General features: G+C 41.1%; 3 protein-coding genes across 14 annotated transcripts; 2 read left to right on the top strand and 1 right to left on the bottom strand.

Annotated features, from left to right (window-relative positions):
* Nucleotides 1-29,841: 29,841 nt before the first annotated feature.
* Nucleotides 29,842-74,816, top strand: LOC147622017 (uncharacterized). Of its 2 annotated transcripts, XM_086823096.1 has the most exons (9): nt 29,842-30,347; nt 30,436-30,515; nt 30,733-34,320; nt 42,527-46,126; nt 46,207-46,945; nt 47,029-47,648; nt 47,791-47,938; nt 48,068-48,149; nt 73,664-74,816. In XM_086823096.1, exons 2-9 carry the CDS (start codon nt 30,465-30,467, stop codon nt 73,764-73,766), a joined length of 8,931 nt encoding a protein of 2,976 aa, XP_086679222.1. In that variant the 5' UTR covers nt 29,842-30,347; nt 30,436-30,464; the 3' UTR covers nt 73,767-74,816. The 2 variants fall into 2 exon arrangements, with proteins under 2 accessions (XP_086679222.1, XP_086679220.1); XM_086823094.1 differs by having other exon boundaries at nt 29,842-30,515.
* A 23,343-nt stretch (nt 74,817-98,159) lies between these two features.
* LOC147622018 (uncharacterized) lies at nt 98,160-99,430 on the top strand. 2 transcript variants are annotated; one of them, XM_086823068.1, is made up of 3 exons: nt 98,160-98,386; nt 98,501-98,773; nt 99,063-99,430. In XM_086823068.1, exons 2-3 carry the CDS (start codon nt 98,519-98,521, stop codon nt 99,150-99,152), a joined length of 345 nt encoding a protein of 114 aa, XP_086679194.1. In that variant the 5' UTR covers nt 98,160-98,386; nt 98,501-98,518; the 3' UTR covers nt 99,153-99,430. The 2 variants fall into 2 exon arrangements, with proteins under 2 accessions (XP_086679194.1, XP_086679193.1); XM_086823067.1 differs by lacking the exon at nt 98,160-98,386 and having other exon boundaries at nt 98,394-98,773; nt 99,063-99,355.
* Nucleotides 99,431-125,336: 25,906 nt separating this feature from the next.
* LOC147622019 (uncharacterized) lies at nt 125,337-127,550 on the bottom strand. Of its 10 annotated transcripts, none has more exons than XM_086823072.1 (4): nt 127,306-127,458; nt 127,164-127,214; nt 126,898-126,922; nt 125,337-126,695 (listed from the first exon to the last, which is right to left on the bottom strand). In XM_086823072.1, exon 4 carries the CDS (start codon nt 126,644-126,646, stop codon nt 125,642-125,644), a length of 1,005 nt encoding a protein of 334 aa, XP_086679198.1. In that variant the 5' UTR covers nt 126,647-126,695; nt 126,898-126,922; nt 127,164-127,214; nt 127,306-127,458; the 3' UTR covers nt 125,337-125,641. The 10 variants fall into 10 exon arrangements, 9 of the variants coding, with proteins under 9 accessions (XP_086679198.1, XP_086679197.1, XP_086679195.1 ...); XM_086823071.1 differs by having other exon boundaries at nt 126,893-126,922; XM_086823069.1 differs by having other exon boundaries at nt 126,807-126,922.
* Between the last annotated feature and the right edge of the window lie 16,629 nt (nt 127,551-144,179).

The following is a 144,179-nucleotide window of genomic DNA, read 5'->3' on the forward strand; positions in this document are numbered from 1 at the left end:
GGGATACATCCCACCCCACCCACCCCTTATTTAAGGGATACATCCCACCCCACCCACCCCTTATTTCTTTATATTGTCATAAGCTGGCTATAAACTCTATTTTCATGGGTTTATCCACCAATCCCTCTAATAATACGATGTTTGCAAGCATCTTAATTAAATCTCTTGCATCTTTCATGCACCTCAAAGAAAAAGAACCAAGATCGGATGCCCTTTTGGAGTCATGGACAACAACATCCAAAGTGCAGGAGCTCTACAAGAAGCTCACAACAAAGAAGGTGGTAGACCTTGTAGATAAGAACATGATAGAGGTGAAAGTGGCAAAAACCATTGGATGTGGAGAGCCTTTGGCAAAAACCATTGGATGTGGAGAGCCTTTGGCATCATTGAAGAGGCAAAAGAGGCTCCTCTTCAAGGAGACATTGCACCTTCATTTCAAATTTAGGGTAGTCAGAGAAGCTCAAGATGATAGTTGAGGTCCCACATGCTTTCATGTATTGTTTCTTGTGTTCAACATCTCTTAGGTATTTGTCATAATATGATGGTCTTGTAACTTTGCTCTAGAATATAATAGAAGTTTCATTTTTCTATGTTGTCTTTGTAAAAAAGTAGCAATGATATTATAGTACATCGAGGGAAGATAGAGAGAGAAAGATGATAGCTGAGTCCCAATAGTCTAGCAAGGTCTCAAATGCTTTCTTGTATTGTTGCTTGTACTGATCAACATCTCTTAGGAGGTGGTCATAATATGAGAGGAAGAGAGGGAGCGAAAGAGTAGAGAGATAAAGATTAGAAAGAGAAATCATTCGCCTTAAAACCAAAAAGCGCTCGCCAAATATGCTTGCCAAAAAAATACACCCCTTGTAGAGGGAGAGATCGAGATCAAGCTGTTGAGGAGGACCTTATCTAGAAATTTGAGCCACTAGAGGGAAGAGCCAAAGAGTACAAGGTTACAGCAGGTAACCTGGACAAGTACAGATAGAAACATATGTGGTTTATGGTGGAAATGATAAATCGTGTCCACAAACCCTACTGTATGTCCAGAGAAAACCATGGATTAGTGAAATTAGCAGAGGGAGGATCCAAGGTGGCTTAGGTCCAATATCTTATATAATAATCTAAAAGATGAGATGAGAATCTAATAAGATAAAGCAATAAAACAACGATTGGAGGCTATCTCAAGTCTCTCTTCCAAGGAGGAGCAATCCCAGACAAGCAAAGGAACAGAACTTAGCAAAGCATATTGTAAAAGAAAACAATGGGAGAACTTGAAAGTTATGAGAAACAACATGAACAACAACATAACAAGGGAGAGAAGAATGTTGAGAAGCAAGATAAGGGAAAGCAGAGCATGCCAAAGCCAAAACCAATGGGAGGATTTGAAAGTTATGAGAAACAACGTGAACAACAACAACATAACAAGGGAGAGAATAGTGGTGAGAGGCAAGGGAAAGAAGAGCATGTCTCAAAGCCAAAACCAACGCTCACCAAGCTTGTGGACATAAATCCCCTACCTCCCAAGCCAATGCTAGAACATACGTTTACAAGCTTTGGGCTGTCTAAGAAAATGAAGTTTAATTTTGGAGACAAAAAGTTAAGTGGCCAACCAAACGAAGAAGCTAGAAGTGAAGTAGACCCAGAGGGGCTGGGGGTTCCCACCACATCCTAGATAGTGCAAGTCCTCCTTGCACTAGGTGCCACAAGACTAGAAGTAAAAACCATGTGAATCAAGTATTTGGGAGTGTTTCTCCCTCTTTCATCACCACCAACAACTAAAGTGGTACTATCTCTCCCGGAAAGGTAGTGAGTTTTTCAAAACATGTGGATGTAGGTTAGGCACAAGGAACCCTAGATTATTTACAAAAGTGTTTTGCAGATGGCCCCAAGGTGATCCAAAGGCTCAAAGATGCCTTGAAGGAATGCTGAAGATCAAAGCTAAAGAGGACCACAAAGAGCTACCTGAATGTAGGTGTTGGGGTTTGCATAAAACCAACAATGGTACAATAAAAGAAATTGGGACCTTGAAGGTGTTATTAGCTAGGTAGGAGCAGGACACAAGATAAATCAAGGAAGGGTTGGATGCACCCACACCACAACTACCAAAGGACACAAGATAAATCAAGGAAGGGTTGGATGCACCCACACAACAACTGCCAAAGCCATAGTAGCAAAAGGCAAATGCTTAGCTAAAGGATAATGTAGAGGTGTCAATAACATATAATAAGGGAAAAGTCTAGAAAAACAAGTTCCAAAGCCTAAAGGCCAAAGGCAAGAAGGCAATTGTAGAGCCGAAAAGGGAAGGTCAAGGAAAGGAGCTAGTGTTTTGGACCAGCATGACTATGGATACATTTCATATGTGTGGCACAACTATGAATTAAGGGAGCACATGTTGTCCACACCACCAAGCATCTAGAAGACAAGTGAAGAATCTACATTCATAGCCTACATTGAAGAGCTAAAGGCCTATTGCAAGAGTTCAAAGCAAAACAAAATTAGGACGGTAGATGATAAAGGCCCTTGAGAAGAAAGCAAGCATAAACACACCATGGAAGGGAGCTAAAGAGGAGGACTCAATGGTGGATAAGCTTAATGTAACCCTCACCTCCACCAAGGATGAGCTGGAGAAAACATAGGTGGATATTCAGCAATGATAGACAAGCACATGAGGTACTTGAAATCCAAGGATGCTATACTCCTAGATTTTCTAAGTTGGACCCTAAGGGAGAAGAATGCTAGGAAGGATCTCACACAAGATAAAGCCCGGAAACTATAAGATAAAGCTTGGATACTAATTGATCTTTACAAAACCACGGATGCCTCCTAGACAACAATGAAGAAAGTGTGCTAGTATTTGATGAATCTAGTGATTATGCTATGCATGAGACCAGTGTGACCCTTTTTAGACAACTCACTTGAGATCTACGATTTCATGAATCAACAAGAAAGGGTGCCCACATCATAGCCTCAAGCACCGAGCAAGACAAAGTCGAGCCCGATATACTGACTTCACCTGTGGAAACCCGAACAATGAGTTCCATATCTATTTGGGGAAGCGGTGCTGTTTCTTGACGGTCTACACTAGGTGAGGAGGCATAAGCCCATGCAAAGGGCAATAATGCCAGTGCCACTTACCAATGGATTAAGCTAGTAGTATACATGGATCAAGATAACCTACTTACATGAACTATAACACTACTCATCTACATATCCACACCAATGCATAAATGAAATCTCACTGCATTCAAGTGCATTACACATGAAAGCTCAAGTGCATTCAAGTGCATTACACATGATATACACATTTATATTTTGGACATCACACATGTAGAAGTCAATACTTAAATAGCCTAAATCTATTTAGTAATGACATAATACATTCCTCACAAGACTCATCTCATTAGTAAACTGGCGGTATGCCCACTTTTCAACATAGTACTCTCTTAAACTTTGGTATAGAGCTCCTCCTCTATCCTATGAATAAGCTTTTTGTCCCTTATTTTTCATCCATGTACAACCCATTGTAAAAAGGTTATTACATACAAGATCGCCACCTCATGATGTGTAAATTACTCATCTCATGAGGCCACTAAGCATCCCTTAGCATTGTGGGGTTGTTCACCTACCAACATAATTATGTGAGGAGATGCAATATCCATTGTCACATTATTTGTTTATGCAAAAGTTACCAACACCAACAAATAGCAAAGTGGGAAACCCTCGTGCAATTGATAATATGACACCACATGATGCTACGGACATAATGTTATAAGCAACTACAAACTAGCTATCCATAATTTATTTTCCTTACCTCTGTGGATCCATGTGTGTCTCTATGAGGGTCTTCAACTTGTTCATGGTGACATATTGTTCCTCTTTGTCCCAATCAAGCATGTAAAACTTTTTAAAAACCATTCATCCATGATTTGTTGGGTTTGAGATGATAACAAGGTTATTATCCCATTGTTTATGGAGTTCATCTTTTGTCTCTAGATTGCCGGTGCCAATATTTTGATCCAAAATCTCAATCTTGTTGTTGCCAAATATTTTTCGAAATTTGTCCTATGGAGGTTTACACAAGAAGAATACAAAATGGATTAACCGTATAAGCAATACACTATAAGAGACAATTGCATAATCACCTTGAAGTCCCATTGCTAAAGTCCACCACACATGCTTGTGGAACTTTTTCTCTCATTTGTATCTCTGCATTGATTTGCTCCATGTCTTCCTTTGAAAAGTGCGTCATTAGGTTTGTTTGATAGCCGGTCCCCCAAACCCTTGGATAAGGAAGACCTCACTTGCAAGAGTATTTTACATATGTAATCTTGCCAAGCTGAGAAGGTTAGAAAAAAGAATATATATAGTTAGCTCCCCATTTCACTATAAAATGCAAGCACAATAAGGTAGTAGTAAAGTATTGGCCTCTTTTTTGGTGGTACAGTTTTATCTTTGTGACAGTGATCATGGGAGTTGGGATTGCTAGAGGAGATGATATGCCTTGTTGCACTAGAATCCACGGCTCCGGCTCTTTTTTTATTATGAGGATAGTAACTTGTCTTGAGACAAGTTGTAATGTGGTCATACTTGCATCCCAGTCGATGTAACACCTATTGTGGCCCATCCATCCTCTTCCAAGGAGGATTTCTTCTTGCATCATTTTCTACAGGCATGACATATAACTTCCCTTCTAGGGGATTATTCCCAATGTGAAATAGAACTATAATAACAAACACAATTTAAAGTAATAGTAATGATTGTGGCCGGGGTGTGAAGTAAAGTCTATTGACCTAGAGACTCCCGCGTGTGGTAGGACATTAAGTTATGATTAACACCAGCGTCTACTAATGCTAACTTTTAGGTAAAGCTTGTCGATGTGGTCATTCCTAACCACAAACGGGTGGGTTTGGCTTTGCAATCCTCTTCTTCTAAGTCAACTACTTAAGCCATGTTCTTCGAGAGATTTGCTTTCCTATAAGTTAAGCTTGTCGTTCCTTGGCTTCCTTTTGTGCTACCTTTTTCATCTCATTTTGTTGTTGTTATTTTTTGTCCTTTTTTAGGTGCATTTCCTTCAAAGCATTTTGCATGAGCGGTCCTAGTAGCATCGCAATTTGCTATCATTGAAATAACCCGTCATTTTGATGCTATCGAGTGTTTTGATGCATACAGCGCCCTATGGGGTATTTTAGTTACAAGGAGGGGTCCTAATCCTATGCATTTAAGCTTCTTTTTCTCATTCATCTCTTTGTCCTTGAGCTAGTTGTCAAACCATTACTTGTGCTTTAGTTTTTTTACAATCATGCCATACACACCGCTTTGAGATGTGTCTCATCAAGTTTCTCAAGCTTAAAGAGTTGATTCACTTAAAACGTTCCCAGTGAGCCTTTCATGTACTGCAACCCTTAATCTTGGCACACCAATAATTCCATAGGCATGACCGCTGCAGTTCCATACATTAAGTTAAAGGGTGTTATGTGTTAATGGCCACTTTGTATGCCATCCGATAAGCCCAAAGTGTATCCGAGAACTTCTGTTCCCAATCATTACCTCTATAGTCTTGGTTAAGATGGCACATGGAGTCTCGTTTTAGTACTTTCATCTTGGCGATTAGCTTGGGGGTAATAGGGTGAAAATTTATGGTGTGTGACCATAATAATTCTTATTAGCAAGAACCATACTACCTCATTTATGAAATGCATGTCATTGTCACGACAAGCTCAAGAGAACACCCGACAAGTGATTACACACTCGTAAAAGAATTCGGATGTGGACCTCATATCAGCCTTCCTTGTGGCTCAGGCTTCGACCCATTTTGTACTGACAAAATCATACCCCATTTCTCAAATGGTTGCAAGGACATTACGGGATAGAGGGACATCCTGTCTCTATTATGCAAAATTGTGGTCCATTAGCATTCATCACATCATTTGACATATTTGGCCGTGTCTCCAAACAAGGTTAGCCACCATAAGCTTATCAGGAGAATCTTTCGAGCAGTGGTGTCTATTGCAAAGTGTTCACCTATATTTGAGAGTGGGCCCATTCCAAAATATAGACGTATTCATCCTCACGGAGTCCTCATCTCATTATTTCGTCTTTTCCTTATTTGTACAATTGTCCCACGATCAATTGATAGGGGGCTACCTTCTTAATAAGGTATCATATTCAATCCTTGTTGATCGGTGTTTCAGTGGGGGATAGGCCATTAGCTAGGAAATGTGCAACTTCCTTTCCCCATTCAAGCATAATTGGGACAGGGGAGTATCTAGCAAGTCATCATCGACTCCCACCAATGGTTCTCCATTAGTGCACAACATTTGGTCGGCCATTACATGTTAGGAACCTTTATATACCGTGATAATAAAATCAAACTCCAGCAAAATTAGAAGCCATCTGGTGATCCTTCCCATGGTACAAGGCTTATTCACTAGGTAAAGAAGAGCTTGATGATTGACAAAACTTTTTAACTATATAGACTATGACCAACCCTTCTCTTTCTATGGTGGTGTAATTTCATTTTGCTTCATTTAATTGGCAATTGGCAAAGCTAACAAAGAAGTCCCTATTGTGTTCTCCTAGTTGTGCTAGTACACAACCAATCACAAAAGCCAAAGCATATATATGGACATGAAATATTATTTCCCAATTGGGGGATCTCAAAATAGGAGCACTCATCTCGCCAATGCTTTCTTGAGTGTATCATATGCTTGCTGGCACTCCTCTGTCTATTCAAAAACAACCAAGAGCCCATAAAGGGGACAAGCTATGTCGGCATACATAAAGATGAAACGTCGATAATAGCCAACATGTCCTAGAAATTACTAGACTGCCTTAAAGTTGATAGGGGGTGGAAACTCAAGAATGAGTCACACCTTGCTATCATCTACGGAAATGCCATGTTTTGAGATAACATGTCCCGATATCACTCCATATTGGTCTTACGGGTAGATCTCCCCCATAATGGTCTTACTTCTTCTATGCTCACGGGTTCATGGTCCGTAGTGTTAGGCATGTATCCGAGACTCAGCATATAGAGAGATGTAATTTTTTGCCCCTTTACCATGGCAAATCTTGTACTTGTTCATTTTTGAAGTATATCTATGGTGGGAAGGATTTGCATCCACTTCTCAGAGTCTTCCGACTCCAAGGAGAGGTGAAAATTCCATGCTATCCCTTTTGTCTTCCAATATTTTGTGACATGTTTGGCATGTGTATTGTAGTAGACCTAGCACTAGTCATTAATCTTCTGCCAAGGATCCCCCACTCATCGAATGGATCTTCTAAGTGTGTAGGCTCGCCTTTAGCATTCGGTATTTTTTTAAAATGTAGATGTGATCCATGTACCAATCATGGATCATCTTGGTTTCTCTCATGAAAGACCGTCCTAGGATGCAATCGTAGGAAACTAGTTGCTGGCCAAAGTTCATCACCACAAAGGTGTGTTGGAAACTAGTTCTGAGAATCTTAATCTTCAAATCCCACAAAAGACCTATGGGCTTCGTAGTGGCTCCATCAGGTACTAGTTTCACAATCAATGCTTTGTCATCTATAGGAAGTTTTCTCCATTTTACCCCGCATTTCTTGGTAACAATGCTTACTCCTGCACCACTATCTAGGATGGCAATGATGTGAAGCTTGTTAAAAGCTAGGGGCAGTGCCACATTGAGTTCATCTCCTTCAAAATACTGCCCTAACTTATTTTTATGTACCATAGGCATGCGTGCGATTCCATCTAGTTCTATGGATCCATCATCTTTTGTCTCACACCGAGACTCCCTGGTTCCACTTGCTCTGATCCACTTGATGCAAAACCTCTTAAGGGAGTTCCTCAAAGAGTACTTGGTGGTTAATGCCTTTGTTTAGCTTGTGGGTTTCATCAATTGGTTTTATGTTAGGCATCAAGGAGCTTCTTGCAGCCTAAACTTCTTGAGGTTCCTCTTCCAATTGAGCTTGACATTCCTTGACTAGCTCTTGAGCAGCCTTTAGTCTATCTGCCCCCTTGTTTAAGGAGCGGATGGTATTATCTTCTCTCCATCAAATGAGGAAGATGACACATTTATAGTTGTACCCTCATCAGATGCACTTTTTATAGTAACACGACTGTCTCCCTTGCCAATCTTTGTGGCCCTTTTCTTTTTCAAGTGCGCCTAGTTGTTCGTGCTTGCTCAAGAACCTCTTTGGAAGACAATACCCTTGCTTGTCTTGGGGCTCCCTACTTCTGCAAAGTGGATGCTTCAATGGCAGTGGCATCATGAGCAGTAGCTCTACTCCTGCTTTACATTCATGTGACTACATTGAGAGGCATTGGGTGGCTGAAGTCATCCCGCACACTCAATAAGTTAATGCTAGTGCTTGATTTAGCTTCATTTCCTTTCCCAAGTACACCTATTCTCAATGGGAAACCCTTATACTTGTGGTCTATACCATATGTATACACAAGTTAATGCTAGTGCTTGGTTTAGCTTCATTTCCTTTCCCAAGTACACTTGTTCTCAATGGGAAATCCTTATACATGTGGTCTATCCCATAACATGTGCATAAGGGAGCTAAGGCGGGGGTACTCAGGAGTACTTGCCATCCCTATCTTGACCAAAAACTCTGCTATTCGGTGAGGTCTAGTGCAGTGATAGCATTGCATTGGCTATCGTTCAGACATACTGTTCAAGTCCTACCCCCGTGGTGTTGCAGCAACTAGGTATATGGGTACATGTGCAGTGATAGCATTGCATAGGCGATCATTTAGACATAATGTTCAAGTCCTAGCCTTGTGGTGTTGCAGCAACTAGGTATATGGGGTACATGTGCTCATCCTCCCATCACATAATGGCTCAAGATTTGTGGGAGTGGGCTACTTGGTTTAGGGGGCTTAAAAATGGTGTTATTAGTCACCTCTTCCTCCTCACCTTCTTCAAAAATTTCAGTCCAGGTCAACTAATGAACAGGGGTCACTTGAGGTAACGAAGGTTATGGTGGAAGGGATGGAGGTAGCAAGGGTACATCGGGTACCCTGAGGATACTCACTAGGCCACTTCATAGCTAGGTTGAGGTGCATTGTGATGTGCAGGTGCCAGCAAAGCTAGCAGTTACCTTGGATTAGGCAGTAAGGCTTGTGGACTTGAGGAACTCTTTGGTGGTAGCAATTTGATGTTTCCCAGTTTCCCTAGCTCTGGCAGCAGTAAGCACAACACAGACTTGGTCTAGGTCTCAAACACTCTATACTAGTGTGGTTTACTTGGCAAATTGGGCACCACACTAGTTCTCTCTTGGGATAAAGATGAGGTTGAACGGCGTATTCATGGCCTGCTGGTCATGGCCTTAACCTATTATCCATTTCTAGGTCATCTATTGCATCAATGCAGTGCTAGCTGATCTACTCAGTTGCCCTTAAGACCTTGATGGAAAAGCAAGACATTGGTTCTGATCACACTAAAAACAGAGGACAAGGCTACCTTTGATGCCTTGAGAGAGGCCTTCAAAGTAGGGTATTTAAGATAAGGAACTCGATGGAGTCCAATTGAACAGGTGCATAATGTGAGATAGAAGGAGGGAGAATCCATTCAGGACTATATCAATTGGGTGAGATATCATCGCTCTCGTTGTAATAATAGGGTCAAGTTCTCCGATGAAAGACTGATCGGTCGATTCCTAGAGGGACTTGAAGATGTAACCTTGCATAATTCCTTGTACGCACGCTCTTGGACACATGTCCTTTGAACAATGTCAAGTTCTTCGATGAAAGACTGATCGGTCGATTCCTAGAGGGACTTGAAGATGTAACCTTGCATAATTCCTTGTACGCTCTTGGACACACGTCCTTTGAACAATTTTATAGAAGCGCCATGGACTTTGCAGACAATTTCAAGGGAACTCGTTCCTGAGAATTGCATGAAGGCACTTTTAAATTTTGTAGACAATTTCAAGGGAACTCGTTCCTGAGAATTGCATGAATTGCATGAAGGCACTTTTAAATCTTCCTTTAAAACCACAAGCACAAAATTTGAAGGGAAGGGGAAGGACCCCTGAGACCAAAGACACTCACCTTAACCTAATCTTCTACATGTCTAAATGCTTCACAGATCTAGTTAAACATCTCTAGATGGGGTATGGGATCCTCTGACCCATCAAACTTAGTAATAAGTTTGGAGATATGTGCCAGTTTATTCCTTTCTGATCTTGGAAATAGCATCGGTTGCATGGGTAGTGGCGATACCATACCTGAAGGTACCCCTCCCTATTTTCATGGCTAATCTCAACATTTCAGTTGTTGTTAACGTTGCAACAGCTAGAGCTGGTGTCAGTGGAGGTGGAGGTATGGTAGGTGTGAAAGCAAAGCCTAGAGGGTAATATCCTATCTAATGGATCGTGCCTTAGCATGATGGGCCAGTGTGTGCTCCGTAGGGATCCGTATGATATTCGAGGGTATACCCCTCAAGGTAGGGATCCATATGGTATTTGGGGTATACACCTCAAGGTGGATAGTTATTGTACATGGGAGCAATGAGTTGGACGGGGTGCTTTGTGTGCAATCTATCCCCTTCATAGGAGGTTTCAAGGCATGGGTTAGTTGGTTTTTGACCTAAGCTTAGCACTATTCTAGGTTCTAGAAATGAATCCACTGACACAGCACTCGGTGTAGCTCCTCCCCAAATTATTGGATTGGTTTCATTTAGGTTATCTGGTCTTCTCCCAAATCCTATCTTGGATCCATCACGGGTGTGATGATTTTCTCAGATAGGCAGTCCATACTTGCTTCCCGAGGATGAGGCTCTTCTGATTACCTGTTTCCTAGGATAAAGTTTCTTAGTCTCAAAGCAAGATTCCTATGTGAATGTGTGAGTGATCCTAGGGCTTGCTCTTAAGGTAACGGCATGTCCATACATTGGGTAATCAATCCTCCTACCTCTAAGTCAGGGGTAATGTTCCCTCAAGTATCTGGGTACAGATGTAGGTACACTGGGAAATGGATGTTCCCTCTGGGAGGAACAGATGTTCATTAGTCTAGAAGGACGCGGCCATGGATGGATCAAGGAAAGGGCGTACTTCCACGGAGGAACAAACGTTTGATTTTGAGAAAGTGCGGCTATGGGTATCGTGGGAAAAGGACGTTCACTAGTAGGGAAATGGTCGTGGGCTTGGGTACGGCCATTCACTTGTGGAGGAACAGACATACATCTATGAAGGTACGGACATTCACTCACACACTGGTAGACATGTGTTTTAGTTGCACTAAAATAGTGTATCTCTAATAAGCCCCTCTAAATATTCTCCTAATAGAGGTAGCTGCCCAACATTTATGCTCTTTTAATGCCCATTACTCTCATTTATGGATTAGATTTGGAGAGATTCTCAAACTAGAAGTGAATGGGCATGGCTAAGGAAGGTATAGCCGTTCCTTTGTGAAGGAATGGGCGTTCACTTCTCATAAATGCAACCCGAGAGTGTGTTGCACCTAGTTTTTCCATGATTCTTTCCCCTTGGTGATGATTTTTTGTTGAGGTTTTATTTTTTATGTACAGATAGGCTAGTCCAAAGCTACCTAATGATGCAAGAAATGCCTAGTTTAACTTGATATCCTAGGATTAATGGTGTAATTAAGCTAACGTAATTTTTCTATCTACTTGAAGAAAAAACAAAAAATCAATGGAAATTAATGGCAAAATTAAGGCACTTACTTGTTGCTTTCGCCTTCAATGCAGTCTCCAAAGCTCCTATTGCTCCCAATGCTCCATTACAACTCCATTATTCCAAGAAAAGCAAAAAGCTCTTTGAAGGTCGAAGATCACATCAACAAGGCTCTCCTCTTGATGCACAGGTAGTGGAGGAATTTCTGGTGAAACAGGGCATTGCTAAGTCTTTCATATGCATATAATGTGCATTTTAGAGAAGTCCTCTTGTGATTGCCCTGATTTTCGGGGCCAAGTGGACAAAGGAAGTTATTTCCTTCCTTGCATGCAAGCACATGTACTTGCATATTATGCAACTGAATTAAAATGAGAACATGTACTTGCATATTATGCAAGTGAATTAAAATGAGAACATGTACTTGCATATTATGCAACTGAATTAAAATGAGAACATGTACTTGCATATTATACAACTGAATTAAAATGAGAACATGTTCATGCAACTGAATTAAAATGAGAACATGTTCATGCTTCAACCTATCCTCCTAAAAAGTCAACTGATGTTTGCTCTCTCTGTTTGACTCAGAAATATGTAAATAGGCCAAACACAACCTTTCTATCTCTATTTGACTATAAATGATGAAATATTTGACTTTGTAGCATTGAACACGTTCTTTTTATCTTTGTTTTGATATATTTGAAGCTAAAGGCAAAATTTTTCCCCAAAAGTGCCTTGTATTTAAGTGCTAAAAGTATGATTTTTCAAAAGTGCCTTGAATGTGATGACCAATTTTTGTTCGGTGGCATCATCAATGATGGGTTGAATGCCGAGGAGGATTGATGATACCTTGGTGAATATATATTGGCAATGAGCGTATAACATGGTGTGTACAAACTAGAGGAAACATTACCACAACATAAAGATCTCAGGTGCAACATACTAAGCATATCAGATCACATGTCACCATTCACATGATGCACATATTATGTGCACCTTAAAGACATGGGGACAATGTCAACCACATAAAAGATTGCATGCAACCAATTCCCGACTTATGTAGACCATATAGACCATATGGACCACACACAGACTATAATAAGAACATAAATATCACATGGAGACCGTTCTAATAATGCATATATCATACGGATTGTATAGAATTGACAAAAACAATACCACAACATAAATATCACATGTAACCCATTCCAACAATGTGCAAGCCATATGGACAATGTTTAAATTGCATTCACAACATGTACGTTGACCAATTACAAAGCACATTTAAAGCTACATAGGTGGAACATCTAGTCTATAAAGACCATAGGGAATATAAGGACCATCTATACTATATAAACCACAAGAAATAAATGGCCCACCACACACATGTGATTTCCATTTAGACCATGCAAACCACATAACAGACCACCCATGGAATATACTAAGGTCACATGTATCCCATTCCAACCATACATAGGCTAGATCGTGATGATACTCATCATATAAATAACCCGAGTAGCCCATCCTAATGTACACCCTACATGGACCATATTGATCGTATAGGCCACATGAACCATATAGACAATATATGCTATATTAGGATGATGATGATGATATCGAGCTTATAAACATATCAAAAAGCTTGTTTTCTGACTATGTGAGGATCACATCGACCATACTAAGCATGTCGATAAAATTCCCACCATGTAAAGATCATGAACAACCCATTCTAACCATGTATAGCCCACATGGACCATGTATGAGCACACCATGAGAGATCCATGCACATAAAGATCACATAGAACCCATTTTGCCTAATACAGATCACATGGATTAATAAGAACATACCTCAAGGGAAACCAAGCATATCAATATCACATACAATTAGACTATATGTGTGGTGTATTAAGCATATAAACCACACACAAACAATGCTAACCACATAAAAATCACATGCAGCTTATTTGCCACCTTATAAGAATCATAGAAATCGTACGAACCTAACCATAGGCTATAAAAAGCACATACATTTCATTTGGAGGCCATCCTAATCATACACATGCTATATAAACCGTATAGGCCATGCACACAACCCATCACCACATACTAGGGATCATGTAGACCACATGGACTAGATAACAATTATAATGAGAAACATTAATGGCTATAATGAGCACATGAAGATCGCTTCTAGGCCATTTGAATCATACACTATGCAAACTATACAGGGCTGATGATAACTACATAAAGATGATAACTATACAGGGCTGATGATAACTACATAAAGATGATATCCAACCCATTCCCACCTTATATGGACCATATAGTCCATATATACCACATAGGAGCTATACTATAAGCACACACATACCATATGGACTATGTAACAAAGCCCAACATGAGAAGACCAAGCATATAATCACCCATTCCAACCATATGTGGATCACATATACAGAGCACACTGAGATAAGAACATGCATGTGAAGATCCCACACAACCCATTGCACATATGATGTATGGATAATATCGACCGTCTAAGGCCATGATCTATGGATGATATAACCCATTCCACACATGTACAATCCGTATGGACCATCCAGGGCCATATGGATGATACTAAGCATGTAAAGATCTCAAGCAATCCATTCTAACCATGTACATGTCGTATCCACCATGCAAGCCATGCCAAGGTAACAACGAGCGTGTAAAGATCTTGAGAAGTTTCTTTCGAATATATATGGATTACATGCACTGTGCAGCCCACATTGAGATGACATAAAGCATGTAAACATCTTGAGTAATCTATTCTAACCATGTATAGACCCCTGGACCATGCAGCATACACTGTGAGCAGAGAGCATACAAAGATCACATAGAGCCCACTCCACCCATGTACTAGTAGACACATGGACACATGGATCATACAGACCACACTGAGATGATAGTGAGAATGTAAAGACCTCGTGCAACCCATTCTAACTATGTATAGAGATCATGTGGACCATGCAAAGCACACTATAAGAAGACCAAGCATATAAATATCACATAGAGCCCATTTCAGTCATATGTATATCACATGAAATGTATAGATGACATCTAGACATATAAAGACTGTATAAAACAACCTATTCCCACCTTATACAAATCATATAAACCATGTGGATAACACATGGGCTATATTGAGCACATATAGATCACTTGTACAAACGTCATCCCAATCATACATGTACAGATCACTTGTATGCCAAGCCAATCATGCACGCTCTATATGGACCACTTTGAACACATACAAACAATATCAAGCATATAAGGATCACATGTAGCCCATTGCCACCTTACTTGGACCATAAAACCATATATCTTGACCACATTAAGATCAATAGTGAACCATCACAATCATGCACATGTTGTATGGAGTATCTAAGCCATGTACGCACATATAGGGCCACCCATACTGACCATTTAGAGTTCAAATGAGACAAACAACACAATGAATATATTAACCAATTAAATGTCACATGCGTACTATCCTAAGCACACATGCCCCAACAATACTAAGCATGTGAAAATCTCAAGCAACCCATATCAACCATGTATAACACATATGCAGAAACGCAAGGATGACACCGAGCATATAGGGATCACATCCATATGCGGGACATATAGACCGTACAAACTACACCAAGCATAGCTATCACATAGAGCCCATTTCGACCATATGGATCATCCAAGGCCATGATCTATGACATTATGCATAGACATTATATGGATGATACATGTGTGTCCATTGTGCACATAATATCATGTATGTCCATGATGATAGAGTGTGCACTAGAATATGCTGAAGAGAGAGAGAGAGAGAGAGAGAGAGAGAGAGAGAGAGAGAGATGAAGCCAAAAGGCCAAACATACTATAATGAATACAATCCCGAGTAAGAGACCTAATAGGTTCATAAGTGAAGGATACAAAAGGGGGTAGGTGTTAGAAAACATGGGAGCTCAAGGATGGATAATGACAATGTGAATAGGGCAAAAGCTTAGTGATTTCTTCATTAGATGAGGAGCCTTAAATAGGCTGAAGTACAAAAGGATTATGGAGGAGATTAGGATCTAATCCTAATCAAGATGCTTATCACTTGCCTAGAAGCGAGCACCCAAAGCCTAGAGTAGAGTGCAAGATGTAGAGATTCTCCACTAAGGCATATAAAAAGCTGAAAATAGAACCATCCAAAAAAGGAGCTACTAAACCTTAGAGAAATAATCTACTAAGGTCCACTACTAAAGCCATGCTACTAAACCTTAGAGAAATAATCTACTAAGGTCCACTACTAAAGCCATGTAGAAGGGCCATAAATTCCAATACCCTCCCTGGACCTCAACATGGCCAAGAAGTGTAAAGGAATACCAAAATACCCTCCCATGTTCCAAACACTAACTATGGGACTATCCAAGAAGATTTGCCCTCCCAGGAGGCAAATGTCTAAAACGTTACATGAGCTACATCATGTGGTGCTCAGAGGTAACCTACAAAAGTCCCACTACTACTACTAAAAAAGTTACATGAGCTACATCATGTGGTGCTCAGAGGTAACATACATCAAAAAGACTTCAAAAAGCCCAATCAGAGTCAATAGAAGCAAAATTTGCTTCTTCTTCCTTTGCCAAAACTTCTTTTTCCTCAACCAAGTGTGCTTTATCCTTCTTTTTAAAGCAAAAATTCTTTGAATGACCTTTAAGACCACAAAAGCTGCATATCATCTTCAACCTGCATGTGTCAACTTTGTGTCCTGACAATGGGAGCATGATACTTTTGATTTGCTTACTACCATTGCATTGTCAACTTGGAAGTGACCTTCTTTGCCCATTTTTCTTTCTTCTTCCAAGATAGAAGATTCTACCTTTTTTAAGGTTAGATCTGGTACATTCTTTAAAGTGGTGATCAAAGTGCTGTAAGTGGAAGGTAAACTTTTAAGCAAAACAGCAATGCCTATTTCATCTTTTAGAACTTCTCCTTCACCGGCAAGCTGAGAGAGAAGGCTTTTAGCCTTATTGAGGTGAGTTGAGATACTTTCATTAGCTTGCATCATTATCCCAAAAAATTCTATCATGAGGTTCATTAAGGTGCCTTTCCCTTTGGCTCCAAATAACTCCTCCAATGTATCCCATGCTATTTTGGAGGTGTTGCATGCACTAATATGATGAATGAAATTATCATCCATACTCAGCACTAGAAGGGCAAGTGCCTTTTCATCTTTAGTTATCCATTCTGCTTTCTCATCTTCTTTGTCTCTGCCATTTGGACATTTGTTCTTACCATTGACAATATTCCAAAGCCCCTTCTTTATGAGAAGGAATTTTGCCTTGACTGACCAAGTAAAGAAATTAGTGCCATCAAACTTAGTAAGCCCTTTATCCTTGTGTTCTGACATGCTGAAAAATGACTCACTCAAACAAATTACATGCATGGGAAATCAAAGTTGCCTTCCCCATATAAATGTAATACTTCAAGATAGGATGATGGAATCCGAGAAGTGGGTTTGTTTTTGGCATGGACTTTGTTGATGGATTTGACTTTGGCTTTCTTCACGGCTTTAATATATTTGACATACTTTGCATTGTTGGACTCACATGAAGAGGGCATGTTGAGCTTACAAAAAAAAGTGATTAATATCTACTAATCACTTATTAGTGATTGAGTTCACTATTTTGGAAAACCAAAAAACTGGGCCACCTTGGAGTGAAAGAATGGATGCCTTTCACTAAATATTTTCAAAAAAGCTTCAACATGCTTCAATAGCAATGTATCCACATGATAATCATCACCCTAAACACTTGATTAAGTAAAGAAATCATTACTTAATCTCTGTTTTGACCAAGGTACCTTCTGTGGTTGCCACAGTGCTGGAGGAGCTATAAGCAGTCGTTTTTAGCCAATTCTAATGCTACAGACGCGTTCGCCATGCCTGAAAACCCCCGGGGCTGAAGGGAATTAGATCAATTTGTAGTGGTTGACTCAATTTTTACAAAAAATTAGATTTTTCTCTTCATGTTGGCGACGACGATTCCGCCTGCTGCTGCGAGCTGCATTTTGCTTCGTGCCTTCACGTGGAGGGTCGCCTAGGAGATAGCTTGAAGCCCCTAAGAGGGCTTGATCATTGGTGAAGTGGTTTGTGCACAACAAGGCAAAGCTCAGCTGTGGGTGCAGATGAGCTATGGTGAAAAGAGGTAAAAGTGTCTTAATTAATGAGGGATGATTAGCAAATGAGATTAGGGACTACACATGGCTTGAGGGTGACTAGCTTGGCTCTGATACCATGTTAGAAAACATGGGAGCTCAAGGATGGATTGAGCACATGATTAGAGCAAGGATTAAGAACTAGGAAGCAAGACTATGCTTAAGCATGGCAAGATTAGCTAAAGACAAATCATATGAGCATAATGACAATGTGAATAGGGCAAAAGCTTAGTGATTTCTTCATTAGATGAGGAGCCTTTAAATAGGCTGAAGTACAAAAGGATTATAGAGGAGATTAGGATCTAATCCTAATCAAGATGCTTATCACTTGCCTAGAAGCGAGCACCCAAAGCCTAGAGTAGAGTGCAAGATGTAGAGATTCTCCACTAAGGCATATAAAAAGTTGAAAATAGAACCATCCAAAAAAGGAGCTACTAAACCTTAGAGAAATAATCTACTAAGGTCCACTACTAAAGCCATGTAGAGGGGCCATAAATTCCAATAGTAGGTGTGTCAACACATGAACCACACACAACTAATGAACATGAGAATAAGAGAGACCAACCCATCTATATATAGGTATGGGGTTGGTTGACTGATCATGAAGGGACTAACCTAGGAAAATGCTATAAAAATAGTGGTGGCCAGCCCATAATCAAGGGCCATAAAAAGGGAACAAATATGGGCAACATATAGGGACGAAATGCTAACCCCCCTCTCAGCATTGGTTGGATGCTAAACAAACTCTAAGAAGCCAAAGATGAGGAGCGAAGGAAGCCTAAGATATTGGCTTGATGAACAAATGTATTGCATTCTCTATTGAAGACGATACTCCAAACACAAGTCTCTCGCAACAAGAACCTGTTCATGAACATAGTGATACTAGATCTCAATGCATGAAACACAAGGTTCTTTTGGCAATGGCAATGCAATTCTAATTGTCATAGCGAAGAAGAGTAGATCCGGTAGGAGGTTCTCCCAATAAACTTTGCAAACCAAATGGCCTCGCATGTAGCATAGCAAGCAATAATCTTTGCAACCAAATGGCCTCGCATGTAGCATAGTAAGCAACTTGATACTCTGCCTCTATAGAGGAAAGCACCATGGTTGGCTTCTTTACCGCTCCATGAAATGGCTCCCGACCCAAGTGAGAAAGCACAACGAGTGATTGAACGCCTAGTATCCAAATTTCCAGCCCAGTCTCACTCATTCCATCCAAGAAGAGTGCACCTCTGACTATAAAAAGATACCAAAATCCAAAGTACCACACAAATACCAAAGCACCCTGATAACACACTGCCAATGCTACTGAAGGAACTTAATAAGCTGACTGTGAAACAAATCAATAAGCTATTAGAGATGGGATGTAAAGGAACTCAATAATCTGACTGTGAAACAAATGTCCAATCAGGAGTAGGTCAACCATGCCAAACATCTAACAAGAACCCAATACTATCCCAAATCAATCTCTAGAGAAGCATCAAGAAGAGAAGTCTTCTCACTATTATCCATACAAGAAGATATTGGTCTCTACACCCAGTCATCTGAAACCTATCAAGAATATCCCATGTGTACTTCTGTTGAGAAAAGAAAATTCCCTAAGGGGTCTACCAAATCTCAAAGCCAAGAAAGTAATGTAGAAGGCCAAGATCCGTTCGTTATTACAAACTCTTACTTGAAAGCATCCATGACTGAATGAATCCTCACAAAATAAGAGCCTATAAAAATGAGGTCATCAACATAGACCACAAGGACAATGTTGTAGACCACAAGGATAACAACTAACCCCCTCTCAAGGAGGATATAAAGGTTCGAATCTACATGAGAGCAGTGCAGGAGGACAAGCTTCTGAAAGAACTCATCAATCCGCTAGTACCAAGCCCTACGCCTTAAACCGCATAGGATTTTCTTCAGTTGATACACCTGGTCCTGTCTTCCTGGAATCTCAAATCCCGGTGGTGGCTAAACAACATACACTTCCTATGTAAGCTCTCCATTCAGGAAAGCCGACTTGATGTCCATCTAGAATACGAGCCATATGATGTCTTCCAAGAGCAAGAACGATGCGAATGATAGTCATCTATGATGTCTTCCAAGACCAAGAACGATGCGAATGGTAGTCATTTGAGCCATTGGAGCAAAGGTCTCATCGAAGTCGACCCTAGGGCGCTAAGCAACCAACCTCACCTTGTGCTTGTCGAAGTTGCCAATGAACTTAATAATTTCTTTTAATGATCCACCATGCACAAATCACCTTACATTGTTGTGGCCCAGGCACCAAATCCAAGTGCCATTCCGTTCTATAGAATCCATCTCTACCTACATAGCACGATGCCAGGCCTTATGCAAAAGAGCCTCATCCACAAAAGTGGGATCAAAAAGACCATGAACAATAGAGAACGTAAGAGCATAGTTAACAAACAAATTGTCATCATGAATTTGTTTCCCTACAACTCTGGAAGATTGCCTGAGAGAACCACGTGGAGGAGTAGAAGGAGGCTCTCTCAACCTAGAATCATGAACTGTCTGATAATACCATCCACGCATTGGTCTTCTCAAGTTCTAGAGGAGGAGTAGAATCATCATCATCAGGATCCACCCACAAGGGAAGTCCGTGCTAGAGGTGTAACAAAAGCATGGGAGGAGAAGGGGGAGGCAAAGGAGGAAGAAGAAGTTGACCACCCCCCTTTGAAAATGTAGGAGTCTCATCAAACACCACATCTCCATTCAAAACAACTTTGCCAGCCTGTTCATAAAGGCGATATGCTTTGGACACATAACTATACCCAAGAAAAGTCATACGCTGAGACTTCGAGTCCAACTTAGAGTGATGCTCCTTGGGCACATGTAAATATGTCGAACAACCAGATACCCACAAATGAACAACATAGGGCTTCTCACCATGGAAAGCCTCATATGGAGTTTTATCTGGAAGAGCTATTCTGAATATAGATAGTAGTAGAATGGCTCAAGCGCGTCCAAATGTGCAACAAACATAGTGTGCTTTTTTTTAATGCGATAGTTGGTACTGAAATACATGGCACTAGAAAAGAATCAAACCAGTAATCTCCACTTCTAAAGGTGTGGGCGGCTAAAGCTCACAGTGTGATTTTTCCTTATACAAGAGTTGGTATTGAAATACATGCCACTAGCATAGAATCGAACAAACAACCTCCACTTCCAGAGGTGTGGGCGCTAAAGCCCACAATGTAATTTTTCCTTATACAAGAGTTGGTATTGAAATACATGCCACTAGCATAGAATCAAACAAGCATAACGCAAATAGTGTGTTATTTTTTAAGACATGCATTTATTGCATTCTTCTCCCAAGACATTAACCATTAATGTTATGCGTGGACATGCTTTGTGGCAAAGCCTTGAACAAGCTGTTAATTTGTAAATCTAACAAGTTTTGCCCTCAAATAGACAAAAGAACTTTTCCAAACTTCGTCATCAACACACACACACACACACACACACATATATATAATATAGAGAGAGAGAGTTGGAGAGAGAGAGAGAGAGAGAGAGAGAGGGATAGAGAGTAGAGAGAGAGAGAGAGAAAGAGAGAGAAAGAGAGAGATTGAGAATCTCTGGTATCATAGCTCTTATTAGCTTCATGTTTCCATTCTCTCACGAACCTCAATTCTCATGGTAGATGCCAACTCTAAGTATCCCTTGAGATTTTTTGCGAGGCTCTTATCCTTAGATGGTCATGTTTATATTCCGATCTCATTCCTCTTGGTGGTTCAACCCCCACTGAAATGTTTATGACTCTTCTTGCTTCCCTAGGATTATGAACATGAGCACTCTCTTTTATTGGTTCAATGATAGGTTCAAGAGTCTTGGCAGCTACATATCTTGGTTCGACTCTAGATGGTAACATCGCACATGATGATTTTGTTCAATCCAAAGGGTGTAACTGTACACTCATAGTGCCCATATCTAGTATTAAATGTTGTCTTTGGTCTATCTTTTTCCTTGATCCGAGTCTGATAATACCGAGATTTCAAATAAATTTTGCTGAACATCTATGTACCATGTAATTGATCCAAAAGTTTGTCAATCTTGGGTATCAGTCGTAGCAGGCATGTTCTTATTCTTGATAGTAAACTAATTCAATACTCTGTAGGCAATACACAATCTTAGAGTTATGTTCTTCTTCCTTTGAAAGAGAACTAGCGCACCCCATAGGGATACACTAGGCTTGTTGAAATTCTATTCTAAAATTTTATTTAATTGTTCCTTAAGTTTAATTGCTTTAGGTATCACCATCTCATAAGCCCTTCTTGTAACTAGCTTAGCTCCAGGTACAAGGTTTATCTCAAGATCCATTTCTCGGGTTGGGGGAATTTCAATCAATTCCTCAAGACATATTCACACTCAACCATTCTAGTTCAAACAAATCTGAGTCTTTCTCGATAGAGTTAATCTTAACAAATATGAGTCTTTCCCATTAGAGTTAAGCTTAACAAGGTAAATTGTTTTTTCTTCCTAAGCCTCTTCATCATTCTGGATGTCTTCACCAACTGTAACTTTGGAAATCCGGTGACTCCAATACCTTGGACCTTATTTTGATAAAGATTTAGAAAATAAACGGTTCCCTTATAGTAGTGTATATCTGCTTGATTATGAGTAAGCCAATCCATTCCAAGAATTCCATCACAAATTCCTAGGATAGTTGCTTAGTAGCTCTGATACCACCGTTAAATGTGATGCAAAGAGGGCAAGAGAACAAGCGATGAGAGAGAGAGAGAGAGAGAGAGAGAGAGAGAGAGAGAGAGAGAGAGAGAGAGAGAGAGAGAGAGAGATGATGTTGACAAGTAAGTAATTAGAAAATTAAGTAAAGGATTACTTGGGGTTAACTTATTTGGCAAGCATTTGCAGAGTGAGCTTTTTTTTTGTGAGCATTTGGTTCCATGGGTTTTGCTTATGTGATGATGTGACCCTTGATGTGTCCATGTCAACATGCGACAAGTCTAAAAGCTTTTGTCGGTGAGTGCCCTTATAGCTCAAGGTGTGGAGGTGATCTTATCTTGATAGTCAATTATTATTCAAGGAGATTGGTAACATCTTGGCTCAGGGAGTCTAGGATAGTGGCTTATACAAATTGACCACCGCTTTAATCTCTCATGGTTCTTCTTCAGCTCTTTTACATGCTTGGTTTGGCCATTTGAGTTATCAACTTCTTCAGCGACCTTCAAAGGATGGGATGGTTGAGGGTTTACCGACCATCAAGGGTCCAGCTTTCCATTTCTTCCTCTTGCTTATACAAGGAAGCAACACCGAGCTTCATTTCCAAAGGAGGTGACACACAAATCTTTGACATCACTTCCTCTTGTTCATGCAGACTTGTGTGGTCCAATGAGTACCGCGTCTTTGAGTAAGGCGTTGTACATGCTTGTGATGGTGGACAACCTCTAGATACACTCGGGTTTTCTTCTAAAGACCAAGGATGAGGTCTTTCAACACTTTAGTGATTGGAGAACTGAGGTTGAGAAAGCGACCAGTTCTTTGGTTAAGGTTCTTAGGACTGACAGAGGGGGTGAATTTATTGCAAGGATCAGGGCATTCGAAGGTAGCTAACCACAACATACTCTCCATCACAAAATTGAGTTATAGAGAGGAAGAATCAAACTATCAAGGAAATGTCCCGTGCTATGCTTGAGCACTTCTCTTTACCTCGATGTTTTTGGGCTGATGAAGCTAGTTGTGCATACAAAATTGGGCTTGATTTTCCACTTTTACAAAAATAACTGAAGCACTAGAGCTTGTTCACACACTAAGTGTAAAATAACTAAAACTCTTCTAACATATGTGCTAGTAATATAGCAACGCCCCACATAAGCATGCATAAATAATATGTACAATCATTTGGCACATGGCCAACAAAATAATATGAAATAATAATAATCCGAGATGATATTGACAACATCCTCCATGTGCGATACACACACTGCTCATCACCTATCTCACAAATATAAACACATTAGTTGCTCCAATTAATTGCTATCTCCACAACAATTAATCCCAATATGAAACGTTAATAGGCATAAACACAACATACACTCACCACTTGTTACACTATGATGAGAGTATCATTATACACATCAGCTAGCATGGCATATATTATTACTTATTACACTTCAATTAGCATGGCACTTCATTTGCATAAACCACTTGTTACACTTCGACTGTTTTTGCAGTTATCTAGCATAGTCTACTTGTTTCACTTTGACCACACATAGTCATCAAGCATGGCACTACTTGTTACACTTCAACGACATACACCTGTCAAGCATGGTCTCAAGATATACCAATAACACTAGGTAACTAGTATTTAATACAGGGTCACCCATGGACATTATGTAACAGCATGTGACATTTATGTGGTTGATATATTCATTGTGTTGTTTGTATCACTATATGTGGGCATGTTTGGTTAGGAGATAGGACGCATGTGACATTTACGTGGCCAATATATTCATTGTATGGTTTGTATCATTTGAATGCTCTAAATGGTTCATATGGGTTGCTCTATATGTGCATACATGGCCTAGATACCCCATACAAAATGTTTATAGGGCTTGATAGCTTACTAAAGCAACAACTGGGTACACCTTGGATGGTTGGTGTGTCACTTCACCTACATACGCACCATTTTGTGTCATAATAAATAAATAGGTTATGATTATTTGAAAATAATTTTTGTCTTATACATAATAGGTTATGATTATTAGAAGTTACTTATAATTTTTTAACAAAATCATTATACATGAACTTACCTACATTTGTTGGAAGGAAAAAGTTTCAATAGGATTAGTTTTTTTTTTAAATTACTCAATCCAGTTTTCAATAATTAAGGGGACTAGATAACTATAGGTTCTCAAATGTCTTAAAGAAACCTAACTATCTCGTGTGTGTAGCTCAAACTATTCTCTATAAAAAGCAAATTTCTCGATGGATCATAAAACTTATGACTTCAAAATTTTAAATATTTTTCTTAAAAATTTGTAAATAATAAAAACTCAAATGGATCAAAAATTTATGTATTTTTTGAAATTAAGAAAATATGTTTCATAAGTAAAACGAGAGCCATGCATATCCATTATATATAGTTTGTGAACTTTCTATGGACAATTATTAGCTCCTTGGGCTATATTTTGAATAGAATTCTCAAAATATTCATGTCATAAAATGAAAGGAGGAGCTGCACGCATGAGGGGGGAGATTGCACCCAATATTGTGTTGATGGTGATGTTTATGCTTTAATTTTGTTAATTAGATTCAAATCTATGGTTTAATCATTGATGTATAAGTGAGTTTCATTAATCCTTCAAGAAGTACATGAGGTCTCATGACAGTGGTATCAGAGCTCTGGGTACTTGCACTTGAAGAATAGGGAGAAGCTCACAAAAATCTAAAGGATAAAGAATACAAAAGCTCAAAACTCATGGATAAAGGTTGAATGGTTCATGGGAATTTTTTGGACATTTGGATGGAGATTTGAATCAAGGGCATAGAGAGATTGTCACCCTTTATTCCAAAACCACTTCCGTGCAAGAGAAATCACGCTTAGTTTCATAAACATGGTTTTGGAAAATTGAGGATGGTTTGCAGATCCTTTTGCAGATCCTTCTTTATTGATTTGAAGAGCAAGGCTTAAGAATCATTCTCCTATTCTCAGATTTCCGGACAGTGGCCAGGGCAGGATTTGTAATGGAGGGCTCATGATTTTTATCTTCTCCTTTAAAAGAAAGGGTTGTGATTTCTTTTATAAAGGTAATTTTTACTATTCAAAATTTACCAATTGCTTTAATTAGCAATAGGCGGGGATTTAGCATAGGCGTAGGTGGCTTTCTCTTTCTCCTCTCCACTCAATCGACGAGCCAGCACCAGGCAACATTCGTGAAAAAAAACTAGCTGTGGTGGTGACTTTTTTCCCCCCTTCTTTCTGAGTGTCTGCAACATGGTTTTCTCTAGCCATGAAGAAGCCTTTCTTTAAAGCTTGCCTACTAAGCTTTATAAGCTCTAAAACTTAATAATATCATAAGCTTATGTTTACCATAAGCTTTTTTTTAAAGCTTATATTTATTTAAGCTTCCAATTGCATTTTCTTTGCCTTGCCTTCAAGTCTCAACAAGCGGCCAACCTTGGGTGTGATTATTCGACATTTCTAAAGAGTTTTTGAACGTGCTTTTTCTTGGATTCTTCGACATCAAGAAGTCTTGAATAATTTATATTCTTTCATTAAGCATCATCGGCTTCAAAGATTACAATTTCATTGACTTAAAGCGGCACAACAAGCTTCTATCCAACAAACGGGAATAAATACTTCTTCAACGTGTTATTATTTGGATTATTTGGGTATCAAGGAGTTCTTATGCTAGTTATCTTCTATGTCGGATATGTCGGATGCATTTCTTGGGCAAAATTCTTGAGTTTTTGAACACTTCCGAAATCATGGCTTATTGTTAACTATTCAAAATCAACAAAATTATTTATGCCACTTGTCTTTTGACGTACAAGCTCTACTTCAAATATTTTGCCAACTCCTTAAATTCAAGCACATCGGCGAGACTTTATTACTCGATCGCGTATCAGATGAGCTAAGTATTATCAATATCTCAGCAACTTTTATTTCAACATTTATATCTACACTTTTTATTTTTCCACATCTCTCTTTCATCATGAATCCTCTACCCCCAACCATTCAAGAGCAAATTCAATCATGAATCCTCTTTCATCATGAATCCTATACCCCCAACCATTCAAGAGCAAATTCAATCACTCCAAAATTAGATTCTAGTTGAGAAGAAGTTGAAAATGGATCTAGAAGATAGGTTATCCCGTAATAAGAAGAGGCATAGACATGCTAGTGATACATCTTCAAACTCTGACCAAATTCAGAGAACCGTGCAAGCTACTCTTAGAGCTTAGGAGTCTAGGAAAGAAAAGAAGATTGGCATAAAGCTTTTACCTTTTAAAATTTTGATGGCAAGAAAGATTGTCACACAATTCTTGCTTAGTCAACTTGATGATTATTTTTTAGGGGATAAATTATTTGAGAAGGACAAAATCAAGTGTGCTACCAATCATTTAGTGGACAATGAGGCATTATGGTGGAACGTGACTAGAACCAGCAAGCATAAACCAAAATCTTGGAAGAAAAGATTTCATAAGCTCATCAAGAAAGATTTCTTACCCTCATAATACAAAGGTAGTGCCAAAAAACGATGCTCTATATTTAGATAGGAATTATCCAAGATTTCTTACCCTCATAATACAAAGGTAGCGCCAAAAAACGATGGTCTATATTTAGACAAGAATTATCCACAGAAGTCAAAGTATATTTCACTTAGTATAGATATGATCGATGATGATGATGAAGAATACCCCTACTACGACGAGTATTCAGACTCCTAAGGCAATATACTCATTTCATTTGATTATTTTTACAATAAATTTTATTTAAGACTTTTTATTTATAAATTTCAAGAAGAGTTTTTATGCATCAAAAGTAGAACTTCTTTAAGGAATTGGCCCTTCTATCTTAAACTATGCTTTATGAATTTTCCACTACATATTAGTCTTATGGTATGGGACACAAAATTTAATTTGGTGTAAAGGATTCCGATGCATACTTATCTCTAGATTTATGTGGGATAATTTTTGGTGGTATGGGACACTAGAATTCCTTGATTCATTGTCTATCTGTCAAAATTAAAGAAGATACTAGAATTTATATATTATAAGACAATAATCTCCTTTGCTCACAACAATAAGTAAACAAGCAATAAGCAACTGAGGTCAGTTGCTTGTCCAGGGAGGAGGGATGCTGCATAATATCCATCCTTTAGCTGAATGGGGATGCCCAGATGCTAGTGTGCCATGCTAGTGAATTGGTATCGTGGGGTAACCTCGTATTAAATACTAGTTACCTAGTGTTATTGGTATAGCTTGAGACCATGCTTGATGGGTGTATGTTGTTGAAGTGTAACAAGTAGCGTCATGCTTGACGACTGTGTGTAGTCGAAGTGAAACAAGTGGACTATGCCTGACAATTGCACATGGTCAAAGCGTAACAAGTGGTTTATGCAAATGATGTGCCATGCTAATTGAAGTGTAACAAGTGGTAATACATGCCATGCTAGATGATGTGTATAATGATACTCTCATCATAGTGTAACAAGTGGTGAGTGTGTGTTGTGTTTGTGCCTATCAACATGTCATATTGGGATTAATTGCTGTGGAGATAGCAATTAATTGGAACAACTAATGGGTTTACATTTGTGAGATAGGTGATGAGCAGTGCGTGTGTCGTACATGGAGGATCTTATGAATATCATCTCGGATTATTATTATTTTGTTGACCATGTGTCAAATGATTGTACATATTATTTATACATGCTTATGCAAGGCATTGCTATATTACTAGCACATATGTTAGAAGAGCTTTGATTGTTTTACACTTAGTGTGTGAACAAGCTCTAATGCTTGAGTTATTTTTGAAAAGTGAAAAAGAAAGCCCAATTTCATACGCACAACTATTATTAGCTCTTTGGGCTATATTTTGAATAGAATTCTCAAAATACTCATGTTGTGTGAAAGGAGGAGCTGCACGCATGAGGGGGGAGATTACACCCAATATTGTGTTGATGGTGATGTGGATTCAAGTATGTGGTTTAATCATTGATGTATAAGTGAGTTTGATTAATTTTTTAAGGAGTATATGAGGTCCCGTGACACATGCATCCTATCCTAACCATACAAGCCCCACATATAATGATACAAACCACATAATGAATATATCGACCAAGTAAATGTCACATGCATCACCACCAAATGCTCGCCAAATAAGCCAAATAATCCTATACTTAATTTACTAATTATCTTACTTGTCAACATCATGATCTCTCTCTCTCTCTCTCTCGGATACCCCATACAGGTACTCCGATTTGTCTCATAGGCCGAGTTCGGTCTTTTGGAAGACGTTAATAAAATCTTTCTTTCTTTCTTTCTTTCTTTCTCTCTCTCATCAATCATGATCTTGCTCTCTACATTGTATTTAACAGTGGTATTAGATCATCAATCATGATCTTGCTCTCTACATTGTATTTAACAGTGGTATTAGAGCTATTGCACAATTGTCCTAGGAATTTATGATGGAATTCTCGAAATGAATTGGCTTACTCAGAATCAAGTAGATATACACTGCTATAAGGGAGCCATTTCTTTTTTGGATCTTTATCCAAATAAGGTCCAAGGTATTGGAGTCAACGGATCTCCAAAGTTACAATTTGGTACAGGCATCCAGAATGATGAAGGGGCTTAGGAAGAAAGAAGTAATTTAACTTGTTAAGCTTAAATGTACCAAGAAAGACTCAGATTTGTTGAACTTGAATGGTTGAGTGTGAATATGTAGATGCATTCCCTAAGGAATTGATTGAAATGCCCCCAACCCGAGAAATGGATCATGCGATACGCCTTGTAGCAAAATTGATTTAAAATATGGGTATTATTAGATCTATATCAAAATACAACATTCAATACTAGATATGGGCACTATGAGTTTATAGTTATGCCCTTCGGATTGAACAGAATCATCAAGTGCAATGTTACACAAATTTTAAAGAAAAATCTTTTAAATTTTGAAGTCATAAGTTTTATGATCCATCGAGAAAATTGTTATATGTGGACAATAATTTGAGCTACAAAGGAGATATTTAGGTTTCTTTAAAACATTTGAGAACCTAAAGTTATCTAGTCCCTTTAATTTTTGAAAACTTAGATTGAATAATAAACAAAATAGCTAATCAAATGTAGGTAAGTCCATGTATAATGATTTTGTTGAAAAATTATAAGTAACTTCTAATAATCATAACCTCTACTATGTATAACACATAAACATTTTCTAATAATCATAACCTATTTTATTTACAAAAAGAGACAAAATTAATGGCGTCTGTGTAGGTGCGGTGACACACCAACTATCAAATGTGTACCCAGTTGTTTGCTTTAGTAAACTGTCAAGCCTTATATTCATTTGATTATACGCACTCTTGCCTGCGGAGGACTAAGCTCGGGATCGCAGAGTTAGGGTTTGGTATCAATATATATTCTGCTAAACGAGCGTTATATGTCAATCCTGTGCTGTGATTCAGGGTTTGATATTGGCACTGTGCTGAGGATCAGGGTCTACTATCAGCACTGGATGGGGATTAGGGTATCAACGGTGAATGAAGATTAGGGCTTGATATTAACACTTTGTTGAGGATCAGGGTTTGATATCAATACTATGCTCAGGATTAGTGTTGAATGCAACTGTATCGAGGATTTGGGCTCTGCATCAACACTCTGCTCGGAGTTAGGGTTTGAGATCAGAACTATCGGGATCCGAGTTTCTGATCGCTGGTGTCGGGCTCCTTGTTATGTTGCCAGGTCGGACAAGTTTTAGGGTTCACTGACTGTCGGCAGACGGGCACATACATAAGGTTCGCATGTCTTTCAGATCCAGTAGGACTGCTTGCTGTGGAATTTGATTATCTCTAGGTTGTTGATCGCCAGTTTGCCGTTCAGCAGTTGATGAAGTGTATCGCTTCATCATCACCATGGATAAACCCAAACACAAGGATGGGATGTTAATAGCCGGCAAAAAACGGGTTTGTACTCTCTTGATTAATCTATACTTAAGTTTGTTTAATCTCTTTGCTTATACATTACATGGTCCATTGCAAAAAGAACCGATATATCTCTTTAGTCGCTCCTGTATTCCTGCAGAATATAGATCACCATCGGCTTCTGATTCCTGTATTCGATCTTGTTGGTTGTAGAGAAAGGATTACCCTTGACATAAATGTGGGGCTTGATTTTTTGCAGTTAGAACAATTTCGGCAAAAGAGGCAAGGCAAAGGGAATTCTGCAAAGGGTTCCAAACCGGAGATAGATATAGAGCATGGTAAGCCTGGGATTGATATAGAACATGATTCTGCAAAAGGTTTTAAGATGAACTTTGACACAGAACATACTTCGAGCCAAAATTTCCAGGCTACAAATGACAGATCTGATGTTTGTGGGGATGGAATGTCTGTTGATTTGAGAATAGTGAGACCAGATGATACTGAGCCACATATCGGCATGGAGCATAATTCTGCAGTTGAAATGGAGTGTGGCTCTGCAAATGCTTCCAAGCCAGGAGTTTATGCAGAGCATGCTTTGGAGTCCCACTTTGAGAACATCACCCTTGAGCAACACACTGAGACAGCACAAGAGGATTTAATAATTGGTACTGGGGTTAATATGCCCAATGTTGTGGAGATCAGTATACAGCATGGTTCTCCAAAGGCATCTAACGATTCAATGGATACTATAGAGTGGCACCTCGTGAACAGCCCTGGTGGCACAGGATATTTCGAGACTGCACCAACAGGCAATGAGGGGCGATCATCAAGCAGTATTTTCAACAGTGGTGGGGCTGGGATGCCTCCTGATTTGAGTATAAACATGGCAGGTTTAGTAGTACCAAAGATCAATGTAGAGCATGGTTTGATGAATGATGTACACCATACTCCAGAGTTAAACCATGAGAACAGTTTGATGGGCTCAGGTTATTCTGAGCATGTTGAGGCTGCACAGATGTGTGACAAGGAGCAATTAACGACCGGCAGTTCTGAAAAGGAACAATCAATATCTAGCAGGTCTGACATAGTTGTGACAAGAATGCTTCACTCAGATGCAGTAGGACCAGAAGTCTATCTAGAGTATGATTCTGGAAAGACCTCCATGCTGGAATTTGGCGCAGAGCATACTCTAGATGTAAACTCTCAGAACAGTTTTTCAGGCTCGGGATTTTCAGAGCATGCCAAGATTGAACAAACACAGAATGAGGAGGAATCAGCAATTTCTAGTTCAGACAGTGGTGTAGTCAGGTTGCCTCTTGACTTGAGTTTGAATCAAGCAGGAATAGAGATCAATATAGAGTGTGATGCAAAGGCCACTAAGTTGGAAACTGGTTTTGAGCATACTTCAGAATCAAACCTTGAGAACAGCTTTGTAAACTCGGGTGTTGACAACAATGAGACATCACAAATTCTTAGTACAGAGGAACCAACAGATGACAGCTATCAAGCTGGGATGCTTCTTGTTTTGGGGGTAGACAAGACCGGATTAGAAGTTGCCATAAAGCCAGAAGCTTCTGAGTTGGAAGGTGATACAATGCATACTCTGGGGTCGAACTTTGAGGATAGCTTTACTGGCTCAGGAGCTTTGGAGCAAATCACAACAGCACAATCTTCAGGTACAGGGGAAACAACAGATGGTAGTTTTGGCACTGGTGGGGATGTCATGCCATTTGACCTGAAGGTAGACAAGGCTGGTGGAGAACCTTATTCAGTTCATGTATCTGCAGGGGGATCCAACTTGGATTGTGTCACGGATCCTATTTTACAGTCAAATGTTGAGAAAAGCGCTGCCAGCTTAGGATCTCATCATGAGGATACCAAGGCAGGGCAAGGTTCAAAGGAAGATGAGGTAGCAAATGTAAGGTTTGATAAGGCAGGTGTAGTCCAAACAGAAACTGACCCAGAGCATGGGACTGAGGGGGTTTCCAACTTTCAAGATTTAATAACTCCTATTTTAGACTCAACTCTTGAAGACAACTTCAGCTGCTCCAGAACTTCTGAAAATATTGAGGCAGTGCAGTCCTTAGAGGAAGAACAATCGGTGAAGATGTCTGCCAGTCCTCGTGATTTTGGAGTAGACAATGCACAGATTGTTGGAGCAGAGGGTGACATGGAGCTTGACTCTGTAATCTCATCTAAGGTGGTAGCTGATGTAGAGCATATCATAGGGCTGAACTTGCCAAAAAACATTGCTGGTTCAGGGGCCTTTGAGCATACAGAGACTGCGCAATCTTCAAATGAAGATGAGTTAAACACCTCCAGCTTCAACAGTGGTAGTGGGGCTGTTATGCTTCTTGACTCAACAATAGACATGTCAGGTGACGCTGGACTGGGAAGTGATGTACAGAATGACTATGTGGATGTTTTGAAACCAGAGGTTGATGCAGTGCATGCTTTAAATTTAGGCTTATTGTCAGCTGAACATATTGAGGAAGTAGAAGGTTTGGTTGAAGAGGCAACGACAAACGGCAGTTCTGACAGCTGTGGGGCTGAGATGGTTCCTCAGTTGAGGATGGACAAGGTCCAAGAGGAATTTGATATGGGACAAGATTTGGAAAAGGAGGTTGGGAGACCAATAATAGAGATGGAGCCTACTTCAGGATCAAACAATGAGATTAGCTTAGCATCTTTGGAGCATAAAGAAAGCACACGACTCTTGAATCAAGAGGCATTGGCATGTTGCAGTTCTGATATTTACAGGACTGGATTGTCTTTGGAGTCAAGGATTGATGAAGCAGGCATTGTTCAATCAGAAGTGGATGCAGAGAATGGTTTGACAAAGGCCATTGATCAGGAAACTGGTGTGCTTTCAGGGAACAGTGACACAGCTTCGGAATCCGTTCAGCATGTTGAGACAACAGAATCTGTAAATAAAGAGGGTGTGGTGCTTCCAAGTTTGAAGCCAGAAACAGAAACACACGCTTCTGATTCAGGAGCTTTTGTGCATATTGGTTCAGCAGGACTCTCAAATACAGATGATTTGACAAATATCATTTGTGACAACCTTAAGGCTGGGGTGCCTCTTAATTTGATGGGCAATGCAATTGTTCATAATCATGAATCTGACTTAGGGCCTGATTCTGCAAAGCCATTTCAGTTGTCAGTTGACGCAGAGCATATTTTAGAGTCAAATCCGTCAGAAAGGGTTTTGGATAGAGAGGAATCCTTATTTGCTGCTGCTGACTATAGTGGGGCTCTAGTGGTTGCTGATAAAGCAGAGGTCACTAGACCAAACATTGGCGTAGGGCACAATACCGCAGAAGCTTCGGAAGTTGAGCTTGATGTACAGTTTTCTGCGAGGTCAAAACTTGAGGATGTATCTGTACTCGCCAGCTCAAAAAATGTACATGGCACAGTGGGAATGGAAATAGAGCATTCTTCTGCCAACTCTTTTGCACAGAAACTTTACAGAGATCTTACCTCAGACTTTAACCAGATTGGCACTTCTGGCTCAACCTTTGCGTGCGCAGAAACGGGGCATTCATTGAATGAAGAGGAATCAAGGGTTTCTGACAATTCTGAGTGGGGGTTGCCTCTCAGTGTGAGGATAGAGGAGGCAGATGATGTCAGAAATGAGATCAACTTAGAGCAAGCAATTGTGGTGGATCACCCTTCAGAGACAAAATTTGGTGGTTTTGGATATGTAGAGGATATGGGTGTAGAGTTATTCCCACGTGAAATGGAATCAACACATGACGGGTTTGAGGCTGAGTGGAGGTTGGACAAGACACAAGCTTTGGGATTCTCTAGATCACTTTGTCTTCAAGAGAAGAGTTTTGGAAACGAGGTAATTTCTACTTCTTTTTCCAGATCATTAATTTTCGAATTCCTCCTTTCAAAATTGTCATTTCATTAAACTCCAAGTTTTTGTAAACTGTTGCTTGGTGAATTGTGAGAATCTATAATGAGAAAGAAAGAAAGAAAGAAAGATATATTAACGTCTACGAGAGGCCAAAGTCGGCCTATGAGACAAAAAATAATACAACTGTGTTCTTCCGGTCATCGGAAGAAAAGAAACAAAAGAAAAAGTGTGCATGTGTCTGGATACAACTGTGAATCATCATGGATCGGTGGAGCCCATATACAAACAATATAAGGGGGGTGGGGATGTGGATGTGGATGGAGAGAGAGAGAGAGAGAGAGAGAGAGAGAGAGAGAGAGAAAGAAAGATATATTAACGTCTGCGAAAGGCCAAAGTGGCCTATGAGACCAAAACATAGTACACAGCTGATGGTGTCTCATCAAAAGTAAGACAAAAAGGACTAAAAAGTCCTAAACAGCTAGGAAAGGAAAATACTCCTACTGAGGTACAACAAAAGTGTATAATATCTACAACTAGCATAAGACTGGTGTAATCTACTCATCTCAGTATCTCTCTCAGGGGGTGCTGTAAGATAGAGAAACTAAAGTGCCAGGGCATTCGTTTCCTGTGGCGGGTGATGATGGCTCTAATCCACCGGTGATGAAGCGGCTGTGGACGAGGTCCTGGTAAGCGTGGGCGTCTCAAAGTGCTATGGCTCTATCAAGGGTGACTCCTCCTGAAGGACGTCTATGGGACGTCTCCCTCTCGGAAGAGACACCAATATCTCCCTCGTATCTCATAGTACAAAGTACATCGGCATATGTAGTGCTCCTCTGACTCCACTTCTTGATGACATAGCTGACAAATGCGGTCTTCTGGCTCATCCCCTCGTATCTACCAGTCTCTACCCTCAGCTGATGTGATGAAGTGCGGATCTGTCCAATGGCACTGTGAATGCCATGTGAGATGGGTGTCCATGTATGTAGATCGTGTCACAAAACCATCTGGGGAGAGATGTAGAAAATGGTCCCGATAGTGGGCCATCTTCGTGCCTAGAGGTAGGGGGGGGGGCTGGACCATGTCCTTTCTGCATCTAGCCTCACGATGTCCATCCTGATCACTCTATTTTGCTCAGAGCGACTAAGGTCCAAGAAGGGGCAGTCCAGGCTGTAATCAAATGGAGAGAGAGAGAGAGAGAGACAGAGAGAGAGAGAGAGTTATTTTACAAAAGATCCAAGGGTCTATGAGACCAGAAGTGTTGCAATATGTCCATGAAGTGGCTGAATCATGGAAAAAACATTAAAAACCCAACTAAAGCTGAAAGAAAAAACAGCCATGTAAGTGCCAATTGTAATCAAGTGAAGAAGTTCTAAATGTGTTCACACACACTTAATAAGTGTGAACCATTTATAAGTTGGGTGTGTAACATACTTACTATGCAGAAACATGATTATTAAATTTGAGTTGCAAACAGAGATTAACACTAATTACATGTGCAATAATAACACAAAGAAGTAGAGAGAGGAGGAGAAGAGAGAGTCTTTACCTAACCTATTCCTATTGGATATTATTGAATGATGAGTAATTACAATGATTGCAGATTGTAAGTCAGATCTGACTTTGAATGCTATGCAGGAACTAGTGCTTACTTTCCTTCTTTGTGCTTTAATGGAACACTGATTTTGGAGGTGTACTTGCCTGATCCAAATGTCGTAGCTGCAGGCCCTTGGTTGTGGTTCTCTTGCCCTTGGCCTTGGCTTTGCAACCTCTACCTTTTTATAGGGGTTTTGATAGCAAGTCATATTCAGGTTAGCCAATCTTTTTAGGCCATAAAAAGTTATCAAAAATGTGTTCATTACGTGCCCAATACTGTTCCAACCATCGGTGCATGTCTTGGGCACCTATGAGTTGTCAAAATTACTCCAGACTGCCATATATGGCCTCTAACTTTGCCCTTTAGGCGGCTGCAAAAATAATCATGTCTAGTGGCACACTGGATTTAGGTGTGTACCTTATGCTAAACTTGGAGCATTGGGGCAAACCATGCACCTTTACTTCTTTTCTGACCTGATCCTTTCGTAAGCTCATCTCCCAACTCTTTGGCATTGTCATTTGTAGCCATTTATATGATAGTGTGATGTGTGGACATAGGCTAATAATGGGCCTGGGCACTTTTTTCCTTGGGGTTTTTTTTTCCCAGCGTGTGTACACTTATGAGTGAGTGTTTAAGTGACCTTATCATGTCACTTCACTTGTACTTCAGTCATTCTCATCACTCTACTTTGAGTGCTGTGCTTCTCTCTATGTTTGTTTGTCTACTGCATTGCTGCATCTATGTGTGTGTTGCAATCTTTGTAAACACTCAACAATTGTTATCAGAGTTGCCTCCTTGTTATCACCTCCTTCAGTTGCTCTTTTGATTGTCTCACATTGAGCTATCCTGAGTCCTTTTAGGTGGAGAAGGTATACTGTTAGATTATCGTAACACCATTACGGGCGTTACCACAAGAGGGGACGGCCTCTGGCTCACCACCCAGCCATAGAGGAAGAATGAGGATTGCCCCTCGTCCCCCAGGCTATATAGTGTGTGGCTTGCCGTCCACACTAGCCTGGCCGCCCATGACTCCGCATGGGTGTCCTCTCCCACTGAACCCCGGATGGCCACGTCCTCGGCACTCCGGCCGAGGCGTTGATGCTAAAGCCCCGTCTGGCCATCCGGTCTGCCGCCGTCGGTCACAGGCGTTACAGTCTATGTGACATTACCCCCCCCTTAAGAAGAGTTTTCGTCCTCGAAAACAAACTGGGGAAACCTCTTGGAAATTGCACTACGGCGTTCCCAAGTAGGTGCCTCCTCATCCTTGTCTGTCCATTTAACAAGTACCTCCTGGTACACTTTATGCCGGGTTTGTCTGTCACGATACTCTAGAATCTTTTCAGGTTCATGTGGTATCTTTGGTGGCTCTATCAAGTCCACCAAAATCTCTGGAGAAACTGCGTTCTCTAACCCGTGAACTGTCATGACCCTGTGAAAATGGAACAGCACAAGTGTGGGCATGGTGGTTGCAGAGCAAAATAAATATTAAATGATTCACATTTGGGGCGCCCGGACAAAGGGAATGATGTGTGGACATCTTCAGGTGTGAAGGGGGCCAGAACATTAATGAAATTTAATGTTTTATTCATGGGTGGTCCCTAGGCCCAAGTGGTCCCTAGGAACTTTAATAAATATTAAAGTTGGGGGCCTAGGATATTTTTGGAGAGAGAGAACTCCACTTTTGGAGTTACACGTTTCTCTCTCTCTCTCTCTCTCTCTCTCTCTCTCTCTCTCTCTCTCTCTCTCGCTTTTTGGGAAGCGTGGAAGTTCTCATGCGTGGAGGAGAAGAGAAGCTGGTCGACTGCATACGGTTGCTGCTGGGGTTTTTGGCTACGCACAGAAGAGCCCGCACAGACAAGTCGTACAGTCCACGTGTAGGCTGCCCGTACAGTTGGCTGTTGTAGGTACAGGGTACGGTTGCTGCATATTCAGGCGGCGCAGGCTGGGACTGAAGGCAGGTACAGTCGACAGCTGCAGGTATAGTCCACGTGGCAGCTGTACGACTGCAGGTACAGGTGTACGGACAGAACAGGTTCAGGCTGCGCTGGCAGGAACAGACATCAGGCGGCTGCTGTGTAGGTACTGATCTGTACGGTACAGGTGGCTGTAGAGACTGTACGGACAGGTACAGTGGGGATTTACTAACCTGTACGGACATGTACAGCTGGTTTCAGTTCTGTTTCAGACGTGAACAGTAGTGGGCAGTGCATCTCCAGTTGCAGGCAGTGCTATATCAGAGCTTATTTGGTGCATCAGACAAGTGGTTGCAGGAAGGCAAGTACAGACTGGTACGTTTGGCCTCACGAGTGCAGAACCACGTGCTGATTTGGTAAGCTCTGAACTTGTCCATCTTTCTTTCTTTCCACTGGCTTATGTCTGCAGAGTTGTGTTATCTGGCCCCTTGTGAGAGGAGGGGTATGGTAGATTGAAAGGGTGGAAACAGAGATCGGACAGTGGATGTATGTTTGTGCTGAGTCGTGGAACTGTACATGAGATATGCCAGATGTGTGCTCAAGGCTGCCCGGCTGAATCGTCTTGGTTGATCAGAGGGGAGCACAGAGTGTTGCTTTCGTGGGACACATATCTGTGTGTGAATCCTCTGTGCTAAGAGGTCTTGTGGGCTGCCAGATTGGACATACAGGTGTATTCTCCTGGCTGGTTTTGTTGTACTCAGGTTTACATCTTTTTGAATTTGCATAAAGAAATACCGGAAGGGGCGCCAAGCTTTGGGGCCAACAGGTGTCGTTCTCATTTCAGTTTTTGGGGCACTCTAGCTCCAATTAAATTTGTTTTTATTTTTGGACTACAAGTGGAAGGGTGACTGCTAGTCTACCGCACTTTGGTTTCTACTAGAGGCCGGTTTCAAGGTTCCGTTGCCGGGACCCATCATCAACTTTCTTAAGGGGGTGAGCTTGTGGTTGACTCGAGGAAAGTCATCGCTGAAAAATTCAGCAACATGTCAGATACAGAAGATGAGTATTTTTATCACGAAGAGGAAGAGCAAGAGACCTCTCCTGAGAGAAATGAATCTGAGGATATTCTTGCAGGAGAACAGGCTGCAGATGATGAGCAATATGAGGATGTAACACAGCCAGAAGATATGTCTAGTAAAGAGGAAGATGATGCTCAGTTAAAAAATCGTTTGGCTGGTGTTATGGATGTGTTTATGCAGCTCACACAAAGTGAGAAGTTTGCTGAATTTATGAGATCCCGTTCTGAGCCCGAAAAGAAGAAGAAGAAGGTGCGTTCTAAGAACCTTCCTCAGGGTCATAGTGCTGCCTTCCCACAGGATCCATCTTTTGGACAGTTTCCGAACATGCAACATGCTTTTGGTGTTAACTCACAGAGTTCCTTCTTTGGACAGCCATCTATTCCTCAGCAGGACAGCCATCTATTCCTCAGCAGACTATGCATCCAGGTTACTTTGGTGGTGGCTCTGTGTTCCAATCCATGACTGGGGGTTATCCTCAGGGAGGCATGGGTATGCCAGGGACTTTTGGAGCTAATTTTCAGCCTGGTATGCAGGGGAATATGTATGGTGGTATGCAGTCCGGAATGCAAGGAAACATGTTTGGGGGCATGCAACCTGGAATGCAAGCAAATATGTATGGGGGCATGCAGCCCGGTATGCATAATGGTATGTTTGGAAACATGGCTGGAATGTATGGCATGCCAGGTGTGGGAATTGGTAATGTTGACCCTATGATGGGCATGAATGCTGGGGGTAGCAATCTTGTGAAGCCACTTCCTTACGATAATCTAACGCCTATGGGTAAGGCGAAGGATTATAAGGAAGGGGGAGTTGCTGTGAAATTTGACACATTCAGTGGAGCCAAAGATAAATTAAAGGCACTTACCTTTTTACAGCAGTTTGATGCTGCTTTTTCTGGTGGTAATTACACGGAGTCCTCTAAGGTGAGAAAAGCTGCCACTTTTCTCAAGGGCAATGCATTGCAGTGGTGGTCTACTCTTCTTTTGCAGGGCATAGCACCATCTACTTGGGTACAATTTAAACAGGTGTTCTCTTCCGTATGGCTCACATCTACTTTTGAGGTGGATGTAATGACTGCATGGCACAAGTTGGATGCATCAAAATGTGAAAATTTGGAAGATTACAAGAAGAAGTTTTGGGAAGCTTTACTCCCAGTTACTTCGTACCGTGCAGTGCCTTTGTCCGAGCAGGTAGAGAAGTATTGTTGTGGGCTGCCCAAGGAAGTGCGTGACTATTGCATAAAGACTCGAGTAACAAATATGTCACAGATGATAGAGAATGCTATGATAGCTAATGCGTTACTCACTGGAGTCTCATCTGGATTTAAAGCCAGTAAGAATTCGAGCAAGAAATCTGAAAAGTCTGGGCATGCTTCGCGTGATGCAAAAGGGTCTACAGAGACGAGGTATAAGAAGTTGCCAATGCCCAAGAGAACTCCTGAGGAGAGACAGGCTTTGAGGGATGCTCGGAAATGTTTTTACTGTACAGAAGAGGGACATATGTCTTTTAATTGTCCCAAGAGAAAGTCCCAAAAGGACTCAGACAATAAAGGAGAGCCCAAGTCAAAGAAACCAAAACCTTCTGCAGGGTTAGTTCCTGATCTTGTTGGGGAACAGCCAGGTGGTGAAGAGACTGAGTTGTGCAGGGCATGGGGCAAAGTGAGAGATCAAAATGCCTTGATATTCTTTGCCAACTTTATTTCACCGGATTTGGCTGGCCGATTGGGGATTCGTGCAGAGGAGATGGGGCCGTTATATGAGGCTAACATGGCTTGTCCAGGGTATGTAGAACCCGTCACTCCTATTATTGGGAAGCTCAGGCTTCATTTGCAGGGTTATGTGGACAGCAAAGAGTTTTTCATCATGCCACTTGATGGATGTGATGTTTTGTTGGGAATGCCATGGTGCCACAAGGTACATGCGGTGGTGGATACATACAATAGGAAGATTACTTTGACTCATAGAGGGAAAGAACATGTTTTGGATGTAAAGCTTAAAGGGGAATCTGCTCCTATGGATACTAGTGAGAAGCTTTCTCTACTTGATGCTTCTCCAGGGATTGATCAAGGACAGTATCGGGTTCTCGTTGGTTGTTTGGTTTGGTTGACCTACTCCTGATTTGTTCGTATGTTTCGTAATCAGCTTATTGAGTTCCTTCTCATCCAAACCCCGTCAGCAGCATTGGCGGTGTGCTCTCAGAGTTCTTCGGTACTTGTGTGGTACTCTAGACTTTGGCATCTTCTATGGCCAAGGATGCACACTTCTTGGATGGTCTGATTAAGATTGGGCCAGAGATCCAAATACTCGGCGTTTGACCACCGGTTGTGTTTTTTCACTTGGGTCTAGAGCCATTTCATGGAGCAGTAAAAAGCAGCCTACTGTGGCGCTTTCCTCTACAGAGGCAGAGTATCGTGCGGTTTGTTATGCCGCATGTGAGGCGATTCGGTTGCAGAGATTATTGGAGGAGCTTGGCTGTCCTCCTACCGGATCTACTCTTCTTTGGTGTGACAATCAGAGTTGCATTGCCATTGCCAAGAACCCTGTGTTTCATGCTCGTACGAAACACATTGAGATATGGCATCACTATGTTCGTGAACGAGTTCTTGCGGGGGATTTACGTTTGGAGTATTGTCCTTCAGCGGAGAATGCAACAGATTTGTTCACCAAGCCGGTTTCTCATGCTTCCTTGGCTCCTCGTCTTCGGCTTCTCGGAGTATGTTCAGCATCTGGTGCTGAGAGGGGGTGTTAGCACATTCATCCCCAGTTTCTGCCCATATTTGGTGTCCCTTTTGGTCCCTTTTCATGGCCCTTGATTGTGGGCTGGCCACCCCTTTTTTGGATTTTTCCCATGCTGGATGCATTTTTCCCAGTCGGCCAGCTTCACCTTGTCCAGTCGGCCAGCCCCTCTTACCTATAAATAGGTGGGCTGGCCTCTCACTTTTCATATAGTCTAATCTTCCTTTTGCTCGCTCACTTATGAGACTGTTCATGTCTCTTGCTTGGGACTGTATCACTTCAGTATATTCAGCATAGTTGCTCCATCTCTCTCTCTCTTGCACTCTCTGCTCAGCACACTCTAGTGCTTATTTGCTTCCGCTCTATGCACTCATTCATGGTATCAACCTGGAGCTCTGATACCATTTGTTGAATATCCTAAGCTATGGAGGTTGAAAGATCTTCATGACATAGGAATGTGTGTGCAAAAAGATAGAGAGAGAATATAGAGAACAAAGCTCTTAGAGAGAGAGTGGGTACACAACTCAATGATGTGATAGTTTGCTTGACTTCTTCAATGACCTTTATACATTACAAAGGTTGCCCCAATGACATCATTGCTTATGTCAAGCAGACACAAATATCTAGATATTATTTGATACCCCTCTAAGATATGGTTAACACACATACAAGACACTTAGGAGGTGGTTCACACACACACACACACACACACACAAGCAATACCTTGATCCCAACAGTAAGGGCTTTCAGAGTAGAGTTTTTTTTTTGCATTTTGGGTTTAATGGTTTGCAAATGTAAATGAAAGTATTTCTGAAGTAGGTACAATTCATAGGGATGCTTAGTACTTCTAACACACAATCATATTTGCAGGAAGTTATAGAAAGAAAGACAGGTTTGGAAGATGTGGTGAGGGAACTGCAAGATTCATTGTGCATGAAGGAAACTGAGCTGGAAGAACTCACATTGAAGTTCAACTCTCAAGCTGCAAAAGCCAATGAAGAGCAGGGTGCCTCTTTGAAAATTCTTATGCATGTGGTAAAGAGACTAAGCCATCTTGTCCCTCAACAATTAAAGGTAAATGAAGAAACCGTAGACCGTGGAGAAACTTGGGAGGCAGGACCATCTTCTGTCAATCTGGAGTGCTTGCTTCAGGATTGCACTATTTGGATTGATGAGCTGCAAAAAGATCTAGAGGAAAAGAGGCAGATGGACAGCATGGTAGGACAGTTGGAGGATATGCTGTCAAGAAAAGAGACTGACATAGAAGGGCTTACTAAGAAGGTCACTGAGCTCTCTCAGAATTATGATCACCTGCAAAAGGATCTAGAGGAAAAGAGGAAGATGGAAAGCAAAGCAAGACAGTTGGAGGATTTACTATCAAGAAAAGAGATTGACATGGAAGAGCTCACTAAGGTGGTCACTGAGCTCTCTCGGAATTATGATTACCTGCAAAAGGATCTAGAGGAAAAGAGGCAGATGGAAAGCAAGGCAAGACAGTTGGAGGATTTACTATCGATAAAAGAGACTGACATGGAAGGGCTTTCTAAGAAGATTTCTGAGCTCTCTCAAAACTATGAATTGGTAACACTTGAGGCGGCTAAAGCTGCTGAAGAAAAAATAAATCTGGAACGTGAGCTCAAATATGTCCAGAAGTTGTATGCTGAACAGGAAGAATTGCATGTGAGATTGTGTTCTCAGGCTAGTGCCTTGTCAAGCAAAGTGTGTGCTGTTTTGAGAGATTCTTCAACTGATATGGAGGCCATTAATGGTGATGCAATGGGCTTTCTGGAAGTTTCTGTTGCTTCTTTGCTAGGGCAATATGAAACAACTTGTAGGGAAAATAAAGACCTTTTACAAGGGGCTAGTGAATCTGATGCTGCTCATGACGGGGAGATAGAAATCTTGAAGGCCCTCGTGGTTTCAAAGGAGGTAGAAGTGTCTCACTTGCATGAACAGGTAAATTTTCTAACTACTGAGCTTAGTAAAACAAGGGAAGATGGTGAGAGAGAGGTCCAACAAATAGAACAGAAATTGCTCGGTGTTCGAGAAAAGTTGAGTTTGGCAGTTACCAAAGGTAAAGGTCTTCTTCAGCAGAGAGATAACTTGAAGCAGTTGCTGGCAGAGAAAACTGCTGAGTTGGAGGTTTTGGCATCTTATAAACAGGAGCTACAGTTAAAGGCGGTTGCATTGCTTGAGGCTGAAAGTAAGGTCAAGCTCTATGCAGAGGCAGTAGAGCGTGTTGAGGCTTTGGAGTCGGAACTTTCTTACATAAGGAACTCTGCAAATGCTTTGCGCGAGTCTTTCTTGCAAAAGGATGCTGTACTTCAGAAGATCGAGGAACTCTTAGAGGATACAAGTCTACCAGAAGAGCTGCAGCTGAAAGATACCTTTGAAAAAGTAGAGTGGCTGATTGAAGCATACAGTCAGAAAAACCTGATATTAGAAGGGCAGGATCACCCTCAGACAGTGGCAGTGAGAGAACTAGATCTTTCAAATACAGAATCAGCCTCACAAAGGCAGGAAATTGAAGAGTTGAATAGAAAGTGTGATGATTTACTACGCAAGTATAGGGGCATGGCAGAGCAGTCAGCTATGTTGGAGCAGTCCCTTCTGGAGAGAAACCTTCTCATTCAAAGGTGGGAGGAGGTGCTGGACACTATCGACATGCCTGCTGCAGTTAGGTCAAAGGAACCTGAAGATAGGATTGAGTGGCTAGGTAGAGCAGTTTCTGATGCACATACTTACACTGCTCAGCTTCAACTGGAGACAGAGAGTTCACAAGTGACAATTGATGCCCTGAATCGTGCTCTTCAGAAGCTGCAGGAAGAGAATCATGTGATCTCAGTCGAGCTAACATCAAAAAGTGATGAGTTAAAAACAATGGCCATGGATTTGGAGGATATGACTTTGAAGTACAATAACTCAGCCAAGCCATCATCTCAAGATATCATTGAAACTGGCATGGAACTCTCACAAGAAGGACTACCAGATTCACAAGAGAGAGAGCACGAGCAAGAGGCAAATCAACAGATGCAGTCTCCATACCAGAGTACAGAACTAGAAGCTCTTGTTACTAACATTCGCACTATGTTGGGCGAAGTGGTGCAAGGAGATGAGGTGGACAGGATATTTTCAGGTGCTTCTGTAAGCACAGTTTTGGAAAGTTCTGTGAAACTTCTTGTAGAGAACTGCAAGGTTTTGTCTGTAGAGGCTGTAGATATGAAAGAGAAAGTGGAGGAACTTCTTTCCGCTTTGAGTGTGGTGGAGAAAGAGAGAAAACAGGAGCTGCAGAGCTTGCATGAAGCACTGACGTTAAAGACTGTAGAGGTGAGCAATTCAAGTTTGCAAATAGAAGAGTTCATCACAAAGAAATCAGTACTTGAGGATGAGGTTGAAGGCTTGCGAAATGAAGTCAAGGCAGTTACAGAGGAGCTTTCCTTTGTAAGGGACGAACTTGCAAAATCACAGCTAGAAGCAAGTCAGGCAGAGGAAAAGCTTGCCTCTGTTCGAGAAAAGCTGACCATGGCTGTAAAAAAAGGTAAGAGTGTGGTTCAACAACGTGATGCTCTAAGGCAGTCTTTAGAGGAGAAAACTGCTGAACTTAGTCAGATGAATAAAGAGCATCAAGCTGAGCGTCTGGCTTTGAATAAGGCAGAGCAGAGCGTCAAGCATCTAGTACAGCAAGTGGCGATGCTAGAGGCTGAATCAGCATCCTCCAGAGAATATACATTAAGCATGGAGAGGTCACTGCAGGAGAGCAATAGAGCATTTCAGAGGTTTGCAGAAGCTCTTGATAAGGTAAGCATGTTGGGAGCTCCTCGTTCAGGAGACTTTGTGGAGAAGATACAGTGGCTTTCACAAGCTGTAGTGGATGCACAAAGAAAGGCAGGAGTCAGTGAGCAAGAATCGAAGAAGTCTAAGACAGCTGCTGAGCTGTTGGCCCTTGAGTTAGAAGAAGTGCAGGGGAGAATGGATTCTCTGACTGATGAGTTGATGCATGCTGAAAAGAACATTTCAATTCTGACAGAAGAGAAAAAAATAGCTGAGGCAGCCAAGGCTGAGGCAGGATTGCGTTTAGAACATGCGATGGCAAACGTAAACTCACTTTTGTTTGAGTTGAGTGAATCAAGAGAGTCCCAGGGGAACTTGGAGCAAGAAAACAGCTCTCTGAAAGATGCATTGTCTGCTCAAATGGAGGAAATCAGATATAAACAAACCAAATCTGAGGAGCAACTTAAGGATTTAACTGATTTGTTCAATAAAGTGCATGCTTTGAAAGATCACCAGGCTGCTTTGCTTGGTATTGTTGCAGATGAAGTTTTGAAACTAACAGAAGACATGAGGGGGGCAAAGGTTTTGGCGATAAAGCTCTCAGGGGAGTTTTCGTCTTTGAAAGACCAGAGTATCAATCCCTTTTCAACCGCTCATCATGCTTTTGTGGAGGATTGCCCTTCCAAGTGGCAGTCAGAGGTACATGGCAAACTTTTTTTAGTCCTGTCCTCTTTTTTCCTTGCTTGATAGCTAATGATTTTGTTGGTGTTGAAACACAGTTTTCGAGCAGTGGGAGTAGTAGTCAAGACTGGAAACAGGGAGTTACAACAGGTTCCCTGAGATTGCAGTGTGAGCAGATAGAGGTTGAGTTGCAGCGTTTTGGAGAATTTTTCAGAAACTTCATAGCAGCATCAACTCAAGATTCTGTAGGCATCTCACAATTGCTGTTGGAGATATGTAATGGGCTAGGTTTCATTTTGCAAAAGATGGAATCTCTCAAGAGGGATGCTGACCTTGCAACATCATCTGAGTCAGTGAGGCTTCAAAAGGATAAACAGATTGCAAATTTAGAGGTGGCTTTCAAGGCGGTGGTGGAAAGTGTTAAATCTTCGGTCGAGGAGCTTGAAGCATTAAAAATGCAAGCACAGGGGCAAGTACCATGGAGTGGCATTTCACCACGTGAGTCCCTTGAAGATGACATGTTTCATATGGCATCAAAGGATTTGCAGGCACTTACAGCTTCTTTGGTGGAACGACTTTATTCTACTGTCAAAGACCTTGCACATCTTCACGAACAAGAGCGTATTGAAAGTGAGAAGCGAAGTGAAGATTTGAAGGATCAATTAGGTGAAGCAAAAGCTGTCATTGATGCGATGGACCAACAGCAACAACTGGACAAGCTCAAGATCAGTGAACTTCAAAAATCTTTGAAAGAGTTCAAGGGGAATGAGGACATGTTAAAGAAGACCAATCAAGAGCTGTTTTCATTGCATGATGTCTTGTCAATCAAGAGACAGGGTATAATTTCTTTCTTCACTTTAACTAGCATATATTTTTATTTGTGCTTTCTTTGTTGAAGAATTTTCAAATGAATTTTTCAGAGGAAGAATGTCTTGTACAAGCCCTAAACAAAGCAGAGACAAAGATAGGAGAACTCTCTACCAAGGTGGAGGAACTAGAGAAGGCAAATCAGGAACTGGAAGCTTCTCTTGGCAAGGCTTCAAGCAGGTTTTCCACCACTGTTAATAACTTCAATAAGTTCCAGAGACTCTCTGAAAAGCTCATTGAGGAAGCGGAAAGCCTGCATTTGTTGTTAGAGGGCCGTGATGCCCAAATCTCCCAGTTGAGAGAAGAAGTCACCCTTAAAAGAAATGAAGTGAACAGCCTGCAGAACCTGGTCGATGAGAAGACAACTTATTTGTCACAACTTCACCAAGGAATACAAGAAATTGTTTGCAAGGACGTTGAGAGAGAAGCTGGTAGTGCAAAAGAGCTTCTTGAGACACTTGCGGCCAGTGTTCAGACAGGAACAGAAAATCTGCAAATTCAGCTTGCTAGAAAGGATGCCTTGTTGCAAGATGTCCAGATGAGACATGATGAACTGGCTGGAAAGGTGACCTTTCTTCAGGCATCTTTTCAGGAAAATCAGGGGCTAATGGACGAAAGAGGTCATATACAGGTGGCTGAACGTACAGTGATATCAGCGGAAGCGGATGAAATGGTATGTTGTACCCTGTTTCTCTTAAATTTCTCAGCAGATTTAAATTGCAGGGGAGTGTAAGCACTGCACATTTTCATGGTGGAGAATTTTTTTATTGCATCTGAATGCTGCATGGCTAAAATAGTGGGACTTCATTTTGTAGGGAAATAGAGGAAAGCATTTAGTGCCACCTGTTGCTGTTGTAACTCATGGTCGGGGTGGACGCAAAGTATCTGCTTCTGATCATTTAGCCCTTGATGTTGACATGGAAACCAGCAGATCATTGGTGGACTTGGATGACGATGACAAAGGTCTGTTGGCTGATTTGGCTCAAGTCTCTCTCTCTCTCTCTATATATATATATACAACACACACAAAAGAGGTGTCCATGCACACTCTTTTTGATTCTTCCTTTGATTGATGATGGGACTTATATGCAGGTCATGTCTTCAAACCTCTCACTTCATCAAGATTAGTTCCCCGTGGCACACGCTTTTTGGTGGATCGAATAGATGGATTCTGGTAAGAATGAATTGGCTCTCTTGGACTAATATTCTACAGGATGTGCCTTGGGATTGCAGTTGGCCTGAGAAAGGTTCCCTCATTTTTGTTGTTAGTAATATATGTCCTCCATGTCTCAAAATTTTCCATATAAAGTATCCTTCCATAAAGGAAAAGATCCAAGCCAAGCTCATCCAAGGTACTCAAGTTCCCAAACACTGCGAGGCCACTTTGCGTCCAGTGCAAAGGCTCACATTCCATCTTTTATGTACCTAGCACTAACCCTTGGGGTTAGGGACTAATCGAGCAAGGTTAGGGGAGCCTTGGGATTAGGGAAAGTAGGCTTGGATGGGTGGCTAGGGTTCAATATTAATAAATCCAAGGTTATTGGCTATTTGTGAAGGGACTATTATTTATAGCAACAATAACTGCTACCTATATAAGTGATTCTTGGGTTATTATTGATTCATCGTGGTTTGGACTTGGACCAAGAGGCTTTCTTGTGCGATGGATGTGGCAGATTACAGGCGGTCTTGGCTGAGGGTCCCTTAGGATAGGCTCTCGTGGTATGGGTCGCCAGGGCTGACTCGCCTAGCGTGTGGGAGTGGAAACTTAGACAGGACTCAGGGATCATTCCACTTGTTAGGGTGGAAGGTAGTCAATACCATATTTGGAACCAGTTGTTGTTCTAGAATGATAGAGTATGTGTGCTGGATTGTGCTAAGATTAGGGGAGAATTCTTATGATTGTCGACACTCCTACAAGAAGTCATCTGAAGATTTGACAGACTTGTGCTTTTTTGATGATCCTCAGTCCGATGGGTAGACCGAGAGGATGGGATCAGGTTTTGGAGGTTATGTTTTGTGCATATGGCTACAGGTGGCCATTGCATTGGAAGAGGTACATTCCTATGGTCGAGTTTGCCTACGGTACTATTGAGCATATAGTTTTGGCAGTAGCTAGAATTTGTTTGGTAGGAGTTGGGTTAAAACCGAGATTCCCTTAGACTTTGATATCTTGAAGGAGACACAGTTGTGGTGCCTGATACTTAGGAGTCTCTGAGAGGGTGGTATAATATTACCTAGGTACGAGGATTTACCATATCTTGGACATGATGGGTATGATGTTACAGCTAGCAGATATTTGTTTTGGCGATTTCAGGTTTCCAATTTCATGAGGAGTTGGAGGGTTCAAGGATGGTTTATATACTTCGGGAACCTAAAAAGGTTCTGTTCTTGTCTTGTTTCCATAGTCATATGTTGGAGGAACATCAGCTTCAGTTGAGTTGGTTCCTTGATACGTGGCTACGTGGATTTGATAGACATGTATAAACCTGATTTTGGAGACAGTTGATGAGGTAGCTGGATTCTCCTTCATTTATTTCCAAGAGGGGAAATGTCGTAAGTGGGGAGGAATGTCATGTCCGTAGCACTAACCCTTGGGGTTAGGGACTAATCCAACATGCTTGGGGTGCAATATTAATAAATCCAAGGTTATTGGCTATTTATGACTGGATTGCTATTTATAGTAGCAATAAGCACTATATAAGTGAGTCTTGGGTTGTTATTGATGAAGCAGAACCAAGGGGAGAATGCTGAATCAATAAGTTTGTTGCAACCTCTCTCAAATTTACATCTCTCAATGAAATTCCCTCAAATATGGAGATGAGGAAGTTTATCCATGGCTTACATCCAACACTTCGACGGGCAGTAAAGATGACAAAATTGGACACCTTGGAAGCAGCTCAGGATGCAGCCATAGAAGCAAAAGGATTGCATATGCCTTGGACAATTGGGAAGTCTTACAAAGAAGAGTCCCAAAAGAAGATGGCCAAGGTGTTTGACCAAAAGAAGTCAGAGCAACAAGAGCAGAAGCCTAAGAATGGTGGTAAACCACCTTTGCCATCCAGAAGGAAGCTGATGTATCAACAACTAGCCAAGTATACCAAGGAAGGAAAATGCTTCAACCGTGGAGCAAAAGGACATATGGTTGGATAGTGACCTAGCAAGCCAAAGAAGGAGAATAGTCCGCAAAAATCACCTTTGGTGAATGCTCTACGTGAAGAACTCTTGCAATTGGATGATACTTCTTTAGAGAAGAGGAAGCTGTTTATGGCTTGGAGCAAGGTTGCCAATCAGCATGTTCTTATCCTTTTGGTAGTATGGTACTGGTGCTACTCACCATTATATCCATCTTGGGATCAAAGGCAAGAATGTATCTTTTGAAGTGGGAGTTGAAGGAAACTCTATTCCCATGATATCCCATGTATAAGTTTCCAAAGCGATGAAATCGTCCTTTTCCTCGTACTTGCTTTTTGTAAAAGACTCTAAAACTAAAGAGTCTAAGTCTAAAGAGTCCCTTTCTAATTTGGATATGGAGAGGTTTGATTTCTTAAAGAGGTATGAAGATTGTTTTCCAGATTCTTTAGCAGATGGACTACCACCAAAGAGGCCAAAAGTGTTTGAAATTGTGCATCTGAGTGTATTTGGGGTATTGCCTATTTATGAGTTTTTATCCATTTATCTCTTTTTAGTTGGTCATGGGCAGTCGGCCAGCTCGTAGGGGCAGCCCTTGCATCACTATAAAAGGGGCCCTCCCATATTCACTTGTTATTCATCTAACCTATTTGATAGGCACATGTTCTACACCATTTGGTGGCTGATATTGCCTTTGTAAAAGCCTCTTGCTATATAACATGATGTTCATTGTCTGCTGTCTCTCTCTCTCTCTCTCCTTTGCTCTCCCTCTCTCCTATGTTTTGCTTCCGCATTGTGCAACTTTATCATGGTATCAGTCGCTTAGGTGACCGGCACTTCAAGGCGGTGATGGTGAGTTTCCTTACTGCAAGAAGTAAGCGTTTTGGGAGGAGAAGAAGGCTTGTATTTTTGCTACATATGCAGTAGAGGACTGCATTTAGTGCAAATTTCCAGGTGGCTGTGTTTTTCCTCACCACTCGGCTGCTGTGTTTTCCTCTAGTTGCTGCGTTTTCATCTTGAAGGCTGTGTTTTTCACATTGGTGGCTGCGTTTTCTTCTAGGGTGCTGTGCTTCAGTTTTGGTGGCTGTGTTTTTGTGATGGCAGCAGCTCTTTCTCCCCTATGCTATCTTCTCCATCATCCGCCGTTGGTGGTGGTGCGTGGGCTGTTTTTTCAGCCTTGGGCAGTAGTGGAGGTGAAACTCGCGGTGCCTAGGGGACTAGGGCCTTTTGACACACTTGTTGATACCATCAATGCATATTAAAACATTTAAACATGGCCACGTCCTTAACACACATCCATCATCACTTTGCATAAAACATAAAAGCTGGACAAAACATCCACAAATGCTGAAAATGGAGCTTGCACATGTGACACCGCATAGAGGCCGGAATCAGGGTTGTTTCCGTACAGCATATAACGGCTTATCATACAGAATATTGTACGGACTCGTATGGATTTTTTCAGAAATTTTTTTTCTCGATTTTTTTCCCTAAAAAATTACATTTTTTTTGGGAGGTTATGGTCTATTTTTTTGCTTATCTATGGCTGTTTGAGCTTCCTTTGTACTATGATGCTTCCCTCCTTTTTAAAATACTCCATATCTGGAATTGGAAATACCTAAGTTTATAAGTATTTTTTTAAAACACCGTATTTTATCGTACGATAAGGAAAAAAATTATATCATACCGTATTTTCCCGTACGGTATCGTATCATACGAACCGTACGGTATCGTACCTGACAACTATGGCCGGAATGGGCCGACCCCCCCTTGGAGTATTTTATTACCCAAGGAGAAAATATCATGTACAAGCTTTGATGGCCTTACTCTCCATCCACAAATGCTGAAAATGGAGCTTGCGCATGTGACATTGCATAGAGGCTGGAATGGGCTGACCCCCCCTTGGAGTATTTTAGTACCCAAGGAGAAAATATCATGTACAAGCTTTGAGGGCCTTACTCTCCCCACGGGAGATGCTGGATTATACATATACAAATGCCATAACACAGCCCAACACGAGGCAACCATAAAATTCAGCCGGCACATAGATGTAGAAATGCCGAGCCAACAATATAAACCATATACCTCTGTGTGGGTACTGAATCCTGATTCTTTCCCAAAAACCACGCGTCTTCATGCAATAGAGTTGGTAAAGCAAGTACAACTCTCCATTCAACCGTACAACAAGTACAATGGTTGGTACAAGAGTTACAGTGGTTGGTACAATAGGTATAGTGGCTTGTACAACAGGTACAATGGTTGGTACAGCAAGTACAAGGTTTAGTACAGTTGGTATAGTCACTGGCACAACAAGTACAGCAAGTACAAGGCTTGGTACAGCGAGTACAGTGACTGGTACAGTAGGTACAACAAGTACAAGGGTTGGTACAACAGGTACAATGGCTAGAAATCATAATAAAATGATTAAATACCCTTGCCTTCAGTATTTCTTCGCGATGGAAGCCTCCAAAACAGTCCCCCACAGTCGGTATTCTTCATGGGCAGCCTGAGAGAGAGAGAGAGAGAGAGAGAGAGAGAGAGTAGCCATCGTTAGGGCAGCCTGTAACGGCTAGTGTGCAGCAAGAGAGCCTCCTTTAATGAAGAGAGAGGGCTCCAATTTATAATTTTGGGGCTCCCATGAGTGAAAAAGGAAAGAGAAGGCTACGATGACAAGTGGAGAGCCACACAAATGCTGAAGTGACAAGTGTGAGGCCACTTGTCTCACTTTGGTCCACTTTCTTGCCACATGTCCCAATATAAGAAATGGGTCCTTTCATAAACTTTATCTCTAAAAATATCCCAACTGGTAGCCCATTTGTCATAGGTACTTTGGCAACTCTTGGTATTTTGCTCAATTCCAGACGTAATGACGCAAACATAATTTCCATCGAAGTTGGGCCAAAAATAGCGCAACTCTCCTAAATTTTAGGAGTGTGATTCTTTGTATTGCAGGATAATCCCCCATTCCCAAAGCTTGTACTTTCCAAATATTTAGACATCCTGGAGTCCACCAGACCCCTTTCATATTGGGAAATGTCCAGGTTGGTGACAGGAGGTGTTTCTTCCTGTGTGCTTCAGCCTTGCCTTCGCTTGAGGGGGGGCTGTTGGGTCTGTGATTTTGCGGTGTTGGTGTTTGGAGCAGATCTCTGGACAGAAGTTGGTGGTCTTCTTCTTCGTGTGTGGAGCGCCACAGACTTGTGGCATCTTCAGCCCGCCTCTTCTTCGATGGATCCACCTTATTTGTGGGTGTTTTCCGGTAAGCTTTGGTGGACTGTTAGCCAGTCCCTTCCTTTCTCAGTTTTGAGAGGGGGCTACTTGTTCCTCATACCTCGTTTCGTTGGAGAAGTGTTGGAGATTGGTTGTGGAGTGTTCAGATCATCAGTGGCACAAAGGCTTGCTTGCACAGGTGTGCTATTGCCGTAGATATGCGTTCCCTCTTGGAGGAGGGATCTATCCTTATTTCTCAAGAGCAAGTAAGGTTCCCTCCTAGTGGACAGGATCAGGCACTTGCTATAGTGCAACAGATAGGACAGTGTCAGTGCCACTCTTCTGGAAAGCAGGTTCATTTGGCCAAGGATTGCAAGACCAAAGGTACAGCCGAGGCTAGGACCAAGTTTTCAAAGACTGGCAATGATCATATACAGGATGATGATTCTGATACTTCTAGTGTCTCCAAGGTTGCAAAAGCAACCAAAGGCATCAAACATAGCTCCCTAGAAGTGAGATGTAAACTTCGGATCCCGATCTGAAGTAATGGTCTGTGTCAAACCACATATTGGATACCAATGCTAGAGAAAGAGCTGGACTATATCTTCTATTGTGGCGGTTTGTTTGCATGGTATAAGCATACAAAATTTACTGAATTGTCAACTATCGTCATACACTAAGTATTCCGAGATCCAATAGATGCGGGAAGTGTCAACAAAATCCATCGAAATGTCGTGAAAAGGATCCTCAAGAATGTGCAATGGCTGAAGCAACCGTGCTTGTTTGGTGTGAGGTACTTTCACTTTCTGACATACGGAACATATGGAATCATAGTCGTATGCATCCCTGCGCATCTTTGGCCAATAAAATGATCTTTCTAACTTCTCCAAAGTACTGTTGATCTCGCGATGACCACCAACGAGTGAATCATAGGCATCATGGAGGAGTGCCGGTCTCTTCTCCTTGAGAACACATAGTCGACTCTTGTAAAAGAGCCAACTGTCCTAAATGGTATAATGATCCGGTTCTAAATTAAGGGCCATATTGTAAGGAGTTCCAAATTCTGGGCAATCTGCATATTGTCTTCATACTATCTAAAGTCCTTTCCTTGTATCTCCGACATAGTGGACTCCTGTACTATCTAAATACTACCTTTCCGACTAAGAGCATCTGCCGCAAGGTTGTGCTTACGTGGTACATACTCAATCATTCCACCAAGCTGTTGGAACAACTGACTCCACCGGTGCTGTCTGTCGCTCCATTGGACACTTGGCATAGTCTCGACTCTCTAACCACTTCAAGGCTTGGTGGTTTGTCTTCAAGGTAAAGTCCCTTCCATAAAAAAAAGGTTTCCATTGTTTCAAGGCTGTGATAATCCCTAGCAACTCTTTGTCATATACATAATGGTTCTTTTCCGCATGATTCAACTTCTTGTTGTAATATGCCACGGGTCTTCTTTCTTGTTGCAATACTGCTCCAATGGCGAGATTACTAGCATCGGTGATAACCTCGAAGGGATCATCCCATGATGCGAGTTTGAGGACTGGTGCTTCGGAAGCAACCTTTTGCATAGCAAAGAACGCCTCTAAAGCCTTTCCTGTGATTGAAACCTTTTGTCACGTGCACCTGCACTGGGGTACACAGTGACACACTGGCATGATCATCAGTGCAACATTTGTACAGAAGTAGCATCTTTTTATAGGAATATTTGTCGTACGTTGTGACCTCATTGTGAGCCCTCGGTCTAGGGACAATCAGGCATGAGCTATGTAGGTCAGTCTCCGAGCCTTTGAGGTCAATCAAGTGTGAGTCCTCTTAACCCCCTTGGAGAATTTATCAGATAGTGCATGTGGTATCAGCCCTAGAAATAGGTATGCACTAGTAGCATTTAGTTTAAATGCATGGCATTGTTTATGAGCCAGCCCAAGGGCCAGTCTTGGGCTTTATTTGGCCTGTCCAAGGGCTAATCTCAGCCCTGGACAACAGTGTGGGCCAGACGACCAGCAGTGGAGCACTCATGTACCAATCGGCCAGCATTTGCAGCAGGCTGACAGCATTATGGGTAGCCTCCAAGTCGGCCAGGCCTCAGTAGTTGGGCAGCTTTACAAAGTGTATTATATACTATGCGCAGCCTAGTTAATAACAGTTAATGCTATTATTTGTCCATGTGCTACTGGCAGACAACATCTGCTGACCGACCAGCAGCATAGGGTTATATAAAAGCATGCGCTTCAGTCATCTTTGATTCATTCAGGTATTCAGCAAAGTACAAGTAGCAGTTCAACATCAAGTCTTCTCCAGGCAGACAGTGAATGCCCTCGTCGACATTCAGCCAGCATATGTGCGGTCCTACGCTATCTGGACTTGTATCAGTGGCCCGAAGAGTCTTTAGCAGAGCCTTGGATTGATGGATACTCAGTCAACGTACGGTCTTCCTTGTCCTTGCGTTGGGCATTCATATCGCTTGTTTACTCAAGCACTGTGCAACATTCTCCAAAGAATAATATAAGTAAAATAAGCAAATATTCTTGCTTGCATAGGGAGGGAGGGGGGGGGATCTTAGTGGGTATTTGGGACCTAATACTCTGTCGTCTTCTTCATTCTCATTCTCATTCTCATTCTCTCTCTCTCTCTACTCTCTGAATTGGATGCTAAAGATTCTCACTACATAAAGGTATAAAGAAGGCCCTGTTGTGCGTTATCGCAATCAATCTAAGTGCATGTAACATTGGTATCAGAGCATCAGGTTGGTGACCCAACTCGGCTACCTAAAGAAGTGAGAGCATCCAATGGATGGTAATACTACGGTCCGGTAAAAACATCCAGGCCTCCACCATGTTGGGAGAGAAATCACATCAAGAAGAAAGTCAGCAAGAAGTTATGGAGGCACAAAGCTTCCAAACAGAAAACACTATTCTGTTAAGCACAGAAGAGCTCCTGAGAACAATGATGGAGCAAATAAATTCTTTGAAGATGTAGCTTGCCGCAGAAAAAGGTAAGCCCAAAGAAGGCATCTCAGATTTGGCACAGATCCTTCTCACTATGGAGGAACAAAGAAGAAAAGACAAAGATCGACGTGAAGAAGCAAAAAGAAAAGATGAAGAAAGACGGTAAGAAGCAAGAAGAAAAGACGAAGAAGCAAACAGAACAGCTGAAGAACAAGAAGAACTGAGACGTGCCGAAGAACATGAGATACGGAAGCCACACGTAAATTTGAGGAAGACCAGTGCCGTCGAGAAATCGCCGACCGAGAGTTTCAGCAAAGACTCGATTGGGAGGCTATGCAAATCCAGCATCAGCAGACGATGACACAGATTTTGGCATCCCCCCCCCTAGCTAGCTCCGAATTCCTTGTCCTCCATCGCCCCTACCACCACCATCATATGAATCTCTCTAAATTTTAGTAAGTATGATGGTAAGTGTGATCATTCTACTATTACTCAATTTATTCATCAATTTGAAGCACATTTTCCTTTAGCTAAAATCACAGATCCACAAGACAAAGTCCATGTGGCAGTACCCCAACTCATTGGGAAAGCGGTTACTTGGTGATAGCATTGGTCACAATTTCACACAGGCCAATTCTAGTTTCATTGGACTACCTTTGTGGCTAACCTCAAAGCCCATTTTCTTCCACCACAATATATGAGTTTTACAAACTCACTTAGGGTGGTTTCCCTATTTTGACCTATTCCAACAAGGTCATTACAATGGCCCATCAGTTGGGCATATTGGAAGAAGATAAGCTCAAGCAGTTCATTCAAGGTTTAGACACTAAAATTAGGTACCTAGTTAGGAATTTTGAGCCTCAGACTAATGCACTGGCACTGGCCCTCGCTTAGATCAAGAACTGATGCTGCTAGCACATTCCATCCTCAAACAGATGGCCATATAGAAATATACAATCAATTGGCCTTTGATGTTCTCAAATCATACTACCATGACCAATAGTCAAAATGGGAACAATATCTTCCTTTGGTTCAGGCAATCCTAAACGATACTCACTCATCGAGTATTGGCCGGATACTGTATGAGGCAGCATTTGGTCGCTGGTTCTCATCTCTTTTGACAAGACAGGTGTCACCATCTCTTCAGGCAAATAAAACCACCAAGACCTTCTCAAAAATTATGGAGTCAGTTAAGGACCGCCTTGCCAAAGCTTAGGAAGCATATACCCGGCAAGCCAACAAATCCTGGCGAGATGTCAACTTTAAGGAAGGGGATTGGGTATATCCCCGCATCATGAAACAACAGCGAAAGCAAGTGGGCAAGCGTTGTCCCAAACTTTCATTCCGAAGTTTCGGCCCATTTCTAGTCATCAGAAGTTAAGTGATGTCTCTTTAAAGTTAAAGTTGCCGGAAAGTTGGACTATGTACAATGTCTTTCATGGCCATTGGCTAGAACGCCCAAAGTTTTCAGTCAGGTGGTCCCAGATGCCCAGATGACTGTCACCATTTCGTCGCCCATTTGGTCCATCTCCATTTCTGGTGCCACTTCTATGGGACTGTCACTCCATAGAGCAGCTAGATTTGTGCCATGTTCACATGAGACCAAGCCGGTGTCTCATGTGAAAGGGCCAGTTACTTTGTGTCACATGGACGGGAGCCAGTCTCATGCCACCCGTGTGTGACCAGGATCGTGTCACCCGCGCATGGCTAGGACGGTGTCTTGTCCATGGAACTGTCACTCCATGGAAGGACCCATTTTTGTACCGCGTCTTCCCTATGGGATTGTCACTCCATAGGAAGGCCAAGGTTTTCACATTTTGTCGAGCTAGATTCGTGCCCGACGAGAATGTCTTGTACAAGTTTCATGGAAGGGAGATTTCGTCCATTACATGTGCACGTGCATCCATATTTGTATGTTGGATTTGTTTTTCGTGTGACTGCTTGCTATTGGATGCACCCGGCTGCAAGCATCTTTTCAGCTTTCATCTATTGTAATGGTTCAGGCACTTTGTGCCCATGGTTTGATTCAATAAATTCCTGCAAAGGGGGAGGGGCCTGTTCCCCTCTCAGTGAGGTCTTGTTTCTCTTTTCTTTGAATCCTACTTTCTTTTATTATTTGTGATTGTTGATTAAGTGGGTTTGTTACAAGTAGTTCATCAATTTTGTCACTTTCACGTGTCCTTGCATTATACTAAACCAATGACATCACTGCTTACATGCAGAAACACACTAGTGGCTATAAGCCCTTGTTCACACACACTTACACACTTTCACCTCTAAGAGGTATTCACACACATGAGCTCCGATTTTTCCAACAATGCCCCCTTCGGAGTTAGGGTGGTGTTATGAGGAATAGCCTTCATACTTAAGGTGATTTGGGCTCATTGCTGGCACCATGTGATGCAAAAGATTGCAGTGGTTTTTTACAAAAAAAAGCATGGTTTGTATCTCAAAACATGTAGTCCACGATGGACATGCCATTACCCCATTTCCCATTTCTCCCCAAGGATCCTGGTTCCCATTTTCACGAGGACTCTGTTCCCATTTCCCCATTTCTATTGTTGGCAATTATGATTTGGACCAAAACATGTTTCAAACGGTCTTAAATTGAACGACCCTTTTTGAAACCTATGCTCGTTTAATAAAGAAATCCCAAACTTGTGTGGATGATTTTTGCTCTCTTCAAGATCTAGGCTAATGGTGTTGTAGGTGGAGGTCTAGAGGCTACAAGAAAGCCACAGCTAGTGCTTTTTTATCTGCCTCATTATGGTTTAGGGGTCTCATGTAGGAGCATCTCAAGGTGTCATGGAGCAACCCTCCCAGGGCCATAGGAAGCCATCTTTACTTCCAAGAGGGGAATTTCTTCTTGTGAATTCTAGCCAAGAGATCTTGTCAATTGACAGTCATAAAACTTGATCTATCTTTAAGAAACGGGAAAGTCTAGGTGCTTCTTGAACTCATTTGCAAGGAAGAATTTCCTCAATGCTTGGGACTGTATTGATTGCCATAGGGTAGTCTTGGTAGTGTTAATTTGGCAAGATAGAAGGCACCAACACTGTTATAAAGGTTTGAAATATTGAGTGGGTAAAGTTGTATCTTCACCATGAAGCCTTGGTAAGTGAGGACATCCTTGAATTTGAGGAGGAGAGGGCTCTCCTTGGCATAGTCACAGGGAATGGGCATTTCTAGGCTTGGGAATGTTGGGGATGGCAGCATCTTCCCGTTCCCATTCCCGTCCCATGTCACTCTATAGTCACAGGGAATGGCCATTCTCAATCTTTTCCGTCCCCATTTCGCGTCCCATGTGACTATGCTCCTTGGTCATGTCTTTTCTTGCATTACATGCATCAATGAATGGGCTGCCCTCCACACCCATCTGTGTGTATAGTTGCTCACCATCTGATTTGGGGGAAGCTCCTGCTGGAAATCTTATGACCTGCACTCCTTACCTACACTCGTCCTCATCCAATGTAGCCACCCACTGTGATGTTGTTCTGCATTGGTGGAATTGGGTTTCTGTTTCTCGGCCACTCTTCAACCCATTTGGAAGTGGATTCAGCGTCCCTCTTCAACTTCCAGCATTTCCGACTTCAACTCTTTGATTAAGTGTATCTGTGAGTTCTGATTCTATAGTTTGAATGTCTTCATGTATTGCCTCGTTTTCCGTTCTTAGCTGCTCTAACTTGGTGCTCAGTGCCGTTTTGTGGGATTATTTTTCTTCATTATGGTTTAGGGGCCTCCATGTAGGAGCATGGAGCAACCTTCTCAGGGCCATAGGAAGCCACCTTTCCTTCCTAGAGGGGAATTTCTCCTTGTGAATTCTAGCCAAGAGATCTTGTCAATTGACAGTTATAAAACTTGATCCATCTTTAAGAAACGGGAAAGTCTAGGTGCTTCTTGAACTCATTTGCAAGGAAAGATTTCCTTTAGAGTGTCAATGCTTGGGACCGTATTGATTGCCATAGGGTAGTCTTGGTAGCGTTAATTTGGCAAGATAGAAGGCACCAGCACTGTTATAAAGGCTTGAAACATTGAGTGGGTAAGGTTGTATCTTCGCCATGAAGCCTTGGTGAGTGAGGACATCCTTGAATTTGAGGAGGAGAGGCCTCTCCTTGGTCATGTCTTTTCTTGCATGACATGCATTAATGGATTGGCTCCCCTCCACACCCATTTGTGTGCATAGTTGCCCATCCTCTGATTTGGGGAAAGCTCCTGCTGGAACTCTTATGACCTGCACTCCTTGCCTACGCTTGTCCTCATCCAATGTAGGGACTGTGATGTTGTTTGCATTGGTGGAAGTGGGTTTCTGTTTCTCAGCCACTCTTCAACCCATTTGGAGGTGGATTCAGCCTCCCTCTTCAACTTCCAGCATTTCCGACTTCAACTCTTCGATTAAGTGCATCTGTGAGTTCTGATTTTATAGTTTAAATGTCTTCATGTATTGCCTCGTTTTCCTTTCTTAGCTGCTCTAACTCGGTGCTCAGTGCCGTTTTGTGGGATTATTCACTTGAATAAGCACGTCATCTCTTCAATGGTGGTATTCAGGTCTGCAAGCTCTTTGTTAGAGAGAGAGAGAGAGAGAGAGAGAGAGAGAGAGAGAGAGAGAGATTAAGTGTCTACTAAAGACCCAATGGGCCTATGAGACCAAATTGATACAATAATGTCCATGGCATATGTCATCATGGAATGAAAAATAAAATAGAACAAACAGTCTCACTGGAGTGATACAAAACTGTCTATGGAAATGTCATCACGGAATACAAGGAACATGAAACATGAGAGGAGCATCAGCCCCCAATAGATGGTATACCACTCTCTAAAATATCAAGCATGGGAATAATGAGGATGGCTGAGAGGTCTCCCTTAGCGGTGTCACATGGAAAGGTAGCTCGGTGGTGATGGAGCATGTCTTGGATCTGGAGTTGATGAGGGGATCGCGGCCGAGGTTTGGGGGGGACGGGGACATCGGGCACGTTGTAATGTGGAGGCCTGGTCTGAGGTAACTCCTCTCGGGCGAGGTGGGTCCACAACAGCCTGAGGTGGGTCCACGGGATCCACTGTATGGGTGGACATCCTCCTCCTATATCCTGAAGAAGTTGGTGATGGTTGTTTGGCAAGGGAGGGGTTGGGGTGGCTGGGGTCTCTCAAGAAAGTGTCCTTGTGTCTACAGATCTTGAGCAGGAAGAGCCCTAGGCAGTGCTGGTTCGGGAAGTCAATGATCTTGGAAAGTGGGCCAAATCCCCCATGGAACAGACAATGAAACTGTTAGAATTTGTTCATCTCAGTGTTTTGGGGATCTACCATTTATTTGGTATTTTATCTATTTTCTCCTATTTATTTTGTCCAGGGCCAGTTGGCCAGCCCTAGAGGCAGTTGGCCAGGTCTCTACTGCACTATATAAGGAGGTCCCCATTATTCACTCATTCATCCATTTCCCTTGCACATAGTTCAACACTCAGTTGCTGGCCATTGCCATTGTAAAGCTTTACTGCTGTTATAAAAGGTGATCTTGTCCAACTCTCTCAATCTCCTTTGCACTCTCTCATATGTTTACTGTTTATGCTTCCGCTTGTGCTATCTCCTTCATGGTATCATTCGCTTAGGTCCAGGCTGCTCCAAGCTCTGCAAATCTGCCCGCCATCACATATTTGCCTTGCATTTTCTGCCCTATCTCCTCCTGGCTGAAGATCAGCCCCAAACATTGCTGCTTTTTCTGGTCCAGCCAGCCCTTCTTGCTACCGGCCAGTTTGTTGGCTGTGTTTTCTCCTACAGAGGCAAGCCGGCTTGGTTTTCTGGCTGTGTTTTCTTCTACAAAGGCAAGCGTTGGAGTTTTGGTTGCAAATTCTCCTCCGGCATCAGATTTGGTGAGTTCTCTTGCATGTGGAGTTACCAGACAAGTGGCTGTACATTTCCTTCTTCCTCCACGAGTCCCTGCCCTTCTGGTAGGAGGTTCCTGGTGGTTTCTTGGACTGTTTTGCTGCTGTCCAGCCTCCTTCTCTCTCAAGTTTGAGAGGGGGTTGATTGTTCCTGGTGCCTCGCTTCGTTGGAAAGCACTTTAGAGAAGTGTTTGAGAGTTGAGTTTTGTTCTTTGTTGCTGTGGATATGGCTCCCCTCTGTACGAACAAGGATGACAAGTTGAAAGGACCCAACTACGCTCATTGGAAGCTTCAGATGCAGGTTTGGTTCATCCACAAGGGTTTGTGGGACATTGTTCAGGGCACTGAAAGGAAGCCCGAGCGTCCTCAAAACTCTAGGCGGTGGACTCAGGATCAGGAGGATGAATTTGCTGTGGAACTACAAGATTGGGAGAGTCGGGACTCGAAGGCGCACTTTGTGCTTGTGCGGACCATCACAGAGGAGGTCTCACCGGCCGTGCAAACTCTCACCAGTGCTCATCAAGTATGGTCAAAGTTGGAGGATCTCTTTGCTCGAGATTCATCGATGAGGGCAATTACCTTGTTGGGGCAGCTCTACGGCTTGTTATTGCCTTCGGCAGTCTTTTCTCATGAAGGCCAAGGTTATCCATGACCAGTTATTACTGGCTATGGGTGCTGCTTTGTCCTCTTCTCAGCTGGCTGCTCTTATTTTCACCCACTATTGGGCACTGATGACGTTAGTGGGGATGTTGTAGTATCTAGTCCATACTATGCATAATGGAGTTGATAGTTATATAGTCTTGTGGGTTGACTACCATGAGTATATAACATGCACGTTCCTAAAAGGTGAATTTGGGCATGTTTCTGGATTCATCTAGGTATATGATGTGGTTTCTCGATCTTTGCGGTGCCAAGTCATATCCACTCAGTTGGATTTTGATGATCTTAGCTCCTTACTTTTGGAGGAGGCGTCCGTTCTCATCTCACAGGGTAAATTGAAGGTGTTAGTCAAGAGTTCTGACCAGGCACTTTCCTCAGTTCAAAAGAAAGGTTGGTGTTAGGTCACATCCACTCAGTTGGATTTTGATGATCTTAGCTCCTTACTTTTGGAGGAGGCGTCCGTTCTCATCTCACAGGGTAAATTGAAGGTGTTAGTCAAAGTTCTGACCAGGCACTTTCCTCAGTTCAAAAGAAAGGTCGGAGTCGCTACTTTACTTGTGGAAAAAGAGGCCATATGTCCAAAGATTGTTTGTCCAAGAAGAAGGACAAGACCAAGGGCAAGGCTTCATCTCAGAGAAAAGGCAAAGATACGACACAAGATAGTGATACAGATTCTAGTACCACTTCTAGGGCTCCCAGGGCGCTTCCGGCTCTGGAGACCCCAGATGGTGTGCTTCTCTAGTACACATACAGTTTCCCCCCATGTGCTTCTAGCTAGAAGAGGCTTGTGTGCGGGAGAGGGGGCTGATCACAGCTCCACCTACTGGTGCATGGGAACCATGGTTCGGAGTTCCAAGCATTAGACATCTGGCAAGACATGGTTATCTTTGGTACAACACGGATTATGAACTGGATCTATTCCAAGTTCATTGCTTGAGGCTTTTGGGACGTGATGTGTTCCGTCCATTGTTGGGGATTATGGGTGCGGTGTGTCCAACAACTCATCATCTATTCTTGGAGTTCACTGCACACTTGTGTAGGAATTCGTGGCCAAGCAAAGTTCCTTGCTATTCGTGGTGGCATCTTGTTTTGAGGAAACAGGTTGGCGGGTGCTCTCTCTAAGGTGATTCTAGTATTCGCGGTGTTGGAGGGTCCATGGTTGCATCGTCATCGACTTATCTTCTTCCGACTCTTGCACACTATGAGCTGCAGAGGGGGTGTTAGAATTTGTGAATCTCAGTGTTTTGGGGATCTACCATTTATTTGGTATTTTATCTATTTTCTCCTATTTATTTTGTCCAGGGCCAGTCGGCCAGCCCTAGAGGGAGTTGGCCAGGTCCCTACTGCACTGTATAAGGAGGTCTCCATTATTCACTCATTCATCCATTTCCCTTGCACATAGTTCAACACTTAGTTGTTGGCCATTGCCATTGTAAAGCTTTACTATTGTTATAAAAGGTGATCTTGTCCAACTCTCTCAATCTCCTTTGCACTCTCTCATATGTTTACTGTTTATGCTTCCGCCTGTGCTATCTCCTTCAGAAACCTCCCGCGGATCTCATAGTATATTGAGCAACGACATATGTAATGCTCCCTTGTCTTAACCTTTGTGTGACATACTCCCTGGGTCTCCGTATGAGCTCCGTGGCTCAGAAGACATGCTTAGCTCTCCCTGTCTCCACTTTGAAGTTGTGGGATGAAATCCGTATTTGGCCAATTGCAATGGGCATACTCCTTGGGTCTCTATATGAGCTCCTTGGTTCTGAAGACGCGTTCAGCTCTCCTTGTCTGCGCTTTGAAGCTATGGGATGAAACCCGTATCTTGCCAATTGCAATCCGCATGGCATGGGACATGTTAACACTCAAGTAGCCCGACTGGATGATTCCATCCTCAAAGAGCTTGAGGAAGTGATCTGTGTAGAAGTGCATCTTTAGTGGGAGCCTCGAAGGTGTGATCCATGTGTAGTGGGTGTAGAGATTGAGAAGATCTAACCGGATAACCCAGTTGGTGTCCTCATGAGAGTTGGAGAAAAGGGGAGCCCAAACTATACTGAAGGGGTGGGAAGCAGTCCATGCGGAGCCCATATCCTGAGAACCAAGTGGAAACTTGGGCATACCATACTCCAGGGGGCCCTCGAGTGCTTCCTGCCTCGAGGACTCTAGGTATGGTGATCCTCGAGTGCATCCACTACCATCGGGATTGCATCAAACTCTGCCAGGATCATCTGATGGTTTGCTGTGGATTGTACGGTAGAACAATTTCTCAACTCGCTGCCAATCCTCATCGGATAAATCTGCCCCCAAAAGGCTGCTCCATAAACCAAGGATGGTGTGACGGTGTGTGGGAGAAACAGGAATTAGGGTTAGGAGTTCATGTGGGAGACATACACAGAGAAACAACAAGGGAGAGAGAGAGAGAGAGAGAGAGAGTTGTGGGGATAAGTCAACTCATGAGGCATGAGTGTGTGACTCCCCTATCACACATGTATATTGCACTAGTACACATAGTGCACTTAGTACATTAAAAGTACTAAGTGTACTATGTACTATAACTTATGGGCTTGTACACACTATAAGGGTGGGCATAGTGCCTTTACCCCAACAACCTCCCACTTAAAGGCAAAGTGCCCTTAAGTAAAGGAAAAGAAAAATCAGCATGTACATGATAATATACAAGGCCATATCAAGGCTGAAACTGGCCTCATCCAATGCCCATCAAGTGTCTGCAATGAGCAAACCGCTCCGGAGGCAAACTCTTTGTCAACAGATCAGCCGGGTTGTCATCTGTATGAATCTTAACAAGCTGAATTTGCTTGTTCTCTATCACCTCTCTGATGAAGTGATACTTCACATCCACATGCTTCGTCTTTGCATGAAAGACAGGGTTCTTTGCCAACTGGATGGCACTCTGACTGTCACAATGCAACAATGGAATATCCCCTGTATAACCCAAATCAACCACTAACCGAGATAGCCATAATGCCTCCTTGCAAGCCTCTGTGGCTGCAATATACTCGGCCTCTGTAGTAGATAAGGCAGTGCACTTCTGCATCCTGGATATCCATGACACAGCACCTCCTGTGAATGTAAACACATAACCGGTAGTAGACTTCCGGTTATCTGGATGACCGGCATAATCCGAATCCGTGTAACCATGAACTAATGCATCCTGTTTGCCAAAGCAAATGCACATATCCTGTGTGCCCTTCAGGTATCTCATGACACCTTTCACTGCTTCCCAATGCTTCTTGCCAGGGTTGGCCATGTATCTAGAAACCACTCCCACTGCAAATGCAATGTCCGGCCTAGTAGCAACCATGGCATACATGAGACTGCCACAAGCTGAAGCATACGGAATCTTGGCCATATCAGCCCTGTCTCTATCTGACTGTGGGCTGTCCGTAGCACTGAGTTTCACATATGGAGGCAAAGGAGTACTAGTCTTCTTCCCCCCGTCCATATTGAACCTCTGCAAAACTTTGCCAATGTATTCCTTCTGAGACAAATACAACACATGCTGATTTCTGTCCCGAAGTATCCGCATACCCAAGATGTGATTTGCATCACCCAAATCCTTCATATCAAAGGTTTGATGCAGCCTCTGCTTCAAGGTATCCATCTCCTTACGAGATTTCCCGGCAATCAACATATCATCAACATACAAGATGAGGATCAATAGACTGCCATCCAAAGCTTTCTTGGTGTACAAGCAGTGATCTATGTCACTTCTCCTGAATTTTTGTGATTTCATGAATGTATCAAATTTATGATACCATTCTCTTGGTGCCTGTTTGAGCCCATAAAGACTCTTTTTCAGCTTGCATACAAGCTTCTCCTTTCCACTCACTGCATAACCCTCTGGCTGCTGCATATATATCTCCTCATGGAGATCACCGTGAAGAAAAGCAGTCTTCACATCCATCTGAATCAAGTCCAGATCATCATGTGCAACCAAAGCTAACACAGCTCTAAGTGTGGTCATTTTGACCACTGGAGAGAAGATCTCCTCAAAGTCCACACCATATTCCTGCTTGAAGCCCTTAGCCACTAACCTGGCTTTGTATCTTGGCTTTGCATCTGGTGCAACTTTGAGCCTGTAAACCCACTTGCATGGCAAAACCTTCTTGCCTGCAGGCAAATGCACCAACTTCCAAGTTCCATTTTTGTGCAGAGAATCCATCTCTGACTTCATGGCACGCTCCCATAGAGCTTTGTCTGCCCTCTGTAAAGCCTCCTTATAACATGAGGGCTCCCCACAGTCAGTAAGCATCAAGTAGTCAACCCCTGGAACAAACCTGTCAGGGGCTCTGGAGGGTCTAGTGGACCTCCGTACCCAATGACCATGATTTGCAGGTTGCTGTCCAGCCTGCATATCACCCATTGGTGGCTCCTGTTCCATGCCATAAGGCTGAAAAATCATGCCCGGTATCTCCTCTAACTGTGGTATATCCATAGGGATATCTTCTGCCATCTCTGGCTGTCCATTTGGACCATTTTCAGCACCATTTAAGGGCTGGTTTTCCTGCTGTAATGGCTGATTTACAGCCCTTTGTTGTTGTCCATGATGTCCATCATCATCAAAGATGACTCTGCCAGGCTCCTGTTGCCTTGCAGGCTCCTTATACATGCATGTTTCATCAAAAATGACATCATTGCTGCGTATAATCTTTCTATTCACGGGATCCCAAAGTCTATACCCCATTTCACCTCTGTCACCATATCCTAGGAATATGCATTTGTGAGACTTAGGATCAAGTTTGGTGCGCATTTCCCTGCGTATGTGCACGTACGCAACGCAACCAAACACTCTCAAGTGCTTGTATGACGGAGGCTTCCCTGTCCATACTTCCTCTGGCACTTTCCCACCAAGCCTCGTGTTAGGTGACCTGTTTATAAGGTGAACGGCTGTCATAACAGCTTCAGCCCAAAAACCATGAGGTAATGCGACAACATAGAACGGACCTTCTCCTGTATGGTCCTGTTCATCCTCTCTGCTGTCCCGTTTTGTGGAGGATCATAAGGAGTAGAGAGCTCCCTCTTGATGCCTTTGGCATCACAAAAGTCCTGAAACTGTTTGGACATATACTCTCCACCATTGTCGGAACGCAAAGCCTTCAGTGTTTTGCCAGTTTGATTCTCAACAAGAGCAACAAACTTCTGAAACACTGAGAATGTATCACTCTTCAAACGAAGAGGATAAACCCACACCTTGCGTGTGGCATCATCTATAAAAGACACAAAATATTTTGCCCCTCCCAAAGAAAGCTGAGGCATCTCACATACATCTGTATGCACAAGCTCTAACTGAGCATCTTTCTGTCCAAGAGCTTTCTTGTGGGGGCACTGCAGTTGCCTGCCATATATACAATGCTCACAAAACTGAAAACTTGAAAACTTTAGAGAAGGCAAGTAACCCAAACGAGACAATTGCTCCATTCCCTTGACACTCATGTGTCCCAACCGGCTATGCCACATAGAAATTTCCGGCAGCTCGGTTGCATTTACATTAGCATGGTGACAAACACCTGCATGCATAAAGTAAAGAGTGTCCACCTTAGAGCCTCTGGCAACAACCAGTGAGCCCTTACTAATCTTCCACTTTCCACGACCAAATGTGGTAACATAATCAGCATCATCAAGCTGTCCAGTAGAAAGCAGGTTCTTCTTGATCTCAGGCACATGCCTGACATCATGGAGCATAAACTGTGAGCCATCTGAAAACACAAGCCTCACATCACCTCTGCCAAGAATCTTGCATGCATGGTTATCACCCAAATAAACCACTCCTTCATTGCCAGCAGTATACCTGACAAACAAGTCTCTGCAACCTGTGACATGAAAGGAGGCACCTGAATCAATGATCCATGAGTGCATACCATGACCACCTGTAAGAAGTGAATGGGCATCAAGTGAAGAAGTAAATAGGACCTCATCCTCACTGCCACCTGCATGTGACACATTGATTTCTTCAATCTTGACTCCACTTTTGCCCTTTGGCTTTACATCTTTGGCTTCATCTTTCTCTTTGTCTTTGCCTTTTCCCTTTTCCTTTTGATCATTTTTCCATTTGTAGCATTGCTTTTTAATGTGTCCCTTCTTGCCACAATAATGGCATTCCAAATCCTTTTTGGAGCGAGACTTGCTCCTTCCCCTTTCTTGGCTTTTTCCCCTTTGCTGGGATCTCCCACGTGCATTCATTGCATTGGACTTTCCAACAGAGTTGTTTTTCCTGTTCATCTCTTCTTGAAGAAGAGCACCCTCAACATCTGCATATGACAGCATAGCATTCGAATTGCTAGTGGCTGTCCTGAATGTGTCCCAACTCTCTGGCAAAGTGCATAACAGAAAAGTGGCTTTGAACTCATCGTCCATTGCCAACTTTTGATTAATGACCTGGCTGACAATACCATTAAACTCATTTAGATGGGCTGTCATAGACGTCCCTTTCTTCATCTGAAGACCTATGAGTTTCTTCAACCAATACACTTTGCTTGAGGCACTTTGCTGGGCATACAAGTCCTGCAATCTCTGCCACATTCCCCAAGCTGTCTTCTCTTCACGAATGCTGAAAAGTAATGAGTCTGACACAGACAACATGATAGTAGATCTTGCCAGCTCATCCATATCTTCCCACTCTTCAGCAGTAAGAGAAGCGGGCATTACACCCCTTTCTTTGATAGGCTTGTGCTGCTTTTTCTGGAGCAACACATTGTAGCACTGGGTTTGCCAAATATCATAATTATGCGAGCCTTCAAGCTTCTTGATGTGAAGCAATGAAGAGCTCTCACCTGTGGTTGCCATAGCAATATGCAACCTGTCAATGCCCGACTCCTTGCAAAAATGTGCAAACACTGCACCAAAAGCACACAAAGTGCTCACAGTTTTTTCTCCCAAGCTTTATCTCCCACTGCGGAAGCAAGAATGCAACTTTTCTCCCACTTTATGTGATGAAATCACCAAAATCTGGTTGCTGCAGATTTTGGACAGCACCTTAAATGTGCTCTGTTGCCCTTTCAAAGTGCTGTACAGCAGTACCAAGTGCTCACCAATGATGTACCAAACCTGTACCGGCAAGTACGGCAGCTGAAATTGAACCTTTTGGTCACTCAAAACAGTGTACAGCCATGCCAAAACTTGCACAAAGCTGTGCCAAATCTGTACCAGCAGGTACAATAGCAATAAATGCTCTCCTGGCTGTCCAAATGAGTGAAAATCAGACTTTTACAGTCCCGTACACTGCATACAACAGTCCCGAACAGAAATTGGGCAAAAGCCCCTTGACTGCAAGCTGATTTTTGAGGATTCAAGGCATAAATGTCTTGCGTGCTGCTTTGCCAAGCTCAACAAGCATACGAACTTGAAAAGCCCCTTGATTTAAGATCAATTTCTGATCATACATGGTACATTGACGCACATGAAGGCATCCAGAGTGTTCACGATGCTTCCCCCTGACCACATATACATCAAAATAATGAAAGCCCCTTGATTTACAGGCACATTGAGTGCTTGTAAGGCATCAACACATTATCCACAGCATCAAATGCGATTGCCTGCATGCAAATCAACCAAATCGGCACAAAAGCCCCTTGATTTGCACTGCAATTTGCTGCAATTTTGCCCAAATGTGCGATTTTTCACATCATACAGCATGTATGAGTGCTTAATTGCACAATTACATCAAAAACCCCAAATTTCGACATCCAATTTCCTGCAAATTAATCCTGATTGTGACCAATGTCACCCAATTTTGCCAATTTTGCTCAAAAATTGAGCAATTTGGCACCTGTACCTGCTCAATTGATTGAATTGATAAGAAATTCCCAAAATTGAAGGCAAATACCTCTTAATTTTTTGAATTTCTCTGATCTGCAGGCTGAATTTTAGTTGTTGCAGGAAGGGGGGGGGGCATCTTCTTCCCACTTGCAAGGAAGCATGCCTGATGCAAGAAAAGCTTCTCGTTTTCCCCGGGCAGAAGCTTCATGGTTGTCCTTTACCCTCTTGTTGTTGGAGGCTCTTGTGCAGCAGAAGGGCAACAACACGCATACCTGGCTGCCTTCGCCTATTCACAAGCAACTCGAAGTGTATTAGCGCTGGGCGTCTATTTGTTGGCTACCCGGCCAGTTGACGGGCGCCGGGAGTTGTGCGCGCTGGCCTAGTAGCCTTCGCTTCGCGTGTTTTCGCTCGGTGACCAGCGGTCGACTAAAGCCTTCGCCGCCTCCACCTAGTAGCGCTACGGGTGTTTTCGCTACAATGCGAATGCGCTCGCTTGCGCCCAGTTGCCGCCTTCGCTCACGCCCAGCAGTAAGCCTACGTGTCCGCCTGCCCTTTCGTCAGGCCTCTATTCGGCTGTGGTCATCGCTTCTACCACCTTGGCCTTTCCAGAGTATACACAGACGAAAGGGAGTCTTGGGCTTTCTTTGCTCGATCAAACAGAGAGGACTGGCCTGCTCCAGCTTCAGCTTCAGCTACGTGTTTCTGAAGAAACTCAGCGTCAACCCCTAGTCGACCTGCAGGCTCTGATACCAGTTGTGTGGGAGAAACAGGAATTAGGGTTAGGAATTCATGTGGGAGACATACACAGAGAAACAACAAGGGAGAGAGAGAGAGAGAGAGTTGTGGGGATAAGTCAACTCATGAGGCATGAGTGTGACTCCCCTATCACACATGTATATTGCACTAGTACACATAGTGCACTTAGTACATTAAAAGTACTAAGTGTACTATGTACTATAACTTATGGGCTTGTACACACTATAAGGGTGGGCATAGTGCCTTTACCCCAACAGACGGGAGTGTCAAAAGCCCAACCCTTCATCTTGGACTTCTAGAAATGTGCCTGGATGCACTGCCGCTCGAGTAAGCTCAAGGCTGCATATCCTCGTGTCACTCTGGCATGTACTGCGGGAACCATGACACCAAGGTAGAGGCCTGGATGCACTGCCGCTCAAGTAAGCTCAAGGCTGCATATCCTCGTGTCACTTTGGCATTTTCTGCGGGAACCATGGTGAAGTGTGGGCCATTGAAAGTGACACCAAGGTAGAGGTAGGATGAGACAATCTCCACAAGATCCCCTTTGTATGTGAAGTTCAATTTGGATGTGTAAGGGGCGGGAGGTATTGAAGACCATTACCTTGGTTTTACTGAGGTTAACAGTAAGGTCCTGCCGATCGCAAAAATCTTGTATGGCTGAGTCTGAAAGGACAACGAGTCTTCGTCCTTCCAGATGATGCTGAGAATTTGTCGGAGGTGGGGTCTAAAAAGGACATCTACCCCTCCCGAGCCATGCACTCCTGATGATGTGTGGGTCTCGCCTCAGAAAGCTGACTCCCACTCGAACCCGATTATGTATGGTAAGCCCCTCTCAGGCCTCTAGAGTCTGTGTAGAAAATGACATCTGTGTCTGTGAGTCTCGCTCAAACCTCCTGGATTTGACCACGGGGTGCCATTGCAGTTCCATACTACTAACATCAGATGTTTGGTCTTATAGACCCCGTGTTGTGTCATTTATGTCCCTGGTTTGGAGCTGACAGGACAAAGTTCTGGATCTCGGGGTTGAGACCCCCTAGCTCTCTGGAGAGATTCTGCCCTCTCTGTGGTGACACCATGGGGGCCGCTGAATGGCAGTATTACTAAAAGCTAGTGCCCAGCGGGATCGGGTGCATTGCCTTTGATCTATCAACTCTTTGGGACACTGCCACAATGATTGTGCATTATGGTTGTCTGATACGAGCTAAAGAAATCTATAATGGAAGTTTGAGTGGGATGCAACTGATCTCACCTCCCTGACTGGAGTTGAATGAAGGTCTCTTTTTGATGATGCAGCTCTATGAGGAGGTACACCTAAGCATCGCTGGTCTCTATGGTGCATTACCTTTGAAAGGGGACGAAATCCTTCTTTGAAGAGGCAATGGAATCTGCCTTGCATCTGATAGTAGCTGGGCAAAATAACGAGTAATGATCCTCTGCCTCTCTCTTCCTAGTGTTGCATACCACGTATGCTACTCAGTCGATCTCTTGCTGAGAGAGATTTAAAAGGGGGACTATAGGCTCTAGTCAAAGGGAGTGAGGCGATCTATCCGGAGAGTATGTGAAGCAAACCATCTAGTGGTGTTGGAGTACCATGATCTGCTCTGTTCTTCCTGCACAAGCTGTCTGGAGGGTTCAAGTGCCTATCTTGGGAGGCGGTGTTGGAGCTGCTCCAAACGCTGGGAGTATGATTTCATGTGGCACAAAAGGCTTACTCTTAATCATGTGGGAGAACGTCATCACCTACCTCCTCTCAATCCTCCAAAATAATGGAAGATTAGTTGTCTGCCTGCACTCACCTTCTCAATGGTAGCTGTCAGAGTAAAGATATGATCTAGTGTTGAGTAGTTTTGCCTAAAATTTGCAATGGCCGGGGTCCCTCAGCCAAAGATCTGATCTCAGCCTCCAATGCTACCCACAGCTTGGCTAGAGTATGGCTAATCACAACAGTTTGGTAGTTACTGGGATCTACAGGGTCTTTAGGCCTGTGGATTGGGACAATTGGGTTGGTTATCCAAGAGGGAGGGAAACCCTCGCAGATGTGCAACTTTAATAGGGCTTTTGTGAAGTTGGTAAAAGTCCCAGATGAAATTGGAAGTTAAACTTTAAAGAATTTGTAACATACACGTTGTACAGGGTTTCTAATAGAAGCAGGGTATGAAGTTTTGAGCTTCTAATTGTTTAATCACAGTGATACTATCTAACTTTTACATAATCGATGCCATATTTTTGTAGCAAAGTTTTCAGTCATATGAGAATGTTGATCAATAAGATTTGTCTTGTCAGAAAGTGGTGAAGATATTTGAGTGCTAAGCTTTTGACGTTTGTGGTGTGCTTTTAAGGGTTTCTGGAGAAAGATTGCTGATGAGAAAGCCAGAGGCAAGGTTGAGTATAATGGTATATTGGCTTGTGTTGCACATCTGGATGGCGGTGCTTTTGCTCTGAACGTACATTTCAAGTGGTGCTGGAGGCAGTGCTAGAGTGAAGTAATGAAGTGCATTAAGTGCAAATAACATTGTGGCCAGTTTGTAAGGTAATGAGTTTCAGTTATGAGAATGGCTACAGCTTACATGCAATTTGTGAACTTGGCGGATTGTTCGGAAAAAAGATTAAAGCAAAGGGTGCCGATTCGTGCACTCCTTGGAGGGAACATCTCAGGAATCTCACAAGTGAAAGTAAAGGATCGCATGAAGGCGATGGAGAGGTTTGACATTGGGTAATTCAGTGCATTTAATGCTGATAAGGTGCTTTTACTCAGAACTGACGTGAGTCAAGCCTACAAACAAGGCTTTCTGTGCAGGGGGGTATGGCAGACCAATGGTAGGCACACCATTTAGTTTATTTCAACATATTATCGGCAGAAGGAATTTGCTGATAAGTCTCCATCTTCTTGTCATATAAATTTAATTTACCCTGTATTCTCTGGGGCTTTCTCCTGTCAAGACAACGAGTGTGGCAAGCTGCGGTGTGCTTGCTGTGGCTTTGGCTTGCTTCAAATTATACTACCTTCAATGCTAGAAGGAGATTCATTGTTGAGAAGACTGAGATTGGCTATAGTATAACGGGCTCAAATCCCCACTGTACATTTGTACCGTATGGTAAGCATATAAAGAGAAGCCTGCAAGGGTTTTTGGGTACTGATGACGACCAACACGTCTCCAGATTTTTGGAGTCGAAAAGTTTATGCCGCAATTAGATCTCATACCAGAAATGGGGTCAACACATTTTTTTGTAGTGTTGCAATACAGAAGCAGTAATTGCTTCACTTGTGTTTGTGTGAAGCCTCTACTGTTAATTGATTATGAAAGCAGCACCTTTTATGGGCACTCCTAGCTTTTATATTGGGTGTATGCTCCCATTTATTCAAGAAGAAACATGGTGTTATGCAGAGAGGATCGCTGATTGATGAACACGGTTATATGAATTTATTTTGTATACTCCATACATCAATTCTGTTCTATTTAATATTGCCTATGTTAGTCCTTTCCTCGACCCACAAAGTTGTAAATCGTATAAATAGTCTCTTTCTACTCATCTTGAAACCCTTGTTCTATTTACAACATTTAATAATCTATTATCCTCGCTGTTCGTTTTCTTTCCCAGCAATTGAACTTTTCTTTCCCAGCAATTGAACTTGACATTTTGCAATGCCCTTAGCGGATATTGTTTTTTTGGGGGGAAGGGGGGGGCAGAAAAATTACGTCCCTGGTGGTGTGTTTCCTACAACCATTTTGTAAGGCCCTCTATCCTCTCACTTAGAGTTGTTCATGGAGATAATGATAATGTAACACCCAACGGTTTTATGAGAATATACCTTTCTCTCTACTTATGCTCTAAGTCAACTTGCCACCTGGTAAGATGCCTTCCGGACATAGAAGATATAAAATTGCACTAATGGGTGGCCTTGTCTTTGTCCATGCACTTAGCATCGTAGCATCACAACTTGTAGACAACTTGTATGAAAAAGGGACTTCCCTTCTAAAATGAGCTTGCTCAATGTCAAATTCTCATTTTGATGGTGAACATGTTTATCTAGCTGCTAGGATACACAAACGTTGAAAATGGCACATGCACCCAATATATCTAAGGGCCAAATTACAATGTTATCACATGACTCTAGATTTAAGTATGGGAGAATGGTAACACTCACGTAAGAACATCTAGATTTAAGTATGAGAGAATGGTAACACCTATGTAAGAGCATCTAGATCTGAGTATGTAAGATATGTGATATCGAGAAGATTGAGCCTTATTATGTCCTTGCCCTTTTAAGGGTCTCTATTGAGAGGGGTTTGTAATCTTCCTTGAGTTTGTGTTAGGGCAATCCAATATGCACAACATAATATAGACCTAAGATTTATGGAGCCATGCCATTATGGATATGGTTGATGAACACATGCATGGTTCATTACATAGCCTTTCAAAGGACACGATCCTCACATGCCTTCACATCTCGAAAATCTATACAAAGTGCAAACTCGCTTCCATGACATGTAGATTTCTTGAAGCTATACATAATTCTAAAGTTTTGATTTGTGTATTTTGACATGTGGTTTTGAAGGTGGATTGGTTTTGTGTCGAGTATAAATGCAATAATGCCACAATGAAAAGAGAACCGTCTGGATTTTGGTCCGTCGACTCCTCGAAGTTATTGCGTGCAACAAAAGAGTCTTAGATTCTGCCAACTCATGTTGAGCAAGCATTCTTTTACAAGAATACAGATGCTCATCCATGGTGGCAAGTTGTGCATGTCCAACCTAGAGGTCGACACTTACCAAAACTTATGTGTTTTTTCAATGTAGTCAATGTGGCGATAATGAGAGTAAGGAGGGTGAAAACTCCCTTTGCGGCCCTTGAGAAACACGTTTCGTGATTTCCTAAAGTCCCCTCCCTCTTGGAGTTTGTAGAAAGAAGGAAAATGTCTTGTTTTTCATTGTAGTCAAATAAAACTTGCTTACTTTTTTGTTATTATGTTTTGAAGGGCATGACAAATGCACATGCTCCTTCTAGGTACATTCGTTGTGTGCTTCCCGGTTCCTAAAAGGTAGGCATGTGGTATAGCCCTCTAACTTCTCTTCGTTCCCACCGAAGATCTCGTAAGCGTTACTTGTTACGATAACAAGCTCAACTAGTGCGATTATGGATGATACACTTGATGACAACTGTAGCTACACTTACGAAGATCTCGTAAGTGTTACTTGTTACGATATCAAATGACAACTGTAGCTACACTTACGTCACTAGAATCGCTGAGATTATGGTTGATATTTGCGAGTGGTTTATAGGTTGTATGTGCTAGCCACTTTGGTTACTAGAGTTATGGCATAGTTATAGCACCAGCCCATATAGTCTAGTTCACATTATGGACCTTGTATGTTTTAGTAGTAGAGTAGTTTCCCTTGTTGCATGCACTCTTATCTTTATGTTATGGTTGTAGAGAAGTGAAGAAGATAGTGGAAAATTCAACCATCCGTCTCTCTTTTATGTGCTTGTCTAATCGTGTGTGTGCGTGAAAAAGTTTGCTTGCAAGGAGCTTAAGGTCACCCTATTCCTCACATTCTTTTCATGGTATCAAAGTGCTAGTTTATGTAGTGAGCTTAAGAGGTAAGCAAGTGGCAAGAAAAGGAAGCTGTGCTGCATGGGTAAGTGTAACTCCATCTCTTTTCCTTTGATTCAGAAGACAATCTCTACTGGCTACTAGTTAAGGACAATGACAATAGGCATATCAGGAGGGGACAATGTAATATCTTGGGGAGCCCACTTTGATGAAGCAAAAGCACAATGTATACTATGAGATTGCCACACATTCCTCTTCAATGAAGAAAAAGCAGTGTATACTGTGAGATTTTCCCACATGTCTCCAAAGGGCCTTTCTATTGCTATTTTGGTAATCCGTAGAGTCGTTTCGTTGGCCTTGCAAGGTTTTTACAAATGCTTTACACAGAAGTGTTAACAATGATATTTTTTAGTTGCGCAGTGTTTATGTACATGTTTTGCATAAAGATTGTTATGTACATTGGTAGATTTGAAGTGACTGCATAGATTTTGAGATATGCACATGTATGGCAGATTTATGTTGATGTGATTAGTTCACATAAAGTGGTTGCAACAGTACTGATAGTAATTGTGTATGTATATGTCTAACAAATTATTGGAAATTGCAAGATTACTATGAGTGCAAGAGTTACTGTAAGTTCTATTTGGCCTATAGAACATGATTTTTTGGTGGAGGCAAAAGTTATTGTATAACTATGTTTAACGGTCTATCCTAGATTGCAAGCGAGAAGCTGGACAAGAATAACTTCCAAGCGTGGAAGTTTATGATGATAAACTTCCTCATGGGAAAAGGATATTGGGCATTTATAACAAGTAGTGATAAGCAGTTTGAGCTTCTAGAAGAAAATTTTACTCTACAACAAGTACATGCCTTCAAGGCATGGCATGAGAGAACCATCAAGGTTATGCATATATTGGCTCTCCATTAGTGTCTCTCATCCTATAATTGGTCATATATACAGGATGTAGTGACACACTGTTAGCACAAGTACCAAGGCTAGGAAGATGCAGCTAAAGCAAGAGTTGCATAATGTGCAAAGAATAAGCTATGTATCATGATTATCCATTTAAGATTAAAGGGCTTGCATATGCCCTTGCCTTTATTGGAGCACTAATTGATGATGGCGACTTGGTGTTGATCACTTTGAATGAGCTTATAAAAGACTATGATCAGTTTCGGACATCTATCCAAGCTCGGGAAAATTTTCCAAACTTTCAGTTACTTATAGTCCTTGTATTCAGTAAAAGAAGATAAATGTTGGGAATAAATCATCCTCTAGTAATATGCACAACTTGGCCTTTTACACAGATACAAGTAGAGGTAGAGAGATATCTTCATCTATAAGCCGAGGTGCATGCCGATATGGAAATAAGAATCATGGATGCAATAACAATAGGATTCTAATTTGTGAATAGGTGGAAAATGCCGCTCTAGAGACAGGGGGAGCCAAAGAGGTCGAGGTGGATAGTAAAGAAATCAGAGTGAAAATATCATAGAGTACTATTATTGTGGCAAGTTAGGACATATAGTACAAGGGATGCTTAGTTCTCAACTGTAGGATGCACCATATTGAGGAGATGTATAGTATGTTGATTCGGGTGCCTCTAACAACATAACCAGCCATGGTGAGTGATTCGGAGAATTAAGAGATTTGGAAAAATGAAGTTATGTAGAAACATGTGATGATACAACACACCCTATTGCACATGTTGGGAAAGTCCCTTTGTTTATGCACGATGGGAAAATGAAGTATTGTTGCTTTGCTTTATGTACTAAACATAAACAGAACCTAGTTTCTTTGGGAATATGATTGATAGGGTCTGTGATTGAGGTTTAATCCTCCTGGATGTTATGTGGAAGATTTTAATAATCAATTTCACTTGGTTACAAAGGGAAACAAAGTTAACATAATGTTTACATTGGATGTAAGCATGCGTAAAGTGAAGGCTACAATGTTTGCACATGGTACGTGTGATTATAGACATTGATATTTGGCATAACGCATTGGACATGTCAATATTCAACGCTAAAGAGTATATACTGCATAGGTTTGCCAAAATTCATAGTGGATGGAATGCACAGAGAGTAGTGTGTGAAGCATGCCAACCGGGAAAGTAGGCTAAGCATTTTTACGTGATAAGCATAAGATGAATTATAATGGTTTGGGAACCAACAAAGATGACACCAATTAGAGCATTTTGTATCTTTCATTAATGAACCACACTAGGAAAGTGTGGGTGTATATCATGAAAGAGAAAAGTGAAGTGTTTACTTACTTTTAGAGCTTTAAAGGTATGGTAGAGAAAGATGCCTAAGATCAAATGGTGGGGGAGAATATTTCTCCAAAAAATTCAGTGAGATGATTATTTAAGAGAGATTGGGATAAAGAGGAAGTTTACATGCAGGTACATGTTGCAACAAAATGGGATTATAGAAAGGAAAAATAAACATACTATAAAATTTGCATGTGCATTGATAAATGAGAAAGAGACACCTCATTAATTTTGGGCTACAATTGTAGTTTATATCATGAACATGACACCCACTCTATAGCAGTTCATGGCATGATGCCTGAACAAAAGTTCACTGAACTAAACTGGCATACTTAAAAGTATTTGGGTGCATTGCTTATGTACATGTACCAATTGAGGTGAGAAGTAAGTTGGATCATCCCAAGGTATAAAAATGTATATTCATTGGTTATTCCCTTGAGTAAAAAGGTTATAATTCTATAAGCCCACTACGCATGAGATGTGAGTGAACATGGATGTTGTGTTTGATGAGATGATATAAGCTACTGAAGGATTCTATAGAGGCTAAAGCAAAGAATTAGATGGGTGCCTTAAATGTTGAGCAACAACCACATGCACTTAGTGGACTAGGAGATTCCTCTAGCAAACAACGGCTTTTTTATGAGATGGGTGCCTTAAATGCTGAGCAATAATCATAGGTACATAGTGGACCAAGAGATTCCTCTAGTAAATGAGGCTATTGTGAGATCTTGGTTAGGTAGGTTGAGGCAGAACATTAGATATTCTGATATGTCATGCGGTGGTACTAAAACTTCCATTGAAAATTCAACAAGTTCACATCATGTAAGGGTGGATCAAATTTTTATAATACTTGATGTTTTAGCAGGTCATTTGTTTGTTAATGGAGATAGTAGCCCAAAATAGAGTCTTGATGAGGAGTTTGGGATCCCAACTATTGTTACACATGGTGTACAAAGAGCCAAAGTAGTATTGAGAACACTCGACAGTGATTTGGGTGTATGCAGGTCTATTAGAGCTAGACATCCAGTGGACATGTAAAGATATGATGTGTATTCATCCCATCATTATGCATGTATACTAATCAAAGATCTACAAGAGGTAGAGCCACATGTTTTAAGAAGGCGATTGGACATAAGCCTTGGGAATTTTCCATGGATGAAGAGATGGTTGTGTTAGATGCTAATGAGACATGGGATTTGGTGCCTTTGTTTAAGAAAAAGAAGGCAATTAGATGTAAAGTGGGTCTACAAAGTGAAGCATAATTTATATGGCTCTGCTAGTAGACATGGGATTTGGTGTCTTTGTTTAAGAAAAAGAAGGCAATTAGATGTAAAGTGGGTCTACAAAGTGAAGCATAATTCATATGCTTCTGCTCGTAGGTATAAGGTTTGTGCATATCCCTTGGTTTACAATGAAAGATATGGATGAGCTATGACACTTTCTACATATAGAGGTAATTATATCATGTGATGGGATTTGTCTTTTGTAGAGGCAGTGTGCTTTAGATATGTTCTCCAAGTATGTCCAACTATGGGATGACATGGTGCAAACCAATCTCAGTGTAATTATCTCTTGAAGGATCCTACTATGTGCACATGACATAGTGAGTAGTTTGATTTATATAACTATTACCAGGTCATATTTGAGCTATTTTATTGGATTAGTGAGTCAGTTTATGCAAGCCCCGATGATGCCACATTTAGATGCGGCCTACCTGAAGGATACTTAGGTACATAAAGTCCACATACCATTATGGACTTCTCTATGAGGTTGGGATACATGTACATGTAATGCTCCTTGCATCAATAGCTTGAGGACTTGTAAGACTAGAACTTTGATTCTCCACGCAACCATATCCCAAATGGACCCTAAACACATGGTTATATAGGCCTAGGTGATGGTTATATAGGCCTAGGTGATGCATGACCTTCCAACTTCAGCCCCTTGACCTTTCAATGGCTAGGTGTGGCCCTTTCACTATCCAATGCCTCCTCAACTCCCCCTAGAAGAAGGTGCCTACTTCTATGGCCTTTGGGCTTCCCTTATGCACCATCTACATCACTTTTACATTGACCTTAATGCCTATTAACCATTTCTAGGGGTATTTCCAATTTGAAATCCCTTGAACCTTATTTATATGCAAACCTTTTACATATAAATAATCTTTTCTAGTCTTACCTTATAATGTTTCCTGTGAGTCTCATAACATTTCCTCCCCCTTGATAGAAAAGTTTTCGTCCTCGAAAAAAAACTCAGGAAACCTTTTCTTCAGTGTAGCCACTCTTTCCCAGGTTGATCCTTCTTTTGGTCTATCTTTCCACTTTACTAAACATTCTTTAAATACAAAATGCCTAGTTTTCTTTTCTCGATATTCAAGAATCTTTTTAGGCTCATGAAGAAGAATAGGTGGTTCTATGAGATCAACTAGTGCTTCTTTTCCAATGATGTTGTCATTGTTTCCCATCTTGCGTTTCAGTCTACTAACATGAAAAACAGGATGCACTCTGGATCCTTCATGTAAAGCTACCTTGAAAGCTACACTTCCAATCTTTTTAAGTATTGTATAAGGACCACAATAACTTGGACTTAACTTTGGAACTTTTCCACTTTTTAAAGTTTTTGACTTTTTAGAAACTTTTACATAGACCAAATCACCTTTCTCAAAATTAATTTGTCTTCTTTTACCTTTCTCGTAACTAATAGAACGATCCTATGCTCTTTTAACATTGCTTCTTTCAACGTTTAACATGTCTTGCATGTCTTTGAGAAAGGTCGATTGTTATCTTCAATCACCTTAAGTCCAACCAATCAATTTCTGTGGCTTCAATCACCTTAAGTCCAACCAATCAATTTCTGTGGCTTCAATCACCTTAAGTTCCAATCGTCTGATCCAACATGCAATCACGTGATCTCTAGTCATGCCGAGTGATCCAATTGCCTGACTCTAGGGTCCAATCATCCGATTGCACTATCACTTATGCCACGCATAGTCTCTAGCAGTGGTTGGATTCGTGGTTGGATTGTGTGCGATGTCAGACATGGGGCACACAAGGAATAAGGTACATTGTAGGTACATATTCTTTTATAGGTGCAATGGTTCGGAGTGTGCACTGCACTCTACTTGCACTAGAATGGTTTATGCCCAAAAGGGGGGGGAGCTCTTCACAATTTTATATTGGTCGTATAGTTGTGCCAGTGCATAGCGTATAGGAACCATATTACAATAGGGGATTGCAAGAAAGCACAATGTACTAACATCATGTACTGACATCAGAAAGGGGGGGGATTCTTGCATTGCATTACCAGAATGCCTGGCAATGGTACTGTGTGTGTAAGTAAATTCTTGTCTATAGAAAAGTAAGGGGTGCACAAGAGTTAAAAAAGGATCTTGCATTGGAACAGCTAGGAAGTTGCAAGTTGCATGCCTTCCATTAATGCAATAATTACTTTGTTGGATCAAACAAGATTACATTGCATTGTTTGAGGGTTGTAGAATTCCTCATAAGTACACGTTGCTGAATAGGCACTATGGCCTCAAGATCTAGCCCACACCCCAAGGGAAAAAAGAAAGTCCATGAACCTAATATAGAACTATACACCATTATGGAACTCAATGAACCCAAGCAAAGCTATATAGACAAAGAGAGCTTACAAGCAGTAGGGGAAGCATCCTTAGATTCCACTTCTATGATCCCCTCACACAGCTCAACTTATGTCTACTATGTGCCTACACGAGAGTGTAGGAAGTTGGCACTTGAGAATCAACAAACAAGGCAAATAGGAATGCTGCCTATCTTGGAGTTTCCACCATGGGGCATGGACCTCAAAAGGTGCTACCATATATAATCACAAAGTGTGTGGCCATAAGCTCTTTTGAGAATGACGTAGAGAAGCATGTTATCAAGATCTCCCCAGATGTTGCCCACTCCATTAACTGGCTCAACTCCAAAGGAGGAATACAAGCCTCTCTGCACTCCCCCTCTTTGATGAGCACAAGCCTAGCCAAAAGAGAGAACATAAAGGCCCACAAGAATTTAAAAAACCAAAGAAAAAGAGGAGAAAGTTATTTGTCACCATCAATGAGCAAGGCCATGATGGAACATTCAGGCTTAAAGACAAACAATGACACAGAAGAGGCAAAGACAAATAAAAAGGGGGAAGACACCAAGGAAGAGGAAGTTACAGTATAGCCCACAAATAATATCCAGGAGCCCAAGGAACAAAACCAAGAAGACACCCAAAAAGGGGACATGGCTATGACCCCCTCTCAATGGTCTTTGGGCAGCTTATAAGAGGCTTTCCTAGGAGGCATAAAGGTTCTTAACAAAGGAGGCAACCCCCTCCACTTCGGAGCCAACAGTAGTAGAGCTTATGCCAAATCTATCATTTTTAGTACTCTTAAGTTGTTGTAAGCCCATACTTCCAAAACAAAGTTGTATAAGCACAGCTTCAAGAAGCCCAAACAACAATAAGCAAGCTAGAAAGGGAAAATCACAACACATCTAGGGCTCAAAAGATTTGCTGGAGGCTAAGTAAAAATAACTTATGCACTCTTATACCCAACAATAGGCAGTGCTTTTTATCAGAACACAAAAAGTCGACACGTTACAGAGCCACCTCCTAGATAGGGCTAATGTATATCTCAAAAAGTGGACACCTTACAGAGCCACCTCTTAATAGATAGGGCTAATGTATATCTTAAACAATAGGAGGAGACCAACAAAAATATCAACATAGAGCTAAACATTGGTGCATTGCAGCAGGGCTAAATATTCAATTAGAAATTGTGCAAAAGACTCTTGATAGCACTAATGCAATCATGAAAGCTCATTTAGAACGTATCAGGAATATTAGAGATTGAGGTGGCGGTGCTAAAGCAAAAAATCCATTGAGCTCCTAAAGCTTGTTCATCAAAACCATCGCCCAATCAGGTATCTAAAATTGGTTAGGCATGCATTTGGCCTTATGGCCTTATATCAAAATATATCACTAGAAGTGCCTCTACAGGCAAAGGGAAGAAAATGCCTACTTCTTCAACACAAGGCATGTTGCATACCTCGACCATCTAGAACTTGATGAGCATAATAAGCTTGATGACTTACTGACAAAGATTGAAAATGGGCCACAAAAGAAGGACAAAGGTTCAGCTAATAAGAAGAACAGCCCAGAGGAGCCAAGCAAAGACGAGGATGAAAACGACTCTAAGAAGGATGAGGGTTAGTGAGCAAAAATCAAAACACACGGATGACACAAGGAAGCCAAGGGCAAGCTTGACTCTAGTCCGCAAATCAAAGAAGAGCACGCGGTAGATATGTAGATGACTCACACAAGGATAAAGGCAAAAGAAAAGTGGAAGAAGGAGATGATGACACCCTTCTGGAGTTGCCCATAGGAGCCTCTCCACCACAAACCCACATGACAAGGTATATAACTCACAGAAGGATAAAGGCAAAGGAAAAGCGGAAGAAGGAGATGATGAAACCCTTCTAGAGCTGCCCATAGCAACCTCTCCACCCATCACCAAATCCACAAGACAAGGGATCCAGAATTCAGACAGTGTTGGGGCCTCAGCCCCAACAGGGAAATATACGTTGTTGCGAAGAAACACAGAACACAGAGAGCCCCAACAGGGAAATATACTTGTTTGCGAAGGAACACAAAACACAAAGAGAAAGAGAAGAGAGAGAGAGAGAGAGAGAGAGAGAGAGAGAGAGAGAGAAGGAAAAGGAGCTAGGTTTCCATTGAAGCTCTGAATGCTCGCTTTAAGAGACGAGCTACACATCTTGTGCTATCTTGTAACCCACACCCACAGCAACTACAACCTGTGAATGATCAGAATGCCCCAAAACATAAGGTAGGTGGACACACCTACCTCTGGCACTTCGGCTCTATATAATAAAGTGCGCCGACTCAGCGGTTCTGACATCCAGCAGTGCTAATCTGGCTCGGCAAATCAGGGCAGTTGACCGGTTTGCGGGGTTGTCTGGCCACCAACACTTGGCATGCTAGGTGGGTTGGATTCCCAATCCGATGACCCAAACCCACAAGCATAGGGTCATGCTAGTGACGTGCGCGTAACATGTATCTAGTGCAAGTACAGTGTAACCATTTCATGGCAACATGCCAAGGCTGGGAACCCATCAAATACAATGCCATCCAGCCATGATCATACAAAATGAAGACATAAAACTATGTCTCCACAAGTGTGTCTAGACTCCAAGAGCATGGAGCAAGCATAGCATAGGCATAACACTATCGATCAAAAAGATATGTCGATGAAGCTCCAGCATCTGCTACATGCTGATGTATCCCAAATGTCACAACACCTTGAGATTGACTCGATGAGCATGGCACATCATCTCCAAAGAATTTTGTTAAATAGCGTGCATAAGCAACCAATTAGGCACTCTAACCACATCTACATCATGCTTTGTAGGCCCAACAAGAATACTCAATCCATGTTCCACTGCATTCGGCATACAAGCATAATCTGCATGATCCACAGCCTCTTCCAGCAACGTGTCAAACCAAGTTGCATCAACCTCTCCAAGGCTATCACCATGGACAGGTACACCATCAAATGGCAACAAGCAACATGTCAAACTAGTTGATGTCATCATCTTGACCACAACTGGAAACTGGATTTTCTGGAATATCTACACCATGATGGAAACCTGATGCAAGGTTAGAGACATCCAAGGGCATCACTTGGCTCTTCTGTCCTTGATGCTCCTTCCATGCTCTCTCAACCTTCAGCATAACCATCCCATCATCATGGCTAGAACTACCATTTAGATCATCCGAATCTCCCCTGCTCATCATCCGAGCAAAACTTGCATCTGGTAATCCACCTGCTTATCCATCCAAGGGGTCTCAGGATGTGAGGGCTTGTCTGAGCTTTCATAGAGCCACTCTGTTCCCTCCCCAACCTCACCCTTGTTTTGATGCATCGAAGAACCCTGGAGATTGTCCTCCATGCTCTTCGGCATATGTATTTAAGGGTTCTCAACATGTGAGGGCATTCCTGGGGCCTCTCGACCACACAGCTTCTCCGCTGCCTCACCCTCTACCTCATCCATGGGTGCATGTGCAACCCTTCCTGCTCAGCTATCCGAGCATCCTCAAAGCAAACCTCTTGCTCATTCATTCAAGCATCCACAATGTACGTATCCTGCTCCTTCATTTGAGCATTCATCTGGTAAACATGCTACTCCTTGAGCTTGGTCTTTGGTGTCATGGGGCTGTCCAGCCACCTTTGCTCATCTAGATCGGCATCATCTTTGATCTCAAAAAGAGCTTGCTGCTCCTCAATAGGTTTAAGATTCCATACATGCAATTTTACCCTATCATGCCGCTCCAAGGTAGCCATAGCATCTAGGAAATCTCCCTACCGGTTTTCTATCTTTTGCTCTTCAGTCCACCATCATGGCACATTGCACTTGTTCCAAGCAATCCAATGCTTCCTTATTGAGCCCTTAATCGGCATATCCAAAGATCAGAGTGTTCTTGGAGACTGCCTCTCAGACTAACAGTGTATCGAACACATCTTGTGCTTCTGCAAGAAACCCACATTTGATGAGAACCTTCTCATCACTTGGAACCAAATTATCCTGATCCACAATAGCCAGTGCTATTGGGTTATCACATCAACCAAATTGAAAAGGTACTAGGGCAAACCTTCCCCACATACATCATCTGTAGTAGTAAGAGCCTCCTCCTTTGGATCATCCAGTAAATCTGCCATCAACTGTGCATAGGATGGATACTCTGCAAAAAGTTAACTAGGACTGATTGTTGGCCATAGGATGGTCATCCTCATGTACATGATCGTCCTCCGCCATAGTGGAACATTGTCCACCCATCAACACCTTCTCCAAGGCTAGGCTAAAACCCAATCTGGATTGATCATGCGGATGTCGGTATGCAGGAGGTACAAAGCCGAAATCTCGAAATATCTCAACCCAAGTGTTCATGACCTCTACTGGCTTGCTTGGCGAGAACATGTGCCATACATCTGGTTCATCATGGGTATGGGCTTCTTCTGGAAGTGATACAACATCATTCTCATCGGGAAGAGGGACAAGCTACTCATTCAACTTATGCCATGCACCATCACTAACATGGGGGATATAATCAATGTGCTGCTGTTGATCATCACCATGCTCTTCAAGAACATTCTGGGCAGCCAAAATGTCCTCCTTTGGATGCTCAATCGCATCCATATTCGCACCATTATCATGGCAACCATAATCAGCGTCCGGATTAGCCTCAAAAGCCTCAGAGTCACTATTCGAGCTGCTGTCCGAAATACTGTCCTCATCCTCAAGGTTTGCAATTGCATGCTTAACATCGGACAAGAGGTTTCCTGTTGCAATTACTATCCACGCCATATCCAGCAACAAAGAGTCTCCCCTTTGAGGGTATTGGGAGTGCCATTCCACAGCTAAGGTAGCATCTTTGAGAAACCACTTGAGCTCCTTTTTACTCTTCATAAGGCGGTCAATATCGCTTGCATTTTTCCACTTGAGCCATCGGCGCTGCACATCTTCAAACTGCTCCAACAATGCATTTGGGCATACCCTAGAGCTGTGACCCTGGAATCCGCATTGGCCACATACATGGTATAAGTAGTCATTAGTTCCATGGCCATGTTGGCCACATTGTCGGCACGTCACGTAGTCACTAGACTGATGCTTCTGATTACCACAATGCTTGCATGCTCTGCGACCCAGTAGCCAAGTCTATTCCGCTTCACAGTTTGGAACACAGCACATACTTTTGCATCTGGATCTGGTCAGGGCACCATACAAAATCAGCCAAGATGGTGACTTCCCTAGTTCCACAAGGGCCACCTTTATAGATTCTTACAGATATGCCCCTACTACCCAGAGGATTGATCCACAACACATGCTAATACCCAAGATCTACAGAGCTAGAGTGAGTACTCAAGATCTACACATGCTAATACCCAAGATCTATAGAGCTAGAGTGAGTACTCAGATAAGCTCCAATACAATGAATATTTAATAAACTTTTTGGAGCTGCCATCATTGCCACAAGGAGAGCTGAGATGGATGAATATTTAATAAACTTTTTGGAGCTGCCATCATTGCCACAAGGAGAGCTGAGATGGATGAAGATTGGATGCGGTAGGTGATGAGATTCTTTTTGGAAGCACATCGCGATTCAAAAGATTCCCATGTGCAAATGACCTGCAAAATTTTTACAACTCTTTTGATTTGCTTGGAAAATTTTGAAAATGTAAAGATAAACAAAGACTTGAATATTTATTATGAGCACCCTTGCCAATTGCTAGTGTTCTTTAACTTCACCACCATCGGCCCCCAACCCACCGACAAATCTATGGATACTATGGTACCTTCCAACCCACCATCTACAGACCTTTGAAGAGTGTTTTTTTACTGAATTTTTTCAAGCAAGGATGTCCAAGATTTTCCAACCCTATTCAGTCAATCCACTCCTTTGTTTTGAGGCCCTCCTCCACTACCTTTGAAACCTAGACTTTTAGGCTACATACACTATGCAGGAACATGAGATGGAAGGAGTATGAAGCAAAGAAGAAGATCAACCCTTTAAATCTCCAACAATTGGCATGATCCTGATAAAAGAATGGATGTGTGGGCTGATCATACAGTTTAATCACTTCATATCAAGCAGCCATCATGTTCTCGAATCTGGTTGTAGGACTTCAAGGAAGAGAAAGACCCCATGAAATGGCATAAATATGATGAATCACAGGTGAAGGGCCTTATCTTTGACATTAATCTTGGGCCCACACTTTGACATTAACCTTGGGCCCACACTTTGACAAATATATGGGCTCTTTGCATGCATTGAGTTTTTAGAAGCTTTCTGGATGTGAGTCTTGAAGAGATGTTCTCGTTTGAGCTCATCCTCTCGGGTTGCAACTTTGTATTTATTCAAGCAACAACAGGAAGCCAGTCCAACACTTAAAGGCGATGCAATACTTCTACATAATGAGTTCATCATGAAGATAAAGATCCTCTCATTGGCAAAGCCCATCATTCACAACTTCCAAGGGCAAAAGCGGGTCTAGGCAAGGAGGAGTTGTTAACTCTTTTTGTACATTTCAAATCCTTGCCTTTAGCCTAGGAATAGTTCACATTATGTATGGCCATGGGCTCAATGATGTATCAAAAGCCAGCCATAAGCCTTGCATATATGGGTAGAAATAGGCAATGGGCACCCACTTAAGTTGTGTGGCCTCGGGCAAAGCCCACTTGTATATATATAGCGTTTGATAATGTGAATGGGAGAATTCAATCATTTCTCAAGTGCAAAGCTTTCTTCTTCTCTTGAGCTCTTACCTTCTTGCTTACATGCTTGGTTATAGGATGCATGCTTGTGTGTGTGATTGGAATGTGTTGAGTGTGCATGCTTACTACCTTGAGTGGGAGTGTGATTGAGTAAGAGTGGAGAAGAAGGTGGTTCAAGCTTTCTAGCTTAACCATTGCCTTTTGGAAGGATTACTTAAGAGATTAAGAGTAAAGGAAGGGCTCAAACAAGAGGGAATGACATGCCTCTTGGCTTCTTTTGCCTCCTCAATTGGGACTTCCATGATCCAAGACAAGTGGTCTAACCACTAACACTATGGTTCCTTGGTAGAGAGCAAGAAGGTTCTTGACATGAATAGTTGGCCAAAGTTATGTGTTATGCTCATATGAAACAAAGCTAGATTGAGAAAGCTATGGATTGAGATTAGATAAAATATCTCAATCCTTATTACAAGCTAAGTGTGAATTTGTCTCTTATTGTAGATCAACTTTGACTATTCATAATTGTAAAACTCCAAAAGATTAAATAGTTATGGGTATTTTACTTTTGGCTAGAATTGGGGTTTCACAACTTGTGGTGTGTGTCTTAGGCCAAATACGCTATTGAATTTTTAATTGTGAGGATAAGAAGGGCTATAATTTTTCTTCTCTAATATTTTCAGCCTCCAAACATTACATTGTATTGTATTTTGATATACAATTTAATTATATATTATGTGCATTCTTCTACATATATATTTATTGTACATTAGTTTGAGTGAGTTTATCCTTATTTTACCACACTTCACTTAACTTCTCACACAAGAAAAAGAGAGTTGTATGGGAATTAGTGAGAGGGTGGATATTATGGTGTGCCACATTAGACATGTAGCTTGGGTTATGGGATGGTAGTCATACACAAAGTGAATGCAATACACATCATTGATTTCATATGCCAACTATAGGGTTTATACACATCATTGATTTCATGTGCAAACTATAGGATTTCATGTGCAAACTATAGGATTTATATACAAAATGTATGCATGGTGTATAAATCATACTTAAAGTGGATAAATGATATGTTGCTGATAATTAGGTAAAAAGGTAGCTCAAAATGATAAGCTACAATTGTGTGGTATCTCATAAAACACTTCAATTTAGATACCAACTTAAACTATTGGAACTTTGTCTTTCCTTAGAATTTTTAAGATATAAAAAGGTGAAAACATTTAGAACCTAACCAGCACATACCTACCACACAGATGGGGTGTAGTCTTAAGACAAGAGCTCATTAAAAGTGATCCTAACTCTCTCATAAAATTTTAAAAAAGCAAGCTATTTGTAAAATTGTAAAACAGGCTTGTTGAGCTCTGTTAACTTTGATAGAGAGCTTTAGTTATTACAATAGTGTCAAGATAAGTGAAGATCTATAATATTTCCATTGTAACATTTATGCTTATATGCAACTTTATGCTATCTTCACAAATCTATACCATGTATCTACTTTATCCTGAGACTTTAGGGTTTCAGTGTAGCTTGTTCACCTTCAAATGCATGGCAACAAGTCATCAACTAATTGTAGTCTTTATACTAGAGTTTTGTATATACAAGCTAGATTAGATGGTTTATGGGTACTGTAGGTTTATGCCATACAATCTCAATATATAATTAATATTGTGCAATTTTAATGTTTAAATCCTTTAGATATTGAGCTACCATTCGGTACTTCAATATGTAGAGCTATAACACAAAACAAATAAAAGGCGCTTACTTTCTACATTAAATAGACACTATGTAGAAAATCTCAACACAAAATGATGACCAAAAAATAACTTTTTTTGATATAGAGCTCCAATATAATATGATCCATGCTTTTACTTCCACTAGTTTGAGGATGTGAGCAATCTACTTTCAACATGATATGAATATCATCATGTATCTAATTGTGACATGATATGATTATTGTGTATCTAATTTATGTTTACATCAAAAGAATTTAGTGTCAGAAAACATGGGTACCATGTGCATGTGCAAGACTAAGGTGATTAATATTAATCCTACATTAATATGTTGAGACTTGTACTCATAAAGAGGCTTGCGAGCTTGCTTCATGTTTCATTGCTTGAAAATGACCCCTTTTTATTTGAGGAAGGTACAACTTTTCTTTGCTAGCTCATGTGGGATAATTCAGTTTTGCTCATGTGGTTTCTTGCTGGATAATATCTTCTTTGGCTTACTCAACTCACTCCCTACCAACTCCTGTGCTTAATGGTACCACCTTCTCAACACCCCCTTGGTGCTATATTCTTAGGCTACTACAAGGTGGTCAGATGCAAGGTTTATAAACATTTTACCCCCCCTTAATGTAGGTGGTAGGTGGATTGCCATTTGGATTTGGACATGGAACATCTCCCCCCTTGGGTGTTTGATTAGCTACTCTTAGGTGTTCATGAGTGTTTATATTTGCATTACTTCCCCTAGGTGCTCTCTAGCTACTCTTAGGTGGTAAAGCATGCTTATAAAAAAATAGACTTTCCCACTCATTTGGTGGCTTACAACATATGAATTGATTAGGTTAGGGTAGTGGTTGGTAGCTCCTTTGTTGCTCAATGCTACTGCTTGCTTGAGAGCTTCTTGCTCTTACTTGGTGAAGATCCCTTGTTACTAACTTCATGCTTCATGTCGATGTCTTGTCCTTGTTCTTCATCTTTGCATTGTTGGATGCTTCTTGGATCTTGTTCTTTGCTCTTTAGCTTGACTCTTGGCTCTTGCACAACTCCTTTGATGTGGGCCTCATTCTTCTTGTTACCACTCTGATGCTTGTGTTTGGTGCTTTGATGCGTCCTTTAATGCTTTGTGTGTAAGTGCCATGCTTTGTGATGCAGTCACTCCATGCATTTGTGCTATGAGCGTGCTTAGGATAGTATTTAATACACCTTTTCTTTGCTTTTGATGCTTATGCACATGTGTGTACCCATTTTTGTTGACCCAAGGATGCACCCCTTCCCCATATAATGTCATGAGATGCAAAATCCTTGCATTTGAGAAGGTCTTACCAATGAGCTTGTGTTTTACTTCATTGGCAATGTCTAATCTCATATAAGATTGGAAATGAGCTCTGATTTTTCATGCAATGACTAATTTCAAGCTGATATACGTGATTAAGATGCACACTATATACTAAAAAAGCACTAAATGTGGTGAGAAGGTACTCAAATTGAGCAATGCAAATGGGTGCGAGTGATTTTGAATGTAAATGATGATTCCCCAAAGATAATACAACCCTACTTTTGTAATTTAACTCTAATTGGGCTCAATTTTGACTAATCACTTCTTAATTATAGTGATTCAGTGAAAAAATTGGTGATTATCAGGGGGGCTAAAATGTGGAGCCTTTAATTGAGATTGTGGAAAGTAATTATAATGGGAATTTTTGTATAGGTTTCTTGGGCCCCTTGATGAGAAAAAGTGGCACACCAAAAATCTCTAGCTCAAATCATTGAAAAACACGCGAAATTAATGAGGGATAGGTGACTAGTTTTTCTTTAACTATACAAAAGCCGGTTGATCAAATGCCATGAGATTTGATATGTAGAGTTCATAGGGCATGGGAAAGGCTCTACTAAAAGGGCTTAGGCCAATTTGAACTATAGATGGTGAATCAGTTGAAAGGGCAACGACGATGTTTCTGTTTATTATTGTGAGCTGAAGGTGGTGAAATCAACCAATTCCTTGCAAGTGGGAGGTCGCCTTGATGTGGTGAAGCTATACCCAAAAGGGTTTGAGCAATGGTGATGAGAGTTGGGAGAAATGGGCATCAGAGCCACAAGCAGGGCAAGAGGATAAGCTTATGATTAGTGACTAAAATGTTAATTAGTAAAGGATTTAGACTAATCTAGATTGAGATTATTAATGTGGGGATAGGGAAGGCTCTAATGCCATGTCAAAAAGCATGGGTACCATGTGCATGTGCAAGACTAAGTTGATTAGTACTAATATTACATTAATCAAGTGATAAAGCTAATCTAAGGTGGGTGACGCTTAAGCATAAACATGATGATTAAATGCTAAACTAATTAAGCTTAGACTTAAGCACAATTAGGTACAAGATTGAGACTTGTACTCATAAAGAGGCTTGAGAGCTTGCTTCATGTTTCATTGCTTGAAATTATATGAGGGAGGTACAATTTTGCTTTGCTAGCTCATGTGGGATAATTCAGTTTTGCTCATGTGGCTTCTTGCTAGACAATATCGTTTTTGGCTTACTCAACTCACTTCCTACCAACTCTTGGGCTTAATGGCACCACATTTCTCAACACCCCCCTTGGTGCCATATTCTTAGGCTACTACAAGGTGGTCAAATGTGAGGTTTACAAATACTTCACCCCCCGTCCTCCTTAATGTAGGTCGTAGGTGGATTGACATTTGGATTTAAATATGGAACATCTCCCCCCCTGGATGCTTGATTAGCTACTCTTAGGTGGTCAGGAGTGTTTACATTTGCATTACTTCCCCTAGGTGCCCTCTGGCTACTCTTAGGTGGTAAAACGTGCTTACAAACAAATAGAATTGCCAATTCATTTGGTGGCTTACAACATATGAATTGATTAGGTTAGGGTAGTGGTTGGTAGCTCCTTTGTTGCTTAGTGTTGCTGCTTGCTTGAGATCTTCTTTCTCTTACTTGGTGAAGATCCCTTGTTACTTCATGCTTCATGTCGATGTCTTGTCCTTGTTCTTCATCTATGCATTGTTGGATGCTTCTTGGCTCTTGTTCTTTTCTCTTTGCCTTGACTCTTGGCTCTTGGACAACTCCTTTGATGTGGGCCTCGTTCTTCTTGTTACCACTTTGATGCTTGTGTTTGGTGCTTCCTTTAATGCTTTGTGTGTAAGTGCCGTGCTTTGTGATGTAGTCACTTCATGCATTTGTGCTATGAGCATGCTTAGGATAGTATTTAATTCACCTTTTCTTTTCTTTTGATGCTTATGCATATGTGTGTACCCATTTTTGTTGACCCAAGGATGCACCCCTTCCCCATATAATGTCATGAGATGTAAAATCCTTGCCATTTGAGAAGGTCTTACCAACAACGAGCTTGTGTTTTACTTCATTGTTGGTAGTGTCTAATCTCATATAAGATTGGCAATGAGCTCCGATTTTTTCATGCAATGACTGATTTCAAGCTGATATAAGTGATTAAGATGCAAACTATATACTAGAAAAGCATTAAATGTGGTGAGAAGGTACTCAAATTGAGCAATGTGAATGGGAGCAAGTGATTTTGAATGTAAATGATGATCCCCCAAAGATAATACAATGCTATTTTTGTAATTTTAACTCTGATTGGGCCCAATTTTGAATAATCACTTCTTAATTATAGTGATTAAGTGAAAACATTGGTGATTAGTAGGGCTGAAATTTTGAGGCTTCAATTGAGCATGTGGAAAGCAATTATGATGGGGATTTTTACATAGGTTTCTTGCCCTTGATGAGGAAAAGTGGCACACCAAAAATCTCTAGCTCAAATCATTGAAAAACACACAAAATCAATGAGAGATAGGCGACTGGTTTTTCTTTAACTATGCAAAAGCCGGTTGATCAAATGCCATGAGATTTGATATGTAGAGTTCATAGGACATGGGAAAGGCTCTTTGAGATGTAGGTGGAAAATCAACTAAAAGGGCATCGGCGATGTTTCTGCTTACTGTGAGAGCCGACGGCGATAAAATCGACCAATTCCAAGTGGGAGGTCGCCTTAATGTGGTGAAGCTACACCCAAAAGGGTTTAAGCAATGGTGATGAGAGTTGGGAGAAATGGGCTTGGCAAATCAGAGCCATGAGAAGGGCAAGAGGATAAGCTTATGATTAGTGATTAAAATATTAATTAGTGAAGGGTTTATTGAGATTAGCCATGTGGGGATAGGGAAGGCTGTGATACCATGTCAAAAAACATAGGTTTCATGTGCATGTGGAAGACTAAGGTGATTAGTACTAATCTTACATTAATTTGATGATTAAGCTAATCTAAGGTGGGTGGCGCCTAAGAATAAACATGATGATTAACGACTAAACTAATTAAGCTTAGACTCAAGCACAATTAGGTTACAAGATTGAGAGTTATACTCATGAAGAGGCTTGAGAGCTTGCTTTATGTTTCATTGCTTGAAAATGATCCCTTTTTATATGAGGGAGGTACAACTTTGCTTTGTTATCTCATAGGGGATAATTCAGCTTTGCTCATGTGGCTTCTTGTTGCTGGATAATGTCTTCTTTGGCTTACTCAACTCACTCCCTACCAACTCCTGTGCTCAATGGCACCACATTTCTCAATATTTAGGACTTGTTTAATCACTATGTACCTAACTTTGGCACATAACAGAGATAAAGTAACCACTTAAATTAAGTTTACATTGGTAGAACAATATGGCTAGTACAATGCTAAATGTGGTCTAGCTACATGTACAATGAGAAATGTAGCTACTCCAAATCTACTAAAGAAATAAATTCTTCATGTCAAGAATTTTAAGCATGTTCTAAGAAATAAGTTTTGCTATTTAGAATCTTTAAGTTTTGACTAAGAGATCACGACAACATAGATTTAATAACATGGAAAAAGACGCTTCTTCTACCTCTTCTTCATTTGAAGTTTTGACTAAGAGATCACGACAACATAGATTTAATAACATAGATTTAATAACAACATAGATTTAATAACATGGAAAAAGACGCTTCTTCTACCTCTTCTTCATTTGAAGAGTATGACCAAATTTATATAATATTGTAGACAACATAGAAAGATGCTCATGATATTTAATGTTACATTGTAGTGCACAATATCCATGTATTTTATCAAATGCTCTAATTCTTTTTGTAGTTTTTACTTTAGTTTTTTATTTTTAAGAAGTTTCAATGTTGGAGGCAAATTAACATTTTTACTTTAGTTTCAATGTTAAGATGCTTCAATGTCTCTTTTTGTAATTTTACATTAGTTTCAATGTTAAGATATTTCAATGTCTCTTTTTGTAGTTTTACTTTAGTTTTTTTTAATGTTAAGATGTTTCAATGTTCATGGCCAATTAACATCTCTACAAAACTTACATAGCTTTAACTCAATGCCATATTAGAAATGGTGATACAATGTATAGTTTTTTCAAATGAAATAAAAAAAGGCAAGGTATAAAGAGATCTTTAAAGATTTCAAATTTCTTATTTGTAGGCAATGCTTTTCACTCAATCCATATCACATTTTGCATTGGAAAGTTATAAAATTTTCATCATTTAAAAGTTTAAGGGTAAAAAATAGTTAACACTTATATTAATTAAAAATCTTAATACAATCATGAACCCTTGCTAATTCTAGTGGATGATGGTATGGACCCGTTGGGTCTTAACACTTAATAATACTAATTAAAAATCTTAATACAATCATGAACCCCTTCTAATTCTAATGGAATGGATGATAGTATGGACCCATTGAGTCTTGAGTCATCCTTATTAGTTGTCGGCGGCCTCTCATTTGTGTCATGTTTTGTTTTACAAAGTTTGTTGTCCTTAAAAGTTGTGTGTGAATACATATTAAACTCTTGACCTTACAAAGTAATAACAGGTCTAATTCATTAGAGAAGTTCTTATAAATCAAATGCATTTGTAAAGATGATTAGCATGTTAAAATCATTTTGATTTATGTTCAAATATTTATCAGTAAATATCAACCATCTCAACACTGTTGGAGGGGAGTACTTATACATTTAACATGCTTGTCCTATAATAAATACATGGTGGTTTAGTGAATACCAATCATCTCAACACTACTAGAGGGGAGTACTTATACATTTAACATGCTTATCCTTACACTTGCTCATCTCAATGGTGTTTTCAAATAAGCTTGCTCCTCTGATCCTCAAGGTAGAGAAGCCATAAGAACACCCTTGCGTAGTGTTAGAGATCCTTACCAAGGTGTATATCAGGACATCATTTATCTCGTAAAGCATTTTTGGCCTTCCATGGGGCCTTAGCGTTAGTTTCTTTTTGAATGGGCAGCAAAAAGAAGTTTGGTTATAAAAAACTAACAAATTCTCTTACTAATTTAATAAGTGTTGTGCTACTCAATATATTTGAGACCCACAATCTATAATTGAAGGACACATAGACTCTAGATTGCCCATATCTTTAAATCTATGTGTCAATGTATCTTGGAGCTTTCATTGCTATTGTTTTTCAGTGCCCAACCCTTCAAAAGTTATGGCAAACTTAGGGTAGGAGGGCCTACTTAGTGGCAACTAAGCTTTTGGTTTGTCGATGGCTTTAACCCGCATAAATTTATAGAGTTGAGTGCATCATAAGATTCAACTTTACTTGCCCAAGTGAAAAGGCAAGGCAAACATTACCCAGGAGCTTGAGAGTCTCACAAATTGAGGAAAATTAACTTAGTGACATCATGTGAAGAGAGAAAAAGGAGATTTCATTTTTTGAGCGAATCTAGAATGAACACAGAGGCAGAATCCCACGACACTCGTTTGAATTACTCAGTTCTTCTACTTTTATCTCAGAAGTTGTGTGCTTGATTGATGGGTGGCACGATGCTTGTATTGCTCGATCTGTAGGAAAAGGAATAGCTCAAAACTTGAACAAGAACTTTCTGTAGAGTTTTTCACTGCTTGAGTCAAGCTTCTCTTAAAAAGCTTGATATTATGTACTAAAGTTTCTTTCTCTGAATAATACTAAACATCTCGTTCCGATTTTTTTTTTAAAAAAAAAAACTTGAACAAGAACGTTTTGGGGGAACCTAAAATGTAAGTAGGCGAACATTGATTGATGGAGGAGATAGGCATGTGAAGAAGCCCTTGGGTAGAGGCCCAAGAAGATAAGCATCAACCCATCCTCCATAAAATCAAAGAGAGCCCTAAATATCTGAGGTGAACAACTGCCTTTCAGATCAGGTAAGACACAGCTATGGATGAGCTTCACCTCGATCGCCCTGTCTGTGCTCTAGGGTTTCGACTATTCGTTAGTGTTTCTCTGAATGCTGACTTCTCTCTGTGTGTGCTAATTAGGTTCTGAAGAAATCCAAGATGAGGAGCCACCAGCAGCAGGATGGAAGCCACCCAATGCAGCCTCTCTGCCCGAAGAAGCAGCCGTGGGTGATGTCGCAGGCGGCGAGCCGGCCGGGAGCTATGGCACGTTCCCCCAAGCCCGGTATGGCCGCTTCCGCCAAGCCCCAACCCACAGTGGAGGAGGAGCTTCTTCTCCGCCAGAGGATTGACAAGCGCGCCGCACAGAAGCTCGTGAAGCGCCACGACGCCCTCAGCCTGGACAGGCAAGCGCGGGTAAGCCAGATCAACAAAGAAAGCCCTAACCCTGAGCGTAAATTCTTATGCTAACCGTGAGCATAAACTCTAATTCCAACTCCAAAACCTTATCTAAACCTTGGCATTTTCTCTTCCCTTTAGGTCTTCGCAGAGTTCTTGTCAACCCTAGCCCTAGCCCTAGCCCTAGCCCTAGCCTTAACCCTAGCACTTGTTTTTAGCTTTTTTCACCAGGTTTCTGCAGTTGTGGATTTTCTCCTGCTCACGTTTGGATTTTACGAATTATCTTGTTCAACTTGGATGATTGCAGTGGTTGCAGAGACAGAAGTCAAGTGGTGGTACCGGAAAGATGGTCATGGTTTTGAAAGAGCTGGACTTCTCTCTGCGAAGCTCTCCCTGATCCAGGCCCCCCATGGGCAAGCTGTGTACATACTAGTAACCCCCCTAGGGAGAGAGACGATCCAGATCCAGATCCAGATCCAGTCTGCTACCATGGGCTGCAGGTCTCAGATAAACGCTTAGTTGCACATCTGTACTCGACTCTCTGGCAATTGTTTTCATTGCTGGATGTGTCTCTTAATGGACTAGTTGTTTTTGTTGTTATCGTGCTTTCCAATGCCTCGTAGCATGGCCTTTGGAATCTCTTTCAATGCTAAATGCCCTTTTTATGTTTCTTCATTAAGGGGAACAGAATTATGCTTGAGATTTGCTCATGTAAGCTCTTTGATTGCTCAAATGTCGCGACGGTTTCTTGTGGTTGGTTAACCCCTCCCTGTGGAGCGTCGAGCTTGTGCAACCTCAAAGTTTGGTCGAGTTTGCAACTACATTCTGCTTTGTAGCTGGTTTTTCAATTAGCTGACTGTATGTGCACGCATGTGTTTGTGGGTTTCACTAAAAAAGTGTGTATGTGGTGATATTTTAGAAGACTTCAACATGCAAGGGCTTGTGGTATGTAGTGAGATATTTTCAATAACTTTTGTTGTGCACCTGATGTAGGTAATGCAGCTGTCCCCTAGATGGGTTAAAATGGTAACACTCACTAGATTTCTAGTGCACCATCTGTTCAAGTCTCAGAACAAGCTTGCTTGTTTCTGACCCGGGCTCGAAAAACAAAAAACATCTGGCTATCCTCCTGCATTTCCAGAACTGTGTCGATGGATTAGTGCACTAGATTCCAGAAGGCTAGAAATTTACTTGACCAGGGATTGACGGCTAAGTTTTTACAAATAATCAGAGCTATTAAATGGGCCACTCCATTCCCTTTTTTGTTGACTACTTGGTGTCCCTTCTTCTCTGCCTTTAACTGAGTTTTGCACTTTATTCACTTATGTATTTGTATGTAAGTGGCATCAATTGTTGGTATGGCTTTCCCGTGTCCAATGAGGGCCACAACTGCAAAAGTGTGTTGCAAGCTCTCATGTTAAGAGATTTTTGTATCAAGCATCGAAGACACGATGCTCTTTGTATACAGTATCTAATGTGATCTATGGTGTAGGAAATCAGAGTACTACTATTGCATTAAGCTTGAAATCATAAACCTTCATCTTGTTACTCGACCTTGGACTTTTCTTGATGGTTTTCTAATTTGGATATTGCTTGATTTTGTTGGGAATGGACTTTCTTTTGGCTCTTAAACAAGTCAGAGCCCTCGGCTTCAGAAAGCAATTGCAGGAAATATATGTAAAATACCATATTTTTTCAAAGATGTGTTAATGTTCTTATAGGAGAACTGGATTTCATAATGGAAAGAGGGGGATTTAGTTGCAAGTTTCCTCATTTTCAGGTATTCCATCTCGTGTATGTTGTAGTATGGTCACTAATCTTCAGGTACACCATTTTGTGTATGGTTAAATTTTAGAGAAGGCCCTACTTGTGCATGAAGCGAATTGGAATGGTAGGTAAAGCATGAAGCTTCTCAAGGTCCTTGTCGATTGTTGTCGTAATCACAAAGGAAGCATATTATGGCATTAAAGAATCTCTTGGATTTGAAATTTGGTGGAGAGCCATGATGCTTTAGGTTGGGGATGCTTGTTTTGCAAAATGGATTTAGTTCTAGCATCGAGGGCTCTCTCGGGTGGAGGATTGGACTCCTAGTAGAGTGGGCAGTGGGATTTGATGTGGATGCATGATGATTGAAGAAATTTGTAATGGCCCTCAAGTCTACCTGCCTCTTGGTATGCTATCTCAATAATGCATCCCTATGACGTATGAGCTCCAGTTAGTACATGCCTAGGCATTTTTTGATCATCAAACTACATCACCTGTGCGAGTGGACCAAACCCCAATAGAAGAGGGAGTGTAATCTCCCATGTATCTCATAGTAGATCATGCACCTAAGCATGTGGTGTGCCTCATCTTTCACCTGTCTTGTGGTGCATATTTTGCATATCAGAACCTTATGTGGGGTAGCATTAGCTCTATTGATGTTACTCTACATTAAGCATAAGGTAAGGTTGCTTTATATGTTTCATAAACGTCTTATCAAAGATAACTGAATGTTTGAGTGGGGAAGATGGCAAAGCGCCTTATGATAGGTCGGGCAAGTGAAACCATGTTAACCTATGGAGTAGTTAACATACCCCCTTCCCCATGGTGGTGACTGCATCTTCATGTCACCAAGTCAGTGGGGAAGCTATTGTCAAGGTGCAATAGTGTGACTGGTCCATGATACACCATGAAGGTGGCAGGCAAGGTTAAGTGGCATGATTTGCGATGAATTTGCAGACAATGCAGGGCATATTGGTGAGAAGCTTCGTGTAGCTTTGGCGGTAGATAGCATGTTGAGGTGGCACGAAAGGTATAGGTGATGTAGAGTTCTTCATGCTAGGCCTTTGTTGGTTGTGAAAGTGGCATGGATCTATCAACATTAGATAGTTGGTAGAAGCGGTATGCGCCCTAAGATTTACGGAATGAGATGGTAGTCCGGATCTTCATGGCACAGCATGAGAGTATGTCCCGATCTCACAACGTGATACTTTGAGATGAGGCTTCTTCATGGCAGGTATGTTGGCAAGCCAGGGTGAGATTTTATTGATGTTGAATCGGAGTCAAGTAGAGGCTATATGCATTGAAGCTCGTTAGAGGTACCTGCAAAGTCGAGCATTCTCCAAGTGAGTGCGTGTTTTTAAATTTTGGTCGTTTTTAGTTTTGTTTTGAGTTTCAAGTTTTTAATCATTCCCGTTTATATATGTATGTGCAATTAATAGGAAGTGATATGTTACATATGTACATAACTTTATATATGTACATGGTTCTGAGGTTTCGACTTACCATGTGGCCTCACAGAGCGAAGGCGGAGAGTTGCATGCCCATCCATGATGAAAGCCTTGATGTTACTGTTGTCTCATTATGACTTTGCTCACGTGCTTGATTGAGCGTCGTCTTTTTGGTTCCAACTGGTGAGTTGGTGTTGTGGCGCGGCGCACAAGGGTGATATGGGGTTGTGCTGATCTTTTTGAGCCTTTGGGGTGCAAAACTGTCTTTGGGGGGTTTGACACTCTAGGTGGCTCTTCTTTGATGGAAACACAAGAGGGTAAGGCTACTGCACACGGGATGAACATGGGCAAGGTACTACCTTTTGTTGCTTGGCATCCACAGGCTTCTTTAACTTCTTTGAAGGTACTAACTTCTTTGAAGGTGTGTCGGCACATAAGTCGAGGTGGAAACCACTTCTCTCCATTCATGCTTAAGCTTTGGGGTTGGTATCACAAAGGCATGGCTTTTAGTCTCCACTCCCATCTTTGGTGTAGCATTTGATGGCATGGTTGTAGAGGCTTGTGGTGTGGGTTTTCTTGACTTCAAAACCAAGATGTGGGGGCTCCCTTCATAGAAGCCTTGTGCTTCTAATAGCTTGGTTTAGACCCAACAGAATGTCAGTTTACTGGGCTTGAACTGATGTTCGAGGCTGCCACTTGAATTTGTTTGACTTTGGAGATAGAGGTGCAGTCCATGAGGTTTTTGGGACCCAAGGGAAGGGTTTCAATGTTAGAAGCCTTAAGCTTCAAGGGTTGGGTAAAAATCTATTGCATGGGACTCCTGCATGGCATATCCTCACTTATGGGTGGGCTTCTTTCTGGGTAAATGGTGGGTGCCAAGTGTTTGTAGCATTATATGGTAGTGATGTGTATGAACACATTTAGGACCGTCGGGGTAATTTTTTCCTCACTCTAGGAGGTTTTTTCCCCCGTGCTTGTGTACACCCTTTTATTTACTCATTTTGGGATTTAGGACCGTCGGGGTAATTTTTCCCTCACTCTAGGAGGTTTTTTCCCCGTGCTTGTGTACACCCTTTTATTTACTCATTTTGGGATGTGTACTTATCTTTTGTATCTAGCACACATTTGTTGATTCTAATCTAGTGAGTTTGTGTGCTCTCAAGATTCTCTATCTTGTGTGTGTGCATTGTTGCAACCCTAACCCTAATTTCAATAATTGGTATTAGAGCTAGCTTCCTAGACATTTGATCTAGTAGTTTACCTCCCTCCTCAATCACAACCCTGTTTTTTTGTCTCTTCGATTAAGATACCCTCTTAGGAGAAGAAGGTATATAATGTTGTGTGTTGTATACAAAGTCCAACGTTTTTGGGGTCTGCGACACGTTTCAGGCACTGTAAGGTTTTTGTAGACATTCTGGAGAGGCATCATTTTGGATTGATTCTGCTCGATTTTGGATGTTTGGGTTGTGCAGCGGCAAAGATTTGGTGTGCAGCAGCATCTACAATGTCTTCAACAACATCGACCATCATACTTTCGCCAGTAACACTCTATTCTCTACTCTGTGTTATTTTTCATACACTTTGCAGGCGATTCAGTCAATTGGCAGCCATCTGAGATTGCATTCAGTGAATACTGAGTACTTACAGTGTGTTTAAAAGATTTTGCATTTGGTAGATAGTCATGGCTAGCAGTAGTGATATATTTAACATGTTGTCTGTTGAGGACAAACTTGATGGGATTAACTACCCATTGTGGTCTTATATAATAAGCATGTAGTACTGGTTACTAAAGGCCTTTGGAATGTGGTTAGTGGTAGTGAAACTTGTCTTGTTTCACAACTACTAGAGCAACCAGGTACTGCAGGTACATATGAAGTAGAATCTGATACAGATGTGGCTTCTCCACATGCACCACCAGTACCTCCCACTGTTGCTCAAACGAGATGGGATGGAAGAGATGCACATATACATGCATTGCTTGCAATTTTTGTGAAGTGAAGCATTATTCCTCATATTCGATCATATAAGACTTCAAAACAGGCATGGGGTGCGCAATGAAGCACGTGTTGCATATCTGCGCAAACAGTTGGATTCTGAGCACATGAATGAGGGAGACTCAATGGACAGCTTCTTGACCAAGATCAAAGATTTTAAGGAGCAGCTCGCTAGTGAGGATAAGATATATTATGATAGTACATTGGTGCCCACAGTTCTCAATGCATTGTCGGATTCTTATCAGAGTTTTGCCTCTACCCTTAGACTCATGAGATGAAGGGAAATGAGTGCAAGAAAAGGCTAAAGAAGGAAAAGAAAGAATCAGGCATGGTTGGGTTGATGCATCTGCACCAAGTGCAGAGAAGAAGAAATCTGCAAGTTTTGCTCAAGATGATTGGGCATGGACTGTACATTACAGTTATGACCCTTCTGTTCATGATATGTATGCATGTGTCAGTGGTAGAATCAGATGCTTGGTACTTTGATAGTGGTGCTAATAAGCACATTACTTCACAAAAAAATTTATTCTCATCTCTGGAATCTGTCCCAAGTGCAAGGCAGTTTGTTACACCTTCAAAGGCATGATATGGTGTGTCTGAGTTGCTCACTCTTGAGATCCCTACTAGACATGTATGTGAGGGGTGTATTCTTGGTAAAATGCATCGGTCATCATTTTCAAATGATAGATTTGTGAGAGCTATTAAGAAATTACAGCTTATACATCGTGATATATGTGGTCCTATATGAGGACACCATCTATTGGGGGATATCTCTAATTTGTCACTTTTATTGATGATTACTCCAGATATAGCTGGGTGTATCCATTAAAGCAGAAGTCAGAGGTTTTAATGTGCTTTAGGCACTTTGTATCCATGGCTGAAAATGCATGTAAATTTAAAGTTGGCACTCTTCGTTCAAATCAAGGGAGACAGTATATGTTCAAAGAATTTCATGCATATATGGCTAAAAAAGGCATAAGGCATCAATGTATAGTGCCATACACACCTCAACAAAATGGTGTGGCTGAGAGGAAGGACATGTCTCTCATGGTGATGGCATGATGTAGGGTGAAAGACCAAGATTTACCTCATGGTTTTTGGTTAGAGGCAACTATGTGCACAAACTATGTGTTGAACAAATGCCCTACCAAGGCCTTGCAGTCTAAAACTCCTTATGAAGCTTGGCATGGTAGGAAGCCTTCTATGGCTATTTGCGTGTTTTTGGTTGTCTTGCTTATGCTCTTGTGCCTGAGCAACAACACAATAAGCTTGATGATAAGGCAGTTAATTGCATATTTATGGGATACAGTTCAGAAAGTAAGGGATATGGACTCTACCATTCAACCTCAAAGCAGATTTTGGTAAGTATAGATGTTTTTATTTTAGATTAATTTACACATTTGTTGATGCACATAGATTAGCATTCCCTTGTTCTATCCGATGATATGCTCAATTGTGTGAATTAATTAAAGATTAGTGGTTAATTAGAGTCCTTAATTAGTATAAAAGAGAAAAATTAGTGAAAGGATTAATCTTTAATTAATTCTTAATCACTTTTTTTACATAACTCATTAAGGCTAATGAGAATTCAATGAGTAGATGCTCATGAGTTTTCAAATTGTCCATTTTGGGAGTCATTTATGAAAGGTGTAAGGGGTGTCATAAAAAGGTTGACTTTTTTTATTCCCACTTACCTTTTAGGGAAAATGCCAATATCTCCTTAATTTTAAATTAAAAAAATATCCCCCCCCCCCAAACAAGGAAATTTGTATTTCCCACTAGGCTTCCATTTTTTTTTTGAAAAAATGGTTCACGCATGAACCATTTTTTTGAACTTTCACGCCTTAAGGTCTCACAACCTGAAGGTTCACGCCTTTAAAAAAAATCAAAAAAATGGTTCACGCATGAACCATTTTTCTGTACTTTCATGCCTTAAAGTCTCACAGCCTAAAGGTTCACATCCAAAAAAAAAATCGGTTCACATCCTAAGTGGTTCACGACGTGAACCAGTAAGTGTTTCACATCGAGAAATAGTCCCTGCGCATTAAAAAAAATCAAATTTAATTTTTCCATGAAGTTCGGTTCACGACGTGAATCACTAGGCATCTCATGACCTGAAATAATTAAAAATAAATTTATTTATTTTTTTCGTGAAGTTCAGTTCACGGCGTGAAACCCTAAGTGTTTCACAGCGTGAAGCATTAGGCATCTCACGGCGTGAAACAGTATTAAAAAAATAAATAAAGCAAAATTGATAAAATTCGTGAAGTTCGCTTCACGCCATGAACTGCACCCTGCTAGTTCACGACGTGAACGGGGGGGTCTGTCGGCACTCTGAAAAACACCCCTGTTTGGAGGCTCGTATCTCCTAAACCGTGAATCTAATGAAGGCGCTCTAGGGCTCATTAAAAAGCCGACATCGAGCTCTTCAAATTTGGTTGTTGTTCAAAGTCAAAATCGATCGTTTTGGCCTCTGACCAGCAGCCTCAAAATTTGACTTGGAAATTGAGGCAAAAAAAACAGCTTGAAAAGCACGAAAAATTACAAAAACAGCTCTTGAAAAATGACTTCGAACCATATTCTTCGGGCTACTTTTTGAGGGTCTAAACGATAAAATCACGAACGACTAAGGGAGACAAAGCTGTAGTACTCCAAAAATACAATTTGGAATACCCTAAAAAACGTCCTGCAAAACAGGAAAAAAAAATACCAAAAAAAATTTCGTCTTGAGATAGTGATGGAAAATAGATTTTAGGACCTTCTCTTCCATCTGGGAAGTTACTAGCATGCACTTTTTTTGGAAAAATATCCCTAAGGTTGTTCACGTGCGTGTAGCGTCAGCTAATTAGGGCAAACGGACACTCGTTTGACCCAACGAAGAGTAACCCAGGTCTCTTGAGGTGGGCTATGAAAAAATATATTTTAAAAAAACATGTGCTTGCTGATTAAGGAGAAATTAGGCAGTCAGACATGGTAACGATATAAGGACTATATGGGCCGACACCCTCACTGAACCCAATGGCTGACATCTTCGAGCCATTGAGATCTATGCCGCCCCAACTGCAACTCCCAATACCATTGGCCATGCCTACAACAAGTGTGTCATTAGGTTTTACACCCCTTGTCACTTCAATCCCATCAAGCTTTGGTCCCATCGATCTTATAGGTACCAACCCTTTTTAACCCCTGGATGCCCTCACCTTAGATCTACTAACTAGTCTAGGAAGGGGGGTCGCCCAAGGACTGAGTGAGTCCCTACCATCAAGAGCACTCACATACGGCCTCAGTGACTCATATAAAAGTACGACCATACAAAATTCCAAATTATGAAAAAATATGATGGAACAACCGATCTTGTTCAATTCATTCAAATGTTTGAACAGCGATGTAAAGCCTTTGGAAATCCCAACTGCTCCACCAAGGTACATGCGTTGAACCTATGCTTAGAGGGAAAAGCTAGTTGATGGTTCATCACATTGATGTCGACAATCAAGACCAACTTTAGAACCTCGAAAACAACCTTTATCCATAGCTTTTCAAGACAAAGTGATCGGTGGAGTGCAGCAAAAGAACTCTATTCAATTGAGCATAAACCAAACGAAACCATTAGAGACTTTATCCTTCGGATAAAACTGTTGGACTCATGATGTGAGTCATGGAAAAATTAAATGATTCTCAATTGAAGAGATGTTTCATGATGGGCTTAAATAATAACAGCTTACATAACTTGATCATTGTATCCAATCCGGAAACATTAGATCAATGTTGTAAAGAAGCAGTACGTTTAGATGACAACATGTTGGAAGATGATCATGCTACGAGGTGTTCCTCATCTAAACCAAGTGAAGCAATGGCAAAAGAAAGATTGATCTCGGAATTGTCATTCCCCGAATTCTATGCAGCCTTGCTTAAAATCTTTCAATCGACATCTCTAAGAGAAGATGAGCTCCTTCAAAACCAACCATCCTTAATGCCTCTACAAGTGAGGAGTGCAATGTCTTGTGTTAAATGCAATCACTATGACCATCCCAATCCCCATCGTGCATACAAGACACCTGTTTTTCTGTACTGCATATATTGTAAATCCTTTGGTCATGATACTAAAACTCCCAAGGATCTTCAATAGCCATTGCTTATCGCTTCAAGAGCATGTGCATGTAGGAGTCCCAATTGATGTACTTCATGGATATATTATGAGAGTAGTCATTGTAATAGCATTAGGCCTCTTATGAGCCTAATGTGCCCGGCACAGTTTAAGTCAGTGTGAACACTTATGGCCATGTATATAAGTGAATTTCTCTCATAATACAAGAGACTCTCCCATTGTTCAATTGAGTCTTTCTCTTGCTAATCTCTCTCCCTAATGCATGCTAGTGATGAGTGTGTGTGAGTAAAGTGAGGTGAGAGGAGGGACGAGTATCCGTAGTGCAATGCGGTGGTGTAACAATGCTCGCGAGGGAGGCACGGTGGAATTGCTTCTCAAGGAGTTGTAGAGCTTGGAGACCTCAAGGGTTATGAGCTCGGCCATTGGAAAGATCCTCATGACAGTTGCGGTTCACCAGGTAATCTCTTGTTGGATGTGTTTCAAGGGGGGTTAGGGTGAGCCATAAAAGGGTTTGAATTTTCTTTTTCCAAAAAACTTAAGGGGAAGGCAGTCTCATGAATTTTAAGTATTTATGTATGTATGTGGTTTAATGTCTTTAATACACACACACACACACACACACATATATGTATGTATGTATATTGTTTTTAAAAATGTGTTTATGATGTGTGTATGTATGTGCATATAGTATATATGTGTATGTGTGTGCATTTTTTTATAAATATATCATTAGTTGTTGTGTGTTTATAAGTGCATGTGTATGTGCATTTTTTATTATTTTTAATTTTTATATACATTTTTAAACATGTTATGGATGTGTGTGTTTTATGCTTTATGTTTTTATAAATTTACTTATTTATGTTATGTTCTTGTTTTAATGTGTAAGCTTGAAGGATTATATGGGTGGTTAGTTGCAGCGATGGAGGATGAAAGAGCGAGAGAGGGGAAGAAGGCCTTGGCTCATGGGGTGTTGGCCCTCCAATGTAGCCAATGAAGGGAGAGAGGGAGATGTAAGCATAGGTTGCAAGCCGTTATTCGATTGTGGTGGGGAGGATGGGTGGAATTGGGAAGAGGTTAAAGGGGTGGTCTTGTTGTTTAAATAGGAGTTTCACATATGGGAGAAAGGGTTTCACATGGTTACGTACGGGGACCATGCGGGGTTTAATCACATGAGGCATGTGGTGACATGGCTGGTGACACCAAGGGATGAAACAACTGTGTCCAAAATGAAGGCAACTCGACAAAGCATAAACTCATAAACTTGGCTAGATTTATGCGTGTAACCATTAATGACGAGCTCACCCCGCCCGGTGAGCTCAACTGCCCAGATGGTAGATGTGCACATCTAAAGTTGGGACCTCTAGCACTTGTGGGAGTGGTTAAAGGGTAATTAGACGAGGTTCATGAATTCATTTCTCATCCTATCCAAATATCCTTCCCTCCAAATATGTGTTAAGAATTCATGTTTCAAGTCATCCCAATTACCAAATCTTCCATCATTTTGCGTTTCATACCATTAAAATGTCGCACCTTTCAAGGTGGCGGGGATTATGGCTAGCCAATGCTCGGGGCTTCTAGCATTGTTGGCTATTGTTGCTACTAAGAATTCAGTTACATGAAGATCGGGGTCTTCATTGTTGGCTATTGTTGCTACTAAGAATTCAGTTACATGAAGATCGGGGTCTTCATTGTACTCTTCTTTGAAGATTGGTAAATGGACCACGTTAATGGATGATCTTTAACTTTCCCAGTTGTTATTTGGATTGGCATAGCTCCTATGGGTGCTCGCGGTTGAAGGGCCACCATATATTAGAGAATAACAAAGATATGCCTTCAAAAGCGCTTTCAAAACCTTTCTCTATTTCATGAGCTAATCTCACCCTTTCTTGTGTTAATCGTCGTTGCAACCTTTCCTGAACTTGGTCCCTAATTTCTTGATTCATTACCACAGTATGGCACCATCTTTCCTTTTTACCTAGGAAATTTTCTTTCCTTTCTTATAAATGAGAAGCTCTTTCGTCCCACATGGTTTCAAAATCTTCCAACTCTTACTTAATCTCTAGTGCAAACTCTATCTTCTTTCCACTCCCCAAAAACAAGTATTTTGTTAGATCTTCATAATGTACCCTCTTGGAGATGGCCATGGTTGGTGTCTTGGCCTCTCTAGTATCCCGAGAAGGTAGGGAAATAGATTTTTTTTAGCTCCACCTTATCCACTAAGTCCCAATTCATTGTTAATTAAACGGAAAAGAGGAAATCATTAGCCTATTCCAAGTACTCCAGATTGTACACATCAATACCTAAGACCTGTTCATACTTTTTAGGATTCCCAAGACTTGCTTTTGCACCTTACTTATCTTTCTTCACTTTTTCCTTTACCAAGTACACATTGTAAGTCCCTTCTATCGATTTTCCCAAAATGATTGATTTGGGAGTGATGATAAGGGCAATTTAAACTCTTCTTTTTTCACTACTTCTTGCAGGAGATCCACAAGGAGATTATAATTTGCACTACTCAAGAATGTGATCAATTCTTTCTTTAATAAATGAGGGTAAGAAGAATTTTACATATTGTCTTCAACATATTCTAGGACTTTCTTGTAATAATAGTGATAGTAATAGGGGGACATATTCACACTACTCGACACTCAGTGTGGTGAAAATAACGTGAAGTGTGTATATGGATAGGAGATAGATGAAAGAATAAAAGAAAGTAAAAAGAGGATAGATGAAATGCAAAGAGCATTGGATGTAAGTGGTTGAAGAAACAAAATAATTGGGATGTGAATGATTTTATTTCAATATCTATTGGTAGCCTATTTCCACATCTGTGCACCAAAAAATGTTACTCTTTTAAGTAACATTTTTAATCAACAAAAACTATCTTGCAATACCAACAAGATATTGAAACATTGAATCATTTTAGCAGAATTTTGAAATAATAATCTTTCACTTGCATCTTTTTGTAGCTCCATCACTATAGGATGGAGTAAAGACTGTGCATTATTAGTTCAAGTCTTTCACCCATCAAGTGTGAGAAAAATGTGAATATATATATATATGGATGAAAATAGCAAGAAATAGGGAGTTATAGTGAGAACTATATTGGTGAATATTGGTAAAATATTGAGGAATACTGATGTGTTTATGTAGGAATAGTATGTTTGGATGTAATTTAGGGTGGAAACAAGGATTTTTATGCATGGAATAGTGTTTAGGAGTTTGGAATAGTGAATAGTAGTGAGGTTACAATGAGTTTGTAGAGGGAGATGGATGACAACTATAGTTGACTATAGTGATCATCCATCTTCATCCTCCCTCTACAAATAAGGACTCTGAAAGAGTGAATAACAATGAGGGTGAAATGAGTTTGTAGAGCAAGTATGGAGATGGATGATCGCTACAATTTACTATAGTGATCATCCACCTCCATACTAGAGCAAGTATGGAGATGGATGATCGCTACAATTTACTATAGTGATCATTCATCTCCATACTATAGTATGGAGATGGATGATTGTTATTCACTCTTTCAGACTCCTTATTTGTAGAGGGAGGATGAAGATGGATCATCACTATAGTTCACTATTCCCTACTATAGTTTACTATAGAAGGAAATAGTGAAGGAAAATATGTGGAATAGTGTGGTTAAAGGATGTTTGAGGCTGTGTTTTGGATGGTACGCCATAAAGTCACTATATGTGGGAATAGTGTGACTATAGGCTCGATACATATTGAACCTATAGTGTAACTATAGGGAAAGTTAGGGAGTTTCAAGTATAGTGCAAACTCTAGTGAGGGTCATAGACTATAATGGGGACTACTGTGACTTTATGAGGGGAATAGGGAGTTTGTGAATGGATTGGAATGGATTTGGCTAAGGGTTGTGTGACTAGTGTGTGATGACTATTGTGAGAAAATAGTGTGGAATTGCCTATGGTACTTATGTTCAAATAGTCTGTGGTACTTATAATATTTTTAAAATAGTGAAATAATAGTGTGGAATAGTTTGTAATACTTAGAATATTTTTGAGATATTTTGATTATGTTTGAATACAAAAAGTATGTTGTTATAGATATATTTAGGGGCAAATCTATTTTTAATGGTACTAAAACAAAACAAAACAAAAGGGGTGTGAAATTATGTTTATTTATGGCGTTAACACCTCTGCTAGGCCTAGACCCCAAAAATGGGCATTACAAAAGTGTTAAAAGGCCAACACTTGGTGGGAGGCTCCTAGAAGTGGGCCTAGAAACATTGCCTCTCTAGACAGTCTTAGGAGGCATCGCCTGTGGCTAGTCGCCTCTAGCTAGTTGATAGTGGGGTGGGGGCCATGGTCATGCAAAAGTGGGAGGCTCTTAGAAGTGGGCCTAGAAATACTACCTCTCTAGATGGGCTTAGGAGGTGTAGTAGGTGTGGCCTCTGGCTAGTCGATCAGCTAGTCAATGTGAGTGGCACCATGTTCATGCAAAAGCAAGGACCCGTAAAGGTCACTTTGAGCTATACATACCTTTTGACAATATCCATAATCGGGGAATCCCTATACATGAAGGATAGTCGTAATGCAACATTATAGGATGATGTGTTAAGCATGAATTTGGTCTTGCCAATCTTGCCAAGGAGGTTGATGGTAACGTCTCTCTCCATGCAAAACCTCTGTAAACTGTCGATTGAATCTGAGATCAAGATGATGTCATCTGTATATAGCAATATGGGAACCACTACAAGAGTGTGAGTGGTAAGCCTTTGCCTTCAAAGCTATCCACCACAAAGGCCTCTATCTCATCAATGTATAGACCAAAGAGTGTAGGAAGACTGGGCAACCCTATTTGACCCTGCATATGTCCCTAGAGAGTCCACCTGGTGCTGCATAAACTTGGCCAATCATTGCCTTGTATAGGGGCATCACACCCTAAATCATGTCATGTAGGAGTTGTTTGCAGCGCTTACAAATGTCCTAATAGGTTGGCTCAAGGGACAAAATCAAAAGCTTTGTGAAAATCCACAAAGCAATTTTGTGGCATGGCCCATAGAGTGAAGATATGATCCAGGGTGAAGTTGTCAGACCTAATGTTCTATACCCCAAAATATCAACCATACACTTGATATCAACCATACACTTGATATCTTCTTCGGTCACCATCGTATGGCCAAGATCAATCATGATAGTCAGATCCATGAAGTCTCCTCCTTTGTGGATGGACACAATGGTGTTTGTGATCAAGGATAGTGGAAAGCCTTCACAAAGAGCTCAATTGAAGAGGTTTGTAAGGTGGGATCAAGCACATATGTTTCCCGTGGGAAAAGTTTTCCACGTGTAGATCTTCGTGATATTTTGCTCTTCCATTATGCAGTATTTTTGACTAATCGTGCATAGGCCTCCCAAAGGCTAGGATTTTCTATGATGGGTGTGGGGGTTCTTTTTTCCTCGACCACAGAGTTGAGTTATCCTCACTCAAGAAGAGCTGCTATAACTCTTGTTCTCATCTAGCAAGAAACGAACATGTCTTCCTCCAAAGTGAGTTGATGGAAGATTTTTTAACATCTCACGTGCTGAGTTCTTTCTCATGTAGGAGGCAGAGCCTTAGGGCTTTGTATTCCTTATCATCATACCACAAATTTTGAGGCTGAGAGCCCATTGATAAACTAGCTAAGGGGCATGTGGTGTAGGGGAAGTTGGCATTGGGCAAATACATGAATGATAGATGGAAGTTGGGATATGATTGTGGATTTTGGGAGGAGAGGTCAAGGGTTGAAATATGGCAAGAGGGGTGATCCTCATAAATATAGTCTGGAAAAATGAAAAAGATAGAAAAAAACCCCACTCCTCAACATGTTAGTATCGACAAGATATCCAAGCCTTCTAAAAGAATCTAAGTCTTGAGACAACAATTCTTTGTCAAAACTTAAGAGAGTAATTTCAAGGGTTGTGCTAAACCACTAGCCTTATAACATCTCCCATCATGGTGAAATAGTGCTTCAACTAGTTTATTGAGTTTTTAGTACTAACTCCAAATAAAGCCTTTTATCATCTCAAGCGAACATATGGCTTGCCATTAATATTTCAACAATAAAAAAAGAGCGATCTCACGATGTGGTGAGATCGCTGATTAGTGGCCACTAATGCCAAGTTCACAGGGTTTCTTAGCAAGTGGATGTAAGAATTATCCCCCAAAAGGGATGAACATAAGTGCCTACTTGCCAACAAACACCACTCCAATACACAAAAATCTCTCCCAATAAATTTGACATTATCAACAAATCTTGTGACAACTACTACCATAAGGTGAGCAAAAAAGCCATGCCTTCTTTCACAAAGATCCACCAAGCTCAAAGGAGGTAACTTGGATCCTAACCATCTTCGATCATCTAGATGACGAGCCACAAGATCGTCACCTTGTAAAAAAAAAACTATTAATATATATTATATATAATTAAAAAAACTAAAAAAGAGAACCCTACCTCAATTATCAAATAAGCAAGTCTAAAGCAACATCATCGACAAAATGAAGCATCACTATTGTAGAATTATCTAAGTCTTAGTGGTGTGAACACATTAGTGTGAACACATTAGTTGTGAACCACCTCTATGTAAGGGTTAAAGGTATCTGAGTCTCAGTGGTGTGAACACATTAGGTGTGAACCACCTCTACCTAAGGTCAAAGGTAAGGCACCTAGGGTCGAAGCTGAGGCGTAGGTGCCTATAAAAGCATGAACGTGGGTGGTTCTTGTGATAACATGATTCATGAAAGTATAGTATAATTATAGTGGTGCAATCTTTTGCTCTCTTGAGTCTCTCTCTCTCACCCTTTCATGTCTATGCACTCACCCACCATGCTTTTATGAGAGCTAGGCTGAATCCGTGGCCATGTTCGTCTTCATCGCCATGTTTTTTTTTTGGGGTTCTATCTTGATGATGTGAAGGTGATTTGCGCTGCATGGAGAGCAGTTGAAGGAGCTGCGGTTGCTGTTGGTGGAAGTGCCACTCCGGGTGATGGTGGAGGCGCTGCAGCATGCACCCCCTCCTGTTTTGCAAAAAGCCTCCTATAGTAGAGAGAGGAGCGTAGCGTGGAGGATCTGATAACAAAATGTTTGGTTCTTGGTAGTGGCGTTTCCTGAGCTCGTGTAGGCCGGCAATGCATGGAGACAACCACAACAGTCCTTTCAGAGCCTCCACCATCACTGCTGCAACTCAAGTTTTCCCAAGGATGGCGACATGAATTCTAAGCATTTGTTTTTTCAACCTCAAAAATCAACGTTTTTTTTGAAGGCATCTCCTGTAATTATTAGCATCAACAAAGTATTTCTTACATCACAAAGGCATACAAAGCAACATCATGTGCATTTCTAGAGTTTAAGGTGCTATTCATACTCTAGAGGTTGCTTTCTCATTTTCTTCATCCTCATCCTTTGTATCACGATGCTAGCACCCTCCATCGAAAAATCTCCCAAGAACCAGTTTTCCAACATGAAAGAAGGAGTATGGGGCAATGCCCGGCTGGTAATGATGCAGATCCATGATCCAAAGATCCAACTCAAGCAACGCTATGGCGACAACGAAACAAAAAGGCTATCACTCTTATTGGACTCAACCTTGCAGATTCCTTTGTACACCACATCGGCTTTACACCACACTGACTTCCAATAAACATCTAAGGAAATCTAAGACAAGCTAGAAGCTATATTCGGTAACTGTATCACTAACTCAACTCAAGCTCAAATTCTATGATCTAAAGATGATGAAACTGAGGAGCTAAGTGATCATTTGGTGAAGCTTGGATCATTAATATAGCAGGTAACTAGCTTGAAATATGAGCTTGACAATGAGGATAAAATGGCCGTGCTTTTTAAAAGGATGTAAGGAATCACTCGATTCCAATAAACTTTTGAAGTTTTACGTCTTGCAACAACAACGTATAATAATCTGGTATCTCTTTTGATTGAGAAAGATAGGAGGAATAAAGATCAACTAGCAACAAGCATCGGTCCTGATCAAGCCTTATTAGCACAGGGAACAAATGGAAGTCTAGCAAGAAGATTGTATGCAGATTTTGTAAGCGGCTAGGACACAAAGAAGCAAGACTTCTTCAAAAAGAAAGAGCAAGCACAAGCAAAACACCACCATTAGGGCCAAAAACGAAAAAAAAGGGTCCTTTAAGATTTTGATTAAAACACTAATTAGTTGAGGTTTTAGTAGTTTGAGACCTCCAAATTTGGCTGTTCAAAGGCACTTTTGGTGCATTTAAGAGACGGGCCACAATAAATGCTAACATTCCTTAAATCATGTCAGAGGTACTTTTCAGTCGTTATTCTCAGTGTTATTTGAACTTTTGAAATTTCTATTGTACAAATATTCCCACCAAAACACGTCCGTTTTTCCTCTCGTCATCATTTGAGTGCTCTCTTTTTCTCGCTCTCTCTCTCTTTCTGTGTCTTCTCTTCTCTTCTATTCTTTTCTGTTATACCCTTGCACAGTGGATTATACTCTAATGTCTATCGTTAACTCTTTACTCAATGCAAGAGAATGCAGATACAAACTTGCTATTAACATAGATGAGGTCTATTCATCTTGGAGAAGTATTCATCACCGAGCATTGTTGGACGAAGATAAGGCAAACAAACTACGACTAGAGGGAAGAAACTACAACTAGAGGGAAGAAAGCACATTGATTTATGGGTGGATGGAAGTATTTATCCCAATGATCCTTCAACTAGTAGACCTCCTCCATTTGTAAATGTTCATGACTTGATTAGATTTATTGGAGATGGTTTTGATGGTCTGCTTGGTTACTGTATGAAGTTATATTCTGCATCTTCCGTGTGCTCTGTCCAAATGCATCAATTGAAAGAAACTTTATTAACATCTCAGAAAACTATTTCAGAGCTTTATGATAAGATTAGAGAGCTAGAAGCTGTAAACCACTCCTTGAAAGAGAAACTAGTAAACTTGAAAGAAACCCCCAGGAGGATTCAGAGAGAGGAAGAGAACTTTAAAGAACATGAGTTGCTTGAAAGTTAGTGGGGCTAAAAAGAGGAGACTCAACCTTGCAAAGAAATGTGTCTCTCTCATTTAAGGTATTAATATCCGTCGAAATGAGGAGATAATCAAGCTTCTCATTGAAACCATAAACGAAGCAGACCTGGTCAAAATTCTTCACTCTCCAGAGAATACAAATTTGAGAGTTCTTACTCTCAAAGAGTTGGTAAGAGACTTAAAGACCATTGTGAAACCAGATGAAATAGTAGAGACTTGGGACATTGTGGGTATTAGTTCGCAAAGGTTACCAAGCTCTTTCTGGATTATGGTTCCAAAATCTTAGATACAAGAGAATAAGGGCTTTTGGTTTGCCAAGATCCCTTTCAGTTTCTACTGCTAGGACTGCTATGAATCAGAAAATTCCGTGTATTTTTGGAGAGTACATACATATTGAAGGGATAATGCCTTATGAGAAGCAGAAGGAAAAGAGTACATTTGTCTATAATTCATTCAACAATATATGGGTGGATCTTAGAAAAGTATAAATTGCAATGGTGCATATGTATAAAATCACTATAGAAGAATGTGGTGGTGTGCTAACGTTCGTGTTGAAGCTGGATGAGGCACAGATCCGAAAAGGACAAAATATGGAAAGAGTGAGCATATCTATCATGAACAGGGAAATTGAGTACAACAATGGTAGAGGAGAGGAACCAGAACATAAAATCCAATCAGAGATGGAGCTTTGGTGGGTTGGTGCAGCTCAGATAATACCACCTGAAAATCATCAAACCCTCAAATGGTTGTTCTCCCACACAGGTATCCCTAATATCATTCAATCCTAAAGTACTGGAGATATGTTGATAGTTGAAGGAGTTGGCAATTTCAAAGTGGAATAGCATTTGGGTGCTGACTTAAAGACTATCAAATGTATGCTTGGAATATGCAACGGGGCTAATGTAAAGTATCCTTGCATTTATTGTATGGAAGGTATGGGATCAAAAGAGTGGAACAGTTTGTGACCAGCAAGGAGAGTCCCAATGAGAGACTCTATAGATCCGAGTAAGTTCAAGAATAAAGAAGACATTTGGGATCCCATTCTTCATATCTCTCTTAAGAATGTTCACATATGCACTTTGCATGCAGAGATAAGAATAATTGACAAGCTTCTGAGATTGCATCTTGATTATGCATATTCTATTAAACCAACATTGTTGGGTAGATCAATGTATTGATAAATGTGAAGCATTGTTATCAAAAATGGTGTTTCATGGGGGTCAGGTTCATTTAAGGAAAGATCCAACAGTTTCAGGGAAAACACGAGATGTCTTGGCAGATATCTCCATGGGAGGTGCAAAAGCTAGAAGATTTTTAGGAAACCATAGTAAAAAACAAGTGAATGTTACGTGGGATTGTTGGTGGAAAGAATTCTGTGAGATCACGACAAATGTTGCTAGTACACCGCGGCTAGTAAATCTTAGAATGGAGGTTTGGAAGCATCTTGACATCTTTTTAAATGTTCTTAGACAACAAAAGACATCAGCTACATATGCGCAAGAGTACAAAAGTTCTATTACAAATCTCATTCAAATAATCAAAGAAGCATGGGGAGAAAAAGATATCACATACTATTTGGTAAGACTCCTTTGTATTCATGATACACTCAGTGGAATTGACATATGATATATATATTTTTTGTTATGTAGCACATCCTCCATGTACATGGGCCATATTTGAGCATGGACCCCTAGCAACATACAATAACCAAGGGATGGAAAAGTCACATTGCCAGGCATGTACATCATTCTTTCATAGCACAAGACACGGTGGAAGGGCTTCAAGAAGCAATGCTCTTGCATAGTTATTCAACTGGTTTTTCAGAAGACAACTACAAAAATGCTCTTGCATAGTTATTCAATTGGTTTTTTAGAAGACAACTACAAAAATGCAAAAAAAAAAACGACATTTCGGACACATAACACTGTCAAAAAAGAGAACTGTTGTATTCATAACTTTGTACAAAAAGTTATCTATTGTAATCCGAAGTATGTACAAAAAGTCTATTCCAAAGTTTTCACATCATCATCCTTTGTCAGTCCCCTGGAGCGTAGAAATTTCCTTCTATTGTAGCCACCTAGTGTGTTTACATCGGTTTTATTTGCAGCTAGAGCATACGCAGAGTATGTCAAAAAATATCCTGCTCTAGAGCCGAAAAACCCAGGGCCATAACCAAAAAATATCTTGCTCTAGCTAAGCCGTTGCCCATAAGCTCCATTTGCGATAATCCGCCCAACGGTGCGAATAGGGGGTAAAATCCCATCAACATGCAAACGGTTCGCGCCATCTTTGCTTAGTGCTTGAGGGTAGTCCATGCCAACCTCAATATTAAGAGCATTAATAAACAATATAAGGCCCTCGTTTCACCCCTAAAACCTTGTCTGCACAGCGACGCAATAGGGGGCAAAATCGCATGCTACTTTAGATCCTTTCGCACTGTTACGAAAGCAAAAAGCCTTAAAGGAGATCACTGCAAAGAATTCCTCTGCAAAGAAGACATCTCAGCGAAAGAGGACCTCACAAAAGAAATCTCATGCAAAGAAGCCCTCTTCTCAGAAGCCCCTCAACTTCGGTGCTGTTCCTGCTCAAGGACAAGAGGAAGCAAAGTCTTGGAGTCCAAAAAAACCAAGTGAAGCCCAAGAGCAAGCAAAGTCTAGGAGCCCAAATAAGCAAAGTGAAGATCAAGAGCAGGCAAAGTCTGGGAGCCCAAATAAACAAAGTTAAGATCAAGAGCATTAGAATATTTTGTAACTTCACACATACGCAGTGACATTTTGTAACTCGCAAGATGTATTTGTACCATTTATTGTATATAAATCACAATTCGTTTATGAAAGATGTAGTTATCTACTAAATGTTTGTTCACAAATGGCAATGGTAAAGAAAAATGTCAATTGTCTATTCATTCATGGTTCAAAGATTACAACAGTTGGAGGTAAACAACTCATACAAGATATAGAGCATTCAGCTCTTCTTCCGATTGTAGTACCATTGACTTTGAATTTATAACTAGGGGTGGTGTTGTCAAGAAACTCCAAGGTTTCCCTAACGTCTTTTAACGTCCATTGAGAGGTAACATTAACCTCCTTTCTTTCAGCATGTGGAATAACCTGCAAATCAAACCTAAATGACATGCGCTCTATAGCAGAATCCAAAGGTTCCCAGATAACCTGCAAATCAAACCTAAATGACATGCACTCTATATCAGAATCCAAAGGTTCCCAGATACCCAACTTAAGTTTGTATCTCTTATAATCATAACCCATAGTAAGAGATTGTCGAGAGATATTGTAAGACAGAGCCAAGGATTACCCAACTTAAGTTTGTATCTTCTATAATCATAACCCATAGTAAGAGATTGTCGAGAGATATTGTAAGACAAAGCCAAGGATTAAGGGCATGCATTGCACCTTATATAGTCACCCTTATGGTCATACTCTCTAGATTTCCAAAACAGTCCTATAATGTTGTCCAAATGCTCTGCTTGGAAGTTTCTACTTAGCCATGATGCCTTTGTTCTCAGTAACTCTGCATCTTTGAAGCAAGCTATAAAGACATGTAGAGGCATGAACCATGCTGACTGTATCCTCCTCGAGATCCTTCCCAGAGTCATGGCCTTTTGAATATCCTGGGATATTTTATGTTTGAAGCTCTGCACCGTCGCTTCATCTGGAATGTCCCAATTAAGAGAAAAAGGCTTGGCACTGCTAAATCCTCAATTTGCCCATACACACCTAGTTTTGGGGGAACAACGTATTGTGCGTAGTATACAAAAAGATTACCCTTACTAAAGAAAAGGTCGCATTATGGTCACCATACATGAGCTCTGCAAATTCTTTGTGAATGGCTTGGAAAGTACCACTGAAGCTCTCCACAAGCTGCCACTCAAAACTTGTTGAGGTAAAGATATCTGAAGAAATCTGAAGTTAAAACTTGTATTAAAAGAAAAAACATATTTGCAAAATTGAACTACAACTTACAATGTGCTTGTATAGGAATATGTTGAGTTGGAGGTAAGTACATATCCCTTGCCATGTAAACATGTTGGACCTGAGCAAACCAGCCTTCATATGTAACCTTAAAAGCAGCAATGCGTCCCTTCCAATGGTATTTTGTATCCTCTCTTTTCGTTTTCTTCACCTTGTGAGATCCCTTGCATGAGGGGAACATAGTAACCTAGTCGTTTACAGTGAAACTCTTGGGTTCCCAAGTTCCATCATCCCTCTTGTTGTATACGACACAAGAGTTTACTGAACGAGAAGGACGTCTTGTGGATTCTATATAGAATAGAAGCAAGAGAATGAGACAATGGAACTCAGTGAGGTCGAAAAAGAGATGAGAGAGAGCTAGAAGATGAGAGCTTCTAGACGTTGAGAAGAAGAATGAAAATGGTATGGGCGCCAAAAGGAATATTGAAAGTAGTTTGTCCAAACTTAAAAAATTTCAGCATTAACTACATGCCATCTTTTTTCAAATATTTTGACAGCTTTTGTCAGTATAACGAATCCTAGGGACCACCACAATTCGTCAGAATTTGGAGATTTCGGCTAAATTAGAGAAAAAAAGCTCGAAATGGACTCTACTACCTCCAAAGTAGAGGAGACAAGAATACCATATTATTGTGCACGTGACACACTCTCTTTGGCTCTTTTCTTAATCATGAGATTAGTAAAAGACCCTTTTTTAGGCGTTTTTGGCCCTAAGCGCTTATCTTATTGAAGATGATGTTCTAGACTCTTTCAAAGAAACGATGCTGATGAAGCATCAATTCTTGTTGCCACAGTTCAAGTCAATGGCCTCACTCTTCAAGAGGACACTTGGCTTTCTAAGCCCTTCTTTTTCTAGGTTTTTTTTTTAGTCAAGGGTTCTCTGCTCGGGTTGTCCCCCAAAATCTAAAAATTTAGGATGTCTTTTGAAGTTGTAAAGCCTTGATGCTATAAAAGGCAAAGATGTTTTCTTATCTCAGCTAGGAGTCGGGGGTGACTAAGTAATAATCTCAGCGTCGGTCATAAGCTGATTGAGGGAATAGCTATGGCACAGGACGTGCGCATGGCTAGGTCGCCTCTCTACAGTATTGTGATGGAGTTGGAGGTTGGTTGCTTCTTTTGCATTCTCAAGTCCCACCACCTTCACTTCAAGGGGAGGTGTTGGAATTATCTGAGTCTCGGTGGTGTGAAAGGTTTCTGGTGTGAACACATTAGGTGTGAACTACCTCTATCTAAGGATCAAAGATAAAGCCTCGATGCCTATAAAAGCATGTACTTGGGTGGTTCTTTTCATAACATGAAAGTATCATTTGAGTGGTGCAATCTCTTGCTCTCTTGAGTTCCGCTACATCTCTCTCTCTCTCTCCTTCACCCTTTCATGTCTATGCACTCACCCACCATGCTTTCCATCAATAAGCAATTTTAATCAAAGAGTACCAATGATACATCCAATGAGAGTGCAAGGACCAATCTTGTTCTGATGGGTGCATCCCTACCTTGCCACTGCTTCACTAACACCTTTCTGTTTTACCACCTCTAATCCCAAATTTACAAACATTATTTAATAACCTTTTTATATGAATTGGAGCACTTGTGATGGTTTGCTCCAAAAATCAAGATCTAAGGAGATCATGCAATGTAGAAGTATGCACAAACAAATTTAACAAAAACAAAGAGGCGCAAAAGAAAAGGCAAAGGAAAAGAACCCAAAAAAAAGGCTTAACCAGATGTAGATTAATCTAAGAGGAGTCTCTCACCCAAGGTCCACTAAAAGAAAAAATCTTCTCAAAGAAAACAAGTATGAAGGAGACCGGATACACTCAATGTATTATAACATGCCTACCCTGCCTCACTCTAGCTCCACTAACCCCTTGTCACACTAACTTCTTTCCTTTCCTACCACCATAGCTATCCTCCCTCTTTTCCAAGTCTTAATGGATTGTTTAGGGTAAATATCGAGGCTCCAATATCGTCTCTCTCTCTCTCTCTCTCACACACACACACACACACACATGCTAGACCCTCCCCTTGAGCACCCTCTGAGATTGCTTCTTGCTTCAAGCTGAACAATCCTATGAAGATCTTTCTCCATCTCCTCTACTTTCGACGAGATTTCCTGCGGGTGGATCTTCTCTTGCCTCTTGCATCGAGAATTATCAGGTCCTAGGCTGGTGTGGCTAAAGCCACAGCAGCAGCTCCAGGCTCTCCAAGCTGGTATGACTGGGTTCAATGGTCCCAGCCAATCCCCTCACAGCATTCCCAGCCAACCTCCGCACAGCATTTTGGTTGAGCCCAGCAGTAGGAAAGGGAAACCCTGAGCAAAATACACACACACACACATTTATTAGATGCTTGGAATAGAAGATCTGCTCCACATCGTAACCTAGCTTTTTACTCCACTGTACCTCACTTTTAAGCAACCAAACACAATCCATCATCCAAACAAAAATGCTACATCATGTAGAGCAGTTATAGATGGTCTTGCTATTAAAACCACAAGCACTGGAAGATTTTCCTTACAGAATTGAGTGCAAGGTGATCAATTGAATGAGATGTTGATAGGGAGACGAGTAACTTTCAAAAATCTGTGTTGACATCCACTAATGATGTGAGTATAAACATCAATACTCAGGTGTTGCAATTATGCATGTATGAGGGTTTACAACTCCCCAGCTTGCATCTCAGTGGATACCTCTTTTGAAGCTTACCAAAGCTTGTGTGGTGTGCAGCCTCTTGCGGTTAGAACCCCAAATGAGTATGTTCGAGGACCCGACTTGGTTTTTTCCGTGCCATACAGTGATACGTGCCCTTTTCCTGCATGGAAATTACTCTCTAGAAGAAAGTCTTCACCGCCCAATACACATTCCATATCAACAAACCTAACGTGCTTCATAGAGATGGATTTATTCTTTCATATCAAACAAGGTGATACAGACCCCCTTCCTACTGAGCTTCAGTACTCTACCCTTCAAATTCCATTACCAATGGCTATAAGTTCCAACAAACTCCTCAATCCAAGACGATGACGACTTTGCCAAAGCCAGACACACCATCCGCTTGCAAGAATACAGTGTGTATAACAGCAACCTGTGAATGACTTATTCCAGTTGGATAGTTACTTTTTGTTACTATCAAGTAATGTGGTTGCACACATGCACAACCGAAATAACTACACCAACCATTTAAAACCTGCTGATAAAGAAAATCATCTCATGCACAACCCATCTAGATACTGCAATTTAAAATTATCTGAATTTTTTTTTCACAAGAAATGTGCAGTCAGCAATTTGAGTTCAATGGTGTTATTATGTAACAAAAGTATACACACATTCTAGTAAATACACAATTAAACTAAGTTCGTATACGTATAAATATATGTATTTATACAAATAATATAACCACACTTCCATACAAGTGGAGAGATGGTACACTTCCTCTCCAAAATAAGACCCAAGGAATGTGCCCTTCCTTGAAGAATACTTTTGCTTTTTGTAAACATAATATCATAGATTTGTGAGTCTGATTTGTTTAATTGAGCTAGATTTTCACATCATTACGTATTTCAATGCAAAATTTGATTGTGTAATTGATCCTCCACATAACCACCCACCAGCAGCACCCACCCTCCAAGCTTCTCCACAAAATCTAGGCCTCCCAGCCAGCCTACTCCCACATCTGAGAACTATTCGATCAGCATAATGTGCGTACAGAGCAAGTCACAACAGAACACCACAAGCTTACTTGCCATGCTTGCACAAGGCATATTCACTTGTGTTGGTACAGCTTGAACTTGCGCATGCAAATAGACCATCAACAGTTTGTCAGAATAATATGCACAGTGCCTGTAACGCTACAGCATAAGCCTTTTAGCTTGTGATGCAATTATCAAGACTAGCCCAAATCTTGCACAATAATCTGGAAGGGCACATCTGCCATGCCTTCAAACCTCCTGTCACAAAAAGCTTTGAGGCTTCAATGAAATGCTACCATAATGCAACCAAGTGTCAATGCATGGGAAAGTAAGTAAAACTACTTCTGACAAATCAAAACTTCTATAATAAAAAGATCACAGTAAACTTACTTCTGACAAATCAGAACTTCCATAATAAAAAGATCACAGCCCACGTTCCTGCACAGTATCTGGTGCAGACTTCCTAGACTAGTTCCAAATGGCACCATGTCACTTACTTCCACACAGGTCCTTCTTCTTTCATGAAAGGGTCAAAGTATCTGTGGTTTCTGGCTGGTGTTTGCCATCAAAGCAGCAGTATATATCACTCACAATTTTTATGAAAACAAAAACTCTGCTACATCAACGATTCACTGAGAATCACAGGGTCAAGGTATCTGTGATTACTAGCTGGTGTTTGCCAATGAAGCAGCAATAATGATACATTACTTGTAGGTTCAATAAAAGCAAAAACTTCATTACATCAAAGTATTGACTGAAAATCAAACTACCAAAAGAGCATGCAAGATCGTGCAAATGCATGGCCAGTGTAACCGCCTAGAGTGCACAGAATACACCAAGACTCCACACAATCCTGTGCACAGTTACTTGATGGTGACATATCGGTTGGTGCCATGCTTTGCCCAATAATTTTTCAAGTCGATTGGCTGGGACAGGTCCAAGCCTTCCTCAGAAAGCCTTTTCACCAGTTTTTGGAATGCACCTGCACTCATCTTCCGCCCCGGTAACCTATATCCTTTTTTGATGGGATTCATAGGTAATGGATGCACACACAATGTAGTAGTGCAACAAGCTGATTGCCACCCACCATTTCCCCATCTATAGCAGGGCTGACTGGTGCCTGTACAGGAACAATATGGTATAGGCGTATGAATAACATATTCAAGTTCCTTTTCTTCCTGCACAGAATAGTGCATCTCATTCTTTGGTGGTTGCAGTTCTGCTTCTTGTCCAAGATACGGGACAACAGGTAAAATAAGAGGGGTAGCACTCTCCTGGTTGCAATCACCATGCTCAATGCGTTTCTTTTTTATGTCTGGCTTTGAAACATCAGTAGCTGTTGTGGCAGGTGCCTTTCTTTCTCTTTTTGTCTTTGGAGGTTCTTTCTTCCGGAACCTGCCGTTTGACCGCTGCTGCATAGGCTGCAGTTTCTCACAGTTGTTGATAAAGCCTAGCATAGAAGAGTCAGCAGTGAAGGTGTGTGCCTCTTCCACACCAAAAGGAACATTGGGAAGGCTCATCTGCAGCAAAGTTGCATCTCTTCCTTTAAAGTTTGGTTGCCTTTTATACTGATTCCAGCCAAGAGCCCTGTGTCCTCTTGCAGTATCCAAGGCAGCCATGGCATCATCTCTTTCTATCATTGCAGCATCTCTCTCAGCAACTGCAATGTCTCGCTGTAGGAAGGCCGAGTCTCTCTCATGTAGAGCGGCTTTCTTTTCAGCCACTGCATTATCCCTTTCCACAATGGCGGCATCACGTTCCGCAAGAACTTGCATCAGTTTGATGGTTGCATATTCCTTGAGAGCCAGATGCTCCGCCTGCTCTGGCACCATAATGCAGCGCAATCCCATTCTGCCATCAGTATCCATGGTGGATGTATCATCCACAGCTATGCCCTACAACTTCTCTAAAATTTGGCTGCAACCCAAAACAACAGCTTGCTTCATATCTTCAACAAGAAGATTTTAAAAAAGCACTAAAATACATCATGTGTAAGATGATCAGAACGTATTGGATGATGATCCTAACATGCTAGATTAAGCTAAATTGATCAGGACATGCTAGGATAATGGCTCCAACAAAGACATCATCATGTGTAAAGTTGAAGCAGTAACCAGACATGGAACGCCTGGTATCTTGATCACCTGCCCAATCAGCATCAGAGTATCCAACAAGCTCAGTGATCACTGCATGCTAGGTTTAGCTGAGGTGATGATCAAAATAATAAATTGTTACTGGAAAAACTAGGGCATAGATGTCTTGCTTGAAAAAAAAAAAGCTTTTAAAAAAACCCACATGCACTGAGAAAAATAAAAGGAAAAATAAGATATGGGTTTTTTTTTTAATAACTTTCTTTAAAAAACAAATAGGGCATCTGGGTGTTACCAAGAAGGGCCCTGCGCTATGTCTTGGAGGCGTGTGTTGAAGCCATGTTTTCTTCAGAGAAAGGAAGCTAGGTCAGACTGTGGACAGACAGATGGAACACACGGGAGCTATGTCAAAACACGAGCTAGGGCAGAAACCGCACCTTTTGAGGGGATCTGACAAAATATCCCACATACCAGAAGCGTAAGGCAAAGGCCTCGTGCTGCTGCTGTCCTCTCTCTCTCTCTCTCTCTCTCTCTCACACACACACACACACTCTCTCTCTCTCTCTCTCTCTCACACACACACACACAAATCTTCTTTTTCTTCTTACCTTTGCCTTTTCTTTCACTCATAATTGTAGCCCCAATTATGAGTATTTTCCTTCTAAGCCACAATGGAAATTTCCCTTCTAAGCCACAATGGAAATTTTCCTTCAAAGCCACAATAGAAATTTTCCTTTGCTTTTAGAGCCACGGTCTAACGATAGAAATTTTTGTTTGCTTTTTTATCGTGTATAAGTTCACGCTTTTTTTTAGGGTGCTTATTCACTCTAACACATTCGTTAATTTTATTGACGGTGCTCATATGTATTTTTAAGACAACACCTTAGGTAAGCTAAGGCTACGAAGGTTACTACTAAGGTCATTCCTTTAAAAATATTATGATCTTAAATTAAACATAAATTAATCACAATAAGCGTCTGAATAAATTACAAGATAGTAAGAATGGCAAAATTTAACAGCAGACGGAATTATCCATGGATGAAATCATGAAATACATAACCAATACCATTAGGAAAGGAGTCGTGTATTTATAAAGAGTAAAAAGCAAGACAAGATGTAATCGTGTACATACACGCAAAGCCAAAAGCCAGAAACCCAATACAGTACATAAAGTAAACATGACTGGTAGAGAAATCTAGAGGAAACAAGCTTCTTCCTCAGTAAGGCCCACAAATTTGCAGACTTCTGGTGATAACGGTATAAACTCATCTCCATCCACGATTGCTTTTTTAAACTTGTGTGCTCTTTTCCAAATAGAAAGATAATATGTGAAATAGTTCTCTTGTGATTAAGTGTCTTGCTCATCATCAATGACAATGAGATTGCCATGACTCCCTAGCCCTATAGTGTGGTTGCCATGTACACCTTCCTTATTGTATCCTCCATCAGCATCTTCACCTACGTCAATGACAATGGGATTGCCATGACTCCCTAGCTCTACAGTGTGGTTGCCATGCACACCTTCATTATTATGTCCTTCATCAGCATCAGTCGTATTGTGCATGTACAAGATTGAAATATCTATAACCAGGAGTATCTGCAAAGAAGATTTCGTCGATGTCCATGCACTGTGTCAGATAAGGAAGCTTCATTACTTTCCAAATGGCAGTAGATCTCGTCCTGCTCATGCCAGATCCAGTCTTTAGAATTATCCATGATGCTACTGGGTAGTATTTCCCTGTGCGAACCATTTTAAGGAGAGTGCTTTGGAGTGAAGCACCCAGCTTGTTGACTATGTAATTGTCCATGTACACATATGCCCGTTTAAACAAATTAACGGGTGACAAGTATACTTTGTTTTTCAAGTCTACTTATCCATAAAGAGCATAGAGTTGACGTCCTCTTATTATCTCCTCACAGGAGATATTATGCGAGAAATGGGGCTTATGTAAGTCTTTCATACAGTATCCTATTATGCCTTCGAATATATGCAATTTAATTTGTTTTAGACCTCTACACATGATTATAGCACCCTCCGGTTTGAAGAAATCCCAGCCTAAATATCTTTTGATGGTTTTACCTATACTTATAAGTGATGGAGCCATAAGACTTACAACCATTTGAAAATGTAAGTGGTTTAAAGTACCACCTTTTTCTAGTGTAAACATTCCTTTTAAACAATCCATCCTTATAAACTCTTCCAATGGCTCCCAACATGAGAGATGTATGTCTCTATTTCCTATAGCCACGATCACTAATACTTCAAAGAGCTTTGTCTTCTTCTCCAGTGGAAACTAAGGTATCTTGTGGATAGAGGGCTCTGAGTCTGCATTTTTTTCATTTATCATGGGTTGTTTGCCTTTTGAGTCATGATGTGTGGATCCTGCACAATATGGTGGTTCAGGTGTATGAGTCGTAATAGGTTGCATGTGAAACCAGAACTAAACAAGGCAAACAGAAAACTTTGTCATAGTTTGAGTTGAATATTACTTTATTTTATTATGAAAAGGATGTGGGCGCTTATCTTATTAACGTGGTGTTTACTACCTTATTCTAAAAAACGTTGTAGGTGGTTATTCTAAACCTTTTTAATTATTACTGTCCATGCTCTTCATGGTGCTTTTATTAAAGTTTGATGATGGCACGTCATATACAACCTATGCGTAAAGAAAAATGTGAAAAATAATACACTTGATTGTACTTCTCAACACATAACCAAAAAAAGTCTCCGGTGTGTACAACATTTAATTTTGAACCAACAATTGCAAACCTACAAAACGTTGAGCAAGCAACCCAACAAGGAGACCACATAGCATACCCATGCTGAACAACCAACACTTGCAGTTGTCCTAACCAACGACTGCAAACCATCAAGCCAGGGACTGCAAAAGACCATACACAACAATATGCAAAATACACGATAAACCCAAAAAAGGAAGGAGAAGACATGTGTTGATAGCGCATGCAATGCGTAAGGTTAACAAAAATTTTATGGAACAACAATGATTAGAAAATTGGATCTTCAAGCCAGCTTTGGCAAGTGCTGAGATAGAAATGAGATTCTTGCGGATTTCGTATGTACAAGGTGTCAGCAAGAGTGTAAGGATCCCCAAAGCGTGAAGGCCATTCCACATTGCCAATGCCTTTGATGGCATAGGTTGCATTATTAGCACACAAAACTGTTCCACCTGACGGAGCATCTCTCAAGGTAGTAAACAATTGCTTGCATGAACTTATGTGCTTAGTGGCCCTGGAATCAAAGTACTAGTCAGCATCAAAAAAGGGTAGACAGGAGGCACACAGATCACTGGATGTTACTGTCAGTGCATAGCAATCATGTGCAAAATTTGCTTCCTCTACATTGTCACTTGTAGTGGCAGCAAGTCCTTGCTGCTTCTTCTTCTTCTCACTTTCCTTCTACTTCCGATAGTCCTCTAAAACATGACCAAGTACAGTAATTGCATCTCTTCTTCTTCTCAGCGTGTCTCGTGTTTGGTCTTAGGGTTATCTGATATTAGGTTAGTGCTTTTCCCTGAGCGCATACGATGAAGCCCCAAATTTGCCTTTATTACAATGGGAGGTAGCAAATGCTTGATCAAAAGCAAGCATATTGTTCCTATTGGAACGAGAGTGCTCTTACTGAAGTAGGAGAGACACTAACTCATCAAAGGTATTCTTTATTAAGAGGCAGAGTGTGGTAGCAAATCCTTGATATGATTCAGGTAGGCCATTGAGAACAATAGAGACAACAGAATTGTCCGAAATAATCTCATCAATATTGATCAACTGTTCCCTTAGATCCTTGACACGAGTCAAAAATGCATCCATAGATTCACCCTCTGTCAGATGCTCCATGTCAAGATTTTTTCGGAGATAGGAAACTCGGGCTTCATTACGCATCCATAGATTCACCCTCTATCAGATGCTCCATGTTAAGCTTTTTTTGGAGATAGGTAACTCGGGCTTCATTTAGGGATCTGATATAGAGAGGCATGAACATCCCATGCACTCTTAGCATAAGTACATGAACGGATGTGAGGAATCACTTGTTGTTTTTGCAGCAGAGGATAGAGTAATAAGTGCATGCACCTGTGCATCTTTGGCATCCCATCTGAGTTGTTCTGGTGTAGGAGGAATAGATACAGGCTGTACACTGCCACTAGAACTAGATTCACTGGTTCCCACAACGGATCCACTGGACGTGCTGATGACAGATGCGGGCCCAGTAAGCTAGAGCTCAGCAGATACATGTACCCATAGGTTTTTTGTCACTAAAACATGACACATCATATATACCCACATGGGATAGTTGGTTCCATCCAACTTGTCCTCAACAACAGACAGCATGCCAAACAACTCATTGGTGTTTCCGGACATGTTGCAGAGCAAAGGAATATGCAGGGTGAAGCGTATCTAACACAGGGAGTACTTGCAAGGGAGTCAAAGTACTTCAAATGTGTGTAGAGGGAGTCAAAGTACTTCAAATGTGTGTAGAGGGATGTGCAAACTTACCAGAAGCAGGTAACAAAATTAGCATGTGTGGAATCAGATTGGGAAGCAGTGGGTCAGAATCAATTGACTAGAAGCTCACGTGGAATCAGCAAGATGGAAGCAAATGTGGAATCAGCAGGTCTGATATGCTGATGTGGAGATAGTAGGTCTGATGCTGACGTAGAGATAGTAGATCCGTTGACATGGAATCAGTAGATCTAATGCATTAGGATTTTTTTGGACCCAAAAAGGGCCTCCTAAGGATTCCTAATTTTAAGGGATTAGAGCTTAAAAAGTTGGGCTTAATGGAGACAAAGGCTATGATGACCCCTTTTTTTTGCCTTGCCACATCAGCCATATCCCCCTAGTTTCACTTTTTAAAGGGAATATTCTCATACTCTCTCTCTCTTACTTTTTGACTTTTCTCATACTTTTTGAATTTTTTATCTTCACTCTCTATACAAATTGAATCTTTCTTGTCAGTTTGAAATCTCCTTTCTCATAAACTCCCACCATATCTCCTTTCCACATCAGCAAAACATTCTCGTATTTAGGTGGGCCCCAAAAAGTGAAAATTTTTATTTTTTAATTTTTTTACATTTTGAGGTGGAAAAAACACCACCCAACCAATATGTATGAATTTTTTATCTTCACTTTCTACAAATTGAATCTTTCTTGTCAGTTTGAAATCTCCTTTCTCATTAACTCCCACCATATCTCCCTTTCACATCAGTAAAACATTATTGTATTTAGGTGGGCCCCAAAAAGTTTTAAAAAAATTATTTTTTATTTTTTTACATTTTGAGGTGGAAAAAACACCACCCAACCAATATGTATGATGAAAATAAAATTTTCCCTCCAAAAAGCTTGTAATTCAAGGGTCACATCAAAAGCCTGTCAGGAGCCAATACATCCATAACTAACTGTCAGAGGTCCCCACAACCCCATAAACAGAGATCCCGAAATTGTGGGGACCCCAAAAAATTATCATTTTTTAAATTTTCTCATAAATGTAATTTATTAATGAGAAACTCCATGTTAGTATATTTGTATATCAAAAATATCATTTTCTACTTAGAAAAACGGATTTGTGTTAAACTTCCAACAGCAAAGTTTTAACAATCTCTCTCACTCTCTCTCTCTCTCTCTCTCTCTCTCTCTCTCTCTCTCTCTCTCTGTCTCTCTCTCTCTCTCTCTCTCTCTCTCTCCCCCCCCTGAGGATCTCTCTGCTTTAACTTCTTCCTCTGCTTAGCTATGGAGCCTTTGCAAGCTGTGTTTGTAGCCCCTGGTCAAGCTAGAAAACGGAAGGTTGATTTACACATTCGTATTCCTGAAGAGTATGGCTGCTCTAAAAAAACCCATCCTACTGATGCACAATCTGTCCAAGCTCGTAGGATAGCTAAGGAGAAAAATGTAGATCTTTGGGTTGATGGACATCTCTATCCAATTGACCCTCCATTAAGAGCAAACCCTCCTTTCCGTGATTTATCATCTTTTATGCAATTTGTTGGTGAAGGAGAGCTTGGCTTGTTAGGATAATGCAGAAGATTGACTACAAGTGGAGCTTAGAAAACCCATATTCTCCAATCTCAATTGCAAGCATCACAATAAATCAAGAAATCAAGTTTTATCAGAGGAACACTGAGTTGCTGATAAGAAGAGCCCCTTTCGCTCGTACAGTGAAGGAGCTCCTTAATCAAAAGTTAATCCAAGAGGCCCTCTTTGGGTCCAAAAAAATTCCTAATGGTGGCTGACGTGGAATTAGTAGGTTTGAGTCATCGGGTCAGATTCGATAGGTGTGGAATCTGACACTACTAAAAGTAAACCTGGCCAAGGAAGTAAACTCGACTGACTGCTAAATCCAAAAAATTGAAGACTAAAAGCTTGCTGCTAAATGGAAGCTAAATCTAGAATGCGAAGCACTGCCCCTGTTGAAGATAGGAAGCCGAAGATAGAAAAATAGACTTCTGGAGGTAGAGTGACGTGCTGAATGCTAAAAGTTGAGAACCATGCACTGGCAGAGAGTAAAGCACTGAATGCTAAAGACTGAAAGCTAGATACTAAATGCAAAAAGCACAGGGCTGAGCTTTAGATAAGACAAAACTAACTAACACAGCTAAATGAGCTGACCAAGAGAAATCAATTGATGCAAAAGTCAAATGCTCAAGAGGAATGCTAAGAAGCTGACAGGTCAAAGCTGATGGACGTAGAAGTCCAATGTCAAAAGAAAGCTAAATGAGTAAACAGTAGTAGCAAGAGTAGTACTAGCTAAAAAACTCTCATGAAAGCTGAGAGCTAGTGTAGGGGTTTGAATGTATGTCTATATTAACAAAAATAACACAAATGTACAAAAGAAGGCAAAACCCTAGATCTGAGTGAAAATGTGCAGAGGAAGATCTTTCCTAGAACGTGCAGCAGTGCCAGTGAGATGAAGAACAATAGGAGCCAACACCAATGAATGAATAACATCAAGGCCAATAGCTATTTGTCAAGGCGAGTATGAGAATAGTATAGGCGCAAGAGCAAACAGAATGAGAGCTCTGAAATGCTTGCTTTGAATCTTGCATTGTGACATTAACTGGAGGCTTAGAGCTATTGGTTGAGAAGCCAAACTTTGAACCCTAGGCACTGTCTTCAAGACAACAAGGCTTTGATACCAATATCAGATGTGAAAGGAGATGCTCTACACAGACTCACAGACAAAACACACACACGAGCTCAGAGAGTGACAGAGATGATAGAGATAGCTGGAATGTACTCAATAGATAATGAGCGAGTGGAGTACAATGTACTAGTAGCCCTTGCAGGGCTAACGTGGCTGCTAACACACTAAGGGTGTGTTCTCATGGGGAAAAAACCCTTGCCAGTATAGGGTAAAAAGAGCTCGTGATTAGCTTTGCTCACACCTGAACTTCCTGGAGCAGAAGGCTAACATGTGATAATAGTTGTTCAAAAGTGCCTTTCAAAGATGCATTCCACTTTAATAGATTCAATGCAAGCTTTCTTGATGGAATAAATCTTTATCTTCTTGGAATAAATCCATCTACGTTACGATAAAAATGTAATACAACTCAATATTCACAATAGTGGACAAAGAATCTAAACGTAGAATCTAAAAACATGGGTGGAAGAACATACCTTACCAAAGTGCTCAACTTAGCACCCTAATATCCTCAATTATGTAGAAGTTAGGAGTATGTACTACACGTAGAGGTACAAAGATGGAATTTCCCTACTTGCCCATCCTTGAAATTCCTTGACTCTACTAGTACCTACCACTTTCATTAGAGATGGCAAGAAAAGGGCTATAAATTAGGCGATCATGATGTCCCCATTTTTAGAAACATGTGCCAAAATACATGTTAGGATTGTCAATGTTTTACCAACTAGCCACAAATCATAAAAAGAGCCTCAGTATGTGTAGCAGTACTTGTCTAGCATGAAAATGTAGGCACTATCCACATTAGTATTTCCTTGATGAGAGTATGACTCTTTTAAGACATCCGAGTTATGCTTTACCTTATACAAACACTTACATCTGATTGTATTCTTTTCCTTAAGCAAAGGTACTAACTCCCATGTTGCATTTGTATCCAATGCTATCATTTCCTCTTCCATGGCATCTTCTCATTTTTTTGTATCCAAGTGCCTACTCAAAACAAGTGGGCTCTAACTCCTATATTGCTTTACTATGTAAGCATAATGATGCGTTGTATATCCATCATATCTTAACCTATCATTAGGATATATCTAGCCATTGTAGACCTTGTACACTACGGTAGATTCACTAAAGGGTCATACATTTAAGATATGAAGCAATAGTGTCCAAAGCTACAACTTGGACGGGCGCCCGTAATGGTGTAACGGAGTATTTATGGTAATTCCCGCTTCAAGAGCATGTGGTAACAAGTTAGGAGATGAAGTCCTAAGTGATTTAATTCATGGATATATTATGAGAGTAGTCATTGTAATAGCATTAGGCATCCTATGAGCCTAAAGTGCCCGGTCGGCCATAGTTTAAGTGAGTGTGAACACTTATGGGGCCATGTATATAAGTGAATTTCTCTCATAATACAGCATACTCTCCCATTGTGCAATTGAGTCTTGCTCTTGCTAATCCTCTTGCGAATGTCTCTCCCTAATGCATGCTAGTGAGTGTGTGTGAGTGAAGTGAGGTTAGAGGAGGGATGAGGACCTGTAGTGTAATGTGGCGGTGTGACAACGCTCGCGGTGGGAGATGCATAATCTTAAGCTATCATCCAAGCAAATCACTAGTTGATATTGATATCTCAACACATAGGAGACATCCTGAGAATTATACACTGATCATGGTGTTCATACAAAGGAATAGATTGGTTCTAGGCATATTTTACTCTCTATCGTGAGTTAATGAGAGGTGATCGTTATCTTTGGAGGATCTATAGGTAGAGAAAGCTCCATATAATTTGTAAGGCATGTTTTTAGGTTAACTATATGTTTAAGCTTTGTGGAAACCATTGTGTCTTAATTTTAAGCTACTTCTCTTAGGGTGTACCCTTAATATTATATCATATGCCCCTCTCTTTGGCTACTTCTCTTAGGGTATATCCTTAAGAATTTTCGTGACCATATTTAGCAGATCCGTCCTCGTACTGCATTTAGGTCTACGTTAGAATCCACAATTGGCCTTCGAGGAGCTATGCCCCCTACCAAGACCACATCCTCTTCCTGGATAGGGTCTTCTATTCAATTCGAGTCTATGGTTGGGTCCGGGTAATTCCTCATTGCCTGGCTCATTATTGGTAGCCTCAGCATGCCTTTGAAGGATTAGGAGTTCCATGCTCTGCAAGAATGTGGGACGCCACCAATCCTACCGTATAAATAAACCGAATCATGTGGCCTGAAAGATGGCTACCACATAGCCTGTGAAACACAACAAGCATGGGTGTTGTACGTATGGCACGCTCAAGATCGATGCTCATAAGATCCCGAGAAATTCGATGACCTATATACGTGAGCTCCTAACACAAGAACTCACACTTAAACTAAGATATCATCTTAGAATACTACAACGAATTTCCCCAAATAATCTCGAAAGAGATAGCACTCCTATACTTAGTGAATAAACCAGAACTGATAGGACAATTAGCCAGATTACCGAGGTATGGTTAGGGAGCTAGGTGCTATCCTAGAATCCATAACATCCCAGATGAAGCCACATTATTATTTCAAAGCTTGTGCAAAAATTCTCGGTAGATGGGGACCCAATCCAACATGTAGAGGTCTTTGAGTCTACTTGTGAAACATGTGGGGGGTCAATGAGCAACATAACCATGATACATGCTTTTTTGCTAACCCTAGAAGGGAAGGCTCACCAATGGTATCAACGAACACTAAAACCTAAGGACAAAGTCAATTTCACTCGACTTAAAAATGTGTTCATACCGAGCTTTGCTCAAAGTGGTGACATATGGAGTCCTATGGCTCAGCTATAAAATATCAAGCAAAAGGAAAATGAGTCCATGCGGGATTATGTTTCTTAGCTCAAGCACTTAAATTCAAGATGCAAGTTGAGGTAATTGATGATCAGTTATTGCCTTGCTTTTTTCGGACAGGAGTCCGAGATCATAAGATGCATGATTATCTAGTGTTAACCCGACCAGCTACTCTAGATACTTGCTGTAAGCTGGCAATTGAATATGAGGACAATATGCTTGAGTTGCCACAACCAGAAGATGCCAAGGAAGCTTCAGTAGTGGCAACATTGCAAGCCTCTAGCCATAAGGACACAGGAACTAAGAGCAAACAAGTTGGCAATCTGACGGTGGAAGAACTCAGTAATGCCATCTTGGAGAAGTTAAAAGTCAGGGATGGGAGAGAAGCATCAGGGAATCTCACTTAGAACTTAAGCGGTTGCAAGCGGTTGCAACAACACATACCCACAGGCTCCAAAGTACAACATTGGTTCCTGTGTGGCACTAAAAGAAAGGAGGATGACGAAGGCTACCCAACTCCAACAACTGGGTACAAGGTAAAAGGGTATGCTTTTTATGCCATGAAACATGTTCATTCATTTCACATGTACACTTCTACTCCTGAGAATGCATAACATATAGCCTTGGAGTAATTGAACATATAGAAAACAATAGGATATCAATATTTGCATGCATAAGGGTACAAGTTATTTCACATCGTGAACTGGTTTAGGCTAGTTCATGTCGTGAAACACTCAAGATTGTTTCACACCATGAAACACTTCAAAATAGTTTACGTCATGAGAGCTGACTCATGCCACTTCATGTCGTGAAACGGTAAAAAAAAACCTCTATGAATCGTGGGCAGATACGCGGCATACCCAACTAAAATGGCCGTCGGGGTAGATCACAAATACATCTTTTTTTCTGTTTTTGTCATTTTTCATCGATCGGCTTACTTTGCTTCTTAGTGTCCTCGTTTGCATTATCTTCTGGATTGCATTCTCGTCGTCAATGTGCTTCTTCCCTTGATTGCTTACGACCATTAATTCTCAGGTAGGAGCTCTTCACACATTTTTTATGGTTTCATTTATTTTCATTACATCAATGTGAATCATGGTTTCGTTCATTTTCATTAAATCATCTATGCGCTACCGCACACATTGCCTGCATGTATGACATTCTTATTTTCATTCATCTTCTTAATCTTGTTTTCATCTTGTCACCATCCAAATCTCATCATGAATGCAAACATGTATGACCCGTGAAATAGTAGTATGCTATTTCATGAAGTCAATTAAAAATCTCGGGTTTGGGATGATACAGTAAATTACTAAAATTAGATTGACTACAACATAGGATATTATCATAACACAACCTGCTTTTTCACGAATTAACGCCTGCTATTTCACAGGTTAAGCCTTTCACGTCTTTACACTTCACGTGTTAACACTTCATGAACTAACCTTTCACGTGCTAACCCTTCACGCCTCACGAATTTACCTTTCACGCACACCTCCTTCACACTCGTCCATTTCATGGCCTGCTACTTCATGGATTAGGACTAATTCCTGACAAACACTAATTCACACACATCCCTTCTTGATTAATTTCTCACCACAATAACACTCTTCCCATCATACACCCATGCAAATCACTAACACACACATACAAAAAAACATAGAACCGTGAGCTCCGACTAGTTATAATGACTGATGTTCTTTTCACATGTTAAAGAGATGGCCTCCTTTGCTACTTCCAAACCAGAGGTTAAGGGAAACCTGACTGTAACTTAGGCCAGTACCATAGGTCCACCAGCTGAAAAGTGGAAGAGAGCACCACGCGGCACCAAGTTAACCTACCTTGGGCCATATGCACAGATAGTCCAAGAAGGTACAATCATCCATAAAGACATTCAAATAGCTCATGGTGGGAAGATTATGTTCCAGTAACACAGCCTTGAATGTTTCAAGATATTAGAGGATACAAATGTTAAAGAACAAGCTAGAGAAAGTAGGTCTTGGCAGAATGGTAGAGATCCTCCCCCCCACCATCAACCCAACACTATGTGTGGAGTTTTTGAAGGCTTGTGACAAAAACACCAACAGGGGTATAGTCACAAAAGCGGATGGGTCCACTGAACAATTCCTCATCATCACTGAAGAAATGATACAAGAAACTTTTCAATTACCCCCACCCATACCAACACATGTCCATACCATCAATCAGATGCCCATGGAGGACATGCTGAAGAGGGTTTCCTTCAACTAAAATGGAGCAAAATACAAGAACATACGGGATGAAGTGGATGAAAAAGCTTGCAGAGCAATGTCAAGGCTCATGCAAGTCAAGCCAGTGAACAGGTATAAAGGGTCCCTCTCAACCGAATAGCAAAAGTCCATGAGGAAAAACAAGAGGATTGGGCTTGGTACATGCACCGTGAGATGGAGAATTACCTTAAGTCACACCAATCCAAGGTGTGTAATCCATATCTCCTCACCAAAGTACTTAGTCATGCAGCAAATCTTCCCATCCCCCAAGGCACTCAGGAGGCAGGGGTACCTCACATTGAAGGATCCATGGAGCCCTCTACACTCATTTTAAAAGAGTTGCATCAGGGAGACAGGTGGTCTTAAAGGAAACAAAGGAGCTAATTTAAAAGCTAAAGGGGGGTAAGAAATCAAAGAAAGGTAAAAAGATGCGAGGCAACCTACAACAATTGGAATCCAAAACACAACGTATCGAAGAACAGATGGCACATGAATAGGTTCTGAAGCAAAAGGAGGCAAAAGATAAAGAGAATATTAGCTTGACAACAAAAGCAATTCAAGAATCAACACACCAAAAACACCACCGTCCAGCCGTGCTCACATGGTATTCACAAACCTTTCACCACTCTGCGACTCCATAATCTCAGATCAGCCCACCTCCATGGAGATTGGTGCAACACAAGCTCCAATAGCATTACAAGTGCCACAAATGGATGAGGGCGAAAGGAATGAAGAGGTCACCTCAACACACCCAGAATCTCAAGAAGCTCAAGAAGAGCTGAGAAGAGGAAGAGATGTCTGACTATTGCAACACCCGACACCAACTACAAAGGTTTAGCACTATGGGATGTAAGGAGAAAAAGAAAATATTAGTTGGGTCACTTATAACTATATCTCCTTGTAGGATTCCCATTATTATGGTTGGGTCTGCATCCCTTTGTGTATTTTGGTGAATGAGGGTTAGGTCTCCTAGATTGAGGTCTTCAGCTAAGTTAATTTTATATTAAAGAATAGAGAGGGATAGGGTAGATAAAAACAATGTTTAAGTTTGAGGAGGGGCCTGAGGAGTTATTGGCAAATGAACCTATCTTCAAGGCATGTTCGATGAGTTGGTGTAATTCATCTAGTTAGTTAGTTTGTTGGGATCTTTGTTGGAGGGCAAGCTGGTGTTCTAGATCTTGTATTCTTGATTCTTTAGTTGTTATAGTAGTGTGGAGATGGTGGTTTCCCGCACATCTTGAGCAGTGGCCAACTCTAGATATCTTCTAGTTGCTTTCTCTATTGGAATCCTGGAAGCTATGGCTTGAACATTAGCTTCTTCAAGTAGTCTTTGCTGCTCCTCTACCGAGCGTTGGCTTGTAGTCAATTGCTGGTGTACAAGCACCTGTTGATGACTAACCAGCTTCTGATTGATCTCCATGGACTTTGCCACCATGATTACCTCATTGAGGGCTTTCAGTTTCTCACCATGTGCTTTGTTCATTTGCTCTCTTTCTGTTTGAATGCTTACCACTCTATGTTTTGCTTGAGCAATGGCCTCAATGAGTGTTTTGATTTGCCCTATATATCCATCTTCCTTTGCTTGGAATTCGGCATGTGCTTTCTCTAGTTGCTGTGTATATTGCGCTTCTTTTTCCTTGGTATATGCCACTTCCTTTTGCAATTGGACCTTAGCTTGTTCTAATCTTGCCTTGAGCTTCTCGTTCTCTTTGGTGGTACGGACTATGGTCTTGTGCTGATGAATCTGTTATTGCTTTCCAAGGTCTGCATCCGTGCCTCCTATTCCTCGGCTACCTTTAAGCTCTTTACAGTGTCGATAAACTAGACATGTTTCTACCAAATGATATCCCAATGATACCGACCAACTACGAGGTGGTTGCACGAAGTTACTAATGGCTTATAAGCCATGTCTGGATTGAAGTATATAATACCCAAAAACATCTAAACCTCTCCGAATCTACATTATATCATCCTTTTGGTATTATAACATGCTTGGTATGGTCAAGATGTGCTTAGTATGGACATAATATGCTTTATGTGATTCACATGAGCTATGTATGGTCCATGTGTGCTTTGTATGGTTTGCACATGTTGTGCATGTTTTGTATATGTGCTTTGTATAGAATGCATATGGTGAGTATGGTTTGCATGTGTTATATATGTCTCATATGTTTTTTGCATGGACCGCATGTATTTGTATTGTCTACATGTGCTCTATATTATCCGTGTGTGCTTTATAGAGGCTACATGTTTTATGCATCATTTGTACGCTCTTTATACATATGATACGCATATTCTTTATGTAGGTTGTATGTGCTCTGTATGGACCGTATGTGGTTTTTATAGTCAAAATGTGCCAACAGATGACAATTGCAAAATTTGGGGGAGAAATGTAAAAAGAGAGTTGGAAAATTTAAGGTAATAAAAAACTTATAAGAACCATCACATTGTACATTTTCCTTTCGTTCTTTTACAGTCAGTTAATTATTAATTTATTGATTTTTTATTATTTACAAAGGTTTGGTAGTATTTCACCTCTAATACCTCTACTCTTTGAAAAAATTCATCTCAAAGAGACCATAAAACCTTACTACATAACTAATAAGCTTACTAGCACTATGTTGCAATAAATTTGCCACTTGCTTGTGGCATCCTCCATCATCATAACCCATTCCCTACCCTTATTTCCTCATGCAAGCATCCCCTCACCCCCTCCTCCCGAGTCCTCTCCACATGCTGCTCGACCTATGAATGCAGCACCCCACGTTGCTCAACATCTCATTTCCCTACTTTAGAGAGAGAAAGGGAGACAAGCCTTAAGCCTAAATTGGAGAGAGAGAGAGAGAGAGAGAGAGAGAGAGAGAGAGACCCGTTTGAGAGACATAATGCATGAGGGAGAAGATCATGGCCATGCATGTGAAATGGGCACATGTCAAAAATTTTTGCATGAGTTTTGCCACCATATCAAAGACCTTTAGTAGAGTAAAGTTACAACCTGAATATGTTCCTAAGATTCTCTTCTGCATTAATTAATTAATTAGATAAAAGTTGTTAAGGACAGATTCACTAAATTGATTATGTCTCCTATTAATTAATCAGTCCTAATAGTAATATAAGTTTCCCTCACGTCACGTCCTCACCCACACTTGTCAAATCTACCAAAAAGAGAGAGATTACTCTAGATTCACTCCATCAACACACAACCGTTGTTCAAAATTAAAAACACCCACGAATATTTTATTTCATGAATGTTTCACTTAAAAAAACTAAGCTAGGGTGCCTATTTTGATTAGTTGGATATTTTTATTGAATCAATTGCAAAAGAGAGGTTGGATATTTTTATTAAATCAATTTGCGAAAGAGAGGTTTTGACTGAAAATGAGCTCACCCCTCCCCCAAGGCCCATTCCACTAAGGGGTGGGTAAAAAAGGGCCCCTAATGGCTCCCAAAATATTAGCTCCTCGATAGAGAGAAATTTTGTTGTGCTCATCTCGAAAAATTCCAAAAGGAAAAATTCTAGTGGATTCCAATTTCACAAATCGAGAGAAGACACCCAATAATTATATGTGTAAGGCTTGCCGACGTTGCAGTCCTATGAGGCACCCTTACCCTTCAAAATTGACGGCTTTGGTGAAATATAAAAAGTTTTTTTTTGTATTTTAGTGTAATTTTTTATGACGAGCATTTTGAAATCCGCAAGTATTTTAAGATGTTCAAAAACAGGCGTGATGCCCATCAAAAAGCAATAATAAGATTATCCTCGCAACAAAAAAAAACAATGCATTATCGGTGATACCATAGCGACAAAAGTACAAAATTTGAAGTGCTTAAAATGAGTCAGTGCTTCCTGTCATCGATTGATCAATTGCTATTTTGATCGGTTGGATATTTTGATTAAATTGATTGCGAAAGAGAGGTTTTGATTGAAAATGAGCTCACCCCCATTCCACTAAGGGGTGGGTTAAAAAGGGCCTGTTAGATATCCGTAACGCCGCTACGGGCGTTACCACGAGAGGGGACGGCCTCTGGCTCACCACCCAGCCATAGAGGAAGAATGAGGATTGCCCCTCATCCCCCAGGCTATATAGTGTGTGGCCTGCCGTCCACACTAGCCTGGCCGCCCATGACTCCGCATGGGCGTCCTCTCCCACTGAACCCCGGATATGGCCATCCGGTCTGCCGTCGGTCATCACAGGCATTACAGCCTACGTGACATTACCCCCCCTTAAGAAGAGTTTTCGTCCTCGAAAACAAACTGGGAAAACCTTTTGGAAATTGCACTACGGCGTTCCCAGGTAGCTACCTCCTCATCCCTATCTGTCCATTTAACAAGTACCTCTTGGTACACTTTATGTCGGGTCTGTCTATCACGATACTGTAGAATCTTTTCAGGTTCATGTGGTATCTTTGGTGGCTCTATCAAGTCCACCAAAATCTCTGGAGAAACTGCGTTCTCTAACCCGTGAACTAATTTCTTTAGTTTACTGACATGGAAGACAGGATGGACTTGAGAACTTTCCGGTAACTCAAGTTTATATGCTACGTCCCCAATCTTCTTAAGGATTTTAAAAGGACCACAATATCTCGGAGAAAGTTTATCACACTTTCCCGTTTTCATGGTTTCTGACTGCGCAGGAACCTTAAGGAATACAAAGTCACCTTCTGCAAAGGTCACCTTTCTTCGTCCTTTATCCGCATAAGTTTTAGCGCGATCCTGAGCGCTACGAATGCTCTCACGTGCGGCTCTGAGCATATCATTCATATCTTCAAGGAAATCCTTGACAGATTGAATCTTCTCCTTTTCTAGGCCTACAGCCATTGGAGATCTCGGCTGGAATCCATACATTAACATGAATGGTGTAAATCCAGTTGCTGAGTGTTTGGAGCTGTTATAGGCAAACTCCAGTAAGGGTAAGTACTCTTCCCAATTAGATTGCTTCTTACTAACATAAGAACGCAACATATCCTCTAGAATTTGGTTAACTCTTTCAGTTTGACCATCAGACTCCGGATGATCTGCCGTACTCATACTCAGAGTAGTATCCAGCTTTTTGAAGACTTCCCTCCAAAAATGACTGTTGAACTTTCTATCTCTAT

This window comes from Cibotium barometz, chromosome 29 (genome assembly GCF_041138505.1).
Source record: "Cibotium barometz isolate CiBa-2024 chromosome 29, ASM4113850v1, whole genome shotgun sequence".
Lineage (NCBI taxonomy): Eukaryota > Viridiplantae > Streptophyta > Polypodiopsida > Cyatheales > Cibotiaceae > Cibotium > Cibotium barometz.

Excerpts from the sequence above, each read along its gene's own strand:
- LOC147622017 (XM_086823094.1), top strand. The coding sequence starts at position 30,465 with ATGGATAAACCCAAACACAAGGATGGGATGTTAATAGCCGGCAAAAAA. Across the intron at positions 34,321-42,526 it reads AGAAGAGTTTTGGAAACGAG|GAAGTTATAGAAAGAAAGAC; the intron begins GTAATTTCTACT and ends TCATATTTGCAG. Across the intron at positions 47,939-48,067 it reads CTTGGATGACGATGACAAAG|GTCATGTCTTCAAACCTCTC; the intron begins GTCTGTTGGCTG and ends ACTTATATGCAG.
- LOC147622018 (XM_086823068.1), top strand. The coding sequence starts at position 98,519 with ATGAGGAGCCACCAGCAGCAGGATGGAAGCCACCCAATGCAGCCTCTC. Across the intron at positions 98,774-99,062 it reads GCCTGGACAGGCAAGCGCGG|TGGTTGCAGAGACAGAAGTC; the intron begins GTAAGCCAGATC and ends GGATGATTGCAG.
- LOC147622019 (XM_086823070.1), bottom strand. The coding sequence starts at position 126,646 with ATGGATACTGATGGCAGAATGGGATTGCGCTGCATTATGGTGCCAGAG.